General features: G+C 44.5%; 1 protein-coding gene across 1 annotated transcript; it reads right to left on the reverse strand.

Moving 5' to 3' along the window:
- Nucleotides 1–3,367: 3,367 nt before the first annotated feature.
- Nucleotides 3,368–78,983, reverse strand: LOC130367070 (gamma-aminobutyric acid receptor subunit pi-like). The gene is made up of 8 exons (XM_056569450.1): nt 78,872–78,983; nt 68,413–68,630; nt 59,592–59,674; nt 50,916–51,053; nt 40,455–40,607; nt 27,090–27,166; nt 16,450–16,646; nt 3,368–3,489 (listed from the first exon to the last, which is right to left on the reverse strand). Exons 1-7 carry the CDS (start codon nt 78,956–78,958, stop codon nt 16,629–16,631), a joined length of 774 nt encoding a protein of 257 aa, XP_056425425.1. The 5' UTR covers nt 78,959–78,983; the 3' UTR covers nt 3,368–3,489; nt 16,450–16,628.
- Between the last annotated feature and the right edge of the window lie 48,302 nt (nt 78,984–127,285).

Raw genomic sequence — 127,285 nt, forward strand, 5'->3', positions numbered from 1 at the left:
GTGAAAAATAGAGGTTCTTAGCTTACCATTTGGCCAAATAGTGTGTACCATCCCACCACGATAAGGTGACGCAGCAGCGTGCACCTATATACTTCATTGTTATTTCATACAATGGTTGTGTATCAGAATGTGCTGACCAACTTCTACCTTTTTTTGTATTACATGTGGGGAGAAAGGCTGCCTCCATGTTGGTTCGTGCACCCCACCCATTTCATTAGGTGCAGGATGTGCCAGATCTTACCTGCCCAGAAAGTACAGGCTCAGTGCTAGCCTAGGAGTGGCATATTCTTAGTGTAGGGTCCGCCACAATTTAGGTCACCTTAACATGGTTGAATGGTTCACAATATTTGGCCAAATGGTAATCTTAAAACCTCAAATTTTTATCATAGCAGTATTGCTAAGTTAACCACTTAAGGACTCAGGGCTTACCTGTACGCCCTCAGTCCGCTCCCTTTCTATAACGCAGGGCCACGGCCTCTAACACATAGCTGGCTGGGCCCGGCCTCTAACAACGGCCGGGACCCGTGGCTAATAGCGCGCGGCACTGATCGCGATGCCATGCGATATTAACCCTTTAGACGCGGCGTTCAAAGTTGATCGCCGCATCTAAAGTGAAAGTTGAGTTCTGCCGGTTAGCTCAGTGGGCTGTTCGGGACCGCTGCGGCGAAATTGTGGCGTCCCAAACAGCTGGTAGACACAAGGAATCGCCGAATGACTGCTCCGTGCCTAAGATCCAGGCATGAGCAGTCAAGCTGCAGAATCAATGTTATCGTATGAGATAACAAAGATTGATGTAAAAGATCAGTTAGTGCAGTATTATAGCCACTAGTGGGGGGCTATAACACTGTAAAAAAAAAAAATTAATAAAGTTCCCTAATAAAAGTTTTCCCATAAAAAAAAAAACCTGTAAATAAATAAAAATAAACATATGTGGTATCACCGCATGCGGAAATGTCCGAATTCTAAAAATATATAATCCATTAAACCGCACGGTCAATGGCGTACGCGCAAAAAAAAATCCAAAGTCCAAAATAGCGTATATTTGGTCACTTTTTATATTATGAAAAAAGGAATAAAAAGCGATCAAAAAGTCCGACCAATACAAAAATTCTACTGCTAAAAGCTTCAGATCACAGCGCAAAAAGTGAGCCCTCATACTGCCTCCTATGCGGAAAAATAAAAAAAGTTTATAGGGGTTAGAAGATGACAATTTTAAAACGTATACATTTTCGTGCATGCAGTTATGATTTTTTCCAGAAGTGCGACAAAATCAAACCTATCATTTTAATCATATGGACCTACAGAATAAAGAGGTGTAATTTTTTTTTAACCAAAAAATGTACTGCATAGGAACAGAAGCCCCCAAAAGTTAAAATTTTTTTTTTTTCTTCAATGATTTTTTTGTCCGTTTTGCCGAAGATTTTTGGGTAAAATTAATAAATTTAAGCCATCATTTGGAATTATAGGTGAAAAATTTAAAGAATTATGATTTTTAAAAGGTAAGGAGGAAAAAACAAAAGTGCAATAATGAAAAAACCCTTAAGGGGTTAAACATGTCATTTCATATATAGCTTTGTGCTAGCAGTGTGCCGCTTAAGTTTTCTCAGTCACTGAAGTAGAACATATTAAAAATACACTGCTCAAAAAAATAAAGGGAACACTTAAACAACACAACGTAACTCCAAGTCAATCACACTTCTGTGAAATCACACTGTCCACTCAGGAACCAACACTGATTGACAATCAATTTCACATGCTCTTGTGCAAATGGAACAGACAACAGGTGGAAATTATAGGCAATTAGCAAGACACCCCCAATAAAGGACTGGTTCTGCAGGTGGTGACCACAGACCACTTCTCAATTCCTATGATTCCTTGCTGATGTTTTGGTCACTCTTGAATGATGGCGGTGCTTTCACTCTAGTGGTAGCATGAGACGGAGTCTACAACCCACACAAGTGGCTCAGGTTGCGCAGCTCATCCAGGATTGCACATCAATGCGAGCTGTGGCAAGAAGGTTTGCTGCGTCTGTCAGCGTAGTGTCCAGAGCATGGAGGCACTACCAGGAGACAGGCCAGTACATCAGGAGACTTGGAGGAGGCCGTAGGAGGGCAACAACCCAGCAGCAGGACCGCTATCTCCGCCTTTTTGCAGGAAGGAGCACTGCTAGAGCCCTGCAAAATCAAATGGTCAGAAACAGACTCCATGAGGGTGGTATGAGGGCCTGACGTCCACAGGTGGGGGTTGTGCTTACAGCCCAACACTGTGCAGGACGTTTGGCATTTGCCAGAGAACACCAAGATTGGCAAATTCGCCACTTGCATTCTGTGCTCTTCACAGATGAAATCAGGATCACACTGAGCACATGTGACAGACGTGACAGAGTCTGGAGACGCTGTGGAGAATGTTCTGCTGCCTGCAACATCCTCCAGCATGACCAGTTTGGTGGTGGGTCAGTATTGGTGTGGGGTGGCATTTCTTTGGGGGGGGGGGGGGGGGGCCGCACAGCCCTCCATGTGCTTGCCAGAGGTAGCCTGACTGCCATTAGGTACCAAGATGAGATCCTCAGACCCTTGTGAGACCATATGCTAGTGCTGTTGGCCCTGGGTTCCTCCTAATGTAAGACAATGCTAGACGTCATGTGGCTGGAGTGTGTCAGCAGTTCCTGCCAAAGGAAGGCATTGATGCTATGGACTGGCCTGCCTGTTCCCCAGACCTGAATCCGATTGAGCACATCTGGGACATCATGTCTCGCTTCATCCACCAACGCCATGTTGCACCACAGACTGTCCAGGCCACCGCATCAGGAGCATGCCCAGGCATTGTAGGTAGGTCATACGGGCACGTGGAGGCCACACACACTACTGAGCCTCATTTTGACTTGTTTTAAAGACATTACATCAAAAGTTGGATCAGCCTGTAGTGTGGTTTTCCACTTTTGATTTTGAGTGTGACTCCATATGCAGACCTCCATGGATTGATACATTTGATTTCCATTGACAATTTTTATGTGATTTTGTTGTCAGCACATTCAACTATGTAAAGATGAAAGTGTTTCAAACGATTAGTTCATTCATTCAGATATTGGATGTGTTATCATAGTGTTCCCTTTAATTGTTTGAGCAGTGTATATATAGCTAAAGCCATATTATTGTCACACATATGTAATGGCATATTGTTTAAGAATATGGATGCTTCCTTTTATGTATAGAGGTAATATGACCAGTAGAATACATTGACAATTAAAAATACTAGAGGAAAAGCCACTCTGGAGTAATAATCAATATTTTCAGCATTCTTCACAGTGAAGAAACTGATGTCCAACCCTTCCCTTATTTTCAAACAAAAGGCTAAATCCATTCTGAAATGACTTTCATTAGTTTTTGATTTTAATATATTATTTTCATTATTATCTTCATTTGTGCTTATTTCTTTAGAATTATTGTTGACTAGGATGACAGTGTTATCTTCACATTCTTCAGGTGCAACCTAGAACAGAGCAAAATAGCTATTAAAAAAACTGTAGTAGACAGTAAAGACACATACCAAAGTAACATATATAGAAATGCAGTTAGTCTAACTAAAAAAAAAAAATACAGTAATTAATGCACTTAGCCAATCACATGCAATGCCCATGCAGCAGCTCAAGTCCCAGTGGTGTCCTTGTAGTGAATAGAAACAGATTATGAGCATTGCCAGGTCTGTCACTCCTATAAGATTATTACCAATTCATGCCACAATGCAAATTCATTTTTTTCTGGATGACTCTGTTTAACAAACCCTTAGTAGATCAAAAGTACAAGTGAATGTAAGAAATTTACAAAAACATTTTTTTTTTATTCTCCTACCAGGTAACAATACTACATTTTCTTATAATTGTTCCCCTGGTTTTCACCCTTTATCCCCCTCCCCTACTGGCCAGATATAGGGGAGATACCAGGTCACTACCTTAAGAGTGGTCCCGGTTAAGTGGCAGCTGGCCAGGCAGGCCAGAATGCCTTAGTGCCGGAACCAGGGATACTGGCAGGAGGGATGAGCTAATGCTGTAGATGGTAATAACGAAGCAAACAGTCTGAGATGTAGCAGAGCTAAGTTGGTGTTTTAGCAGAGCCGAGTAGGTGGTGTTTGCTAGCTCAAAATACAGAGATGTGGTCGACAGTCCAGATCGTACACATGAGGGCAACAAGGTACAGGAGGATCAGGCAGAGACTGTCAGGAAACAGGCTTAGGTCTGAACACAGGAACAATGTAGACAGGAACGTTCGCTGTATTAAACTACAATGTTGTTTAGGCATCAGGGAATGGGTGGAGCAGTGTTATATAGGCAGTGCCTGACAGGGATTGGAGGAGTACTGAAATTAGGGACATATACAAAACCCTTAAAGGGGTATTCCAGGCAAAACCTTTTTTATATAGTGGCCAGAAATAGTCCATGTGCACACAGGAAAGTTTAGCCCCAAAAATTTACTGGAGGAGACAGGTACACTTTAAAGAGATGTGTAAATTACTTCTATTAAAAAAATCTTAATCCTTCCAGTACTTATCTGCTGTATACTACAGAGAAAGTTCAGCTGTTCTTTTCTGTCTGACCACAGTGCTCTCTGTTGCCACCTCCGTGTCAGGAACTGTCTAAAGTAGGAGCAAATCCCCATAGCAAACTTCTCCTGCGCTGGACAGTTCCCAACATGGACAGAGGTGTCAGCAGAGAGTACTGTGGTCAGAATGAAAAGAAATACTCTACTTCCTCTGGAGCATACAGCAGCTGATAAGTACTGGAATAATTAAGATTTTTCAGTAGAATTTACAAATCTGTTTAACTTTCTGGCACCAGTTGATCTGAAAAAAATAAAAATAAAGAAAGAAATTTCCACTGGAGTACCCCTTTAACCCCTTGCCACAAATGGACGTTCATTAACGTCCATCTGCGGCACCCGAGGTGTGACGTGCGCTCAGCAGGTGAGTGCGCATCATACCCGGTGGGTCCCAATTGCTATAAGCAACCAGGACCCACGGTTAATGCCAGACAGTGATCAATGCCATGCTATGGCATAGCATTGAAAAGTATGAGAGATCAATGTAATGCATGTTATAGTCCCCTATGGGGGCTATGCCATTGCAAAAAAAAAGTAAATAAAGATAATTTAACCCCTCCCCTAATAAAATTTTGAATAACCCCCTTTTCCCATTTAAAAAAAAACTGTGTAAATAAAAATAAACATATGTGGTATTGCTGCGTACGTAAATGTCTGAACCTAAAAATATAAAGTTCAATTGCGTATGCACAAAAAAATTCCAAAGTCCAAAATAGCATATTTTTGGTCGCTTTTTATATAATGAAAAAATGAACAAAAAGCGATCAAAAAGTCCAATCAATACAAAATGGTACCGCTAAAAACTTCAGATCACAGCACAAAAATGAGCCCTCATACCGCCCTGTATGTGGAAAAATGAAAACGTTATAGGGGTCAGAAGATGACAATTTTAAACATATAAATTTTCATACATGTAGTTATGATTTTTTCCAGAAGTAACCACAAATTTATTAAGAGGAGTGCAAAAGATAATGGTCACTACCTCAAGGGATGGAGATATAGATGTTACTGCCCTTGGTGAAACATATTTAGAATCACAATATAGAAGAATTCAACCAATGAGGAAAAGATATATAAAATATAACTTTTACTAGATTCGTATAAAATTACAAAAAAGTAAAACACAATAAATCACAGGATTGACAATGGCTCCTGATAGGGAGGGTGAATACCTGACAATTGCTAACCCCTGCCTAACAATTTGCTAGTCTCAATCTAAGTGTGGATAGGGATAAGGGAAAGGATTGGTGGGTGAGACCATTAGGATATATATATATATATATATATATATATATATATATATATATATATACACATTAATGGTAACTCAATGTGACACATTTCTCATGCTCCATGTTCCAACGCGTTTCTCCCAGGTGTTGTCAGTGGGTTCATCAGGGATGGAGGAGAAGTAGGGACACCAAACAATGTTGACATACAATTGATAAAGTACATAAAAAATACACAAAAGCAAAAAACTAAGTAATAAAAAGATGAAAGATTTTCAGCACGATGAATAGAGAGACAGCAGTCACTGTCATATGTGTAGTCACAGATATTGGCCGTAATTGTCAGTCAATGACAAGGATGTTAGTTAATGACAAAGATGTCACAAAAGAGTATAGATGTTAGTTGAGAGAAGCACCAGTAGATGTTATTATATGGGGTCAGTAGTATAGTGTTAGTTAAACAGCGCTAAATGTACAAAGGTCAATAGTACAAAATGCACTGGCGTTGTATACAATAACACAACAATTATATAGAGATAACACAATAAAGTATAGAACCTAAGAGCATAACTCAGTAGGATATAAAAGACACAGATATTAGATATTATGTGATAATGCACATTTCCAATAAGTGACCTGTAATAAAACAAAGAGGGAGTATAACTAACTCTGATATAGACCACAGCACTTGAGTATGACAGATAGGTATAAATAATATATATATATGTACCTGAGATTAAACTGGGCCATATTAGACCCCTAGTAGATGGTGCTTCTCAAAAATATATGATAAATAAATGTGCTAGAAAATATAAATGTAATTTAACTATTAGTGGTCATCATGTGACAACCATTGAAGATCATAGAATAATGGCAGTATAGAAAATTTAATTGGGCTCAATTAGTGTTAATATTCATGCTGGGCTTACTCGCAATCACAATGTACGAGATATAACCGGAACAAAGCCAGATAATATTTCCTTGTCTCGGACTTCATAGTGTAGGGGTCATGATGCGGCTGATAAAGCAAAAATAGTGCATCATGAATACACACATGAATAACATGCAGTTCAGGAAGACTTGCAAGATAGACAGAGGGTAAAGTCCATAGTCCATAAATACAATAATATTACAATAGATGCTATATATGATAAAAAAAAATGTTGTATAATAATAAATTATAATACAGAAGAAGAAGGGAAATAACTAAATAAAAGGACAAAATGACATTGACTCCACAAGGCCTCATGACCACTACATGAAGTCAGAGACCAGGAAATATTATCTGGCCTTGTTCCAGTTATACCAGTTGTACACAGCAAGTATGGTCCTGTACAAGACCGATTTTATAAATCCTCCTTGAATGAAAACAATATAAATCACCAGCTGACCAACATCAGTGAAAAGAGGTGCTTAAAATATAACTTTTATTTCTATAATTAAAATACTAAAAGCAACAATGGTGTGAGTATTGTGCTTGTATTTTGTTTAAGAGACCAGAAAGAAGAGCTGTTAAGAATTGTATATGGGAGTGCTATAATGTTAACACACATTCATTAGATGCTGTATACAAGTGCTGCTGTTTCTAAGTACATTGGAGAGATATTGCAGGAGATAGTCAGGAGGTTGGTTGGAGGTGGCTACACTCTAAAAAACAAAAAGGTAAGATTTTATTTATTTTAATTTTTTTAATTTTTCTCCTATTTAAAATGGCAGACTTGGTTCTGTGCATGAATTGTGCATTTATTTCAGGTTCCACTCTTAGGAGGTTTGGGTGCTGTCAGATCTGTAGACAGTTCTCCTTACTGCAGCAGGAAATAGCATTTTTGAAATCTGAGAGGTTTAAATTATCTGTTAAATAAACTCAGACTGGGGTTGCTGCAATTAAACTGCCACAGAGGACCCCTAGAAATGGCAGATGGGTTACTGTTGGTTCGGGAAGACTTAGAGTTGTGGAAAGAAGACATATCCCACAGTCTGTGGTTCTCCGTAATTCATTTGCTGCACTTTCAGAATGTAAGGGCAACATGGATATTGGCTCAAGCCCAGAAGGTGTGGAACTATCGACCCCTATGTCTAATCTATACAAGACTGAAGCCAAGGACAAAAAAGATAAAGTAAAATCTAAAAGGAAGCAGCTGTTGCTGGGTGATTCAATCATAAGAAGTGTGGAGCTTAAGGAAAATGGTTTTGTGAGATGTCTCCCGGGAGCTACTGCTAGAAGAGATAGAAGACGTATTCTTAATATTGTTAAGCAAGCAAAGCAGGAAGGGTAAGTTGATGTTCTTGTCCATCTAGGGACAAATGACCTGGCTTGCAATGAAGTTTCAGAGGTGAAGGAATCTTTTATCACGCTTGGTAATGATGTACAGGATTTTGCATCCACTGTTTCATTTTCTGAAGTTCTGCCTGTGCATAACGTTCAGCATGATAGGCAGAGGCACATTAAAGAGTTCAACTTATGGCTTAGTAAATGGTGTCAAGAGCAAGGATTTGGCTTTGAGTCTCATGATAGCTCTACTTGGAATAGAAAGGAACTGTACAAAAAAGATGGTTTGCATCTTTCTCTCAAAGGAACAAATGTACTCAACATTGAGTACTCAACAATTCCAAGAATTTGCAAAGGAGTATTTAAACTAGAAAGGGGGGGGGGGGCAAAAGAGTGAAAATCCATGAGTCCAATTGCCCCCTGAAACAATGCCAGAACATGTCAGTAGCCCAGAAGTTAAGAAAGGACAAGCTCAGAGTCCTGTCTACAAATGCCCGCAGTCTAGGTAATAAAATCAATGAACTTGGGTCAATAATGGCATCTGAGAATGTAGATTTAGTGGCTGTTACTGAGACATGGTTTAATGAAAGGAATGACTGGGACATATCCATACCAGGGTACTCTTTATACAGAAGAGACAGAGAAGGCAAGAAAGGAGGAGGAGTGGCCCTATATGTGAAAGGTAGCATAAAATCTAAACTTATACAAGTTAGTGAGGCAACCACAGAGTCAGTTTGGGTTATGTTGCAATTTGGTAATCATGCAGTAACTCGTGTAGGTGTGATATACAGACCACATGGTCAAGTTAAAGAAGTAGATGATCTACTAGTTGAAGAAATATCTAAAATGACAATGAAAGGAGAAGTTATCATTATGGGAGACTTCAATCTTCCGGATATAAACTGGAAAACCAAAATAGCAAGTTCTGCCAGGAGTACAGATATTCTAAATTCCCTACTGGGGTTATCTCTACAACAAGTGGTTGAGGAGCCAACGCGGAAGGAGGCCATTTTGGATTTGGTATTCACAAATGGGGATTTGGTATATGGTGTTATTGTTGGCGAAAGCTTGGGATCTGGTGATCACCAATCAGTGTGGTTTAATATAAGAACAGTGAAGGAGTCACACCACACAAAAAAAAAAGTTTTAGATTTTAGAAAAACAGATTTTTCAAAAATGAGATTAGTCATAAATGAGTCCCTATCAGACTGGAACAAATTACATGGAGTTCAGGAGAAATGGGACTACTTAAAAGACTCTTTATTGAAGGCAACAGAAAATTGCACTAAACTTGTCAGTAAAAGCAGAAAAAGGAAGAGACCACTATGGTACTCAGCAGAAGTGTCCAAAATCATAAAAAACAAAAATTAGCATTTAGTAATTATAAAACAACACAGAGCAATGAAGATAGGGAAATCTACAAGACTGGGCAGAAAGAGGCCAAGCAAGTTATAAGAACTTCTAAAATACGGGCAGAAGAAAAACTAGCACAGTCTGTTAAAAAAGGGGGTAAGACATTCTTCAGATATATAAATGAAAAAAGGAAATCAAAACAAGGAATAACTAAATTAAAAACAAAGGAAGGAAGGTATGTAGAAGAGAATAAGGGGCTAGCCAACTGCCTTAATGAATACTTCTGTTCAGTTTTTACAGAAGAAAAAGAAGGAAAAGGACCTCCATTAGAGAGGCAGGGGCATTATGGGCTTATCGGCAAGGTAATTGCCGATACCGATAATGCCCAAAATCGTGATTATCGGCCGATAATATCGGCCATACCGATAATCGGCCGATCCCTAGTAAGGAGGAATCAAGCAACTATAGGCCAGTAAGTCTGACATCAATAGTGGGGAAATTAATGGAAACCCTACTAAAGTATAGGATTGTGGAACATTGAAAGATGAAAAACAACATGGGTTTACTTCAGGGAGATCATGTCAAACAAATCTTATTGATTTTTTTGACTGGGTGACTAAAATAAGAGATGGCGGAGGGGCAGTAGACATCGCATATCTAGATTTTAGTAAGGCTTTTGACACTGTCCCACATAGAAGACTTATCAATAAACTACAGTCATTGAGCTTGGACTCCAATATTGTTGAGTCAATTAGGCAGTGTAACAGACAACAGAGGGTTGTGGTCAATGGAGAATATTCAGAGCAAGGTCTTGTCACCAGTGGGATACCTCAGGGATCTGTACTGGGACCAATATTGTTTAATATCTTCATTAGCAGTATTACAGAAGGTCTCGATGGTAAGGTATGTCTTTTTGCTGATGACACAAAGATATGTAACAGGGTTGATGTTCCTGGAGGGATCCGCCAAATGGAAAAGGATTTAGGCAAACTAGAAGAATGGTCAGAACTCTGGCAACTGAAATTTAATGTGGATAAGTGCAAGATAATGCACCTGGGGCGTAAAAACCCTCAGACAGAATATAGATTATTTGACACAGCCCTGACCTCATTATCTGAGTAGAGGGATTTAGGAGTAATTATTTCAGAAGACTTAAAGGTAGGAAGACAATGTAATAGAGCAGCAGGAAATGCTAGCAGAATGCTTGGATGTATAGGGAGAGGTATAAGCAGTAGAAAGAGAGACGTGCTCATGCCGCTGTACAGAACACTGGTGAGACCTCAATTGGAATATTGTGCGCAGTACTGGAGGCCATATCTCCAGAAGGATATAGATACTCTAGAGAGAGTTCAAAGAAGAGCTACTAAACTAGTACATGGATTGCAGGATAAAACGTACCAGGAAAGGTTAAAGGACCTTAACATGTACAGCTTGGAAGAAAGAAGAGACAGAGGGGATATGATAGAGACATTTAAATACATAAAGGGAATCAACATGGTAAAGGAGGAGAGCATATTTAAAAGAAGAAAAACTACCACAAGAGGACATAGTTTTAAATTAGAGGGGCAAAGGTTTAAAAGTAATATGAGGAAGTATTACTTTACTGAGAGAGTAGTGGATGCATGGAATAGCCTTCCTGCAGAAGTGGTCGCTGCAAATACAGTGAAGGAGTTTAAACATGCATGGGATAAGCATAAGGCTATCCTTCATGTAAGATAGGGCCAGGGACTATTCATAGTATTCAGATTATTAAGCAGACTAGATGGGCCAAATGGTTCTTATCTGCTGACACATTCTATGTTTCTATGTTTCTAACACAAGAAGCACCTCCCAATTATATTTGAGTATTATTGATTGCAACTCAAATACACATAATCACTCCCTTAGTCATCCATTACTGGTGACTAGTTCATCCAACGCGTTTCTGTCGCCTATTTAAGTGACTTCATCAGGGGAGTTTCCAGAACGTAAGGGGTTAATAAGATTAACAAAGAGTACAGTGACCCATATCTATATATATAAAACTCAACGTGTGTGTGTGTGTGTGTGTGTATGTATGTTCCACAAAAACTTCCAAACAGCTAAAGATATTAACATGAAACTTGGCACACATGTTACTTATATGTCAACAACAAACATAGGATGAATGAATCAGAGCCACAGCTCACCTCCTCTCTGCACCTGTGCACGGGCCTGATCAGCAGCGCCATGACTAAGGACCGAGTGTAGGTCCGAAATGCGTCGGCTTATTTGTCTTGTCGGAGTTGACCCAATAAAGAAGAAGCTGTTTTTACCTGCAAACCAGTGCTGGACCGTTTTCTTTCTTTAAACAAACATAGAATAGGTGATTTAACCCTTACTCACCCCCATTTGCCAGGGGCGGGGTTTATGTTTAAAGTCCCATACAAGTCAATGGGAAATATATGTTACTGCACAACTTCCAAACGGCTGGAGATATTTCGATAATACTTGGTCACATGTTACGTATATTTCCACTTAAAATAAAGGACAGTTAATTTAACCCTTAACTACCCCCATTTGTGAGGGTCGGGGTTTTTGTTTAATGTCCCATGCAAATCAATGGGAAATGTATGTTCCCACATAACTTCCGTACGGCTGGAGATATTTCAATACCTGGTACACATATTACAGGTCGGGATATGAGGACAGAATGGGAGGTCGAGATAGGAGGTTGAGATAGGAGGTCAAGATAGGAGGACGGGATGGTCGGGATAGGAGGTCGGGATAGGAGAACGGGATAGGAGTGTTACGCCGAGCGCTCCGGGTCTCTGCTCCTCCCCGGAGCGCTCGCGGCGTTCACCTCCGTGCAGCGCCCCAGTCAGATCCACTGACCGGGAGCGCTGCACTACTGTCTCCGGCGGGGATGCAACCCGCGTAGCGGGACGCGCCCACGGCTCGCATCCTAGTCTCCTCACCTGCTCCGTCCGCTACGTCCCTAGTGCACGCGCGCGTCGGCTTTCTGAGATATTTTTTGGCCCAATCAGTACCTGCACCTGTGTCCTCATTATAAAAACCCACTTCCCCTTCCTGGTATGGCCGGATCTTGTTGCCTTGTGCCAGTGAAAGCGTTTTGTGTATGTTCCAAGCCTGTGTTCTAGACCTTCTGCTGTTGCCCCTGACTACGACCCTTGCTGCCTGCCCTGACCTTCTGCTACGTCCGACCTTGCTCTTGCCTTGTCCTTCTGTACCGCGCCAGTCTCAGCAGTCAGTGAGGTTGAGCCGCTACCGGTGGACACGACCTGGTTGCTACCGCCGCAGCAAGACCATCCCGCTTTGCGGCGGGCTCTGGTGAATACCAGTAGCAACTTAAAACCGGTCCACGCCAATCCCTCACTGACACAGAGGATCCACCTCCAGCCTGCCGAATCCTGACAGTAGATCCGGCCATGGATCCCGCTGAAGTGCCGCTGCCAAGTCTCGCTGACCTATCCACGGTGGTCGCTCAGCAATCCCAACAGATCGCCCAACAAGGACAGCAGCTGTCGCAGTTGATCACCATGCTACAGCAGCTTCTGCCTCTACAGCAGAAACCATCTCCTCCGCCAGCTCCTGCTTCTCCTCCTCAGCAAGTTGCCACCTCCAGACTCCACTTGTCCCTACCTGACAAATTCGTTGGGAACTCTAAGTTGTGCTAAATTGGCTTCTTGTCCCAGTGTTCCTTGCACTTGGAGATGATGTCGGACCTATTCCCCACTGAAAGGCCTTGTCATGGGCCACACTGCTCTGGGACCGCAACGATCCCGCCACTGCTACAATCCAGTCCTTCTTCGCTGAAGTTTGTAATGTCTTTGAGGAGCCAGCTCGGGCCTTCTCAGCCAAGACTGCTTTGCTGAACCTCGTCCAAGGGAGTTCTTCCGTAGGCGAATACGCCATCCAGTTTCGTACCCTCGCCTCAGAGCTATCCTGAAACAATGAGGCCCTCTGCGCGACCTTCAAGAAAGGCTTATCCAGCAACATCAAAGATGTACTGGCCGCACGAGAAATTCCTGCTAACCTGTCTGAACTTATCCATTTGGCAACCCGCATCGACATGCGTTTTTCTGAAAGACACCAGGAGCTCCGCCAGGAAAAGGACCTTGATCTCTGGGCACCTCTCTCCCAGAATCCTTTGCAATCTACCCCTGTGCCTCCCGCCGAGGAAGCTATGCAAGTGGATCGGTCTCGCCTGACCCATGAAGAGAGGTCTCGTCGCAGAGATGAAAATTTATGCCTGTACTGCGCAAGTGCCGAACATTTCCTAGTGGACTGCCCTATTCGTCCCCCGCGTCTGGGAAACGCACGTACGCACCCTGTTCACGTGGTAGTGGCGTCTCTTGGTGTGAATTCTGCTTCTCCACGTCTCACTGTGCCTGTGCGGATTTCTCCTTCCGCCAACTCCTCCTTCTCAGCTGTGGCCTTCTTGGACTCTGGTTCTGCAGGAAATTTTATTTTGGCCTCTTTTGTTAATAGGTTCAGCATCCCAGTAACCCGTCTTGTCAAACCGCTCTCTATCTCTTCTGTTAACGGAGAAAAATTGGACTGCACTGTGCGCTACCGCACTGAACCCCTGCCCATGAGCATTGGACTTCACCATGAAAAAATTAAATTTTTCGTTCTGCCTAACTGCACCTCTGAAGTTCTTCTCTGCCTGCCGTGGCTCCAACGTCGTGCTCCCACCCTCGACTGGACCACCGGGGAGATCAAAAATTGGGGTCCTTCTTGTCACAAACGATGCCTCACATCTGCTCCCACTTGTCTAACCCCTGAGGTTCCACCTTTACCGGGCCCTCCCAAGGCTTACCAGGGCTTTTCTGATCTTTTCTGCAAAAAGCAAGCAGAGATCTTACCTCCTCATAGCCTCCTTCCTGGTACCACTCTGCCCCGTGGCAAGTTTCACACTCTGCCCCCCCTCCCCATTCCCACTTCTTCTGGAGTTCCTGCCGCAGATGAAGTAACCCAGGACTTCTACGTTATCTGGAAGGAGACTCAAGAGTCGCTTCCACTGGCCTTGTCTTGTATGAAGGGACAAGCAGATAAAAAGAGGGGGAGACCTAAGGGGGGGGTACTGTTATGCCGAGTGCTCCGGGTCCCTGCTCCTCCCCGGGGCGCTCGCAGCGTTCACCTCCCTGTACAGCGCCCCGATCCGCTGACCGGGAGCGCTGCACTACTGTCTCCGGCGGGGATGCGACCCGCGTAGCGGGACGCGCCCGCGGCTCGCATCCCAGTCTCTTCACCTGCCCTGTCCTCCGTCCGCTCAGTCCCGGCGCACGCGGCCCCGCTCCCTAGGGCGCGCGCGCCGGCTCTCTGAGATTTAAAGGGCCAGTGTGCCATTGATTGGCGCCTGGCCCAATCAGTACCTTCACCTGTGTCCTCATTATAAAAACCCACTTCCCCTTCCTGGTATGGCCGGATCTTGTTGCCTTGTGCCAGTGAAAGCGTTTTGTGTATGTTCCAAGCCTGTGTTCCAGACCTTCTGCTGTTGCCCCTGACTACGACCCTTGCTGCCTGCCCTGACCTTCTGCTACGTCCGACCTTGCTCTTGCCTTGTCCTTCTGTACCGCGCCAGTCTCAGCAGTCAGTGAGGTTGAGCCGCTACCGGTGGACACGACCTGGTTGCTACCGACGCAGCAAGACCATCCCGCTTTGCGGCGGGCTCTGGTGAATACCAGTAGCAACTTAGAGCTGGTCCACCGGTACGGTCCACGCCAATCCCTCACTGACACAGAGGATCCACCTCCAGCCTGCCGAATCCTGACAAGGAGGTCGAGATAGGAGGTCGAGTTAGGAGGTCGAGATAGGAGGTCGAGAAAGGAGGACGGGATAGGAGGATGAGATAGGAGGTCGAGATAGGAGGACGGCATAGGAGGTCGAGATAGGAGGACGGCATAGGAGGTCGGGATATAAGGACGGGATAGGAGGTCGGGATATGAGGACGGGATAGGAGGTCAAGAAAGGAGGTCGAGAAAGGAGGTCGGAATAGGAGAACGGGATAGGAGGACGGGATAGGAGGTCGGGATAGGAGGACGGGATAGGAGGTCGAGATAGCAGGTCGGGATAGGAGGACGAGATAGGAGGACGGGATAGGAGGACGGGATAGGAAGTCGTGATAGGAGGTCGGGATAGGAGGTCGAGATAGGAGGTCGAGATAGGAGGTCGAGATAGAAGGTTGAGATAGAAGGTCGAGATAGGAGGTCGGGATAGGAGGATGGAATAGGATGTCGGGATAGGAGTTCGGGGTATGAGGACGGGATATGGGGTTGGGATATGACAACGATATATGAGGACAGGATATGGAGTCAAAAGCTTCCTCCTTTGTTGATTTGCCTCCCCAACAAGGATGAGGAAGGAAAAACCGGGCAACGCTGGGTATTCAGTTAGTATAATATAAATATCAGACAGTCAAAAACTGCTCATAATTTCACCCAATGCTGTAAGATGCCCTCTCAATCAAAAATGGAATAAACCGTATGGGTATATATCCTTTTTAGCCTGAAGTCCTCAACCAGCGGGGGTTCGCCTTATAACCCTCCAGCTGGTGTCCGGTTCTGAGTCTTCATGTAAAGATACACAGCAGCACGCACTCTTGCAATGGTGATGAGACCGGCTGACTTCCAGCCCAGCGCAAACAAAAATGGTACCGATCAAAACAAAAATGGTACAGATAAAAACTACATACTAAAGCACAAAAAATTAGCCCTCATATGGCCCAGTATATAAAAGTTATAGGGGTCAGAGGAGGACATTTTTAAACAAACTAATTTTCATGCAAGCTGTTATTTTTTTAACAGAAGTAAAACAAAATAAAACTTATATAAGTTGGGTATCATTTTAATCATATGTACCTACACACACTCAACATACAATGGTCATCCCAGAACCAATTACCATTTTACCATAAAGATATGTACTTAACATACAATGGTTTCAACATACAATGGTCCTCCTGGAACCAATTAATATCGTATATTTTGTACATAAACGACAAAGCATACTTCTGTTATCTTACCTTTCTTTCTTTTTCTTTAACAGAACCTTGTTTTTCAGCACAATAATGGGTAATTGCATATTCTAGTAAAGCTCCAAAAACAAAACTGAAGCAAATACCAAGGTACACATCAATTGCTTTTATGAAACAATTGGTAGTAGGAAAACTGGACCGAGACCCCATCAAAATGGTTGTCATAGCTAATACAGTTGTAACTCCTGCAATGAAATAAAGACAAAGAGAGTAATAAAGAGATATTTTTGAAATGACTAATTATGTATCAATAGGTGTTTTTTTTATGTACGTAAAGTTCTGTTCACATTAGCATCATGGTTTCTGCTTATGACAAGTGCAATGACAGCTATGTCAGATCAGTTTAAAAAAAATACTGATGGATCTAATGGACTCATAAGATTTCATTAACAACATAAATAGGACTGCAGACTGCTATTTTTTCTGTTAAAAATACCGAAAAAATACAGAATCCAACAATGAAGAATAGAAGTCCAGCGCGGTATATTCAAAGCAGTTCGTGCGTTTTATTATAACATGGTGATGCGTTTTGGCCGGTGGCACCCAGCCTTACTCATACAGAGGCAAGACTGCCATGCTATCCTTATAAGGGGGAGGATGCTCGTCAAAAAAATGCACACCTGTGAATTGACACCTGCAGTGCAGGATTGACAGATGCCTCCCACTCACAATTTACGATGTGAAATGAACAGTGGAAAAACTTATGATAAAAACAGATACAAAGATATATGAGTATAAATACCTTAGTATAATGCACATTGTGTTGAAATTAAGTAGTTGTCTAAAAGCGTTCACATAATATCAAACTGTGGTAGAGAGATCTTATCAATAAATGGGTTGCAGAAAAAACGCAACCAAACAATCCAGTAATAATCTCTACCAATGTGAAAATTGTTAGTAAAGACAGACCATTGAAAAAGTTACAGAAAAAATACACCAACTGTCCTATATATAAAATAAAAATACATATTCAGGACAGAAAAAAGCCTCAAAAAATGTAGCTGCATGAATTAATGCCTAGATGAAATACGGCATGGATCGTCAAGGTGTAAATTACTGTGGGAAAAGAAACATGGCATCATGGATGAAGAACATTCCTACTTGCTATTTCAAATGTAGATTGGGCTTAAACAAATAGAGTAGATGAAAAATAATATCAATAAAACATACAATATTATTTATTTCTCAGTTTTTTCGATCTTTTAACCTCTTCAGGACATAGGGCATATGGATACGCCCTGCATTTCGAGTCCTTAAGGACCGAGGGCGTATCCATACGCCCGTGGGAATTCCGGTCCCCACAGCTAGCCGGTTGGGGACCGGAGCCGGATGCCTGCTGAAATCGTTCAGCAGGCATCCCGGCATATCGCCCAGGGGGGTCATCATGCCCCCCCATGTCGGCGATCGCCGCAGATCGCTGGACAATTCAGTCCAGCGATCTGCGGCGATTCCTGGTCAATTGGGTCTCCAGTGACCCGGAATTACTGGCTGTTCGGGGCCGTCTCTGACGGCCCCGAACAGCCAGAGCCTGCAGAGGTGAGGTGGCACTGGTGCCACCTCACGATCGCCCTGATTCGTCGGCCGGATTACCGGCCGACGAATCAGGGCACCTGCTGCGGGTGTCACTCCCGCACCCGCTCCGCCCCTCTTCCGGAGGACGTGAGCGGGTGCGGGACGTGCACCCCAGGTGCTGGGGACCCCGATCCCCGGCGTCAATGTTGGGATCGGGGCACCAGGAGCAGCGGCGGCGGCGACGACGAGGGACTGACCTCATGCGACTGGATCATTGGAGGTGAGTGACAGCCTCCTGCTGTTGCTTAGCAACAGCTCCCAGCATGCAAAAAGGGCATGCTGGGATCTGTAGTTATGCAACAGCAGGGGGCAGACCACCACAACTCCCAGCATTCCCTTATGGGCATGCTGGGACTTATGGTTTTGCAACAGCTGGAGGCACATTTTTTCTATGGAAAAGTGTACCTTCAGCTGTTGTATAACTACAACTCCCAGCTTGCAAAAACAGCTAAAGTGCATGCTGGGAGTTGTAGTGGTGCATCTGCTGGTTGCATAACTACAACTCCCAGCATGCCCGTTGGCTGTCTGTGACTGCTGAGTTGTAGTTTTGCAACAGCTGAAGGCACACTGGTTGTGAAACTTAGAGTTTTTTTTTTACCTAACTCAGTGTTTCACGACCGGTGTGCCTCCAGCTTTTGCAAACTCCAACTCTCAGCAGTCAATGTACACCATGCACCGTACATGCTGGGAGTTGTAGTTTTGCAACAGCTGGAGGCACACTGGTTGTGAAACACTGAGTTAGGTCACAAACTCAGTGATACATAACCAGTGTGCCTACAGCTGTTGCAAAACTAAAACTCTCAGCATGTACAGTCTGTCAGCGCATGCTGGGAGTTGTAGTTTTGCAACAGCTGGATGTCCCCCCCCCCCCAATGTGAATGTACAGGGTACACTCACATGGGCGGAGGATTACAGTAAGTATCTGGCTGCAAGTTTGAGCTGCCGCAAATTTTCTGCCGCAGCTCAAACTGCCAGCGAGAAACTACTGTGAACCCCCGCCCATGCGACTGTACCCTAAAAACACTACACTACACTAACAAAAAATAAAAAAGTAAAAAACACTACATATACACATACCCCTACACAGCCCCCCTCCCCTCCACAATAAAAATGAAAGCGTCTGGTACACCACTGTTTCCAAAACGGAGCCTCCAGCTGTTGCAAAACAACAACTCCCAGTATTGTCGGACAGCCGTTGACTGTTCAGGCATGCTGGGAGTTTTGCAACAGCTGGAGGCACCCTGTTTGGGAATCACTGGCATAGAATACCCCTATGTCCACCCCTATGCAATCCCTAATTTAGGCCTCAAATGCGCATGGCGCTCTCACTTTGGAGCCCTGTCGTATTTCAAGGCAACAGTTAAGGGTCACATATGGGGTATCGCCGTACTCGGGAGAAATTGTGTTACAAATTTTGGGGGGTATTTTCTGCTTTTACCCTTTTTAAAAATGTAAAATTTTTGGGAAAACAAGCATTTTAGGTAAAAAAATTATTTTTTTTTTTTTACATATGCAAAAGTCGTGAAACACCTGTGGGGTTCACTTAACCCCTTGTTACGTTCCCCGAGGGGTCTAGTTTCCAAAATGGTATGCCATGTGTTTTTTTTTTTTGTTGTCCTGGCACCATAGGGGCTTCCTAAATGCGGCATGCCCCCAGAGCAAAATTTGCTTTCAAAAAGCCAAATGTGACTCCTTCTCTTCCGAGACCTGTAGTGCGCCAGCAGAGCACTTTTCACCCCCATATGGGGTGTTTTCTGAATCGGGAGAAATTGGGCTTCAAATTTTTAGGGGTATTTTCTGCTATTACCCTTTTTAAAAAATTTTAATTTTTGGGAAAACAAGCATTTTAGGTAAAAATTATTATATTTTTTTTATATTTGCAAAAGTCGTGAAACACCTGTGGGGTATAAAGGCTCACTTTATCCCATGTTACATTCCCCGATGGGTCTAGTTTCCAAAATGGTATGCCATGTGTTTTTTTTTTTGCTGTTCTGGCACCATAAGGGCTTCCTAAATGCAACATGCCCCCCCAAAACCATTTCAGAAAACGTACTCTCCAAAATCCCCTTGTCACTCCTTCCCTTCTGAGCCCTCTACTGCGCCCGCCGAACACTTTACATAGACATATGAGGTATGTGCTTACTCGAGAGAAATTGGGCTACAAATACAAGTAAAAATTTTTGTCCTTTTACCCCTTGTAAAAATTCAAAAATTGGGTCTACAAGAACATGTGAGTGTAAAAAATGAAGATTGTGAATTTTCTCCTTCACTTTGCTGCTATTCGTGTGAAACACCTAAAGGGTTAAAACGCTGACTGAATGTCATTTTGAATACTTGGGGGGGGGGGGTGTAGTTTTTATAATGGGGTCATTTATGGGGTATTTATAATATGAAGACCCTTCAAATCCACTTCAAACCTGAACTGGTCCCTGAAAAATACAGTTTGAAAATTTTGTGAAAAATCGGAAAATTGCTGCTGACCGTTGAAGCCCTCTGGTGTCTTCCAAAAGTAAAAACGCGTAAATTTTATAATGCAAACATAAAGTAGACATATTGTATATGTGAACCAAAAAAAAAATGTATTCGTAATATCCATTTTCCTTACAAGCAGAAAGCTTCAAAGTTAGAAAAATGCTAAATTTTCACATTTTTCATCAAATTTACGGATTTTTCACCAAGAAAGGATGCAAGTATCGATCCCCCACATGCGAGCTAGGGGCACGGTGCATCATGGAAGGGCCGTTAACCCCTCCTTGCCAGCAGTCAGCGCCTGGTGGTGACCTAGGGTCCGGGTCCCCCATTCGCCCCTGTTCGCCATGGCGGCTAAAGTCAGGCGGCACCAGCTGGTCGCAGATGCCTGGCACGGAGGTCGCTCAGGGTGAGTATTGAGGTCTCCTGGGGTAAGTATATTGGGGGTCAATTTTTCATCTCCTCCTGCACTTAGCCCCTCCCACTCTCTCCGGCCCTCCAAGCCCCGCCCCCTTGGCCTCTCTGCTTTTTGCGCGCGCTCCTTCCTCCTATCACCTAGGAGCGTGCGCAGCACGGGGGGCTGTGTTTCTGGAGGCACCCTATGAGGTGGTCTTGCGGCTTGCGCGCGCTGTGGGGGTCATTTTCTCCTCCCCTTCCTCACGGGGGGGGGGGGGGGGGGGGCGATGCTCAGCGTGCTCCAGTGCTTCCCTCTGCCAGCATTCTGCTTCCGTCCCGCTGAGACTCGGGCACCGCTGCAGTTCCTCCAGCTGTTTCCAGGATCCTCCCCGGACACAGGCACCTGGGTGAGATTACTCCTTGTCTCTGGATTGTCTGACCTACTTGTGCTTCCTAATGTCCGACCCCCCCCCCTACCCGGCAGTCTGCTACTGCGCTGGTCACTTACTATGCCTGCTCAGGCTGTAAGACTAAAATGCCAGGTGGTTCCTCCGAACCCACCTGCTCGCTCTGCGCATCCCTGCGCCCCCCAGCTACCGCCCAGGGCGGTCCTTTAGACTGCGGACGGTCTGATTCCGCTCCGGAAGGGGTAGCTTCCCTCTCCCGGTCTATTTCTGACCTGACCAAGACCCTGGGGCAATCCTCTTTGCGCTCTTCCGCCGGGGTGCCGAGGGCGAGTAGCTCCCGCCATCCCCTACGGTCCTCCCGCGACCGCTCGGGGCGACCTCCCTCGGAGTCCTCCCCCGAGTCGGGCCGCCTGGGGCCTTCCCATCGGAGTTCCCGTTCTCATTCCACCTCCTCCAGACATCACCGCTCTAAGTCGCCTGATGTCCGCTCCCGGTCTCCCCGATCCCGATCAGCCTCTGCCCGCTCCAGGACCCCCCCCGGAGCGCTCACAGTCTCCTGGTGAGCTGCGGCACTCTGATTCGGACCCCCCCTCTGACTCGGAAGTGACTCCCCACATGTCAGATATGGTGGAGAGCCTGGTGTCAGCTGTAAGAGACACCTTCCACCTGAAGGACCCAGACACTTCTGGGGCTGCCCCTGAAGTCTCCTTCTGCCGAGCTCCTCGGACCCCCCAAGTTTTCAGCTCCCACTTGGAATTCGAAGAACTGTTGGAAGTGGCCTGGAAACATCTGGAGCGGCGCTTTTCTGGGTCTAAGAAGCTTCGAGCTCTTTTTCCCTTTCCGCAGGAGCTAGTATCTAAGTGGTCCTCTCCTCCTACAGTGGATCCCTCTGTGTCTAGGCTGTGTCTAAATCGACTACCCTGCCGCTGTGTCTAAATCGACTACCTTGCCGCTTGCTGATGCAGCTTCCTTTAAGGACCCTTCGGACAAGCGTATAGAGAACCTGGCGAAATTCACCTTTGAGGCGGCAGGCTCGGTCATGTCCCCGGCTTTTGCCTCCACCTGGGTGTCCCAAGCCCTGGCGATTTGGGCAGGCGAGCTACACCAGGGCATCTTGGATGGGACTTCCTCCAGCAATATGGCGGCTTTGGCACAGCAGGTCGCCCACGCTGGTGAATACCTCTGTTGGGCTTCCATGGAGTCGGCACGCTGCGCGGCCTTGGGCAACTTGGTGGCCCTCAGGCGCTCCATGTGGCTTAAGGCTTGGAATTCTGATGTGGCCTCTAAACGCTCTCTCATTGAACTTCCGTTTCAGGGGTCTCGTTTGTTCGGGAAGCGCCTTGATGAAATCATCTCGGAGGCCACGGGGGGAAAAAGTTCTCTCTTGCCCCAAAATCAGCCGCACGGTTCGGGGACGCAGGGGGAATTCCATCCTTTCACCCTTCCCGCTTCTCAGGCCGCACGGATAGGCCCCAGGCCTCTCAGGACAAGAGGGCTCCGTCCTTCAAGTCTCGGCCCTCTTGGAAGTCGGGACCTCGTTCTCACCGCCCCCTCCCAAGTCGGGGACCAGCAAGCCCTCCTCGGTTTGGCTAGCTCATGTCCAGGATTCCTGGGTTCAGGAGGTAGTTTCCCAGAGTTATCGCATAGAGTTCACTTCTATGCCCCGGGATAGTTTTTTTCTGGTCCCGCCCTCGGTCCCCAGCTCTGGTGGCAGCTTTTCAGGTGGCCCTCTGCAATCTTCTTTCCCAAGGTATGATTGTTCCGGTCCCTCCTCAGGACCACTTCTCGGGGTTCTACTCGAACCTCTTCGTGGTCCCCAAGAAGGACGGCTCGGTTCGTCCGATCCTCAACCTCAAACTCTTGAACCGACTCGTGCGCCTCAGGCATTTTCGGATGGAGTCTCTCAGGTCGGTTGTGGCTTCAATGGATCAAGGGGAGTTCCTCTCCTCTGTGGACATCCGGGATGCTTACTTACACATTCCTATCTTCCCGGCCCACCACCGCTTCCTCAGGTTCGCTGTCCCCGTGGGCATTTCCAATTTGTCGCCCTACCTTTCTGGCTGGCTACTGCGCCCCGCGTCTTTACCAAGAGGTTGGCGGCAGTGGTGGCTCTTCTCCACTCTCGGGGTCATCTCGGTTCCACCGTACCTGGACGACCTGCTCATCAAGGCGCCCTCCTTGGAGCAGAATCGGGCCAGCCTCAGCATCACCGTCCAGACCCTCTGCAGGTTCGGTTGGATTGTCAACCATGAGAATACCCACATGTCCCCATCCCAGTCCCTGTTTTTTCTGGGGATCCACTTCGACACAGCGGCTGCTCGTGTCTCCCTGCCGGAGGACAAACTCCAGGAACTCCTGTCGGGGGTCCACTCCCTTCGGGCGCCGGGCCCATTTCCTATCCGCACCTGCATGTCCGTTTTGGGGAAGATGGTGCCGCTGTGAGGACATAGAGCAGTGCTCCCAATGAGCTCTATGTGTAAAGGGGGACATACTGCATGGGCTAAAGGGGGACACACTGTACAGGCTAAAGGGGGACATACTGCACAGGCTAAAGGGGACATACTGTACAGGCTAAAGGGGGACATACTGCACGGGCTAAAGGGGGACATACTGTACGGGCTAAAGGGGACATACTGTACAGGCTAAAGGGGGACATACTGCACAGGCTAAAGGGGGACATACTGCACGGGCTAAAGGGGGACATACTGTACGGGCTAAAGGGGACATACTGCACGGGCTAAAGGAGGACATACTGCACGGGCTAAAGGGGACATACTGTACAGGCTAAAGGGGGACATACTGTACAGGCTAAAGGGGGACATACTGCACGGGCTAAAGGGGGACATACTGTACAGGCTAAAGGGGGACATACTGTACAGGCTAAAGGGGGACATACTGCACGGGCTAAAGGGGGACATACTGTACAGGCTAAAGGGGGACATACTGCACGGGCTAAAGGGGGACATACTGTACGGGCTAAAGGGGGACATACTGTACAGGCTAAAGGGGGACATACTGCACAGGCTAAAGGGGGACATACTGTACAGGCTAAAGGGGGACATCCTGTACGGGCTAAAGGGGGACATACTGCACGGGCTAAAGGGGGACATACTGTACGGGCTAAAGGGGGACATACTGTACGGGCTAAAGGGGGACATACTGTACGGGCTAAAGGAGGACATACTGCACGGGCTAAAGGAGGACATACCGTACGGGCTAAAGGGGGACATACTGTACGGGCTAAAGGGGGACATACTGTACGGGCTAAAGGGGGACATACTGCACGGGCTAAAGGGGGACATACTGTACGGGCTAAAGGGGGACATACTGCACAGGCTAAAGGGGACATACTGTACGGGCTAAAGGGGGACATACTGTATGGGCTAAATGTCCCCCTTTACACATAGAGCTCAGTATGTCCCCCTTTAGCTTGTGCAGTCTTTAGCCCGTACAGTATGTCCTCCTTTGTCCCCCTTTAGCCTGTAGCCCGTGCAGTATGTCCCCATTTGAGGGGGACCTGTCGTGGAGATCTATGTCCTCAGGGAGGGGGCGTGCCGTAGAGATCTGCGTCCAGCCGAGGTCAGGGAGGGGGCATGAACTATCTCCTTCCCCTTGCTCTGCCCTCCCCCAGTTCTAGCTTCGGAAATGTTCGGAGAGCTGGGGGAGGAGTGGACGCATGGATCTACGGGGGCGCAAAAAACCACCTCACACCGCCATGGAGGCAGTGCCCTTTGCGCAATTCCGCTGCCGTCGTCTCCAATGGGCCATCCTGTCTCAGTAGGACAAGTCCCCCTTGTCTCTCCACTGCAAGATCCGGCTTTCTCCGGCTTTGGTGGCTCCGGTCCCCTCTTCCACGAGGGGGTCGTTCCTTTCTGCCCCTCAACTGGCATGTCCTGACCATGGACGCCAGCCTCCTCGGCTGGGGAGGGGTCTTCCGGGATCACACTGTCCAGGGTCGCTGGACGGCTTCAGAGGCCAAGCTTTCCATCAATGTTCTGGAGCTTCAGGCGATCCTCCTGTGCCTTCGGCACTGGACCCACCTTCTCCGGGGCCTCCTAGTCCGGGTGCAAACTGACAACGCCACGGCTGTGGCATACATTAATCGCCAGGGGGGCACCCCCAGCTCGGCGGCCATGAGGGAAGTCACAAAGATCCTCAGGTGGGCGGAACTTCTGGTTCCGGCCCTCCCGGCCTTACACATTCCTGGAATCAAAAACTGGGAGGCCGACTTCTTAAGTCGCGCCACCACGGATCCGGGCGAATGGTCTCTCCACCCAAAGGTCTTCGATCAGATTTGCCATCGTGAGGAACGCCGGACGTGGACCTGTTCGCGTCCCGTCAGAACGGAAAAGTCCCTGTCTTCGTGTCCAGGTCTCGGGATCCACTGGCGCTCGCAGCAGACGCCCTGGTGGTCCCCTGGACCTCCTTCGCCCTCCCCTATCTTTTCCCTCCTCTTCTGCTCCTTCCCCGGGTCGTCCGGAAGCTCAAGGCGGAGGGGGTTTCGGCCATTCTGGTGGCTCCAGACTGGCACCATCGCGTGTGGTACGCAGAGACGTGGTCAGCCTCGTGGCAGACGTTCCCTTCCGTCTTCCGGACCGTCCCGACCTTCTCTCCCAGGGACCCCTCTGCCACCCCAATTCTCTTCCACTGCGTTTGACGGCGTGGCGGTTGAGACAGCGGTTTTGAGGGCTCGGGGGTTTTCCTCCCGCGTTATCCGGACTATGATCCGTGCCCGTAAGCCCTCGTCCTCCAGGATTTACCACCGCACCTGACGGGCGTATTCCCGTTGTGTGAGGCCCGTTCACTTTCTCCCACTTCCTTTTCTTTGCCTAATCTCCTGTCCTTCCTACAGTCTGGACTGGAGCCACGCCTTGCCCTAAGTTCCCTTAAGGGGCAGGTTTCGGCCCTATCGGTCCTCTTTCAATGCCCTCTGGCGTTTGACCTTCATATTGGCACCTTTTTGCCAGGTGTGGCCCACGAGGTCCCTCCTCTTCGGTCCCCCACTGCACCTTGGGACCTTAACCTTGTTTTGGATTCTCTTCAGGGCACTCCGTTTGAGCCTCTGGCTCAGGTTTCTCACCGTTTTCTCTCCTGGAAGGTGGCCTTTCTGGTCGCAGTCACTTCTCTGTGCCGTGTTTCGGAACTAGCCGCCCTCTCCTGCCGTTCCCCCTTTCTGGTTCTTCACCAGGACAAGGTGGTTCTTCGGCCAGTACCCTCTTTCCAGCCTAAGGTAGTGTCTGCCTTCCACCTGAATGAGGACATCGTGTTGCCCTCCTTCTGTCCGTCTCCCTCCCATCCGAGAGAGCGCCGCCTTTACAAGCTGGACTTGGTCCGGGCTGTGCGGACCTATTTGGCGGTCACCTCTTCCTTTCGGCGTAGTGACTCCCTGTTTGTGCTCCCGATGGGAGGTGCAAGGGGCTCCCGGCCTCGAAGTCCACGATCTCCCGGTGGATCCGTTCCGCCATTTCAGAGGCGTACCGATGCAAGGGTCAGGTGCCTCCTTTCCGCGTGAGCGGTGGGGGCCTCATGGACGGTCTGTAGGGTTGCCACCTTTCCTTTTTCCTTCAGAAAAATACCGGTCATGGGTGTGGCTATGTGGGGGTGGAGCTACAAAAGGGGAGGGGCCCGATTGCACAGGGGCAGAGGGATCAGGGGTTTAAGAAATGGCACATGGGGATGGAAGGGGGGTTTAAGAAATGGCATAGGGGATTTGAGGGATACAATATATATGCGGGGGGAATTTTCCAATATCGCACAAAAAATTTACATTTAGAGAATACCTACCAAAACCCTATTTATGCCAGCGGCGGCGGTAGTGGTGGTGCGCGACAGCAACGCTGGCTCTCTCTGATGACGTCCCCCTGCGCAACGTCAGATAAACAGGCTAATCAGACAGTATCACACATGACAGATTTAGATGCACAGGCTCAGCAGATAGTATCCCACATGACAGATTTGGATATACAGGCTCAGCAGACAGTATCACACATGACAGGATTAGATACACAGGCTCAGCTCACAGTATCACACATGACAGGATTAGAGACACAGGCTCAGCAGACAGTATCGCACATGATAGGATTAGATACACAGGCTCATATCCCACATGACAGATTTGGATATACAGGCTCAGCAGACAGTATCACACATGACAGGATTAGATACAGAGCGCAGCAGATAGTTTCACACATTAAAACATTAAATCAGTGTTTCCCAACCAGGGTGCCTCCAGCTATTGCAAAACTACAACTCCCAGCATGCCCGGACAGCCAAAGGCTGTCTGCGCATGCTGGGAGTAATAGTTTTGCAACAGCTGGAGGCACCCTGGTTGGGAAACACTGCATTAAATACACAATTTTGCAGAGAGGTCTCACCAGTCTCTTGTCTTCACTTTCTCCTTTCCCCGGGCGGCTCCAGGTTAAGGAATGTCCGGGGTGGAGGAGGAATGGGGTGGGCAATTATTTATCCCATGGGGCCACATGAGAAACTAAAAATATTGTGGAGGGCCGGGTAGTTTTTCCCCAGATTAGGCAGCATAGTTGTCCCCCAGATTAGGCAGCATAGTTTCCCCCAGATTAGCATAGTTGTCCCCCAGATTCGGCAGCATAGTTGTCCCCCAGATTAGGCAGCATAGTTGTCCCCCAGATTAGGCAGCATAGTTGTCCCCCAGATTAGGCAGCATAGTTGTCCCCCAGATTAGGCAGCATAGTTGTCCCCCAGATTAGGCAGCATAGTTGTCCCCCAGATTAGGCAGCATAGTTGTCCCCCAAATTAGGCAGCATAGTTGTCCCCCAGATCAGGCAGCATAGATGTCCCCCAGATCAGGCAGCATAGATGTCCCCCAGATCAGGCAGCATAGTTGTCCCCCAGATTAGGCAGCATAGTTGTACCCCAGATTAGTTGTCCCCCACATTAGGCAGCTCCCCCCCCCCACGCACACACACACACACTGACACAGACACATATAATCACACACAGACTCATATATACACAGACACACATATATACACAGACACATATATACACAGACACATATATACACAGGCACATATATACACAGACACATATATACACACAGGCACATATAATCACATACAGACACATATATACACAGACACACAGAGACACATACACAGACACATGTATACACAGACACATATATACACACACACACATATATACACACACATATATACACACACACACATATATACACACACACACATATATACACAGACACACATATGCACACACACACACACACACACACAGAGACACATGCACAGACACATATATACACAGACACACATATACACAGACACTCACCCGCCCTGCGCAGCAGAGGAGACAGGATACACGGCCTCTCCTCCTCTCCCCTCCCTGCTCTGCCTATGGAGGGTTGTAAGACTGCACGGCAGAGAGAAGGTGGGGGAGGGGGAGAGAGGAGACAGGAGGTGCATGCCCCCTCCCCAGCACTGTACAATCTCTTCCTGTCATCGCACGGAGCTCTCCCTGTCAGAGGCTGGTGTCAGACCTGGGCATTGTACGGCCGACAGTCAGTGGGCTTTGTGTCGGGGGCTGAAACTGTAGTGCGGCAGCCTGCAGGTCACAGGCAAAACTTAGTTGCCGGTGGGAGGTGTTTTTTTGCGCCCCCGTAGATCCATGCGTCCGCTCCTCCCCCAGCTCTCCGGACATTTCCGAAGCTAGAACTGGGGCAAGGGGAGCGAGGAGGTACACGCCCCCTCCCTGAGCTCGGCTGGACGCAGATCTCCACGGCACGCCCCCTCCCTGAGGACATAGAGCAGTGCTCCCAATGAGCTCTATGTGTAAAGGGGGACATACTGCATGGGCTCTTTAGCCCATGCAGTATGTCCCCCTTTAGCCTGTACAGTTTGTCCCCCTTTAGCCCGTGCAGTATGTCCCCCTTTAGCCTGTACAGTATGTCCCCTTTAGCCCGTACAGTATGTCCCCCTTTACACATATAGCTCATTGGGAGCACTGCTCTATGTCCTCAGGGAGGGGAGATGAGGGAGGGACCTGCCGTGGAGATTTACGTCCTCAGGGAGGGGAGATGAGGGAGGGACCTGCCGTGGCGATCTATGTCCTCAGGGAGGGGAGATGAGGGAGGGACCTGCCGTGGAGATTTACGTCCTCAGGGAGGGGAGATGAGGGAGGGACCTGCCGTGGAGATTTACGTCCTCAGGGAGGGGAGATGAGGGAGGGACCTGCCGTGGAGATCTATGTCCTCAGGGAGGGGGCGTGTCGTGGAGATCTGCGTCCAGCCGAGCTCAGGTAGGGGAGATGAGGGAGGGGGCGTGAACCTTTTCTCTCCCCTTGCTCTGCCCTCCCCCAGTTCTAGCTTCGGAAATGTTCGGAGAGCTGGGGGAGGAGCGGACGCATAGATCTACGGGGGCGCAAAAAAACACCTCACATCGGTCATGAAAGAAGTGCTCTTCTGTGGATGCTGCTTAGTCCGCCCCTGTCAGTGAAGGAAAAATACCGGCCATTGCATGGCCGGTATTTTTCATCCAAACTTACCGGCACAGCCCGGAATGTAGATGAAAATACCGGCTGTGCCGGTAAAATACCGGCAGGGTGGCAACCCTAACGGTCTGTCATGGGGCCTCCGCCCTGCAGGTATGCAAGGCTGCGACTTGGTCATCGCTGCATACCTTTACCAAGTTTTAAAACCCAATAATATACAGCACAATCAGGTATTGTTCCAAATGCAAGGAAAATAAATACATCCAAATCAAGCTGTATAAACAGTGTTTTCCAGCAGAAGCACATTTTTCTGTTCAGAAGCCACACATTCCACAGAGTAGTGAAAACGGGGTGCAGGCAGGTTTTTCTATTGCACCCTTAAAAACTGTGCAAAAGCTGCATACATAGCCGCATCCCAGAACAGCTGTATAAACAAAGCATTTCCAACAGCCAATCCCCCCTATTTCTCACATTAGACACCCCTAAAAGTAACATAGCTGTGTATGTAGGGGCTATATCAATGAATAGAAATGCCTAAATGTAAGGGATCTTGAATTATTTTAGTGTGGGATCTAAAACAGATCATTTATACTGTAGTATTGTACATTGCATAACTTAATACCACACCTAATAGTGTTTAATCCATGACCCATAACATTAATACCACCCTCTAATATTGTGTCCCATGAGCTATAATATTAATACCAAGGCATGATATTATGTCCCATCAACCATAATATTAATACCACTGCTTAATATTGTGTCTCTAGTTTGAAGTCTTTTTGCAACAATACAAACTGTTACAATGTTTCCCTTTGAAGCATTCCAGGTTTTTGTTTTCTTTCTTTGAAAACAATGATATTCTCAAAGTTCCCAATTTACAGTTAGTTATTTTACACCGCTCTATAAGTGCTTTAGGTACTGTATACATGACAAAGATTAAGGAAAATATTATTGCCAATAATATACATTTCAACCAGTTATTGTTCCAAATGTTAGGGAAAAATATACACCCAATCATACAAATATTACTAACATATAAACTAAAAGAAAATACTTTATTGATGATGTTCTATACTTTTAATACATAAATAATTCCATTTATTATCAGTGACTGTAATAATAATAACAGGACATGGATGAATACATAGTAAATACTAGAGTAGGTGTATTTTAGGCTTCTGAGTCAAAGTATTTACATGAACAGGTACAATTAATTTAATGTAAAGCTTAATTTTATACAATAAAAGGGTTGCTAGAGTAACAGACAAAGTAAATCTGAGACAAGGATCTCATCTCTAAGTATTGTACAAGCTCACATTCTATAATGAAGTCACTACCAATGTAACTGCCTGGCAGTGCGGAAAAGCATGGTATATTCTTAGGCTCCCGTTAAAATGTAATATTCTGCTGAACTGTAAAGTTACACATCTTTAATGTAGCTATATATGTCAGGAGTGTGATAGCGTGCGCTCCGGTCCCCGTCCCCGGACCGGAGCGTCCGCCCCCTCGACCCTTTGCCCCGGGATCCCGGCGTCTCCCGGTCAGTCACTCTGGTGAAAACCAGTAACCACTTAGAACCGGTCCTCTGGTACAACCCGCGTCATCGCCTCTCAGGTCCAGAGGATCCACTACCAGTCCAGCCGGTACGTGACAAGGAGGGGTCAATTCAAACATACAAAGCCTGAGAGCATATGTTTTAGTGGTAGACCAAGTGAGCTACATTGCTAGTGTTTGTCATTTTACAGCTGTAGTTTTAACACATTAACGACCTCGGACGTAAATGTACGTCCTGGTTTGGTGGTACTTCACGCACCAAGACGTACATTTATGTCCTGTGTATGACCACGAGCATCGGAGTGGTGCTCGCGTCATACATGGCAGGTTCCGGCTGCTATCAGCATCCGGGGACCCGCCGGTAATCGCCGACATCCGCGATTGCGTGGATGTCCGCCATTAACCCCCCAGATGCCGTGATCTGTACAGATCACGGCATCTGCGGCAATACGCATAATAAAATAGATGATCAGATCGCCCACAGCGCTGCCGCGTTGATCCGATCATCTGTAATGGCGGACGGAGGTTTTCTCACCTGCCTCCATCCGTCTCCCGGCATCTCCTGCTCTGGTCTGAGATTGAGCAGACCAGAGCAGAAGATAGCCGATAATACTGATCAGTGCTATGTCCTATGCATAGCACTGAAAAGTATTAGCAATCAAATGATTGCTATAGATAGTCCCCAATGGGGACATAAAAAGTGTAAAAAAAAAAAAAAGTTTAAAAATAAAAAAAAAAGGGAAAAAAAGGGAAAAATACCTTCCCCCAATAAAAATGAAAATTGTCAGTTTTTCCCATTTTACGTTCAAAAAGCGTAATTTTTTTGTATAAACATATTTGGTATCGCCGCATGCATAAATGTCTGAACTATCCAAATATAATGTTAATGATCCCGTACGGCGAACGGCGTAAACGTAAACATTTTTAAAGAGTCCAAAAATGCAGCTTTTTTGTCACATTTTATTAAAAAAAGTTTTATATATGCAAATGTGGTATCGATAAAAAGTACAGATGACGGAGCAAAAAATTAGCCCTCATACCACCCTATATAAGGAAAAATGAAAAAGTTATAGGTGATCAAAATAGGGCAATTTTAGATTACTGATTTTGTACAAAAAGTTTTAGATTTTTTTTAAGCGGTACAAAAATATAAAATTATCTAGCCATGGGTATCATTTTAATCGTATTGACCCACAGAATAAAGAACACATGTCATTTTTACCGTAAATTGTACAGTGTGAAAAGGAAACCCTGCAAAATGTGCAAAATTGGGGTTTTCATTTTTATTTCCTTCCTAAAAAAATATTTTTTATGGTAAAATGAGAGGTTTAATTATAAAGTGCAATTGTTCACACAAAAATCAAGCCCTTATATGGGTGTGTAGATTGAAAAATAAAAGAGTTATGGATTTTAGAAGGCGAGGAGGAAAAAACGAAAATGCAAAAATACAATTGGCCTGGTCCTTAATGTGAAAATGGGCTTGCTCCTTAAGGGGTTAAACTTCAATAGTACAGTTTAATTTTTAAAATAAACATCACACAAATTTGCGGTGGATTTACAAATGAATCTATTATTTTGAGCATTTTTCTGTGTGCTTTATTTGTAAATTACAGTCAGGCTAATCCCTCTCCTAATTTTGGCTAAAAATTACCAAAATTCCAAGAATATTCATAGGTGCCATTTGAAGTTTGTCCCTAACTAGCTGATACGAGACAATACGAGAACAAAAAGGAATAAATTAATTGAAAAATGCACACAACATTCCATGAGATCTTTGAGGCCTTATGGTATATGGTGTATATATACAGCTGAATAGTTTGTCTCTGTGATGGTTAAACCCATGCACATATTGTATAAACAAAGTCCTGCAACACATTTCAAATTTGCGCTGTTTGGACATACCAAAAGGTAAATACTTTCAAAGTGCACAATTTATAGTTATATTTATTATGCACCCTCTCCATAAGGGTTTCAGGTACTATATACATAACAAAGATTCATGAAAATATTGTGCTATCCATGTAATATCCAGGGCAAATGGGCACTGTACCTATTGTAAGTAAAAGAAAAGTGGCCAATCGTAGAAGATTTAGTAACATATACACTTAAAGAAAATACTATAATAAAAATAATAATAGATGTTATATACTTATAGCCCATGATAAATAATGGCATTAAGCATGTCAGTGTGACAGTAATGTTAATAGGACATGTAAGAACACATAGTAAATACTAAAAGTATTTCAGGTTTTGCCAATCATTCTCACATGAACGAACATCACAGGACCCGGCATGAATTTACTCTAAACATGGCACAATTCTTTGGTATTCTCACAAGGCCGGCCTTATACTTATGTTCATGGTCATGGTGAACTCTGTAAAAGAGTTCAAAAGGGGTCTGGATTCATTTTTGGAGAATAATAACACAGCTGGCTACGTATACTAGATTTATAGGGACAGAACGTTGATCCAGGGATTTATTCTGATGCCATATTTGGAGTCTGGAATTCATTTTTACCTTGAGTATGAGGGTTTTTTGCCTTCCTCTGGTTCAACTCAGTAGGGACTCATTAGGGTTATAGGTTGAACTTGGTCTTTTTTCAACCTTATGAACTATGTTACTATGTTGTGGATGTGCGACCATGTCTGGACCTCCGTTATTTTACGCTGCACTTTTGCATTTGTTTACTGCTGTTAGAGAAGTGTGCTTATATGCGGTCTTAGTATTTGTTTTGTGTTGCTGGATAGGTATTTTGTGCATTGTGGGATTTGTTTTGTGTGGCTGAGTGTTATTTTGTGCTGCACTGTAATATTTGGTGCTGCTGGGGTTGTACTTTGTGTTGTACAGGGTGGGCCATTTATATGGATACACCTTAATAAAATTGGAATGGTTGGTGATATTAACTTCCTGTTTGTGGCACATTAGTATATGTGAGGGGAGAAACCTTTCAAGATGGGTGGTGACCATGGTGGCCATTTTGAAGTTGCCCATTTTGAATCCAACTTTTGTTTTTTCAATAGGAAGAGGGTCATGTGACACATCAAACTTATTGGGAATTTCACAAGTAAAACAATGATGTGCTTGGTTTTAACATAACTTTATTATTTTATGAGTTAGTTACAAGTTTCTGACCACTTATAAAATGTGTTCAATGTGCGGCCCATTGTGTTGGATTGTCAATGCAACCCTCTTCTCCCACTCTTCACACACTGATAGCAACACCGCAGGAGAAATTCTAGCACAGGCTTCCAGTATCCGTAGTTTCAGGTGCTGCACATCTCGTATCTTCACAGCCTAGACAATTGCCTTCAGATGATCCCAAAGATAAAAGTCTAAGGGGGTCAGATCGGGAGGCCTTTGGGGCCATTCAACTGGCCCACGATGACCAATCCACTTTCCAGGGAACTGTTCATCTCGGAATGCTCGGACCCGACACCCATAATGTGATGGTGCATCATCTTGCTGGAAAAACTCAGGGAACGTGCCAGCTTCAGTGCATAAAGAGGGTAACACATCATTGTGTAGCAATTTTGAATATCCAGTGGCCTTGAGGTTTCCATTGATGAAGAATGGCCAAACTATCTCTGTACCCCATATACTACACCATACCATAAATTTTTGTGTTCCAACAGTCTTGGAGGGATCTATCCAATGTGGGTTAGTGTCAGACCAATAACGGGGGTTTTGTTTGTTAACTTCACCATTCACATAAAAGTTTGCCTCATCACTGAACAAAATTTTCTGCGTAAACTGAGGGTCCTGTTACAATTTTTGTTTTGCCCATTCTTCAGCACCTGAAACTACGGATACTGGAAGCCTGTGCTAGCATTTCTCCTGCGGTGTTGCTATCAGTGTGTGAAGAGTGGGAGAAGAGGGTTGCATTGACAATCCAACACAATGGGCAGCACATTGAACACATTTTATAAGTGCTCAGAAACTTGTAAATAACTCATGAAAGAATAAAGTTACGTTAAAACCAAGCACATCATTGTTTTTCTTGAGAAATTCCCAATACGTTTGATGTGTCACATGACCCTCTTCCTATTGAAAAAACAAAAGTTGGATTCAAAATGGCCGACTTAAAAATGGCCGCAATGGTCACCACCCATCTTGAAAAGTTTCCCCCCTCATATATACTAATGTGCCACAAACAGGAAGTTAATATCACCAACCATTCCCATTTTATTAAGGTGTATCCATATAAATGGCCCACCCTGTATATTATTGGGGATAATATTTTCCTGAATCTTTGTCATGTATACAGTACCTAAAGCACTTCTAGAGCGGTGTAAAATAACTAACTGTAAATTGTGATCTATGAGAATATCATTGTTTACAAAGAAAGAAAACAAAACCCGGGATGCCCCAAAGGGAAACAGTTTGTAATGTTGCAAAAAGACTTCAACCTAGAGACACAATATTAAGCAGTGGTATTAATATTATGGTTGATGGGACATAATATCATGGATTGGTATTAATATTATAGCTCATGGGACACAATATTAGAGGGTGGTATTAATGTTATGGGTCATGGATCTCTATATTAGAAGGCTGTATTACTGTTATGTCTGATGAAACCCTATTAGGTGTGGTGTTAAAGTTATGCAATGTACGATACTATAAATGATCTGTTTTAGATCCCACACTAAAATAATTCAAGATCCCTTACATATAGGCGTCTCTATTCATTGATATAGCCCCTACATACACAGCTATGTTACTTTTAGGGGTGTCTAATGTGAGAAATAGGGGGGATTGGCTGTTGGAAATGCTTTGTTTATACAGCTGTTCTGGAATGCAGCTATGTAAGCAGCTTTTGCACAGTTTTTAAGGGTATAATAGGAAAACCTGCCTGTACCCCGTTTTCACTACTGTGTGGAATGTGTGGCTTCTGTACAGAAAAATGTGCTTCTGCTGGAAAACACTGTTTATACAGCTTGATTTGGATGTATTTATTTTCCTTACATTTGGAACAATACCTGATTGCGCTGTATATTATTGGGTGTAATATTTTCCTAAATTTTTGTCATGTACACAGTACCTAAAGTGCTTATAGTGCGGTGTAAAATAATTGTAACTCTAAGTTGTGAACTTTGAGACTATCATGGATTACAAAGAAAGAAAATAAAACCTAGAATTCTCTAAAGGGAAACAATGTAACAGTTTGTAATGCTGAAAAAAGACTTCAACCTAAAGACACAATATTAGGCAGTGGTATTAATATTATGGTTGATGGGAGATAATATCAGGGCGTAGTATTAACATTATAGCTGCTGGGAAACAATATTAGGTAGCGCTATTCATTTTATGGGTCATGGAATGCTATATTAGAAGGCGGTATTAATATTATGGCTGCTGAAATATATTAGACGGGGGTATTCCTGTTATAACTGTTGGGGCGCAATATTAGGTGTGGTAGTCATGTTATGACTTATTGGGGCACAATATTAGGTGTGGTATTAATGTTATGACTGATTGGGGCATAATATTAGGTGTGTTATTCATGTTATGGGTGATGGGGCAAAATTTTAAGAGTTAGTATTACTTTATTTCTGTAAATGTTATTTAACTTTACTAGTGTACAAAAGAAAACAGCTTATCTATGAAATATGTTTGATACATTTATCAAAAACTATATAAAAGACACATAGCGACAGTTTGTAAGGTTGAAAATGTAGTATTTTGGTTGATGGGACATCATATCAGGGCGTGGTATTAATATTATAGCTGCTGGGACACAATATTAGACATTTATTAATTTTATGGGTCTTGGAACACTATATTAGAAGTCTGTATTATTATTATGCAATGTGCGATACTATAAACAATCCATTTTAGATCCAACACTAAAATATTTTGAGATCCCTTACATACTCTATTCATTGATATAGACTCATAATATATAAACAAACTATTCAGCTGTAATATCAGGCTTCTCTGTCTGGTATAACACAAGGATGCAGGCTTCCTATAAAAAGAATTGTGCCTTTACTACATGCGGCTTTGTTATCCCTGTAAATAAATATATGATATCAATGTATGTGAGAGACCCAGTCGCAACATGTTTACATAGTACTATAAGCAGTCACAGACATTTAGGAGATTACGGCAGTGGGAGAATGAGGGGTAAAGCAGTGCATGCAGACATGTTTACATGTCGGCACATGTTTACATAGTACTATAAACAGTCACATACATTTAGGAGATTACGACATGACTGTGGGGGAAAGGGGGGGTGGCAGTGACTGTGGGGGAAAGGGGGGTGGTAAAGATATGCAGTGAAAAGGGGGCGAAAGAAATGCTGCTACGCAGACATGTAGGGACATGTTTACATAGTACTATAAGCAGTCACAGACATTTAGGAGATTATGGCATTAGGAGAAAGGGGGGTAAAGCTGTGCTGGGAGGGGGGCATAATCAGCAGTGGGAGAAAGGGTGGTAAAGCTGAGCAGGGAGGAGGGGCGTAAGATATCCTGCTACGCAGACATGTCGGCACATGTTTACATAGTACAATAAACAGTCACAGACATTTAGGAGATTACGACAATGACTGTGGGGTAAGTGGGGGCGCTGCTGTGCAGGGAGGGGGAGTGGAATGATGTCACAAAGGGGCATGACCTAGTGAGGCTCTGTTAGAAAAGGGGGCGTGGCAACTGTCACTTTACTTCTGGTGGGCGGTTTGACGAGAAGTATTGGGGGCAGGGAACCTGTCACTTTACTTCCGGTGGGCATTTGACGAGAAGTATCCCTTCTTCACTACTTATGAGGTATTTCCTTACTTGAGAGAAATTGTGTTAAACATTTTGGGGGTCTTTTTCTCCTTTTACCCCTTGTTAAAATTAAAAAAATGGGTCTATAAGAACATGTTAGTGTAAAAATATTTTGAATGTTCTCCTTCACTTTGCTGCTATTCCTGTGAAACACCTAAAGGGTTAACAAACTTTCTGAATGTCATTTTGAATACTTTGAGTTTATATAATTGGGTCATTTATAGGGTATTTCTCACAGAAAGGTCTTACAAATTTTTTTTTAAGACCCCACAGGGGGCTATAACATGCAATCTGTAGATTGCATACTGTTCAATAGCATTGATCAGTGTTATCGGTGCACTGCTACTCTATCCTGCCATTACTGGCCAGAGCCTCAGAGCACCGATCAAATGGCAAGGCGGCAGGTATGGGCCCTCCCACCGTCCACTCAGCTGATCGGGACCTGTGATTTCACCGTGGATGTCCCAATCAGCTGCCCTCAGCTAACCCACACCGTTAACCCTGCACTTCAATTTTGATTGTGGCATCATAAGGGTTAATGCCGGGCATCAGCTCGAACAACGATGCCCGACATTAACCAGGAGTCCTGTCTGCTCATAGCAACTGGGACCCACCGTGTTTGAAGCGTGCTTTAAACACTTAAAACCCTGCTAATGGGACCAGGGGAACAGGTACGCCCTCAGTCCTTAAGTTCCAGGACGCAACAGCGTACCTGTTTGCCCTTTGTCCTGGAGGGGTTAAGTAAAATTACCTCTATCCCTGTATTGTTCTTCTCCCCTATGGATCTGATCATTTCCTGGTTTCCTCTCTCGACTGGTAACAGAGCGCACTTTTCCATTATCACTTTTCCTTACATGCACAATGGAGACCAACTGCCATTACTTTCAGAAGACACCAGTTAAACTGTGCATGTGTGACCACATTAGTGGGTCGTAACTAGGGGCAAAAGTTATTAATACAATGCAGTCCCATGGGAGATTAGTACAGTAGAATCTCCCAATAGTGGAAACTCACGGGGAATTTAAAAAAAAGTGTTCACCATTGGGAGATGTCCCCTATTGGGAAAAAGGCCTAAAAATCTTTTTAAATGACGGAATAATGTACTGTACTCACTGCAGAGTGTAATTACCTACAAAACACGATAAAAAGCTAAATATAAATAAATAATTTTGCACTGTAATAAGGCTTTAAAAAAATCTCAAAAATATAATTAATTAGGAAAAGTAATGCCAAATCATTCATGCCAAATCATTCCCCCACCCGCAATGGCAAATCATTCCTCCATTCCCTCATCCCCCTGTTCTTCTTACTCCCATACTGCCGCTGCCCTGAGTGAGGCGCAGAGGAGCATCATCCGTCACTGTCCTCACTGAGTGAAGCGCCGAGGAGCATCACTCATCACTTCTTGCTTGCCAGGTAAGAAGAATGATTTGGCATGGGGGGAATGATTTGGCCAGGGGATGAGGGAATGATTTGGCATGGGGAGGATGATTTGGCACAGGGGGGGGGGGGGGGTGATTTTGCACATGGGGTGTGCTGGGACTGCTACAGGGGGGTCCAGCAGGGACCAGTGCCCCCTGGGAACCCGAGCGACTTACTGGAGTATTGGTTGTACCCCCCTGACAGCAGCCCTGTGTACAAAGCAGGGCGTCACATAAGTCTGGTTGTCCCCTATTGTGGGTGTTTTGTCCCTTATTGGGATTGTTTTGTCCCCTATTGTCCGCTTTTAGGTGTGTCCGCGACCGCTATTGGGAATGTCCCCTATTCGGAGGGTGCAAATACATTAAGTCCTATGGGACTCTGCCGGGGAATTAAAAACTGTCTGCTATTGGGAGGTGTCACCTAATGGGAGGTGACCACTAAGAGATTTCACTGTAACCTGATGTCAAACAGGACATTTTAAGAAATGCTTGTACATTTAAAACATGTTTAAAGGAAAATGGTCGCCCATTCACCCACACTAAACCCAATACACTGGGTTATAGTGTGGGTGAAGAGGAGACCAATGCGGGCTCTCTGTCTAATATATGTACCTGCAGTCTGGCACCCGGTTCCTCTAAAAATTGGCTTCTTTCTGCACCAAATTGCACACCTGAGGCAGGCCTGCCGGCTGGATTTGAATGTTCATGGTCGCTGGTCACGTGAGCGCTTGTGCCTACTGAGTACTCACGTGACCAGCGACCATGAGTATTCAAATCCAGCTGGTGGGCCCGGTGTATTGGGTTTAGTATGGGTGAACGGGTGACGGTTTGCATAAGTTTAGCCCTATGTCCCATTTAACAAACTGCTATATGATATGGTCAAATATCTATGTTTCATTAAGCTGTGGGGTCTTACCAAAGCATGTTCTTGCAGGAACAGAAGTTTGAGAAATCCAAAAAGAAATCCATGATAAGACCACAAGCAAAGAAGATGGAATATATGTTTCCAAAATGAAGTAGAGAATGTTTCTTTTGAGTACAAAGCATAGGGTAAGTCTAGGGTAAGTGCCTGTGGGGACAAAAATAGTATTGGTAAGGTTATGCAGTATTGTTTCAACCAACTTCCCTCCATCTGATAGCCTATGTGATTTACACATATTTATAAATCACTTAATGCATTTTTTCTCCCCCAAAAATGCCACAGTCTTGTCTGCTTTGTGTCTCATTTTCATGAAAACTGCTGCCCACTGCCTGGCAATTCTGTCTTTGGCAACAAATAAGGTTTACATAGTGCTATGCAGGGAGAAATCCTAGACTGTGTGCATCAATTTTCAGCCTATCTTCCTCATCCAGAGAGCCTCTGCTGAGCCTAAAGGTAAATTAAAAGGGTTAATTTACTATCTTCCTCAGCCAGCCTTCAAAAATAATAAATACTTATCTTCCACCACTCTGGGGTAGCTCCATATCAGGGCACCCCATCCACAGCTGGTGACACAGCTTTTGCATGGGCTGCAGAGCATACAGTAGCATGTACAGCAGGGGGACTGACGGTGCCACCTGCCATTCACTGGCTGAAGTGTGACACTGCTGCAGTGAGTGATTGATCGAACTGCACTGTGATGTCACGTATGTAGCTCCGCCCACATCCACATAAGCATACTGTCAGCAGAGACCGGCCGTAACTGGAGCACCCTGATCCTTGAGCTACGAGGGGGCGGAAGGTAAGTTAAAGTGTTTATTATGTTTTAGGAAAGCTAAGGACAATAGTAAATTAACTTATCTCACTAGATAACCCCTCTAAGGTCTCCCTCTTACACAGTGCTGCTTCATTAATGTAATCCCATCTTCATTTAGTCATCATCATTATCAGCAGTTCACTGCTTAGACCAGAGCTGCATTTGTAATGTAACCCCTTCCTTGCTGTAATCCTGCTGCTGTTTGTTTCAGCAATTGTTTGTTCTTTCTGCAAACATAGCACCTTGCAAACACAGTACATTAACGACCCCTTTCTCCCTCTTATGTGCAATCTATAGTACTGCACTGTGATCCACCAGCAAAGTGATGAACCAGCACTGTTAATTCCAGTGCACTTTAGAATTAACTATGTCATGGCATGAAAGAGAGAAAAGAGAGGAGGAAGGCTTGTGATTGTTTTAACAGATAATGGAACGGAAGCCTATGTATCAGCATTCCTGGCAAATAGCTGAGCTCTGGTCCTATCTCTTGAAACAGAGAGAGTGAGAAATTGCTGTGTACCATGGAGAGGACTCTCAGGGGCGGGGTCAATAACAGTAAGAGAAAATCACCTTGTCCTCTGCACTAGAAAATAGAGAAGCTCCAAGGAATGTATCTAAAGGTCATTGAAATACACAGTAGTGTATGCTTTGACAGTTTATTTTTCATCAAGCCATCAATAGTTACAGTGGGGCAAAAGGTATTTAGTCAACCACCAATTGTGCAAGTTCTCTCACTTAAAAAGATGAGAGAGGCCTGTAATTTTCATCATAGGTATATCTCAACTATGAGAGACATACGGTAATGAGAAAAAAAATCCATAAAATCACATTGATTTTTAAATAATTTATTTGCAAATTATGGTGGAAAATAAGAATTTGGTCACCTACAAACAAGCAAGATTTCTGGCTCTCACAGACATGTAATTTTTTTCTTTAAGAGTCTCCTATGTTCTCCACTTGTTACCTGTATTAATGGCACCTGTTTGAACTTATCACTATAAAAGACACCTGTCCACAACCTCAAACAGTCACACTCCAAACTCCACTATGGCCAAGACCAAAGAGCTGTTAAAGGACACCAGAAACAAAATTGTAGACCGGCTCCAGGCTGGGAAGACTGAATCTCCAATAGACAAGCAGCTTGGTGTGAAGAAATCAACTGTGGGAGCAATTATTAGAAAATGGAAGACATACGAGACCACTGATGATCTCCCTTGATCTGGGGCTCCACACAAGGTCTCAACCCGTGGTGTCAAAATGATCACAAGAACATTGAGCACAAATCCCAGAACCACATGAAGGGACCTAGTAAATGACCTGCAGAGAGCTGGGACCAAAGAAAGAAAGGCTACCTTCAGTAACACACTAGACAGCCTGGGACTCAAATCATGCAGTGCCAGACATGTCCCCCTGCTTAAGCCAGTACATGTCCGCGCCCGTCTGAAGTTTACTAGAGAGCATTTGAACAATCCAGAAGAGGACTTGGAGAATGTCATATGGTCAGGTGAAACCAAAGTAGCACTTTTTTGGTAAATACTCAACTCGTTGTGTTTGGAGGAGAAAAAATGCTGAGTTGCATCCAAAGAACACCATACCTACTGTGAAGAATGAGGGTGAAAACATCATGCTTTGGGGCTGTTTTTCTGCAAATGGACCAGAACATGATCCGTGTAAAGGAAACAATGAATGGGGCCATGCATTGAAAGATTTTGAATGAAAACCTCCTTCCATCAGCAAGAGCATTGAAGATGAAACGTGGCTGGGTCTTTCAGCATGACAATGGTCCCAAACACACCACCTGGGAAATGAAGGAGTGGCTTCGAGGTCCAGGAGTGGCCTAGTCAGTCTCCAGATCTCAACCCCATAGAAAACCTTTGGAGGGAGTTGAAAGTCTGTGTTGCCCAGCGACAGCCCCAAAATATCACTGCTCTAGAGGAGATCTGCATGGAGGAATGGGCCAAAATACCAACAGTGTGTGAAAACCTTGTGAAGACTTACAGAAAACATTTGACCTCTGTCATTGCCAACAATGGGTATATAACAAAGTATTGAGATGAACCTTTGTTATTCACCAAATACTTATTTTCCACCATAATTTGCAAATTTAAAAATCAGACAATGCGATTTTATGGATTTTTTTTTTCACATTATGTCACTCATAGTTGAGGTATACCTATGATGAAAATTACAGGCCTCTCATCTTTTTAAGTGGGAGAACTTACACAATTGGTGGCTGACTAAATACTCCCCCCCCCCCCCACTGTATCTGGCAAAAGTCTCCTGCTTCTTCAGATCCCTCTGTCAGGGCCGGATCATCATTGGCGCTCCTGGAGCACCTGCTCCGGGCCCCGTGCCCACAGGAGGCCCCGTCACCTTCGGGACATCCCTGCGGGCTGCTCAGTAACGGATCGGGGGACGGGACTGTTTTAAAGTGGCCGAAGCACCGGCTGCTTGTTAAAGATCAGTAGCCCGGCTGCGTCCCCTTTAAAACAGTGACCATCAGCGGCTCCTGTGGGCCCAGACTGCTTTTTCTGTTTTTCATATTTCCTTACCTGGCCGCGCTCAGCAGGCTCTGGTAATGCGTCGGGTCTTATGGGCTGTGACGAGTGACGTCTTCTGCGGCTCCTCTGCACGGCGTCAGGGACGTCACTCCTAATTTCCTGCAGCCGTGGCCGCTACAGGGCACAGTTTTCTTCATTACACCCCAGCACTGCAGGAAATGATGAGTGACGTCCCTGACGCCGTGCAGAGGAGCCGCAGGAGACGTCACTCGTCACAGCCCACAAGCGCATTACCTGAGCCTGCCGAGCGCGCCCAGGTAAGGAAATATGAAAAATTGAAAAAGCAGGAGGAGGGGGGAGCAATGAGCAGAGGAGGATTATGAGTGTCCTGTGTCCTGAAAGATCTTTTCGGGATACAAGGATGTCCCAGTTAGCTTTCTGCGGCCCCGCGTTAACTTTAAAACGTAGGGGCCGCCGGGAGGTAGCGCACGCAGGGACATCACTGACGTCAAGTGCGTGCGCCCATAGGAGCGGAGCAGCGAGGATGCTTGCAGGGTAAGATACCTACACATCATCTTCAGTGCTCCGACCAGGAGCTGTGGTCGGAGCACTGAAGTGGAGCAGTACACAGACATATAGTCTCCAGCCATACACTGTATATGGCTGGAGGCTGGATGTCTGTGGGGGAACTATACTGCCAACGTAATGTGGGGGGACTACAACCTAATACAGGGGAACTGCAACCTACTGTGGGGGAACTACAACCTAATGTGGGGGAACTGTACTGCCAACCGAATGTGGGGGGGAACTGTACTGCACCTAATGCGGGGGAATTGTACTGCACCTAATGCTGGGAAACTGTACTGCACCTAATGCGGGGGAACTGTACTGCACCTAATGCGGGGGAACTGTGCTGCACCTAATGTGGGGGAACTGTACTGCACCTAATGTGGGGGAACTATACCGCACCTAATGTCAGGGAACTGCACTGCACCTAATGTGGGGGGACTATACTGCACCTAATATGGGGGGACTATACTGCACCTAATGTGGGTGAACTATACTGCACCTAATGTGGGGGAACTATACTGCACCTAATGTGGGGGAACTGTACTGCACCTAATGTGGGGGAACTGTACTGCCAACCTAATGTGGGGGAACTGGAGGTGGGGTTGGTGAAGAAAAGTTGGGTTGGTCACGCCCCCTCCCATAGACTTGCATTGAGGGGGCGGGGCGTGACATCACGATCTTCCGTTTCCGTGGTCGGGAGCCAGAACCTCCAGTGCTGCCGGAAGCAGACACAGGTGGGTGCTGCATGCTATATTGCGGGGTCCCCAGCGGTAGGACTCCCGCAATCAGAAATCTCATCCCCTATCCTTTGGATAGGAGATGACTAGGGGTGGAGTACCCCTTTAAGGACCAGGGGAGGACTAAGGCTAAGTTTCCAGAGAAGGCAAAAGCACAAGAAAAATATGCCAAAAATTACTATAACACAGGAAAAAGCAGCAGCAGTTTTTCTGTGTTTTTGCAGGTAAAAAAAGGGGGAAACCTAGCCTTAGGGGTCTCTGGGAGCAGGAGTCAGGAGGATGACTTAGGGGTCTGGGGGGGGGGGGGGGCAGAGGGGTCTAGGGGAATTAGGGCTTGTCCACACTACAAACTTCCACCAGCAGAATTTCGCTTGTTTTCAATGGGATGCTGCTGCTCTGTGCACATTACGGAAGACACAGTGTGTGGTAGTATCATTTTTAGAGGGCATGATGTTTGGCTGTATAATATGCAGGGTGCACAGGGTTTGGCAGTATTATATTTAGGAAGCACAATCTCTTGAAGGGTTATAATGATTGTTGTCTTTATACAGAGGATGAGGATCGGCTGGCTAAGTGAGGAGCCAATGATGTCCAGGCATCGAACTTTACAGAGGAAGATGGAGCTGGAAGAAGACATGGTGTCTGGACCAGATGAAGAAAAAAAGGAAAGACAACAGAGAAGACATCTCCTGTGAGTCATTTTATGTTTGTGTATTCTCCTGACTGTCCCATTAGATCTCTCGTCACTTCTAAGTTTTGCAGTAATAATGAATGAAACTGTACCCCAATATGAGGCTCTATCTGTTACAAAGCTACAACTCCTATAATGCCTGAAGCTCTCCAGACATAATCGGGGTTGTAGCTTTGCAACAGCTGGCAAGAGTGACTTAAACTGAAGTGATTTTAGACCATTTTATTTTAACGGGGGCCTGACTCCAGTGACACCCAAAAAAAAAAAAAAAAAAAAGGGCGACATAGTCTAATATGCCCAGGCCTATTTTTGGTCTCAGTCTGCTCCTTACTTGACAGGCCCGCAACAAGTCTCGGTGGAAGGGAAGGGGGCCTGTCAGGGGAGGGCAATCATAATCAAGTACTCCTTCTTCCAGGCAGCCTTAATCTGGCCCTGCCCTCTGCAATATTATAGTATCCTCTCTGTGGTGATCACCATACCCAGTTTATTGTCATTTATAAATTCTACTCCATAATCCCTCCACAAGGCCATTAATAAAAATATGGGAGATTTATCAAAGCCTGTGTAGAGGAAGTGGTGCAGCTGTGCAACCAATCAAATTGTTTCTTTCATTATTCAGAGGCATTTAAAAAAAATTAAAGCAGAAACCTGCAGAAGTTTGTTATGGGCAACTGCACCACTTCTCCTATACACAGGTTTTGATAAATCACCACCAATGAAAGAAGAAGACCCAGTACTGAACTATGAGGACTGTGGACTGTGGTACTGAACTATGACCCATTAATAACCACTCTTTGTTCCCTATCTGTGAGCCAGTTGGTAAGCCATTAAATACATCCTCCCCTAGTCCCAGCATCCTCATTTTATGTACTAACTTTTTGTTTTGCAACATCTACAACATCTACATCTTTACCCCGATCCAATCTATAACTGACCTCCTCATAGAAGCTGATCAGATTAGTCTGACAGGACACATCCTGCATAAACCCATGTTGGTGCTTTGTTAGAAGATTATTGTCATGAAGATACTGTAGAACAGCTTCTCTCAGAAAACCCTTAAATGGTTCCCCAAAATAGATGTTAAACTCACAGGCCTATAGTTTCCAGAATCACTTTTTAACCTTTTTGAATATTAGCACCACATTTGCTACACGCCGGTGAAGTGAAAAAAACTGTGACCATAGCCGAATGTGACCTGAGCTCCTGAGCTTAGCGCTCTCAGCCTTGCTCAGTGCTGATCACTGTTAGGGGTTAGGATTATGGGTTAGGATTAGGGGTTAGGTTTAGGGGTTAGGGTTAAGATAAGAGGTTAGACCGGTCCTTTAAAAACAAACCCTGCCATTAAAGTATCTTTAAAAAATCTGGATTAAGGTTTTAGCTATCACATTAAATAATTCTTGCAGATTTCATTGGTGGATGCCATTGGGATCCCGTGATTTGTGTATTTTAATGTTTTTAAGGTGACTTTGTACATCTTGTTGGGTGAAGTAAGTTTTTTTGTAATTGACACGTATACTTTAAAATATACTCTTTTATTTTCCCCCATAAGATCAAAGGAAACATATACTAACAGGGACTAACTGTGACTGACAGGAAATCCCAGAATAGCTGTATGTACCCTAAGACTCAGTAGCTACTGCCGCTATGCAGCACCCGACAATCATATCATCACTGGGGGCAGCATAAGTTTTGTGCTGGACAGTATTCCAGAGTTAAATGCAGACAAGGCTTTGAACATAAAAAGACATTTCCCAACAATCCTTAAAGGGGTAGTCCAGTGGTGAAAAACGTATCCCCTATCCTAAGAATAGGGGATAAGTTTGAGATCACGGGGGGTCCGATCGCTGGGGCCCCCTGCGATCTCTCTGTAAGGGGGCCAGGCTCTCCGGCCAGATAGCGAGTGTCGACCACCGCACGAAGCGGCGGTCGACACGCCCCATCAATACATCTCTATAGCAGAGCCGGAGATTGCCGAAGGCAGCGCTTCGGCTCTGCCATAGAGTTGTATTGAGGGGGCGTGTCGGCCGCCACTTCGTGCGGAGGTCGACACGCCTCCTTCCCGCGGGCTGTCGGGGCTCCGTACAGGAGATCGCAGGGGGCCCCAGTGGTCGGACCCCCCGCAATCTCAAACTTATCCCCTATCCTTAGGATAGGGGATAAGTTGTTCACCACTGGGTCACCACTGGACTACTCCTTTAACCCCTTAAGGACCAAGGGCGTACAGGTACGCCCTTGGTCCTGCTCTCCTGATATAACGCGGGGTTACACAATAACCCCGTGTCATATCACGGCGGGCCCGGCGTCATAGTGAAGCCGGGACCCGCCTCTAATAGCGCGCAGCGCCAATCGCGGCGCCGCGCGCTATTAACCCTTTAGCCTCGCACTCAGAGCTGAGCCGCGTGGCTAAAAGTGAAACCGAAAGTGGCCGGCTAGCTCAGTCGGGCTGTTCGGAATAGCCGCGGCTAATCGCGGCATCCCGAACAGCTGGCAGGACAGCGGGAGGGCCCCTACCTGCCTCCTCGCTGTCCGATCGCCGAATGACTGCTCAGTGCCTGAGATCCGTTGAGAAACCAGTGATCAGCATAGAAGAAAAAAGTGAATAAAGATCATTTAACTCCTCCCCTATTAAAAGTTTGAATCATCCCCCTTTTCCAATAAAAAAAAAAACACAGTGTAAATAAAAATAAAAATAAACATATATGGTATCACCGCGTGCGGAAATGTCCGAATTATAAAAATATATCATTAATTAAACCGCTCGGTCAATGGCGTGCGCGCAAAAAAATTCCAAAGTCCAAAATAGTGCATTTTTGGTCACTTTTTATATCATTTAAAAATGAATAAAAAGCGATCAATAAGTCCTATCAATGCAAAAATGGTACCGTTAAAAACTTCAGATCACGGTGCAAAAAATGAGCCCTCATACCGCCACATACACGGAAAAATAAAAAAGTTATAGGGGTCAGAAGATGACAATTTTAAACATATTAATTTTCCTGCATGTAGTTATGATTATTTCCAGAAGTCCGACAAAATCAAACCTATATAAGTAGGGTATCATTTTAACCGTATGGACCTACAGAATAAAGATAAGGTGTCATTTTTACCGAAAAATGCACTACGTAGAAACGGAAGCCCCCAAAATTTACAAAACGGCGTTTTTTTTCCAATTTTGTCGCACAATGATTTTTTTTCTGTTTCACCGTAGATTTTTGGGCAAAATTACTGACGTCATTACAAAGTAGAATTGGTGGCGCAAAAAATAAGCCATCATATGGATTTTTAGGTGCAAAATTGAAAAGTTATGATTTTTTAAAGGCAAGGAGCAAAAAAACGAAAATGCAAAAACGGAAAACCCCCCGGTCCTTAAGGGGTTAACATCTCATGGGCAAATAGTACAGTTGGTTTTCAGAATAACCACTGGCAGACCTCTCAATGTCTTAAAATGTGCAGCTGGTCTGCACTTGACTGCAAGGGTCTTTCTAAATGTCCTTGCAATGTTTGCAGCTGAATGGAAATGAGAGACAACCAGGCTTTTTGGATAGAAGGTCTTCCTGCATAGTGCCAAGAAGTAGTGATTTATGATTTGACAGAGGTGGGTATTCAGTGATTGGGGAACCTATATTTTTTCAATGTAAGCACTGATGGTCAAGTTTCCATAGATTTTAATAGAACACATTATTAGATTAAAAAAACTGCCCCTTTTTATACTTATTTTACTGCCACTTTATTTTACACAATGTAAACCCAGCCTTACTGTAGCGGTACAAGAGAGGGAGCATGACTAGAAGGAATTGAGATTGTGAATAGTACTGTATGGTAATAAATCTAACTTGCCTGAGAAGGTTTTTTTTTTTTTATATTGCGTGATTTGTGACTTTATATATCATTTTGCTGAACTCTAAGGGGGAGATTTACCAAAATCTGTCCAGAGGAAGAGTGGTGATGTTGCCCATGGGCAACCAATCAGATCGCTTCTTTCATTTTTAAAGAGACCTGTGAAAAATGAAGGAAGCAATCCGATTGGTTGCCATGGTTAACTGCACCACTCTTCCTTTGGACAGGTTTTGATAAATCTCCCCCTAAGAGTTTATTCCCCACTTTTTTTCCCTTTTTGTTATGTTGTGCCCTTGTTCTAAAATAAGAAAAATCTATTCTCCCCATCATTCTGCACTCAATACCCCTTTTCTACGACACTTGATATTTAGCAGTGAGGGCCTCCTATTTCTCATAATCAATTAAGAGTATGTTCACACGTACAGGATCTGCTGCATATTTTGTGCAGCTGTTTTTGCTACCCATTAACTTCAATGAGTAGCAAAATCAGCTGCAGGAAATATGCAGCAAAAATATACAGATGACCTGCAGAGAAGAATGTCAGAAAATCCCTAAACCCAGGTGTGCAAAACTTGTCATCACCTTCCCAAGAAGACTGGAGGTTGTAATTGCTGCTGATGGGGCTTTAACTACAGTTAGTACTAAATAAAGGGTCTGAATACATCAATGCATATGTCAATGCAATATTTTTGGATAGTTTTTCCTTTCTCTCCTAACATTCTGTTTTTACTTTGTTGTTATGGGGTATTGAGTGCAGAAAGAATGGGGAAAACTATTTTTTATTTTATTTTAGCACAATTTGGCAACAAAACAGAATGTGAAAAAATTGAAAGTGTCTGAAAACCTTAAGAATGCTCTGTATCTGGGTTGTGTTAGACTGCAGAAAATATACTTTATTTCGGAAACCAGACATTTAACTAAATATTTATAAATTAAAATAATTGCCCAGATTTATCAATCAGCCTGAAACCCTAACTGTCTGTTTTTGTCCCACAGCAACCAATCACAGCTCAACTTTCAAACCTTAACGAGCTCTTGTAAAGTGAAAGTTGAGCTATGATTGGTTGCTGTGGGAAAAACCATACAATTAGGGTTTCAGGCTGATTGATAAATGGGCTAATATAGGTTAAAAAAAATGTGTTCTATTGTTTCATTTATTTTTAAAATGTAGGGATTCAGTCACTAATATTGGTTAACACAATAGTATAATTTCTGACTATCATAAACCTGATCTAACCTGATCTAAAACATACACCTAATACAAATATGCAACTTTTTTCCATTTACAAGTCAAAATGTATTTACCAGTTTCATCCTTTCCAGTGGTGACTTCAGTATAATATTTTTCAACAGTATATTGTGCAAGTTGTAAAGTATCCATGCCGTGAATTGAGTCATTTCCTCTCATCCATTTATATGCAAGGTCTTGACGAGTATATCCCCCTAGGAAAAAAATATAATTAGAAGGTAATAGAATTAGACTTGTGACTGATATTTTCCTTTTCTTTTCTTTAGCACTATTTTATTTGCCAAGTGTACATGGAAGAAAAATCACAAAAAAGCACAAAGTAAAATCCGGCACTGAAATCAAGATTCACAGTATGCTGGGTAATACCAATGGGGGAAATTTATCAAAACCTGTGTAGAGGAAGAGTGGTGCAGTTGTCCATAGCAACCAATCAGATTTCTTCTTTCATATTTCAGAGGCCTTTTAAAAAATAAAATGAGCGATCTGATTGGTTGCTGTGACTCTGCACACACTTTCCCACATTCCCCTTCCTTACATACAGTGGAGACTATCTGCCAACACTTTTGGAGAATGCAGTTGAATTGTGCTTTTTTTGACCGTCTTAGTGGGTCGTAACAAAAGGAACAGGCTATCAAAACACTGCTAAAGCTAGGCAATCAATTTCTGATTGGTGGCATGCCAACACCTGGCCAGGGCCGGACTGGGGATTAAAACCAGCCCAGGAAATAATTGCAGACGAGCCCCACAGCATCGTGTCAGCCATCGGTAGCCACGCCTAGATTTATCCCTTTACAGTACACTACTATATATGTATTTTTTTTTTTATTTCCTCAATATATATTTCGAGGTAATAAATTGCTACTGTATTTCACTATGCTGGAGCAATTTATATATGTGTCAATTTTCCATGCATTATAATACTGCATATCGTGTATAAAAAGAAGAAGAAATAGGAGCACACACCTGTTTATCTTGCTTGAAGTGGTTTTATTCCAGAAGGTAAAAATCCAACATCCCGACACCCCTACACCAGACAGAGCCGGAGCGGCAGGAGCTGTTCACCTGGACAACCGCACAGTTTCATGCTGACGGGCGTTTCTTCAGGTCCGTGGTGATCATCACCACGGACCTGAAGAAACGCCCGTCAGCGTGAAACTGTGCGGTCGTCCAGGTGAATAGTTCCTGCCGCTCCGGCTCTGTCCGGAATAAAACCACTTCAAGCAAGATACACAGGTGTGTGCTCCTATTTCTTCATCTTTTTATACACGTTTTACCACGCTATCCAGGCTTTATGTGAGCACCACTCCATACCTTGCAACCTGTTCATCCCACCCCCCACCGCCATCCACACACCATTGCTGCCGAGATCCTCCTACTCTCCTTGCCTGCGGTGCTCAGTCGCCCTCTTCAGTCTACGATAATACTGTGTATGTCTATATAAATCATACATTTACCAAGTAACAATAGTATGGGAGGAAAGGAAATATTACCATCACACTGTAACTGACCAAGTCCTCTATACTTTGACTGATATTAACAATAATGGCACTATAAAAGGAGGATTATCATCACTATACATATTACCATCATACGGTTACTGGCCAAATCCTGTATACTGACCAATATTACCAATAATACCAGTATACAAGGAGGAATATTATCACCATACGTATTACCATCATACTGTTACTGACTAAATCCTGTATGCCAGTGTTTCCCAACCTTTTTTGGCTCGGGGCACCCCTCCAAAAAAACATTTTTCACGGGGCACCCTGACCGAAGTTGACGAGCAAAAAAAATAAATAAAATAATGTTTAAAAAGAAAAAGCCGCAATGCACACAAATTCCAATATCTATTTATCAGTGGTATGTAGTTTAAAGTTCTGCTTTATACAGCAACTCACATGTGATGTCTTCTCTGATCAGCGTAGTTTATCTGGTCCGGACCGTCCTTACCATTTCTTCCAGCCACAACTCTTCACCGTTAAACCTGCAAAACAAATCTATTAGACTCTGCACTTTACCAGCATCAGCTTCCACATTCCCCTTTTACAAGTGAAGAGGAATACAGGGGCATATAGGTGTAAAGGGGTAACAAAGCGGGTGTACATGGGTGACAGGTGTGTAGAGGAATATACGGGGGAGACAGAGGGCTTTACATGGGTGACAAAGGGGTGTACATGGGAGACAGGTGGGTAGGAGTATATGGGGGTGACAGAGGGGTGTAGGGGGTTTACAGTGGTGGCAGAGGGGTGTAGGAGTGTACATGGGTGACAGAGGGGTGTATATGGGTGACAGGGGGGTGTAGAGCAGTGTACAGTGGTGACAGAGGGGTGTAGAGGAGTGTACAGTGGTGGCAGAGGGGTGTAGAGGAGTGTACAAGGGTGGCAGAGGGGTTTAGAGGAGTGTACATGGGTGACAGAGGGGTGTAGAGGAGTGTCCATGGGTGACAGAGGGGTGTAGAGGGGTGTACATGGGTGACAGAGGGGTGTACATGGGTGACAGAGGGGTGTTGAGGTGTGTACATGGGTGACAGAGGGGTGTACATGGGTGACAGGGGTGTAGAGGTGTGTAGAGGAGTGTACATGGGTGGCAGAGGGGTGTACATGGGTGACAGAGGGGTGTAGAGGAGTGTACATGGGTGTCAGGGGGGCGTCAGGGGTGACGGGTGGACAGGAGTGACAAGGTGGTAACAGGGGGGGACAGAGGGGTGTAAAGGGGTGTACATGGGTGATAGAGGAGTGTACATGGTGACAGAGGGGTGTAGAGGAGTGTACATGGGTGATCGAGGAGTGTACATGGGTGATAGAGGAGTGTACATGGGTGACGGGGGGTGTACATGGGTGACAGAGGGGTGTAGGGGAGTGTACATGGGTGATTGAGGAGTGTACATGGGTGGCAGAGGAGTGTAGAGGAGTGCACATGGGTGACAGGGGGGTGTACATGGGTGACAGAGGGGTGTAGAGGAGTGTACATGGGTGACAGAGGGGTGTAGAAGACTGTACATGGGTTACAGGGGGGCGTCAGGGGTGACAAGGGTGGACAGGAGTGACAAGGTGGTAACAGGGATGACAAAGGGACAGAGGGGTGTACATAGGTGACAAGTATGTGGTCAGAGGGGTAGACAATGGGTGGTGAACATGGGTGACACGAGGATGGACAGGGATGACAGAGGGGTGGACAAGGGTGACAAGCACTGAAAAGAGGGGTGGACAGGAGTGACAAAGAAGGGTGGACTGTGGTGACAGAGGGGTGAATGGGGGGGGTGGACATAGGGGACAGGTGTAGACTGGGGGGTGGTCAGAGGGGTGGAGAGGGGGGGGGGGTGAACATGAGTGACAGGGGGATGGACAGAGATGACAGAGGGGTGGCCAAGGTGTACATGGATGACAGGAGGGTGGACAAGGATGACAAGGGGGATAAAAGAGGGGGGACAGAGGGGTGAATAGGGGGTGGACATGGGTGACAGGGGGTAGACTGGGGGTGAACATGGGTGATAGGGGGTGGACAAAGTGGACATGAATGACAGGAGGATGGACATGGGTGAGGGGGGATGGAAATGGGTGAGGGGGGATGAACATGGGTGAGGGGGGGATGGACATGGGTGAGGGGGGATAGACATGGGTGAGGGAGGGGGGGATGGACATGGGTGAGGGAGGGGGGATGGACATGGGTGGGGGGGTGGACATGGGTGAGGGGGATGGACATGGGTGAGGGGGGGGATGGACATGGCTGAGGGGGGATGGACATGGGTGAGGGAGGGATGGCTGGACATGGGTGAGGGAGGGATGGATGGACATGGGTGAGGGAGGGATGGATGGACATGGGTGAGGGAGGGATGGATGGACATGGGTGAGGGAGGGATGGATGGACATGGGTGAGGGAGGGGGAATGGACATGGGTGAGGGGGGGGATGGACATGGGTGAGGGAGGGGGGATGGACATGGGTGAGGGAGGGGGGATGGACATGGGTGAGGGAGGGGGGGATGGACATGGGTGGGGGAGGGGAGGATGGATATGGTACAGTACCTTAAGAAAGCCATTTTTCTTCTCCGTTCTTCCCCTCTCCGGCAGGGCACCGACTCAGGGCTCTGGCAGGGCAATCATTCACAGCGCCGCAGGGGGAGGGGAACGCTGGGGCACGGGTCCCTACACCGACCCCGCGCAGCTTCCGCATACTTCCCCTCTCTGGGCCGCAGGAGGAGGGGGAAGCTAAGGGACGCTGGGGGGGGGGGGGCATAGGGGTACGCTGAGGCCTAGAACAGCAGCCCCTGATCATGTGACTCTGACTCCTCCATGTGACTGATCACATGACAGTGACATCATCGCAGGTCTTGTTAGCCTCACAGCACACACAAACTTCCCTCCCCACTGCGGCGCCGGGGAGGGAAATTTAAAAAAAATAAATAAATCAAGGTTGGGAATCACTGCGCTCCGTCTCTCATAGCTCCGCCTCTCTGTGGCCACTTCACACAAGGTCCTGACTTAATGTCAGCACCTTGTGTGAGTGAGCAGCCACTGTTTGGCCGTACACGGGCCGGCCGGTGTAGTGCAGAAAACCGGCCCCTGCCGGCCCACTGTGAGGTCAGCCCACCGGGAATTTTCCCGGTATCCCACTAGGCCAGTCCGGCCCTGCACCTGGCACCCCATCAATCTACTAGTTGCCAGAACCGCGGAATCTGCAATTCATAGAGAAAACAGCTGGAAGCAGACAGCTGTGTACATGGCATAGTGGTTGTGCTGGGTTAATGCAGCTCAGTTCCAGTTCACTCTAGTTATGGCTTACATGGTATGGAGAAATACATTTATTATGCATTTTTCCCATCTCTTTAATGAGGAAGTAAAATGTGCAATAAATCTACAGGTGTGGTAGATTTTTCTGCCAAAATGCTGTGAATCTGCAGCAAAATCTAAAACTTCAGGTTTATAATACATTAATTTAAAAAAAAAAAACTACATAATGGCTCAGATTTACTAAGAGTAGAGTAGTTTTCTTTGTGTTTTTTTCTCACAGGTATTTTTATTTATTTTTTTGGTCACAAATTCTGGCACACAAAGCGTGCTACACAAATTGGGAGCAAAATCTGAGAAAAAACTGTCAGGATCGCATTAGTAATAGACCCCCAATATATTCAACAATAAAGGGGTACTCCGGTGGAAAACTTTTTTTTTTTTTTTTTTTTTTATCAATTGGTGCCAGAAAGTTAAACAGATTTGTAAATTACTTCTATTAAAAAAATCTTAATCCTTCCAGTACTTATTAGCTGCTGAATACTACAGAGGAAAATCTCTTCTTTTTGGAACACAGTGCTCTCTGCTGACATCATGAGCACAGTGTTCTCTGCTGACATCTCTGTCCATTTTAAGAACTGTCCAGAGTAGGAGAAAATCCCCATTGCATACATATGCTGCTCTGAACAGTTCCTAAAATGGACAGAGATGTCAGCACTGTGCTCGTGATGTCAGCAGAGAGCACTGTGTTCCAAAAAATTGAGAATTTTCTCTTATAGTATTATACAGTAGCTAGTAAGTACTGGAAGGACTAAGATGTATTAATAGAAATAATTTACAAATCTGTTTAACTTTCATGCACCAGTTGACCAGTTGATTTAAAAAAAAAAAGTTTTCCACCAGAGTACCACTTTAATTCTGTAGCAGTAGTTTAGTGTAGATTTGTAATACATTTCCACAGCGAAATTACTACAGCTGTCTACCTCTGCTTTCTTCCTCCTTAAGCCCTTTAAAGGGGTACTCTGCTCCTAGACATCTTATGGCCTATCCAGAGGATAAGGGATAAGATTTCTGATCACGGGGGTCTACCCGGTGGTAAGCTAAAAGTGCAATAAAATGTATCTACATATAACGCGCATTAGCCTTCTAAAGTTCTTTACGCACACATTCTTGGTTTAATCAAACACGCTTTTTTTTTTACCTGGTTTTAAGGTGACAGCACAATTAAAAAGCATCTACATGTAATACGCATTAGTCCCTATGGTTTAAATAGAGAGATGATTGTACATGTATGCTGCTTCTGGGTAAGGGTCCCAGCAGTGCATTCCCACTGATCAGGCACTTGTCACCTAACTTGCAGCAAGATGATGAATGCCATTCCTGGCAAAAACTCCTGTATATGCCTATAGCATATAAAGTCCACTTTATGTTTCTCTATTTTTTTTAAATTAATTAATATTTCTACATTACAACTACACTACATTTTAAAATATGTGCAGATCATGGCTTTGTGATGTTACATTGCTTCTTTGAACAAATGCTGGCAAATAATATTGTCCTTTTTAACTGCAGCAGATCCCCGACGTGGTCTGGTCTAAGTCACCTTAATATACAGGGTGGGACATTTATATGGATACACCTTAATAAAATGGGAATAGTAGGTGATATTAACTTCCCGCAATAAAGCAACACTCTGCTATCGGAGTATAGTAAGGCAAATCAATAACCTGGAATGGTGATCAACCTGTAATAAAGCAATGTTATTTTTTATTCAGATGGTGCAACATATCCAAATCTGTAACTAACACTGGTACTCACTTTCCACAGAGTTGGTGACACCCGACATTACACCTGCGATCAGAGCAGCTGGGAAACTATGTCTATCTCTGGGAAACTATGTCTCCCATCTCAGCTCTAGCCTGAGATCCATCTGCTTAGCGATCACAGCTGGAGCGGCTGCTGAGTCAGGACATGTACTTCTCCATCTCCTCGGAACGGAGCTTCCGCTCCAGGCCCCCGGCAAATGCTGATATTATTGCACAAGTTACCATCAGTATTTTTCCTCCTAAGAATTCAATGTGTATAGAATAATAATTCCGTTGTAGTTCTATATGTTTATATGCATCTAAGTGTCTAGTTTAATTATATTTGAGATCGGAATATCTCTACAGAATATATGTTGTTTTATGTTGTATGGAATGCCCACATGTACCCTTTTCCCGGGCTTTTTTTTGTATAAAACACACTGTTTGTTCATTCCCCATTGGACCTGAGGAAGGGAGGGAGCAAGCCCCCTGAAACGCGTAGTCTGTAGCGCTGCCAAGAATAAAGTCCTTTATTTTTTTTACTTTAACCCTTGTCCGCATCGGTTTATGACCACTTACAACAAAGGAGCGCCATAAAGGATCATTTTCTTACAAGCATCCAGCAACTCTTATACGAAGACCGTCCACGGGATCCCTGAGACGGGCTGATCCAGGCTGCACCTTTACTCCAAACTCCACACTGTTGGGTCCTAAGGCGATCATAGGTGTTGTGCTCTTAGCATAACACCGGAAGGTGAGCGTACCATTTCTTCTGACTTTCTATGCTAAAGTAAAGGAATAACGGCACATAGGTTTGCGCTCTCTGTCTCTTTCCTTTTTTACATATCTGAATTAACTTCCTGTTTGTGGCACATTAGTATAAGTGAGGGGAGAAACTTTTCAAGATGGGTGGTGACCATGGCAGCCATTTTGAAGTTGGCCATTTTGAATCCAACTTTTGTTTTTTCAATAGGAATAGGGTCATGTGACACATCAAACTTATTGGGAATTTCACAAGAAAAACAATGATGTGCTTGGTTTTAACACAACTTTATTCGTTCATGAGTTATTTACAAATTTCTGACCATGTGCTGCCCATTGTGTTGGATGGTCAATGCAACCCTCTTCTACCACTCTTCACACACTGATAGCAACACCGCAGGAGAAATGCTAGCACAGGCTTCCAGTATCTGTAGTTTCAGGTGCTGCAGAATGGGCAAAACAAAAATTGGAACAGGACCCTCAGTTTACGCAGAAGATTTTGTTCAGTGATGAGGCAAACTTTTATGTGAAGCGTGAAGTTAACAAACAAAACCACCGCTATTGGTCTGACACTAAACCACATTGGATAGACCCCTCCAAGACTGTTGGGACACAAAAATTGATGGTATGGTGTGGTATATGGGGTACAAAGATAGTGGAGCCATTCTTCATAAATGGAAACCTCAAGGCCACTGGATATGCAAAATTGCTACATGATGATGTGTTTCCCTCTTTATGCACTGAAGCTGGCACTTTCCCTGAGTTTTTCCAGCAAGATGGTGCACCACATTATGAGTGTCAGGTCCGAGCATTCCTAGATGAACAGTTTCCTGGAAAGTGGATTGGTCGTCGTGGGCCAGTTGAATAGCCCCCAAGGTCTCCCGATCTGACCCCCTTAGACTTTTATCTTTGGGGTCATCTGAAGGCAATTGTCTATGCTGTGAAGATACGAGATGTGCAGCACCTGAAACTACGGATACTGGAAGCCTGTGCTAGCATTTCTCCTGCAGTGCTGCTATCAGTGTGTGAAGAGTGGTAGAAGAGGGTTGCATTGACAATCCAACACAATGGGCAGCACATTGAACACATTTTATAAGTGGTCAGAAACTTGTAAATAACTCATGAAAGAACAAAGTTACATTAAAACCATGCACATCATTGTTTTTCTTGTGAAATTCCCAATAAGTTTGATGTGTCACATGACCCTCTTCCTATTGAAAAAACCAAAGTTGGATTCAAAATGGCCGACTTCAAAATGACCACCATGGTCACCACCCATCTTGAAAAGTTTCCCCCCTCATATATACTAATGTGCCACAAACAGGAAGTTAATATTACCAACCATTCCCATTTTATTAAGGTGTGTCCATATAAATGGCCCACCCTGTACAAGTACAACAGTTCATATACTCTTTAAACTAATGTTATACTTACAGCTCTCTAGCTGCAATTTGCATGTTTGCCTATCCATGGGATATTTGGTGAGGTCCATATTGCAAGCCACGGTTGTTGTAATTCTACATAAAAAAACAAAGTAGAAATACTAGTAATAAGGTTATCAGTAACAAGCAGGATACAGGACAGATTTACCAAGATACATAATAACATATAAAAACATACCAATCAAATAGTGAAATATTTTTGCTTACGAGAACTGTAAAGCTTAAAGGGATGTTCCAGGAATAGAAAACCAGAGCACAATGTTTCCTGAAACAGCACAACATCTGTCCTCAGGTTGTGTGTGTGTGGTTTAACCACTTCGCTCCATTCACTTCAACAGGGCTGAGCTGCAATACGACACACAACCTGAGGACAAGTATGATGCAGTTTTGGGAGAAATCAGCTGTGTTTTTCAAATCCTAATGATAATCCTTTAGGGTCCATTCAAAATGAGGAATTTCAGCAAAGAATTTTCTCGCTGAATATCAATGAGACAGATCTTCTCAGCCCACAATCTGTTCCAATGATAATGGGATTCTCTGAGCAGATTCTACCAAAAGAATAAAAAATTCCCTGTCGGAAGTTCTGTTACAGAACTTTTGCTGTCTGAACTAAGCAGCAGAATCCATTAAAATCAATTGGAGGCTGCTGCAAGTGAATGAGCTCAGAATCTCTGGGAAAAATTCAGAGTTTTAGGCACTTTTTACTTTAAAAAAACGGACCTATGGGTGGAGGGTTATTCTCTTCAATTTATTTACAATTGATCACTAAGTGATCACTAAGACCCTAAATTTACCTCCTCCTAAATTTACCTCCAGTGTTGCTGGGACAACCACTTAATATTAAAAACTGTCACACACTACCCCACACTAGTGTGTGACAGTTTTTAATATTAAGTGGTTGTCCCAGCAACATTGTATGTGGACTGCAGCCACAGCAATGCATATGTATAATAGCATGTAGTATCATGCATTGATCCTAATTCCTAACTGGAGACGAATCCACCTTAAATTTTAACGTTCATGGCGAGAAATAAAAGTTATATTTTAGATATTATTTAGTGGGTGGTAAATTTAGGGTCTTAGTGATCACTTAGTGAGCAATTGTAAATAAATTTAGACACTTTTTAGACACTTTTCTGGTGCACCAAAAAGAGGGCTGGACTCTGTAAAAGGGTTGGGGATCCAGAAAAAGAGGGGTGGCTTAAGATACAGCACTATAAAAGTGGCAAAATCCTGGTGCAGTTTAAGCAGCCTAATAGTTGGTATGAACTTAGACACTGGACAGTATAAAAATGGGAGAGATTTATCAAACATTTTGTGCTTGTGAACAAAATATGAGCATAATTATAGTTACTAGCATGCAAAAACATTAAAGTGTACCTGTTGCTTAAAAAAAAAAACCTGTCCTAGAAACATGTCAAAGGTTTTGATCCGACAAGGTCTAGGTGTTCAGACCCCAACCGATCACTAGAATGGGCAGGTAGAGAAGCGTGTGCTGACCCAAGACAATCCCATAGATTTACATTGGAAGTATATCTCCTTAGTGCACTCTTCTCCCAGCCCATTCTGGTGATCTTTCGGGGTCTGAAACCCTGACCGATAAAACTTATGATAGGTCTACAACATTGTCAGGCCCAAGGTCTGATTATTAAAATCCTACATGTGTATTATAAATTATATCTGTGTATAAACTAAGACATGGGTGAGGGGTCATTCAGACTGTGTTTTGTGTATTGCATTTTATTGGGGGTATGGCTGTGTGTTTACATCTCCTTTGAAGTCAAAGGCTTTTCTGAAGTCATGCACTCTGGTCCCATCCTATAATCAAACAGATAAGGGTCCAGGAAGAGAGAAGACCCCCTGGTGGGGTCAGAGGGGAGGGGGGGGGGAATGGAGTCTCCCTCCCAAGAAAGCAGATATGCTTTTTAAAACAATGCTAGACTCAAAGTTGGGTGTTCAATGCTGGACAACAAGCTGACAAGACCATCCTAAGAACAGCTGGAACTCACTCATGGACTGATATCATCATGCTGTAAGAACTTCATCTTTTGTTTTCTGAACTTGCCTTGCTAAACTCTTTTATATATTTTTGTAACTGTATGTCATTTGTTTCTATATTTTTATATAGTCAGCACTGTGATACCTTTTATCAGATTAAATGTTTCATTAATCAGCTCTGGTCTTTGATCTCTAAATATATGAGCTCACCTTTCTGAAGGCAGCTCTTAAACCCAGAGGCTTTAACCCTTGCACCATCACACTCTCTCTAATGTCCTGGCTGGACCAATAGGGTGTGATCGTGACAACTGGTGGCAACGTCGGGATATATTTAGAGATTTTTAGTGCTTGTTGGATTTTACCTTCACACTAAAAAGAAATTGCATACATATTCTTGTGTGTAAATTCCAAAGACAGAGCTCAGTGCTGGTTTAAAAGACATACAAAAAGAGTGCAAGACAGTTCTGTCCTCCACATCTCCTGTTTTACTTCCTCTGTCTCATCTCGGAAGTATGGAGGCATATCGCAAGCAGTCCAAGCCTGCACTGGAGCTAATGTGCCAAGAAAAGGACATCCCTACTGCAGGAAACAACAAGGAACAACTTATTGCTCATCTTGTGGAGTATGATGCCCGTGCAGAAGAGCTGAGTGACATGAGACAAAGTCCTACAGCTGGAACTGCCATCCAAGGACTGATATCTCTTGGGGAATACAACATTACTCCCCATCAGGACAGTACTCCACATGAGGCCTTGGACTCTTATATGCGGACTGCCTTACAACACCTTGGGAATGTGGATGCCAATATGAAACTCCAACTGCTTCTCCAGTACCAAACTGCAGAGAGAGAGGCTCAGGCACGAGAGGCAGAGAGAGAGGCTCAGGCACGAGAGGCAGAGAGAGAGGCACAAGCCGCAGAAAGAGTGGCCCAGGCACTGGCGGCAGAGAGAGGGGCACAAGCCGCAGAAAGAGAGGCCCAGCGAAGGCATGAACTGGAGGTTCTGAGGCTGAGAGGGGATGCTTCATCCGCATGGAGTGATGTGCAGGATCAAGGAGACCGCAAACCCCGCTTGGAACATTTCCCCATGTTGGAGAAAGATGGTGATCTGGATGTGTTCCTGAGGGGATTTGAAAAGGTTTGCCGGCAGTTCCATCTACCTAAGGAACAGTGGGGACGATATCTAACCCCACGGTTGCAGTGGGGACGATATCTAACCCCACGGTTGCGAGGAAAAGCTCTGGATGTGTTTGCTTCTCTTTCCTCTGAGAGTGACCAGGACTATGAGGCAATAAAATCTGCCCTGCTCAAAAGTTTTAATCTGACTCCAGAGACTTATCGGGAAAAAGTTTCGGACTTTGCAACAAAGTACCACAGAAAGCTGCACTCAACATGCAGGTCAGCTAAGGACTGCATTCAGGCTATGGACTGGGGGCCTACAAGTCACTACCTATGAGGCCCTGGAGGACTTGATGGTCCTGAATCAGTTTCTCCAAACACGGAGCTTTGAAGCCAGAGAGCGGATTTTGGACCGCAAGCCCAAGACAGCCATGGAAGCAGCAGAACTAGGAGATGACTTTGCCAACAACCGGGCACCAACAGCAAAGCGTGGATCCGCACAAGCTGGAGCAAGTACCTGGAGGGGAGCCACACAACCACAAAGCACCACCAGGTCAGCCGGGAAATTCTTGCCATCCTTACCAAAAGCAACAGGAGCCACATTGGGTCAGGGGGACACCTGCCGATGTTACAGATGCCACAATATTGGGCACCTGAGTGCCACTTGCCCCAACAAAAAGAATTCTCCACCAGTAGCTGGAGGACACACATCCGTCCTTCTGGTGTCCGGAGCGGTGGAGAAAAGAGCGGATAACCTGCAGAGTGTAACTGTGGGTGACCGGGTGACAGTGGGTTTGGGGGATTCTGGAGCCTCCTTTACCTTGGTGCAGCCTGAAGTGGTGGATACAGAGGACATCATCCCTGGAAGAACCATGGCTTTAAAAGGAATTGGAGGTGAGCGGCCTGCTGTGCCCATGGCCCGTGTGTACCTGGATTGGGGTACAGGCAAAGGTTTACGGGAGGTGGGGGTCTCTGAGGACATCCCTGTTAATGTTCTGCTGGGGAATGATTTGGGTTGGATGCTCTGTCATTATGCTCCAGAGGACACTACATGCACACCGGAAGGGCTAGGAGAGAGCCCTGTTCATTCTGAGGTACTGTGCGAGACTTTGGGAGACATTGTGAAACGTGGTGCAGGGGATTGATAATTGTTTACCTGTGACTGAACCAGTAATGTTTTCCAAAAGTGGAATGAGGTGTATTGGAAAATGTGGTGACAATGCATTGCCAATGCCAAAACCTAGTGGAGATGTGCTAGGGGGAGGGGTTGGTGTGCCCCTGGTGACATGTAAGGAAGAGGGACCAGCAGTGAGGGATATATCCCAATCCTGTGAGCCTAAGGAGGAGGAGGGAAGGAGTGATAGCCCTGTGTACAATGCCTGTATTGTTATGTCTGGAACTGAGGGGGGGGGGGGGGGGGGGGAGGTAAACCCCAGGGAGGCATACCAATGGTGGCAGTGGTAACGCGTCAGCAGCATGCCAGGGCTGCAGCTTTAAAAGGAAGGGAGGATGGTGATGCACGGGGCAAGCTGTGTGACTTGCAAGCCCCAGCAGAGGAAGGTGGAGATGCTAGTTCACCTGGGGGAAATGTGCTCCCTGATACCACAAGATGGGGGAGGGAAATGAGCATTTCCGGGAAGCTCTGCGCAGTGACCCTTCCCTTGAAGAGCTGAGACAACGTGCTGAACATACAGGTGTTGACACAGATGGGCATCGGGTATATTGGGAAAATGATATCTTGTACTGGGAGTCCCTTTCCAAAGGCATGCTAAGGGCCCAGGAGAGAGAAAGGCAGTTAGTGGTTTCTAGGCAATACAGGAAAGAGCTGCTGAGGTTGGCCCATGAGACCCCCCTGGCAGGACATTTGGGAGTGGCCAAGACAAAGTCCAGGTTGGCACAAAATTTCTACTGGCCGGGGATGGGTACTGCTGTTGCAAATTACTGTAGATCCTGTCATGTCTGCCAAAGGGTGGGTAAGTCTGGGGATGTAACTCGTGTTCCCCTAGTGCCCCTACCAGTCATATCTGTACCCTTTGAACGAGTGGCAGTGGATGTTGTGGGGCCTCTGGCTATTCCCAGCAGCACAGGGAAACAATTTATTCTTACTGTTGTAGATTATGCAACCAGGTACCCTGAGGCTGTTGCCTTATCCTCCGTCCGAGCAGATAAGGTGGCAGATGCTCTGATCAGTGTTTTCTGCAGGGTAGGGTTCCACAGAGAAATGTTCACTGATCAGGGCACACAGTTCATGTCCAATCTCATGCAAAGTCTCTGTAAGAAGGTGAATGTACAGCACTTGGTAGCAAGCCCATACCACCCCTAAACAAATGGTCTTTGTGAGAGGTTCAATGGGACCTTGAAACAAATGCTGAAAACCTTTGTAGAATCAGAGGGCAGGGACTGGGAAAAATATTTACCCCATCTGTTATTTGCTTACAGGGAGGTACCCCAAGAGTCTACAGGTTTCTCGCCCTTTGAATTATTGTATGGTCCCAAGGTGCGGGGACCCCTAGATTTAGTAAGAGGGGAATGGGAAGGGGGGCTACATGCCCCTGAGACTTCTGTGGTGGAGTATGTTCTGAGATTCAGGGACAGGATGCAGGCATTGACTGGGCTGGTACATGACAACCTCACAGCAGCACAGTCCAGGCAGAAGTACTGGTACGATCACAATGCAAGGGACCGGGTTTATGAAGTGGGACAGAAGGTAATGGTTCTGAACCCCATCAGGCAGAATAAGTTGCAGGCTGCCTGGGAGGGTCCCTTCCCCATTCTGCAGCACCTAGAACCCACCACATATGTAGTTGCCCTTGATGAGAAAGGTCAGAGGCAGAGACAGTACCACATTAATATGGCATACTATGACCCTGAGAAGGTGGTACTCAGTGTATGCAGTGCACCAGAGGAAGGGCTGGGTAGTGATCCCTTACTTGATCTAGTGGAGGAAGTTAAGAGCCAGGGATCCCTTCAGGATGTGGAGATCAATCCACAGCTCTCAGATGAAAGGAGGAGGCAGCTTAATCAGGTACTAGGCCCCTTCAGTGCTATCTTTGCCTGGGAATGCAGGGCCTTTGGTGTCAAAAAAAGAAATAGACGGTTAATGGAGACAGATTTATCAGCCTGGAGAGGCAAGATCTCTCTGTCCCCATCTTAACCCCTTAAGGACTCAGCCCATTTTGTCCTTAAAGGGGTACTCCGCCCCTAGACATCTTATCCCCTATCCAAAGGATAGGGGATAATATGTGAGATCGCCGGGGTCCCGCTGCTGGGGACCCCGGTATCATTACTGCGCAGAGCGAGATCGCTCTGCACGTAATGACGGGCAATACATCGTTCTGTCACGGCTCCGCCCCTTGTGACGTCAAGGCCTGCCCCCGTCAATACAAGTCTATGGGAGGGAGTGTGGCGGTCGTCGCGCCCCCTGCCATAGACTTGCATTAAGGGGATGGGCCGTGATGTCATGAGGGGCTGAGCCATGACGTCACGCTGCTCCAGCCCCTGTATCGCCTGTCATTGCGCACTGAGCGAACCCGGGGTCCCCAGCAGCGGGACCGCGGCGATCTAACATCTTATCCCCTATCCTTTGGATAGGGGATAAGATGCCAGGGGTGGCATACCCCTTTTAAGGACTCAGACAATTTAATTTTTACGTTTTCGTTTTTTCCTCCTCGCCTTCTAAAAATCATAACTCTTTTATATTTTCATTGCCAGACTAGTATGAAGGCTTGTTTTTTGCATGACCAGTTGTCCTTTGTAATGACATCACTCATTATATCAAAACACTATTTTTCTGGGGAAATTAAAAAGAAAAAAGCAATTTTGCTAATTTTGGAAGGTTTCGTTTTCACGCCGTACAATTTACGGTAAAAATGATGTGTTTTCTTTATTCTGAGGGTCAATACGATTAAAATGATATCCATTATTACATACTTTTATATTATTGTTGTGCTTAAAAAAAATCACAAACTTTTTAACCAAATTTGTACGTTTATAATCCCTTTATTTTGATGACCTATAACTTTTTCATTTTTCCGTATAAGCGGCGGTATGAGGGCTGATTTTTTGCGACATGATCTGCACTTTTTTTTGATACCACATTTGCATATAAAAAACTTTTAATACATTTATTATAATTTTTTTTAAATAAAATGTATTAAAAAAGTAGCAATTTTGGACATTTTTTTTTTACGTTCACGCCGTTCACCGTATGGGATCATTAACATTTTATTTTAATAGTTCGGACATTTACGCACGCGGCGATACCAAATATGTCTATTAAATTTATTTTTTACGCTTTTTGGGGGTAAAATAGGAAAAAATGACATTTTACTTTTTTATCGGGGAGGGGATTTTTCACTTTTTTTTTGCTTTTAATCTTACATTTAAAAAAAAATTTTTTTAAACACTTGAATAGTCCCCATAGGGGACTATTCATAGCAATACCATGATTACTAATACTGATCTGGTCTATGTAGAGGACATAGAACAGATCAGTGTTATCGGTTATCTTCTGTTCTGGTCTGCTCGATCTCAGACCAGAGCAGAAGACGCCGGGAGCCAGACAGAGGCAGGTGAGGGGACCTCCGTGCGGCGTTCTGAATGATCGGATCCCTGCAGCAGCACTGCGGGCGATCAGATCATTCATTGAAATCGCGTACTGCCGCAGATGCCGGGATCTGTATTGATCCCGGCATCTGAGGGGTTAATGGCGGACGCCCGCTAGATCGCGGGCGTTGGCCATTGCTGGCGGGTCCCTGGCTGCGATTAGCAGCCAGGATCAAACGCGCTTGACACGGGCATCGCTCCGATGCCCGCGGTTTTGTACAGGACGTAAATGTACGTCCTGGTGCGTTAAGTACCACCGCACCAGGACGTACATTTACGTCCTGCGTCCTTAAGGGGTTAAGGGGAAGGTGTCAGGCCCAAGGCCTGATTATTAAAATCCTATATGTGTATTATAAATTATATCTGTGTATAAACTAAGACATGGGTGAGGGGTCATTCAGACTGTGTTTTGTGTATTGCATTTTATTGGGGGTCTGGCTGTGTGTTTTCATCTCCTTTGAAGTCAAAGGCATGTTTGAAGTCATGCACTCTGGTCCCATCCTATAATCAAACAGATAAGGGGCTAGGAAGAGAGAAGACCACCTGGTGGGATCAGAGGGGAGGGGGGAATCGAGTCTCCCTCCCAAGAAAGCAGATATGCTTTTTAAAAAAATGCTACACTCAAAGTCGGGTGTTCAATGCTGGGCAACAAGCTGACAAGACCATCCTAAGAACAGCTGGAACTCGCTCATGGACTGATATCATCATGCTCTAAGAACTTCATCTTTTGTTTTCTGAACTTGCCTTACTAAACTCTTTTATATATTTTTGTAACTGTATGTCATTTTTTTCTATATTTTGATATAGTCAGCACTGTGATACCTTTTATCAGATTAAATGTTTCATTAATCAGCTCTAGTCTTTGATCTCTAAATATATGAGATCATCTTTCTGAAGGCAGCTCTGGTAAAACACGTTTATCTAAGGGTTAATTTGGTGACTTGCTGGGACTTGTAGTGGCTACCCAGAGGTCTGGCGGCTTTAACCCTTGCACCATCACACTCTCTCTAATGTCTTGGCTGGACCGATAGGGTGTGATCGTGACAAACATATTAAAAGTTTTTGCGCAGTGCCTATTTAATGTGTAAACTACCTGATTGCATAGAGCACAGTCCCATTGGCAAAGAGACGAACAAGACGATTATCCACAGTAATATCATGCAGGAAGGATTTCTTGGAATCTACAATGTACGTATCTGGAACCCAAAGCAATTGCACAAGCCTGGGATCCAAAGTAATGCTTCCACTGCCTTCAAATATTAAGCGTTTATCTGTCCATCTCTGCCGCAGAAATATTGTGGCTGTATAATCCTGTAAAATGAATAGAGAAATAATATGGAAAACTGATTACATATACAGTATCTTACATAAGTGAGTACTTCTCTCACATATTTGTAAATATACAAACCTTAGCAGCAATATATATATATATATATATATATATATATATATATATATATATATATAATATAAACAATAGCAACAAAAAGTGTGTACACCCTTAAGTGTCGAAATTGCGCCTAAATAGCCATTTTCCCTCCCGAGGTCATGTGACCCTTTAGTGTTGCAAGGTCTCAGTTGTGAATGGGGAGCAGGTGTCTTAAATTCCATGTTATGCCTCACACATGCTCTAATACTGATCACTGGAACATCACCTTGGCACCTCGTGGCAAAGCACTCTCTAAGGCTCTTAAAAAAGAATTGTTGCACTACAAAAAGATGGCCTCGGCTTTAAGATTGCCGAGACCCTGAAACTATGAGCAAAACCGTACAATGGTTTCATAAGACAGATTCTACTCCGAACAGGCCTCACCATGGTGGACCACAGAAGTTTAATGCGTTGTTCAGTGTCATATCCACATCCATGGTTTGTCTATGGGAAAATTTTTTAAATACATATAAAATTCACAAAAGTATGATTACATGTTAATGGGGTACTCCGGCCCTAATACATCTTATCCCCTTTCCAAAGGGATAATATGTCTGATCGCTGGGGTCCCGCTGCTGAGGCCACTCCCACCTTGGGGCCTGATGCCTCCAGTGCTGCAGAGAGTTCACAAAAGGTGGGTGCGGAATGACAGATTGTGGGGGTCCCCAGTTGCGGGACACTCATGAACAGACATCTTATCCCCTATCCTTTAGATAGGGGATAAGATGTATTAGGGCCGGAATACCCCTTTAACCGGTCACTACCACCTCAGCGGATCACGGACAATATAGAAGGAAATAAGGTGCTGTAAAGCTTAACTTTTACTAAATATCAGGATAAAATACACCTATAAAAAAAAGTGTCAAATTCACAATCCCCAAAATTATATCATAATTGGAAATGCATCCTGTTATTTATATGTACTCCTGTACTCAATTATCTCTTTTTACAAAATGCTCAACATGGGTCTAGATAAAAAAGAACCATAATATGAAATATGTTAGATTAACCCATATGCACATCATCCAACGTGTTTCTGTTACGGCCAGGTTAACAGAGAAGGCCGAACGTCTTCAGGGGTATAGATAGTGTCAGGGTATCACATTATATAGAAAGCATGATCAAAGAGCACATGTAAACAATTAGCAGAGAGCAGCCAAGGGCCATATAAGAGAATAAATAATATTATGCACTAAGGTAATGATAACCCATGCCGAGATTAATGCAAATCAATATATCAAGCTTATCCTCCATTCCAAATGGCAGGATCCCCCCACAGAACCAATCTGCAGCGATGCCTAAAATACAAACACAGACATAGCATGTATTTAATAGAAAGAAAGCGCTTACCCCTTCCTGTAGTAATAAATGAGGGCTGGTATACTCACTAGGGGGTGCCACTGACCCAACTCTGGCTGCTCAGTTGTCAATTGAAAGGTAGCATACAATAATCCTGCAGTGGCAGGAGACCTGTCCGATTTCGGGAGACGTGCTGCAGAGGTTAAAGGAATTGGGGGTCAGCCTGTCAGTTTTCAGACCACACGCCACACACTGCATCAAATTGGTCTGCATGGCTGTCGTCCTAGAAGAAAGGCTCTTCTAAAGCTGAAGTACAGGAAAGCCAACAGTTTGCTGAGGACAAGCAAACTAAGGACCTTACTGGAACCCACATGGCATTTTTCTGCTTTCATAGACTTCTATGGGACAGAAACGTGAAGATTTTGTCCAAAAAATCTCAACATGCTGTGGTTTTGGAAAACTGTCATTGAGCCCAAAACTACAGAAAAATTAGTGAATAAATGCCAAAAGGAAAAATGGCAAGTGGATTATTCTCTTTTGAGCTAACATCTGGCTGCAGCATTGTTTCACCCAAAAAAGTGGTAACCTAGCCTGTACACACTACGGATTTGTAGAAGAATCTCCGCTGGTGGAAGACAGCGAGCGGAGATTCAGCCTGGCAGCGGCGGTAGGACCGCGCGGCACTGCGCCGTCACCATTGGCAGCTATGCAGTGCTCGCGGACTTCCGCACAAAGAATGAACATGTTTTTTCTTTGCGCAAAACAATTTCAGCGGTGGAATTGTCCGCCGCTGAAATTTCGCAGTGTGAATGGGTCTCGCGGAAGACCAATTCACACAGATGCTAACGTTCACTGTGGGGAATTTCCCTCGCAGAATTCCGCTCACGGAATTCCACGGGAATTCCGCATTGTTAACATACCCTAAGGCAGACAAAGTGCCCAGTTAAACCCTTAAGGACCAAGCCCATTTTGGCCTTAGGGACCAGGCCAATTTTATTTTTGCATTTTCATTGTTTCCGCCTCGCCTTCTTCTATATTTTCATCCATAGACCCATACGAGGGCTTGTTTTTTGCCTCACCAATTTTACTTTGTAATGACATCACTCATTTTACCAAAAAATGTACAGCGCAACAAAAAAAATATTATTTATGTGGGGAAATTGAAAAGAAAACCGCAATCTGGTAAATTTTGGAAGGTTTTGTTTTCATGCTGTACACTTTACAGTAAAAATTACATGTTTTATTTATTCTGTGGGTCAAAACGATTAAAATGATACCCATTTTATATGCTTTTTAATAATTGTACCACTTTAAAAATCTCAAACTATTTTTACAATATAAGTATGTTTGAAATTGCCCTATTTTGACCACCTATAAATTTCTAATTTTTCTGTATACGGGGTGGTATGAAGGCTCATTTTTGTGCCGTGATCTGTAGTTTTTATTGGTACTTTATATAAATGTTTTATATTTTGTTTTGGGAATAAAATTACAAATTGACAAAAATGCTGCAATTTTAGAATTTTTTTTTTTTACATTTACGCCGTTCACCATACAGAATCATTTACATTACATTTTGATAGTTTGGACATTTACGCACGCGGCAATACCAAATATGTTTATAAATTTTTTTTGTTTACGTTTTTTGGGGGTAAAATCGGAAAAAAGGGACAATTTACATTTTATTGGGGGAGGGGATTTTTCTAATTTAGTACTTTTTTTTTTTTTACATTTTTTATTTCCCCATAGGGGGCTATTTATAGCAATCATTTTATTGCTAATACAGTTCAGTGCTATGCATAGGGCATAGCACTGATCAGTAGGGGTGTGAATCGCCAAGAATTTGGCGATTCGATTCGAATCGCGATACCAGTGTGGCGATTCGATATATCCCGATATATCGCGATACTGTCTAGGTGATGATACATCGCGATATATCCCGATACATCGCCCACCTGGGAGCATTCATAGATCCCAATAGACGCCGCTGTCAGCTTTGACAGCGGCGATCTAGTAGTCCGGTGCTCACTTTTCTCATGTTATCCCGTCCGGGCTGCAAAATAAAAGAAAACGCACTTTATCTTACCCCGGAGCTCCGGTACACTCCGGTACAGGTGTTGGGTCCCCGGGCTGTATTCTTCTTACTTCCTGTTAGCCCGGCACGTCACATGGAGCTTAAGCCTATCACCAGCGGAGGCGGGACATCGCTGCGGCCAGTGATAGGCTGAAGCTTCGTGTGACGTGCCTGGCTAACAGGAAGTAAGAAGAATACAGCCCAGGGACCGAACACCTGTACCGGAGCTCCGGGGGCTCGTTGGCAGGTAAGATAAAGTGCGTTTTCTTTTATTTTGCAGCCCGGACGGGATAACATGAGAAAAGTGTGCCCCAGAGTACTCCTTTAATAGCCAGCCGCGGCGATCGCCGCATGCTGGCTATTAGCAGCAGCCCCCGGCTACTGAAATCAGCCGGGGGTCGCATAGTATGGAGCGGGCACGAGTCGGAGCCCGCTCCATACACCCAGAGCGCCACCGTGTCAGATCCGGCCTGCCCGGGCTCCACAAATGTGGAACTTTTATCTCCTGATGCCCAGGACAGGACATGCTGTTCCGGGCGTCAGGAGATAAAAATTCCACATCCCTAAAAGAATCGATTCAAAAATATTTTGAATCGATTCAGTATCGGCAAATGAAAAAATCGCGATTTTCGCGAGAATCGATTTTTTCTTACATCCCTACTGATCAGTATTATCTGCGATCTTTTGCTCTGGTCTGCTCGATCTCAGATCAGAGGAGAAGACCCATAGAGACGGCCGGAGGCAGGTGAGGGGACCTCTGGCCACCAGGCTGGATGATCGGATCTTGGCAGCAGTGCTGCGGGCGAACTGATCATCCATTTTAAGTGCCGCAATGCCACAGATGCTGTGAATCGTATTGATCACAGCATCTGAAGGGTTAATGGCGGACATCAGTGCTATCACTGATGTCCACCATTACCGGCAGGTCCCTGGCTATTGACAACAGCTGGGACCTACCGCGCATGACTAGTGCTAAGTACCACCACACCATGACGTAGATTTACATCCAATGTCGTTAAGGGATTAAAGGGGTTTCCAGGAATAGAAAACCAGAGCTAATTTTTTCCAAAAACAGCACCATACCTGTCCTCAGGTTGTGAGTGGTATTTCAACTTGTCTCCATTCACTTTAATGGAACTGAGCTGCAATACCTTACCCAACCTGAGGACAGGGGTGGCACTGTTTTTGGAAGAAATTAGCTTTGGTTTTCTATTCCCGGACAACCCCTTTAACAAGAATATGTCAACTGCATTTTGTTTTTCAAACTGCTGATGCTGTTAGATAGCTGTTTGGGTAAAATGTAAAGTCACACAATATTTTTCATATATCTGTCTGTGCATCCATAACATAGACAAATGCTTTCATTTTCTGGTGCAAAGACTCAAAAAAGGTGTTCCCATACCCTTGAAGTGCTGAGGGCTGGAACTCCTCTTCGCTTTTCCTCCCATCCCTCTGCCTTCTTGATTGACAGTCAGCTGGAAGCTGAGCCCTGTTTTCAAATCTCACACCTGCACATAATTTTTATGCACAGCGCAGGTATAAGATTTAATTAGGCTATGTTCACATCTGAGAGAGAGTTATGGGTATCTTTAACCCCTTAAGGATGCAGGACGTAAATGTACGTCCTGGTGAGGTGGTACTTAACGCAACCAGGACGTACATTTACGTCCTGTGCATAACAGCGGGCATCGGAGCGATGCCCGTGTCATGCGCATCTGATCCCGGCTGCTGATGGCAGCCAGGGACCCGCCGGCAATGGCCAACGCCCGCGATCTCGCGGGCGTTCGCCATTAACCCCTCAGGTGCCGGGATCAATACAGATCCCGGCATCTGCGGCAGTGCGCGATTTGAATGAATGATCGGATCGCCCGCAGCGCTGCTGCGGGGATCCGATCATTCATAACGCCGCACGGAGGTCCCCTCTCCTTCCTCCGTCCGGCTCCCGTCGTCTCCTGCTCTGGTCTGTGATCGAGCAGACCAGAGCAGAAGATCACCGAAAACACTGATCTGTTCTATGTCCTCTACATAGAACAGATCAGTATTAGCAATCATGGTATTGCTATGAATAGTCCCCTATGGGGACTATTCAAGTGTAAAAAAAAATGTGAAAAAATGTAAAAGTTAAAGTAAAAAAAAAGTGAAAAATCCCCTCCCCAATAAAAAAGTAAAACGTCCGTTTTTTCCTATTTTACCCCCAAAAAGCGTAATTTTTTTTATAGACATATTTGGTATCGCCGCGTGCGTAAATGTCCGAACTATTAAAATAAAATGTTAATGATCCCGTACGGTGAACGGCGTGAACGAAAAAAAAAAAAGTCCAAAATTCCTACTTTTTTAATACATTTTATTAAAGAAAAAATTATAAAAAATGTATTAAAAGTTTTTTATATGCAAATGTGGTATCAAAAAAAAGTACAGATCATGGCGCAAAAAATGAGCCCCCATACCGCCGCTTATACGGAAAAATAAAAAAGTTAGAGGTCATCAAAATAAAGGGATTATAAACGTACTAATTTGGTTAAAAAGTTTGTGATTTTTTTTAAGCGCAACAATAATATAAAAGTATGTAATAATGGGTATCATTTTAATCGTATTGACCCTCAGAATAAAGAACACACGTAATTTTTACCATAAATTGTACGGCGTGAAAACGAAACCTTCCAAAATTAGCAAAATTGCGTTTTTCGTTTTAATTTCCCCAACAAAATAGTGTTTTTTGGTCGCGCCATACATTTTATGATATAATAGTGATGTCATTACAAAGGACAACTGGTCGCGCAAAAAACAAGCCCTCATACTAGTCTGTGGATGAAAATATAAAAGAGTTATGATTTTTAGAAGGCGAGGAGGAAAAAATGAAAACGTAAAAATTAAATTGTCTGAGTCCTTAAGGCCAAAATGGGCTGAGTCCTTAAGGGGTTAAAGATTAGTTTATCAATATGAAAGACAGACAAGAGTAACGTAAGAAAAGTGTAAAGAATAAACTTATATGCCATAAATTTTAATAGGACTGTATCTACATGTTATACATTTACATAAGTGCTAAACATCTAATCCTTTTTCTTGGAGTGCCCCTTTGACTTTTTAGAAGATGTAACTTGAAACAGCTTTTAAATCATATTTTTCTATGAACTATTTTTAAATGTTTACATTTAAATGTGTCCCATCTTAAAGGTCTCTTCTCAAAACGACATTTGAGGGTATTTCCAATGGCACAGGGTATAAGCTGCTTTTTGTTATCTCTGTTATGCCCTCCCTGCAGGAAATGCCATTTAGTCCATCTCTGGTTAATGGAGTACTCCGGGGAACTAAACCCATAGCCCATCCTATCCCTCTCACCAACCTAGGTATTTGAATAAATATCATTCATTAGATATATATAGAGCAGTTTCCCCTCTTTCACATGATTTCACCATGTGATTTCTGTCTTGTCTAGGGGTCTGGCTTCACAACCATACCTCCCTTTTAGATTAGATCTAATCACTTACTGCTGCCATTCAGAGCATTGCATGATTTATTGCTGGGGGAAGGATAGTTTGAAAGAAAATACTTGTACAGTGTGTGCTGTTGACTGTGTTTACAACAACACAGAATGCACACAGATAGTAAAAGCAATTGGCTGGCAGCCATTACACAGAGCTGCACTGACTGCTGGGAGTTGTAGTCTGGGCTGCAAGCAAGGAAAAAGAATATTCAGGAGACAACAAGGGCCACAGGAGCAGGCAAAATCACAAGGATGACTACAAGGGACACAGAACAGGTATTGTGGTGGCTTCGGGGCATTTTTATTTTTCTTAACTTCCCCGTAGCACCCTTTTAAGGTGGATCATCGCTCTGAACATTGATAGGCTGAGCATTTTCTGCATTCAACATAATTGAAGATGCACAACATCAAGATGAGACAGCTAGTATACATTGCTGCTCACTCACTACATTGGCCTGCAGTGCAAATTTTAAATTCCCTTTATGTTACAAATGTATTGCAGATTTTTCTACTGACTTAAATTGAGAATTAAAGGAGTTATCCAGTCTGTGGGTGTTTCAAAGCTATGGCCATTGTGTGGAACATAACAAAATAAACCTATAATTACCTCCAGCACTCCCATGGTGCCTCCGATGATTGTCTTCCTCAGCTGCAGTGGGATGTGTTGGGCTCGGGAAGCACCTCGGTCCATTGTGTCATACTTCAGCTCGGTTGGCCGCAGTAGTGTCCCTCCTTGGCCAGCGACCCGATGAGCAGCAGTATAACAGTATAACAGCAGTATAACACACTGCTGAGAAAGATGATTGCTGCGAGCAGTGAAAGGTTTATTTTGTTATATTCCACACAATGGACATGGAAGAAACCTTCATGCGCTGGATAACCCCTTTAAAATAATTACAGTGTTGCAGATTATGCCATGGAAAGGCTTTCAATCTACAGCAAAATTAACTAGTGCAGGTTTCAGAAATATTTTTTTTCTAGCAATCAACTTTTGTGTGCTTAATCCACAGTGGCTATTCTGAAACAAATCCACACAATTTGGTGCAGATTTGCCACTGGAGATTTACATATTAGAATACAGAAATTGGGGCTCAGAGTCGTGAATATTAGGATAACGTATGTTTATTTCAGTATATAATGTATAAAGTTAGTATACTTGTGAACTGTGAATTACAGGGCCCTTGTGAATCAACAGAAACACAAAATGGTTGTTCAATGGTTAATACAATAAAATTTAAATCATGGCAAATAAAAAGGGTTACTACAATAAAATATGGCTTTTAAAACACAAAATAATCCTTTAAATAAGTGTCCACACATCTATAGGAATGAAAGCAATGGTTTAGCGATTTGTAAAAATGCAGTGATTTCTCTGACAGTCTTGATTCGCTATTTCCACAATTATTTTGTATCCGGTTAGAATAAATAGTAAATGTCTTGAATAAAGAATGCAGTGATTTGTGCAAAGTTAGTTAGTGGCAATTGTATCAATTGACTTTAGAATGTAACAAATCTGGATCCTCTATGCAGAGGGCTCGCTGTTGGAGATACAGCCGTCTCCCAATTGTGCAGCGGCAGTGTTAAGTTCAATAAGAACAGCGTTTTAAAAGTGTAGTCAGAATGGGTTCCTTCTGTAGATTGCGCTGATCGCTGGACGAGTCCCAGTCCCTGGGCAGAGGGTGCGCTGCTAGAGACTCGGCTGTCTCAGATGTGCAGCGGCAGCAGTGGGCTCAGTCCGTGGATACTGCAGCGGTTTTCCATTGTATTCTTGTGGAAAAGGTTGATGTGGCACTTGGATTGTTTGTGGTTGAAGCTGGATGCATTTCAGGTCCTCCTTAGGACCTTTCTTCAGCAGCTAAACATATGTACATGTAACACTCACGTTTCTGAAGACAGGAACTCCGGTGTATGTGGATCCAATGGACCTGTGTGGCAGATGACTCGGACTGTGCCAGGGAGCGGAGTCTAAGGTGCCGCTGGTCTTCACCAGAGCCCGCCGCAAAGCAGGATGGGCTTGCAGCTGCAGGCGACACCCAGATCTCTACCCCCGACCACACAGGCGGTTGAGGAGATGCGAAGCACAGAAGGGATGAGACAACTCATAGTCAGGTTAGCTGTAGGTCAGGGCAGGCGGCACAGTAGCATAGTAAGGACGTAGCAGAAGTTCAGTAGGCAGGCGGCAGAAAAGCAAGGTCAAGGTCACAAGAGCAGGAGATCTGGTACACGGCAAGGCAATATTATGGAACGCTTACACTAGGCACAAGGCAACAAAGATCCGGCAGAGAACTGAGGAGGGTGGAGGAATTTATCAACAAGACACATGTGGTTACACTAATGAGTGTACTGGCCCTTTAAATTTTAAAGCTCCGGCGCGTGCACGCGCTAAGGGACGGGGACGCGCTCGCCGGAGCAGAGAGGCTGAAGCAGAGGCAGGGGAAACATGCGAAGAGTGACGGACTAGGGCTCGCATGCGGGTGCGTCCTGCAGTGCGGGTCCCAGCCCCGTCGGCAGCAGAAGGTAAGGGGACCATGCACTGACAGCCAGCGTGTGAGGCCGGAGCGCATAGCATAACAGTACATATGTTTACATATGTTAGCTGCTGAAGAAAGGTCCTAAGAAGGACCTGAAACGCGTCCAGCTTCAACCACTTAGAATCCAAGTGCCACATCAACCTTTTCAACAAGAATACAACGGAGAACCGCTGCAGTATGTGGTACTAGGTCCAAAGCATATCACTGCCTGTTCACACTTGGGTACTGTGAAAACCATATCAGTGCAACTCTATGCTGTCTGCCATATATGAAAGTGGCACACTACCAATAAAAGTGTGATGACCATTGTACTAAATTGTGCTGCCCATGGTTGATATTGTTGACAGATTATCTTTGGTAACAGTTGGAGCACTCAAGCAATAAAAACCTTCAATATCAGTAAAAGGCACCAAATTCCATCAAAGTCTAATAAGAAGGTATGGACCCCTGAAAACCCACCTGAAATTTTTTCATCTTGAATAAAAAAATAAAAATACGTTATTTAGCCCACCATATTGCTGGATCTTTCATGTGAATCTCACCCCACGATTGCTACAATAGATCCAAACACATGTGAGCATCTGCTTAAAACACTGAATTAACATAAATTATTATTTAATAGTAACTTCTATTAAAGTATTTACAAGATGCACAGACAAATATTTTTTATGGGAACTTGGCAAAGAAAAATTCTTTGTTTCTACATAATTAATTCTCACTAAGACTTTTGCTTACCATGTTGTCTTCGGATATAGAGGCAATGCTTGCAATTTCCAGAGTCACTGCGATTTCAACAGGCTTTTCTAAATAGAACAAAACCATTGATAATTGTTACTAATTCACCCATAATAAAAATAAAAAATGTATCAATTCCAATGTATTTATGTCACGTATGGGCAGGGAAGGAGTGCACACTATTCTTGCCCACTCCCCTGTCCCTGCCTACTTACGTACCTGCCCTAGACGACAGGTGATGATCCCTTCCTAAATAAGTGACTGGAAAAAGGTCAAAACAATATACTACAAAACTGACAAAAGGTTATGAAAGGCTGGAGGCACACAACTAACAGAAAACAAACCTAAACACGCACTCACAAAAATACATAGTCAGAGAGCCGAGTCTAAACCAGGAGAGCACGAAGTACAAAAACGCTAATACCAGAGAGAAGAGAAACAGAACTCTTTAGCAGGCTCAGATTGGGAGTAGACTGTCAGCTTATATGGAGCCAGAACAGGCGCTCCAATCAAGGTCAGCTGACCAGTCCAGACAGCCGGGCGCAACCCAGCAACAAAAAACAACAAAGAACCTGTCAGAACCTTTTAACCCTATAGGTTCTGACAATTTATTCGGTTGAAGGAACGTTACAGCCAATCCATTAGGTGAGTATTTTGCTCTATGTAATATATACAATATACTGTGTTACAGCTATATGTCTGCAATAAACATATATCTAATGATAATGCCATATCAAGCAATACAACTTGAACAGTCACTCATGGTCTGCCGGTCTGGCCAGTGTGGATAGCAGAGTCTAATAAAATTAGAATTTGAATAATCCCTTAACCCCCTACTATACAGGGGTTTACAGTTCAGTGGGTTTGCCAAGATGCACACTACGTCTCACTTGCAGTAACTTGTGTCTTATCAATCAAAACAGATCCAGATGAGAAAATGACGGTAGCAAATCTTTCTAGCAGGGAGGCACAATACTTGAACAAACACACCTCTTCTGCTGTTGTTCTCTTATCTCAAGTCACTTAGCTTTAGACCACTCTCTAACTCTTAAAGGAGTACTCTGGGGGAAAACTATTTTGTTTTAGATCAAGAGATGCTAGAAAGTTAGATTTGTAAATGACTTACTATTTAAAAATCCTTCCAGTACTTATTAGCTGCTGGATGCTCCAGATGAAATTCTTTCCGTTTTGAATTTCTTTTCTCTCTGACCACAGTGCACTCTGTTGACACCTCTGTCCATGTTAGGAACTGTCCAGAGCAGGAGAGGTTTGCTATGGGGATATGCTCCTACTCTGGACAGTTCCTGACATGGGCAGAGGTGTCAGCAGAGAGCACTGTGGTCAGACATAAAAGAACTATACGACTTTCTCTGGAGCATAGAAAAGAACTTCCTCCGGAGCATACAGCAGCTGATAAGTACTGCAAAGATTAATATCTTTAAATAGAAATGTACCATTCTGTTTAACTTTCTGGCACCAGTGGACTTAAAAAATTTATTTTTCAGTAGAGTACCCCTTTAAGCCAACCCTTAGTGACTCATAGGAAGGAATTTATCATTTTTTTTTGGTAGTTTGTGTAACCAATTATATGGACTCTGGACTTGTGCAAACAATTGCACAATTTTGCTACTTCGTGCTGGTGCAGGGAATGACAGGTTTCCTCCATAGTCTCTGGTAGTGTTGAGCGGCATAGGCCATATTCGAATTCGCGAATATTCGCGAATATATGAACGAATATTCATCATATATTCGCGAATATTCGCATATTCGTTATATCCTCGTTTTATTTTCGCACATGCGAAAATTCGCGTATGCGAAAATTAACATATGTGAAAATTAACATACACAAAATTAACATACACGAACATTCGCATATGCGAAAATTAGCATATGCTAATCTTCGCATATGCGAATTTTCGCGCGCCAGTCTCGCACAGTAGTATTACAGCCTTCTTTACACCACACAAGCTGGAAGCAGAGAGGGGTGATCACTGTGATGTGTACTGTGAAAAAAAACAAAAAAAAAAAAAAACGAATATTCGTAATTACGAATATATAGTGCTATATTCGCGAAATTCGCGAATTCGCGAATATGCGATATTCGCGAATAATATTCGAATTGCGAATATTCGTGAGCAACACTAGTCTCTGGGAGTAGGCTGCTGTCTCTGAGCAGGACAGTCCAGAATAAACAGTGTTAACCCACAAGCTAGAAAATAAACTTTCTTTTGTTCTTGCTCCAAACATACCAGCATCAGGTCTTATGACCAAACACAGTCAGGGCACAATCTTTTTTATAGATTCCGGCATCAGAATGATACTTGGCACAAATCAGTCAGCCAGGGACGTGCACACATAGGCGTGAAAGGGGGCTGGAGCCCCTGCCCTTTTCCTCACCTGCCCCTCTAGTGCCCTCACAAAAGGAGCTGCAGACTTAGGGTGACAGGTGAAGTAAAAAGGATCCATTGCTGGGGAGTTGCATGTGGTTTAATGGAGGGTGCTGTGCCCTCCCTGCAGCAAGGGGGCGCCACTCACCCTGTCATTATCTGCTATTTCTAAGCTTCTCTCCACACGGAGGAGACAGGAGCAGCGGAGGCAGAGAGAAGCCCCGCCCACAGCATGTCCGCCCACAGACTCCAGTCTATGCAGCCCTTACTGTAAGTAACTGTAAATATATGTGAGTGACTGTATCTCAGTGTGTGTGTGTATGTATATATGTGTGTGTGCTATGTATATATATATGTGTGTGTGTGTGTGTGTGTGTCTATCTCTATGTATGTGCAGAGAGGGATGGCTGGGGCCTTACTGTAAGTAACTGTAAATATATGTATATATTGTATATATATTGTATGTCAGTGTGTGTGTATGTATATATATATGTGTGTGTGTGTGTGTCTATCTCTATGTATATGCCTATATATGTGTGCAAGTGAATGTATGTATGTATGTGTGTATGTATGTGTATGTATGTATGTATATGTGTGTATGTATGTGTATGTATGTGTGTATGCATGTGTATGTGTGTATGTATATATGTATGTATGTATGTATGTATGTGTATATGCATGTATGTATGTGTGTATGTATGTGTGTGTATGTATATATGTATGTATATATGTGTGTATGTATATATGTATGTATGTGTATGCATGTATATATGTATGTGTGTATGTATGTGTATGTATGTATATGTGTGTATGTATGTCTGTGTGTATGCATATGTGTATGTGTGTATGTATATATGTATGTATGTATGTGTGTATGCATGTATGTATGTATGTATGTATGTATATGTATGTGTGTGTGTATGTATGGATGTATGCGTGTATGTATGTATGTATGTGTGTATGTATGTATGTATGTGTGTATATATATATATATATATATATATATATGAGCAAGTGAATCTATGTATGTGTGTATATATCTGTGAGTGATTGAATGTGTGTACCTGTATGTATGATGTGCTTATTGGCTATATCTTTTAGTATATATTCCATGTTATATGTGTGTCTGTGTATTTATGTTTCTTAATGTATATTTGTACCTGTATGTATGTGTCAAAGTGTCTTTTTGTATGTGTGTATATTACCTATGTACTGTATGTGCCTTTATGTTATGTGCTTGTATTTATTGTATGAAGCACATTATTAGGGAATTATTGGAGGAATGTAAGCACAGTATATAGAGAATTTATGGAAGCACAGTATATATTTCATTATGTTGGAACATTATATTTTTTATGTATGCTGGCACTGTGTATAGATCCTTAGGGTGCGTTCACATGTGCAGATTTTGCTTCCTTTTTAACCTTGGACGTCTGTTCTCTTTATTCTAATATTGATACAGAATTGGGTTTGAATGCCATTCGGGATACATTTGGGAATGACTCTTCCCTATCCATAAACCAATCTTTATTTTTATTAAAATCTATTAGATTTATTTTAGAACATAACATCTTTTGTTTTGATAACAATTTGTACAGACAGACCCGGGGCTGTGCCATGGGGACTCGATTCGCCCCAAGTTATGCAAATCTTTTCATGGGGCGTTTCGAGTCCCTTGTCATGGCACAGTCCCGGGATTTTACTAATTTAGTTTACTTTTTTCGTAGGTATATTGATGACCTTTTCTTTATTTGGGGAGGCACTTTCTCTGAGGCTGAAAATTTCGTCTATGAGTTGAATCAGAATTCTTGGGGTTTACAATTTACAATGGACTATTCTACTAACACCATCCAATTTCTAGATTTAGAACTTACGAGGTTAGAAACAGGTCAAATTTCCACTAAAACATTTTTTTAAAAAGTGGATATTAATAGTTTTCTTAATTTTGACAGTGCACATTATCCGGTATGGCTGAGGAGTGTCCCCTATGGGCAGTACCTGCGCATTCGGAAAAATTATACCTCTGATGAGGATTTCGATGCACAGGCTGCTGTCCTTAGGGGACGTTTCGCAGAAAAGGGGTACCCAAAAAAACTCCTTATTAATTCCTACAATAAAGTGAAAAATAAAAAACAATCAGATTTAGTTATTCCGAAAATAAATAATCCAAATAGCTCTACCAATAATAGAAATAACCATTCTTATGTACAAACCTCTGAATTTAAAATAAATTTTGTGACTAATTATAATAAGGAAGCCTCACAAATAAAACAAATATTACACAAACATTGGCCAATCATACTTCAAGATCCAGTTCTCAAGGAGCTGATTCCTCCTACTCCCAGAGTTACCTTTAGACGGGCGAACACCCTGCAAAATATAGTAGCTCCAGGTAAATATAAGACCAAATCACATCCCACAACATCTAGAGACAGTTTTTGTACCCCTTGTGGGATTTCACGCTGTCTTTGTTGCAGTTTAATTAAAGAACGAACCATATCATTTTTTTCCTCCCAAACCGGGTTATCATATAATATTAAGGATAAGGTTACATGCAATACTTCCTTTGCCATATACTTACTAACATGCAGTTGTAATCTTCAATACGTAGGCCGCACTGTACAAACAGTGCGGGCACGTATGAATAAACATCGTTGGAACATCAAACATAAATACCTGCTACATAGCGTGTCAAAACATTTTACCCTTAAACATGATAATAATTTGGAGTCCCTAAAACTAACAATTCTTGAAACAATTCCATCTGACCATCTAAATAGGTACCAACGTCTTATTAATCGCGAATCCTACTGGATTCACAAGCTCTTAACATTGACCCCTAATGGGCTTAATGAGACCATAGAGAATGTTAAATAATACCCATCCTTTGGTAAAGATGGCTTCTCTGTGGTCACTTATTCCCATGTGGTCACCTCTACAACTGTATACCAACGATCCTTTGAATGAATGAATGAATGGTGGCACAGTATATAGGGTATTAATAGATGAATGGTGGCACAGTATATAGGGAATTAATAGATGAATGGTGGCACAGTATATAGGGAATTAATAGATGAATGGTGGCACAGTATATAGGGAATTAATAGATGAATGGTGGCACAGTATATAGGGAATTAATAGATGAATGGTGGCACAGTATATAGGGAATTAATAGATGAATGGTGGCACAGTATATAGGGAATTAATAGTGGCACAGTATATAGTTAATTAATAGTGGCACAGTATATAGGGAATTAATAGATGAATGGTGGCACAGTATATAGTTCATTAATAGTGGCACAGTATATAGTTAATTAATAGTGGCACAATATATAGGGAATTAATAGATGAATGGTGGCACAGTATATAGGGAATTAATAGATGAATGGTGGCACAGTATATCGGGAATTAATAGATGAATGGTGGCACAGTATATAGGGAATTAATAGATGAATGGTGGCACAGTATATATGGAATTAATAGATGAATGGTGGCACAGTATATAGGGAATTAATAGATGAATGGTGGCACAGTATATAGGGAATTAAGGGGGGTATGGTATATAATTAAAGGGAAACTGACAGGCTGTTTACTCGCACTAAACCCAATACACTAGGTTACAGGGCATGTATACAAAAATTGGTCTTTCCATTTTCTAGGTATTGCCCCACATTGCTAGTATGCGAAGTCAGTCTTGTGCGCAATGGAGATGGAGCTTCCCTGCCTCCACCCTGTATGCTGTGCTATGCCTGGCTGTCTTTGTATATTTATAATTCTTTTTTTTGCCAACTCTAGTATATTGTAGACTGTAAGCATATATTTGTGTGGTGTCCATCTCTTCAGTGTAAGAACCAGAGCTGTGTGGAGATTCCTGCATAAGGTGGGTGCTGGGTTATTGGGGATGGGTGCTGGGTGATGGGTGCTGGGTGATGGTTGATGGGTGCTGGGTGATGGGTGCTGGGTGATGGGTGCTGGGTGATGGGTGCTGGGTGATTGGTGCTGGGTGATTGGGGATGGGTGATTGGGGATGGGTGATGGGTGATTGGTGCTAGGTGATTGGTGCTGGGTGATTGGGGATGGGTGATGGGTGATTGGTGCTGGGTGATGGGTGCTGGGTGATTGGTGCTGGGGGATGGGTGATTGGGGATGGGTGATTGGTGCTGGGTGATGGGGATTGGTGATTGGTGCTGGGTGATTGGTGCTGGGTGATTGGGGATGGGTGATGGGTGCTGGGTGATTGGGGATGTGTGAATGGGGATGGGTGCTGGGTGATTGGTGCTAGGTGATTGGTGCTGGGTGATTGGGAATGGGTGATGGGTGCTGGGTGATTGGTGCTAGGTGATTGGGGATGGGTGCTGGGTGATTGGTGCTGGGGGATGGGTGATTGGGGATGGGTGCTGGGTGATTGGTGATGGGTGATTGGGGATGGGTGGTGGGTGATTGGTGATGGGTGATTGGGGATGGGTTCTGTCATATAGAGATCAGGTGGGGCATATAGGGGGAGATTTATTAAAACCTTTGCAGAGGAAAATCCTTCTGCAAAACGATTTGATTGGTTGCTATGGGCGACTGCACCACTCTTTCTCTGCACAGGTTTTGATGAATCTCCTCTATAATACAGTATATTATAGGGCAGCTATGTTTTCTGTAAATAAGACTGGTAGCACAGCCAAAGTGTATATACACATGGCAGACCTTCATAGAAACTGTTCTTGACTCGATTTTACAAAAACACCGACCTTTATGGGGGCTAGGAATGTCGAGGAGGCCCAGCGGGAGTCCACTGTGTCCCTGGGCCGCAGCACATCTGCCCATTAAGTCTGGCAGACGTTTTTTAAATTATGAAAAGTGCCCTCTTTTTTTACTTGAGCCCCTGCCCTTCAAAATGTCTGTGCACGTCCCTGAAGTCAGCTTGACAGGTCAAGAATTGGAATCACAACACTAGTGTTGCATATCTTTAGCATGGAGTATGACTCCTACAGCAGCAGTAGCCTGTCTTGTAGTAACAAAATCAGGCAAAAAGCACAAAACAAACATCAGGTCTGCAACTCCTGGGCATAAAAACCAGCACCATCTCCTGGGCAAACCATCAAAAAGGGATGCTGACGTATAGCCTAAGATGATGTCAACGGGCCCATTGACTTAAATAAGTCCCACCCATATAGCTTATGCATTTGTGAAATGGACAGAACATAGTAGCTATTAGGCAGTGTGCTGGTCATTCGAGTCTATGGGCCTGTTGACAACATGTCTGGCTATAAGTGGGCATCCCATTTATGAGGTGGCCAATGTATAGGATGATGCATAGTACAGATGTAAGTCCCAGTCTGACTGTGGGTCCATGTGTACATTATCCTGGAGTGCAGATTTTAAATTCACAGCATAATCAGTTTATGTAGCAGATATGCTCCAGATTTTCATTTTTAAATGTCCCCTATTCACTTCAATGGAGAAGAAAAAAATCTGCAAATAAAAGGTATTACAGACCTTTTTATGCATTATACCTTTTGTGTATTACTTTTTTATTATAATCTTTATTCAGTTTGTGCTTTAAAATCTGTAGCTGAAAGTATGCAACAAATCTGTATAGAAGATCCAGAGCGTTTGAACATGCCCTTAGGCCTGAAGTGGCATACATGTGATGCAATATGTTCAGTGACGCTCTTCAAACAAACATGTGAACTTTTGATATTGACTAAAAGGGTGTCATTAAATTTAGTAGTCACAAGATTCACACACACCCTTTCATTGTTCTAAATGTATAAACTAACATTATAGTATATTATTCAGTATGGAATTTGGCATCATTTATTCTGAAACAGATGAATAATGGTTTCAATAATATTTAATGCTAATAAACAATTAGGTCAAATTTACATGTTCCCGGTCAATGTCAGCTGCCGCACAATGATGTACATTTTTGTCATGGTCCTGCAGGTACTGCAAATGCACATGCAAGATCAGCGTTGAGGGTGCAGCTATTATATACAGCTCTGCTCTTTTGACACAAATACTGGTATGTGAGAAACTGTACCTGTCACTTAAAAAAACATTTGTGTTAAGAACCTTACTGACCGCTAGAATGGGCAAGGAGAGAAGTGCACTGTTGAGCGCTTCTCTCCCTTCTTTCAGTGCACAGGTCAGTACCAAAGACTTACTTTGAGAATCATGGGGCATAGAGGTTGTAGAGAACATTCAAGCAACCGGTTGCCGTCTGGGTGTCTCTAGGTGATGCCAAAAGTTTTTTTTTTTAAAGCGACAGCACTCATTTAACCTTTTCACTACTAAGATCAAACAAAATTACATCTGCATAAAAGGGAGGGTAGCTGCATATTGCAGTCCTTTTTGGTACCTATGCGTTAATAGGTCTGCAAAAATGAAACATTCTCAGGTCTATGAAGTGGTTGTATATAACCCTGTTAGATGACATACAGTGGGGATCAAAAGTTTGGGCACCCCAGGTAAAAATTTGTATTAATGTGCATAAAGAAACCAAGGAAAGATGGAAAATTCTCCAAAAGGCATCAAGTTACAGATTAGACATATTTATAATATGTCAACAAAAGTTAGATTTTATTTCCATCATTTACACTTTCAAAATAACAGAAAACAAAAAAATGGCATCTGCAAAAGTTTGGGCACCCTGCAGAATTTATAGCATGCACTGTCCCCTTTGCAAAGCTGAGACCTGCCAGTGTCATGGATAGTTCTCAATCATCATCTGGGAAGACAAGGTGATGTCAATCTCAAAGGTTTTAAATGCCCAGACTCATCTGACCTTGCCCCAACAATCAGCACCATGGGTTCTTCTAAGCAGTTGTCTAGAAATCTGAAACCGAAAATAGTTGATGCTCACAAAGCTGGAGAAAGCTATAAGAAGATAGCAAAACATTTTCAGATGTCAATATCCTCTGTTCGGAATGTAATTAAGAAGTGGCAGTCATCAGGAACAGTGGAAGTTAAAGCAAGATCTGGAAGACCAAAAAAAATATCAGACAGAACAGCTCGCAGGATTATGAGAAAAACAATTTAAACCCCACATTTGACTGCACAATCCCTCCAGAAAGATCTGGCAGACACCAGAGTTGTGGTACACTATTCCACTATAAAGAGATACTTGTACAAATATGGTCTTCATGGAAGAGTCATCAGAAGAAAACCTCTTCTACATCCTCACCACAAAAATCTGCGTTTGAACTTTGCAAATGAACATATAGACAAGCCTGATGCATTTTGGAAACAAGTTCTGTGGACCGATGAGGTTAAAATTTAACTTTTTGCACAGATTGAGCAAAGGTACGTTTGGAGAAGAAGGGGAACAGAATTTAATGAAAAGAACCTCTGTCCAACTGTTAAGCATGGGGGTGGATCAATCATGCTTTGGGGTTGTATTGCAGCCAGTGGCACAGGGAACATCTCACGAGAAGAAGTAAAAATGGATTCAATAAAATTTCAGAAAATTTTGGATGCTATCTTGATGCCATCTGTGAAAAAGCGGAAGTTAAAGAGAGTATGGCTTCTACAAATGGATAATTATCCTAAACACACCTCGAAATCCACCAGGGATTACAATTAGAGGCGTAAACTGAAGGTTTTGCCATGGCCTTCACAATCTCTTGACCTCAACATAATTGAAAATCTATGGATAAACCTTAAAAGAGCAGTGCGTGATAGACAGCCCAGAAATCTCAAATAACTGGAAGACTTTTGTAAGGAAGAATGGGCAAAGATACCTCAAACAAAAATTGAAAGACTCTTGGCTGGCTACAAAAAGCATTTACAAGCTGTGATACTTGCCAAAGGGGGCAGTACAAGATGTTAACTCTGCAGGATGCCCAAACTTTTGCAGACGCCATTTTTTTGTTTTCTGTTATTTTGAAAGTGTAAATGATGGAAATAAAATCTAACTTTTGTTGACATATTATAAGAATGTCTAATCAGTAATTTGATGCCTTTTGGAGAATTTTCCATCTTTCCTTGGCTTCCTTATGCACATTAATACAAATTTTTACCTGGGGTGCCCAAACTTTTGATCCCCACTGTATGCCTAGTATAAAATAATAAAATATCTGTCACGATTCGGCTGGCAGGAGGTGGATCCTCTGTGCCAGAGAGGGATTGGCGTGGACCGTGCTAGTGGACCGGTTCTAAGTTACTACTGGTATTCACCAGAGCCCGCCGCAAAGCGGGATGGTCTTGCAGCGGCGGTAGTAACCAGGTCGTATCCACTAGCAACGGCTCAACCTCTCTGACTGCTGAAGATAGGCGCGGTACAAGGGAGTAGACAAGAGCAAGGTCGGACGTAGCAGAAGGTCGGGGCAGGCAGCAAGGATCGTAGTCAGGGGCAACGACAGGAGGTCTGGAACGCAGGCTAGGAACACACAAGGAAACGCTTTCACTGGCACAATGGCAACAAGATCCGGCGAGGGAGTGCAGGGGAAGTGAGGTATACATAGGGAGTGCACAGGTGAACACACTAATTAGACCAACTGCGCCAATCAGTGGCGCAGTGGCCCTTTAAATCGCAGAGACCCGGCGCGCGCCGGGACAGGACCGACGGAGAGCGAGTCAGGTACGGGAGCCGGGGTGTGCATCGCGAGCGGGCGCCACCCGCATCGCGAATCGCATCCCGGCTGGGGGCGGTATCGCAGCGCACCCGGTCAGTAGATCTGACCGGGGCGCTGCAGTAGCGAGGATGTTGCGAGCGCTCCGGGGAGGAGTGGGGACCCGGAGCGCTCGGCGTAACAGTACCCCCCCCTTGGGTCTCCCCCTCTTCTTGGAGCCTGAGAACCTGAGGACCAGACTTTTGTCTAGGATGTTGTCCTCAGGTTCCCAGGATCTCTCTTCAGGACCACAGCCCTCCCAATCAACCCAAAAATTTTTTTTCCCTCTGACCGTCTTGGAGGCCAGTATCTCCTTCACGGAGAAGATGTCAGAAGAACCGGAAACAGGAGTGGGAGAAACAAGTTTGGGAGAGAAACGGTTGATGATGAGTGGTTTAAGGAAAGAGACATGAAAGGCATTGGGAATACGAAGAGAAGGAGGAAGAAGAAGTTTGTAAGAGACAGGATTAATTTGGCACAAGATTTTGAAAGGACCAAGATAGCGTGGTCCCAGTTTGTAACTGGGGACACGGAAGCGGACATATTTAGCGGAGAGCCATACCTTGTCTCCGGGAGCAAAAATGGGGGGAGCTCTTCTTTTCTTATCGGCAAACTTTTTCATGCGAGATGAAGCCTGTAAAAGAGAATTTTGGGTCTCTTTCCATATGGTGGAAAGATCACGAGTCACTTCATCCACAGCGGGCAAACCAGAGGGCAAGGGAGTAGGGAGGGGGGGAAGAGGGTGACGGCCGTACACCACGAAAAATGGGGATTTAGCAGAAGATTCAGAGACTCTGAAGTTGTACGAGAATTCGGCCCATGGTAGAAGATCTGCCCAGTCATCCTGGCGGGAGGAAACAAAATGCCGTAAATAGTCACCCAGGACCTGGTTAATTCTTTCTACTTGCCCATTGGATTGAGGATGATAAGCAGAAGAGAAGTTTAATTTAATCTTGAGTTGTTTACAGAGAGCCCTCCAGAATTTTGACACGAATTGGACGCCTCTATCCGAGACGATCTGCGTGGGCAAACCGTGAAGACGAAAAATGTGTACAAAAAATTGTTTTGCCAACTGAGGCGCTGAAGGAAGACCAGGAAGAGGAATAAAATGTGCCATCTTGGAAAATCGATCAACGACCACCCAAACAACAGTGTTGCCACGGGATGGGGGTAAGTCTGTAATAAAGTCCATACCAATCAGAGACCAAGGCTGTTCGGGGACAGGCAGAGGATGAAGGAGACCAGCAGGCTTCTGGCGAGGAGTCTTATCCCGGGCACAGACAGTACAGGCCCGCACAAAATCAACAACATCCGTCTCCAGAGTCGGCCACCAATAGAAACGAGAGATGAGTTGCAAGGACTTTTTGATGCCCGCATGGCCTGCGAGGTGGGAGGAGTGACCCCATTTGAGAATCCCGAGACGTTGGCGTGGAGAAACGAAGGTCTTCCCTGGAGGAGTTTGCCTGATGGAGGCTGGAGAAGTGGAGATCAGACAGTCAGGAGGAATGATGTGTTGCGGAGAGACCTCTACTTCCGAGGCATCCGAGGAACGAGAGAGAGCATCGGCCCTAATGTTCTTGTCGGCAGGGCGAAAATGAATTTCAAAGTTAAAACGGGCAAAGAACAACGACCACCTGGCCTGGCGAGGATTCAGCCGTTGGGCAGACTGAAGATAGGAGAGATTCTTGTGATCGGTGTAAATGATAACTGGAAATTTTGATCCCTCCAGCAGATGCCTCCATTCCTCAAGTGCCAATTTAATGGCCAGTAGTTCTCGATCCCCGATGGAGTAGTTCCTCTCCGCCGGAGAGAAGGTCCTAGAAAAAAAACCACAAGTAACAGCATGCCGGAAGAATTTTTTTGTAGAAGGACCGCTCCAGCTCCCACTGAGGAGGCATCAACCTCCAATAGGAAGGGTTTAGATGGGTCAGGTCTGGAGAGCACGGGAGCAGAAGAAAAGGCAGACTTGAGCCGTTTAAATGCGTCTTCCGCTTGGGGAGACCAGGACTTAGGATTGGCATTCTTCTTGGTTAAAGCCACGATAGGAGCCACAATAGTGGAAAAATGTGGAATAAATTGTCTGTAATAATTGGCGAACCCCAAAAAACGTTGGATAGCACGGAGTCCGGAGGGGCGTGGCCAATCTAAGACGGCAGAGAGTTTATCTGGGTCCATTTGTAGTCCCTGGCCAGAGACCAAGTATCCTAGGAAAGGAAGAGATTGACATTCAAACAGACATTTCTCCATTTTGGCATAAAGTTGATTGTCTCGAAGTCTCTGAAGAACCATGCGGACATGCTGGCGATGTTCTTCTAAGTTGGCAGAAAAAATCAGAATATCGTCCAGATACACAACAACACAGGAATATAAGAGATCACGAAAAATTTCATTAACAAAGTCTTGGAAGACGGCAGGGGCGTTGCACAGGCCAAAGGGCATGACCAGATACTCAAAGTGTCCATCTCTGGTGTTAAATGCAGTTTTCCATTCGTCCCCCTCCCTGATGCGGATGAGATTATAAGCACCTCTTAAGTCCAGTTTGGTAAAGATGTGGGCACCTTGAAGGCGATCAAAGAGTTCTGAGATAAGAGGTAGGGGGTAGCGGTTCTTTACCGTGATTTTATTAAGTCCGCGGTAATCAATGCAAGGACGTAGGGAGCCATCTTTTTTGGACACAAAGAAAAATCCAGCTCCGGCAGGAGAGGAGGATTTGCGGATAAACCCCTTTTTTAAATTTTCCTGGATGTATTCAGACATAGCAAGAGTCTCTGGGGCGGACAGAGGATAAATTCTGCCCCGGGGTGGAGTAGTGCCCGGGAGGAGGTCAATAGGACAGTCATAAGGCCTGTGAGGAGGTAAAGTCTCAGCTTGTTTTTTGCAAAATACGTCAGCATAGTCCATATAAGCCTTAGGGAGACCGGTTATAGGGGGACCCACAGGGTCACGGCAGGGAGTACTGGGAACCGGTTTAAGACAGTCCTTGACACAAGAAGTACCCCAGCTCTTGATCTCTCCTGTGGACCAATCAAGGGTTGGGGAATGGCGTTGAAGCCACGGTAGTCCAAGGAGAATTTCGGAAGTGCAATTGGAGAGGACCAAAAACTAAATTTTTTCGTGATGAGGTCCGATGCACATTAGGAGGGGCTCCGTGCGGTAACGCACGGTACAGTCCAATCTTTCATTGTTAACACAATTGATGTAGAGGGGTCTGGCGAGACTGGTCACCGGAATGTTGAACCTGTTGATGAGGGAGGCCAAAATAAAATTTCCTGCAGATCCGGAATCAAAGAAGGCCATAGTAGAGAAGGAGAAGGTAGAGGCAGATATCCGCACAGGCACAGTAAGGCGTGGAGAAGCAGAGTTGACATCAAGAACTGTCTCACCTTTGTGCGGAGTCAGCGTACGTCTTTCCAGGCGGGGAGGACGGATAGGACAATCCTTCAGGAAGTGTTCGGTACCGGCACAGTACAGGCAAAGATTCTCCATGCGGCGTCGTGTCCTCTCTTGAGGTGTCAAGCGAGACCGGTCAACTTGCATAGCCTCCACGGCGGGAGGCACAGGAACGGATTGCAGAGGACCAGAGGAGAGAGGAGCCGGGGAGAAAAAACGCCTCGTGCGAACAAAGTCCATATCCTGGCGGAGCTCCTGACGCCTTTCGGAAAAACGCATGTCAATGCGAGTGGCTAGATGAATGAGTTCATGCAGGTTAGCAGGAATTTCTCGTGCGGCCAGAACATCTTTAATGTTGCTGGATAGGCCTTTTTTAAAGGTCGCGCAGAGGGCCTCATTATTCCAGGATAATTCGGAAGCAAGAGTACGGAATTGGATGGCGTACTCGCCAACGGAAGAATTACCCTGGACCAGGTTCAGCAGGGCAGTCTCAGCAGAAGAGGCTCGGGCAGGTTCCTCAAAGACACTTCGAATTTCCGAGAAGGAGTGTACAGAGGCAGTGACGGGGTCATTGCGGTCCCAGAGCGGTGTGGCCCATGACAGAGCTTTCCCAGACAGAAGGCTGACTACGAAAGCCACCTTAGACCTTTCAGTAGGAAACTGGTCCGACATCATCTCCAAGTGCAGGGAACATTGTGAAAGAAAGCCACGGCAAAACTTAGAGTCCCCATCAAATTTATCCGGCAAGGATAGTCGTAGGCCGGAAGCGGCCACTCGCTGCGGAGGAGGTGCAGGAGCTGGCGGAGGAGATGATTGCTGAAGCTGTGGTAGTAGCTGCTGTAGCATCACGGTCAGTTGAGACAGCTGGTGGCCTTGTTGCGCTATCTGTTGCGACTGCTGGGCCACCACCGTGGTGAGGTCGGCGACAACTGGCAGTGGAACTTCAGCGGGATCCATGGCCGGATCTACTGTCACGATTCGGCTGGCAGGAGGTGAATCCTCTGTGCCAGAGAGGGATTGGCGTGGACCTTGCTAGTGGACCGGTTCTAAGTTACTACTGGTATTCACCAGAGCCCGCCGCAAAGCAGGATGGTCTTGCAGCGGCGGTAGTAACCAGGTCGTATCCACTAGCAACGGCTCAACCTCTCTGACTGCTGAAGATAGGCGCGGTACAAGGGAGTAGACAAGAGCAAGGTCGGACGTAGCAGAAGGTCGGGGCAGGCAGCAAGGATCGTAGTCAGGGGCAACGGCAGGAGGTCAGGAACGCAGGCTAGGAACACACAAGGAAACGCTTTCACTGGCACAATGGCAACAAGATCCGGTGAGGGAGTGCAGGGGAAGTGAGGTATACATAGGGAGTGCACAGGTGAACACACTAATTAGACCAACTGCGCCAATCAGTGGCGCAGTGGCCCTTTAAATCGCAGAGACCCGGCGCGCGCGCGCCCTAGGGAGCGGGGCCGCGTGCGCCGGGACAGGACCGACGGAGAGCGAGTCAAGTACGGGAGCCGGGGTGCGCATCGCGAGCGGGCGCCACCCGCATCGCGAATCGCATCCCGGCTGGGGGCGGTATCGCAGCGCACCCGGTCAGTAGATCTGACCGGGGCGCTGCAGTAGCGAGGATGTTGCGAGCGCTCCGGGGAGGAGCGGGGACCCGGAGCGCTCGGCGTAACAATATCCTGTATCCTGAAGCCTCTTATCAATACCTCTTTGAAGTTTAGAAATTTTAGCTATACCTTAAAGTCCATTGATACTCCTGCCATATGTTCCATGACCGCATTTTATCATATTAGATGGAATCCTGCTTTTCGGGTTTACACACACAAGTCACATACTGTATAGAAAACTCCCTGAACTTTTTTTTTTTTATGTAACTGCTCTTGTAGTTCATAAACAGTGGGGAAAAAATGTATTTAGTCAGCCACCAATTGTGCAAGTTCTCCCACTTAAAAATATGAGAGAAGCCTGTAATTTTCATCATAGGTATACCTCAACTATGAGAGACATAATGAGAAAAAAAATCCATAAAATCACATTGTCTGATTTTTTAAGAATTTATTTGCAAATTATGGTGGAAAATAAGTGTCACGATTCGGCTTACGGGTTGTGGATCCGCTGTGTCAGCGAGGGATTGGCGTGGACCGTGCTAGTGGACCGGTTCTAAGAGGCTACTGGTTTTCACCAGAGCCCGCCGCAAAGCGGGATGGTCTTGCTGTGGCAGTAGCAACCAGGTCGTATCCACTAGCAACGGCTCAACCTCGCTGACTGCTGAGAAGGCGTGGGACAGAAGGACTAGGCAGAGGCAAGGTCAGACGTAGCAGAAGGTCGGGGGCAGGCGGCAAGGTTCGTAGTCAGGATGGATAGCAGAAGTTCAGGTAACACAGGCTTTGGACACACTAAACGCTTTCACTGGCACAAGGCAACAAGATCCGGCCGGGGAGTGCAGGGGCAGTGATCAGAAATAGTCTGGGAGCAGGTGGGAGCCAATTAAGCTAATTGGGCCAGGCACCAATCATTGGTGCACTGGCCCTTTAAGTCTCAGAGAGCTGGCGCGCGCGCGCGCCCTAGAGAGCGGAGCCGCGCGCGCCAGCACATGACAGCAGGGGACCGGGACGGGTAAGTGACCTGGGATGCGATTCGCGAGCGGGCGCGTCCCGCTGTGCGAATCGCATCCCCGACGGCCATGACAGTGCAGCGCTCCCGGTCAGCGGGACCGACCGGGGCGCTGCGGGGAGAGAGACGCCGTGAGCGCTCCGGGGAGGAGCGGGGACCCGGAGCGCTAGGCGTAACAGTACCCCCCCCTTAGGTCTCCCCTTTTCTTTGTCCGGTAACTGCCTCCCCTGGGATGAGGGCACCGGGAAAGAATGGAGGGTTTCCTCAACGGCAGGCAGCACAGCAGGAGTGGGAATGGGGAGGGAGGGCAGAGGGCGAAGCCTGGCACGGGGCAGTGTGACACCAGGACGGGGGCCATGAGGAGGCACTGAGGCTTGCCTGACGGGACTGGGAGGGGGGGAGAGGCACTTCCTATGGCAGGCAGAGTCCCAGTTCTTGATCTCCCCGGTGGTCCAATCAAGGGTGGGAGAATGAAGCCGGAGCCATGGCAGACCGAGGAGGACCTCAGAGGTACAGTTGGGAAGGACGAATAACTCAATCCTTTCGTGGTGGGGTCCAATAGACATCAGGAGGGGTTCTGTGCGGTAACGCACGGTGCAATCCAATCTGACTCCGTTGACCGCGGAAATGTAGAGCGGCTTGACGAGACGGGTCACCCTGGATGCGGAATTTATTCACAAACGACTCCAAAATAAAATTCCCAGAGGCACCAGAGTCCAAGCAGGCCACGGCTGAGAGGGAGGAGTTGGCTGAAGGAGAAATCCGCACGGGCACCGTGAGACGTGGAGAAGCAGACTTAGAACCAAGAGACGCCACACCCACGTGAGCTGGGTGCGTGCGTGCGTTTCCCAGACGTGGAGGACGGATAGGGCAATCCACCAAGAAATGCTCGGTACTGGCACAGTACAGACAGAGATTTTCTTCCCTACGGCGATTCCTCTCTTCCTGGGTCAGGCGAGACCGATCCACTTGCATGGCCTCCTCGGCGGGAGGCCCAGGCGTAGACTGCAAAGGATGCTGTGGGAGAGGTGCCCAGAGATCTAAGTCTTTTTCCTGGCGGAGCTCTTGGTGTCGCTCAGAAAAACGCATGTCAATGCGGGTAGCCAAATGGATGAGTTCTTGCAGGTTGGCAGGAATCTCTCGTGCGGCCAGCACATCCTTGATGCGACTGGATAGGCCTTTTTTAAAGGTCACGCAGAGAGCCTCGTTATTCCATGATAACTCGGAAGCAAGAGTACGAAATTGGATGGCGTACTCGCCCACTGAAGAATTACCCTGGACCAGGTTCAACAGGGCAGTCTCGGCAGAAGAAGCTCGGGCTGGCTCCTCGAAGACACTCCGGACTTCAGCGAAGAAGGACTGGACTGTGGCTGTGGCAGGATCATTGCGGTCCCAGAGCGGTGTGGCCCAAGACAAGGCCTTTCCTGAAAGAAGGCTTACTACGAACGCCACCTTAGACCGTTCTGTAGGAATCAAGTCCGACAACATCTCCATATGCAGGGAACACTGAGACAAAAATCCACGGCAGAGTTTAGAGTCCCCATCAAATTTGTCCGGCAGGGACAGGCGGAGGCTAGGAGCGGCCACTCGCTGCGGAGGAGGTGCAGGAGCTGGCGGAGGAGATGGTTGCTGCTGTAGCAGAGGCAGAAGTTGCTGTAACATGGCGGTCAACTGCGACAGCTGCTGTCCTTGTTGGGCAATCTGCTGCGATTGCTGAGCGACCACCGTGGGAAGGTCAGCGAGACTTGGCAGCGGCACCTCAGCGGGATCCATGGCCGGATCTACTGTCACGATTCGGCTTACGGGTTGTGGATCCGCTGTGTCAGCGAGGGATTGGCGTGGACCGTGCTAGTGGACCGGTTCTAAGAGGCTACTGGTTTTCACCAGAGCCCGCCGCAAAGCGGGATGGTCTTGCTGCGGCAGTAGCAACCAGGTCGTATCCACTAGCAACGGCTCAACCTCGCTGACTGCTGAGAAGGCGTGGGACAGAAGGACTAGGCAGAGGCAAGGTCAGACGTAGCAGAAGGTCGGGGGCAGGCGGCAAGGTTCGTAGTCAGGATGGATAGCAGAAGTTCAGGTAACACAGGCTTTGGACACACTAAACGCTTTCACTGGCACAAGGCAACAAGATCCGGCCGGGGAGTGCAGGGGCAGTGATCAGAAATAGTCTGGGAGCAGGTGGGAGCCAATTAAGCTAATTGGGCCAGGCACCAATCATTGGTGCACTGGCCCTTTAAGTCTCAGAGAGCTGGCGCGCGCGCGCCCTAGAGAGCGGAGCCGCGCGCGCCAGCACATGACAGCAGGGGACCGGGACGGGTAAGTGACCTGGGATGCGATTCGCGAGCGGGCGCGTCCCGCTGTGCGAATCGCATCCCCGACGGCGATGACAGTGCAGCGCTCCCGGTCAGCGGGACCGGGGCGCTGCGGGGAGAGAGACGCCGTGAGCGCTCCGGGGAGGAGCGGGGACCCGGAGCGCTAGGCGTAACAATAAGTAGTTCTTCAATAACAAAAGTGAATCTCAATACTTTGTTATATAGTCATTGTTGGCAATGACAGAAGTCAAACGTTTTCTGTAAGTCTTCACAAGGTTTTCACACACTGTTACTGGTATTTTGGCCCATTCCTCCATGCAGATCTCCTCTACAGCAGTGATGTTTTGGGGCTGTGACTGGGCAACACAGACTTTCAACTCCCTCCAAAGGTTTTCTATGGGGTTGAGATCTGGAGACTGGCTAGGCCACTCCAGGACCTTGAAATGCTTCTTACGAAGCCACTCCTTCATTGCCCGGGCGGTGTGTTTGGGATCATTGTTATGCTGAAAGACCCAGCCACGTTTCATCTTCAGTGCCCCTGCTGATGAAAGGAGATTGTCATTCAAAATCTCACAATGCATTGCTCCATTCATTCATCCTGGTCCCTTTGCTGACAAATAGCATCAAATAGAAATGAGCGAATCGAAGCTGAAAAACCCGAATCTCTTACGAATTTAAGGAAATATTCATTTTGCAACTAATGCGAATATCTCCATGATTCTATCGCGCAAATGGCTTAATTAAACTCCATTTACTGCGGTGCAGGCTCCCGGGCATCCAAATGGCAGATCCACATGTCAGTACATGGAGCAAGGAACTCTGGGAAGGTGGGAAGGCAAGGCAGGAAGGGAAGTAGGCGGGATGACCCTCAATCACATGCAGGATGCCACCTATCAGCAGCCAGTCACCCCTGTGATGTCACAGCCCTATATAATCGGCAGCCATCTTGCGGTCAGCCACTTAATTACAATACACTGCAGAAGGATCATAGGACGCAGAGCCTGTGTGTTTTACAGCAGAGAAAAGCACAGTCCAGCAGCGTTTAACATCCTCCTAGTCACATCAGTCTTCTGGTGGATGGAGAGCATTGTTTTTTTTCACTAAAAAGGATTTTTACTGCAGCTGCAGGCATTAACCTCCCAGTCACTTTCTTTGGCATAGTATTACAGAGAGGGGCAGATAGCTGTGTGTTGCCTCATACATTTCAACAAGCTGCTTCAACTTCATAAACCTTAGCAGAGGAGGCAGGAATAATTGTTCAGCGCAATTCAGTATCTTTGTTCCACCAAAAATCATCTGCTGGTTATACTAGTCTGTAGACGGTATAATACACAGCAGTCCATTCCTAATAGTCTTTGACAGAGTGCAATTTTGTGTTTTAGTACACAGCTTTTTTTGGCTGTAGCCCGGTTGTGTACTGCTGGTGTGTTTTTTAAGGGTATTGTAGAGCATTTTTCTGCCCTCGTCAGTGCATACCACATACCTACATCTAAGTAGTATACTATTTTGTACCATCTGTCAAGGGCCTACATACTGTGAAAGGACAGACAAAAGTAATCTCCTGCTGGTGTTTTTAACAAAAATACAGAGTTTTTAGGCACACTGTAGCGCATTTTTCTGCCCTCATCAGTGCATACCACATACCTACATCTAAGTAGTGTACTATTTTGTACCTGTTAATCTGTCAAGGGCCAAGATACTGTGAAAGGCCAGCCAAAAGTGCACACTTGCTGCTGTTCTAGACAAATCTTGTTTTTAGCATAGTGAAGTGTATTGTATTCCCCTCATATACGCACTAAGTAGGTCAGGCAGAGTAGTGCCAGGACGTGCACAGAGGTGTGGCAGAGGCCTAAATCCTTTAGGCAGAGGTCGCAGCAGACTAGGGGCGAGTGGATGCAGGAGTCGCAGCAAGAGGCCTGAGCTCCCGTTATCAGCTACCGGTCGTGTCTCGACCAGCAACCCATCTGCCGTCGTGGATTGGTTAACACGGTCATCCACTTCATCACAAGTGACATCTGACACCCTTAGTCAACAGTTGGTGGGTTCCTCAGACACAGTCCTCAGTTGTCATGGCCCGGGAGCAGTTCCTGCCCTCACATAGCCTCTGTCCTATGCTGTTCCCTCCCCTACAGAAGTATCTTATGCTGTGGGTTTAGCTCCACTATTCACCGAGGACGATCTAATGGAGGACAGTCAGCAGCTACTGCCCAGCCAAAAAGTGAGGAGACATCTGCCGCTTCCTCCGCTAGGTGGGCAAGTAGTGATGAGGAGAGTGACGTGGGAGGCGGTGTTGCCAGGGTTCAGGGTCCTGAAGCAGACACTGTTGAGGAACTTGAGGAGGACATCAGTGCAGACACTTGTTGATGATGATGAAGCCAATTGCAATTGGGAGCCGGGTGCAGAAGGGGCTTCATCATCATCAGGAGAAGAGAGTTGAAGGTTGCCGTAAGGCAGCAGCTAAACCAGCAAGGCGGTGGCATGGTTGGCAGTCAGCGTGAAGCCCTAGGGATTGTGAAGCCCTAAGGTCTACTCATTCTGCTGCCAACTCCTGGCTGTGCCATTCAGACACTATATGGTCTCCTCATTCCTCAACCAACTACAGGCTGTGTCACTCAGGCGATATATGGTTTACTGATGCTGCTGGGCCTGGGTCTGGGAATAAAAATTTTGTTATGGTAGCACTAGCTACCCCAAATCTTCGGTTAAAATTTCAGAATTCATCTTTTAATCTTAGGAATTGTGAAGTCCTAGTGTCTACTCATTCTGCTGCCAACTCCTGGCTGTGCCATTCAGACACTATATGGTCTCTTCATGCTTCAGCCAACTACAGGCTGTGTCATTTAGGCAATATATAGTGTATATAGGTGTATATATTTATAGTCTATTCAGGAAGGATCGGACAAAATGGAAAGGGGGAGGAGTTTGTCTGTATGTGAAATCAAGTCTGAATGCCGCACTGCTGGAGGATATATGGGAGGGAGACGATAATGTGGAGGCATTATGGGTAGAAGTATATGGAGATAAAAAAAAATTCTGAGAGGGGTTTTCTATAAGCCACCAAACATAATGGAAGAGCAAGATCAATTACTGAGGCAAATAAACAAAGCAGCAAATCAAAATGATGTGATAATAATGGGGGACTTTAGCTATCCTGATATAAACTGGGAGACTGAGACCTGTGAATCTCATAAAGGAAACAGGTTTCTGACTATAACTAAAGACAATTATCTGTCCCAAATGGTGCAGAGCCTGACCAGAGGGGGCGCCCTACTAGACTTATTAACCAACAGACCTGACAGAGTAACTAATGTGCAGGTAAAAGGACACCTGGGAAATATTGATCATAATATAATACATTATAACTTATTCTTCAATAAGGGAATCTCTCGAGGGGCCACAAAAACAATGAACTTTTGGAAGGCAAAGTTTGATCAGCTCAGAGAAGCCCTTAACAATATAAAATGGGATAATGTCCTCAAAAACAAGAATACTGACACTAAATGGGAGACTTTTAAAGATATCTTAAATTATCACTGTAATAAATATATACCTTATGGGAATAAAAGGGTCAGAAATAAAAGAAAGCCAATATGGATGAAGAAAAACATTAAAGGGGCAATAAAGGACAAAAAATAAAGCATTTAAAATACTAATACAGGACAGCAGTGAAGAAGCATTAAAAAGCTATAGAGAAAAATGTAAAATATGTTAAAAACAGATAAAAGCCGCAAAAATAGAGACAGAAAGACTCATTGCCAAAGAGAGTATAACTAACTCCAAAATGTTCTTTAACTATATAAATAGCAAAAGGGTCAAAAATGAAAGTGTGGGCCCCTTAAAAAATGAGGAGGAAGAAATTATAAACGGGGATCAGGAAAAAGCAAATATATTAAACAAATTCTTCTCCACTGTGTTCACCAAGGAAAATTAAATGCCAGGTGAAATACAGTGTGATAAGGTAAACTCCCCAGTACAGGTCACCTCTCTAACCCAGGAAGAAGTACAGTGCCGCCTACAAAAAATCAAAACAGACAAATCACCAGGTCCAGATGGCATTCACCCCCATGTTCTAAAGGAATTAAGTAATGTTATAGACAGACCCCTATTTTAATATTCCTAAGACTTAGGAGTCTTAGTTAACAGTAAATTTAGCTGTAGTGACCAGTGTTGGGCAGCTGCTGCCAAGGCAAATAAAATTATGGGGTGCATCAATAGGGGCATAGATGCCCACGACAAGGAAATAATTCTACCGATGTACAAATCACTAGTCAGACCACACATAGAATACTGTGTACAGTACTGGGCACCAGTGTACAAGAAAGATATAGTGGAGCTGGAGAGGGTTCAAAGACGGGCAACCAGAGTAATACGGGGAATGGGAGGACAACAGTACCCAGAAAGATTATTAGAATTAGGGTTATTTAGTTTAGAAAAAAGAAGGCTTAGGGGAGACCTAATAACTATGTATAAATATATCAGGGGACAGTACAGAGATCTCTCCCATGATCTATTTATACCCAGGACTGTATCTATAACAAGGGAGCATCCTCTACGTTTAGAGGAAAGAAGGTTTCTACACCAGCACAGATGGGGGGTTCTTTACTGTAAGAGCAGTGAGACTGTGGAATTCTCTCCCGGAGGAGGTGGTCATTGTGAACTCTGTAAAAGAGTTCAAAATGGGTCTGGATGCATTCTTGCAGAGTAATAACATTGCTGGTTATGTATACTAGATTTATAGGGACAGAACGTTGATCCAGGGATTTATTCTGACTGCCATATTTGGAGTCGGGAAGGAATATTTACCTCTAGTATGAGGGTTTTTGCCTTCCTCTGGATCAACTCAGTAGGGACTCATTAGGGATATAGGTTGAACTTGATGGACTCTGGTCTTTTTTCAACCTCATGAACTATGTTAATATGTTACTATGGTTTACTGAGGCTGCTGGGCCTGGGTCTGGGAACAAAAATGTTGTTATGGTAGCACTAGCTACCCAAAATCTTCTGTTTAAATTTCAGGATTCATCTTTTAATCTTAGGGATTGTGAAATCCTAGTGTCTACTCATGCTGCTGCCAACTCCTGGCTGTGCCATTCAGACACTATATGGTCTCCACATGCTTCAGCCAACTACAGGCTGTGTCATTCAGCCAATATATGGTTTACTGATGCTGCTGGGCCTTGGTCTGGGCCTAAACATTTTTTATGGTATCACTAGCTACCATAAATCTTCAATTTAAATTTACAAATTCATCTTTTAATCTTAGGGATTTTGAAACCCTAGTGTCTACTCATGCTGCTGCCAGCTCCAGGATGTGTCATTCTGCCACTATATGGTCTCCTCATGCTTCCAACACCTCCACCCTTTGTCATTCAGCCAGTACATGGTCTCTTCATGCTGCCAACACCTCCATGCTGTGTCATTCAGCCACTATATGGTCTCCTCATACTGATGCCACCTCCAGGCTCTGTCATTGTGTCGCTCTGCGGCAGTGATTCTAAAAGTGATGCCGGTAATCTGCATGTCCTACTGAATAACAGTATTATTTCACTACCCCAGAACACTCCATATGCGCGTTAGAACACAGCATAGTGTTCTTCACCCCTTTTGAAGCTCTCTGTAGGCCACAAATAGCCGTTTTTAATATAGATTTGCCTCTAATAAATTTGGATCAAACCAAATTTTTCCAAAAAATTCTGCAAATCGTCCACATCGAATCATTCAAAAGTTCGCTCATCTCTAGCCCCAAAGCATGATGTTTCAACCCCCATGCTTCACAGTAGGAACGGTGTTCTTTGGATGCAACTCAGCATTCTTTCTCCTCCAAACACGACGAGTTTTTACCAAAAAGTTCTACTTTGGTTTAATCTGACTATATGACCTTCTCCCATTCCTTTTCTGGATCATCCAAATGCTCTCTAGCAAACTTCATGATTTGAGTCCCTGGCTGCGCAGTGTGTTACTGATAGTATGTCTTGGCTGTAGTGGAGTTTGGAGTGTGACTGTTTGAGGTTGTGGACAGGTGTCTTTTATACTGATAAGTTCAAACAGGTGCCAATAATACAGGTAACGAGTGGAGGACAGAGGAGACTCTTAAAGAAGAAGTTACAGGTCTGTGAGAGCCAGAAATCTTGCTTGTTTGTAGGTGACCAAATACTTATTTTACCAAGGAATTTACCAATTAATTCATTAGAAATCTTTCAATTTGATTTTCTGCATTCTTTCCCCCTATTCTGTCTCTCTTAGTTGAAGTATACCTATGATGAAAATTTACATTTGTAAGGCTTTTAAAAAAAAAAATTACATTGTATATAAGCAGTTTTACTGGTTTAAAGGGTACTCCGGTGGAAAACAAATGGTTTCAAATCAACTGGGCCAGAAAAGTTATACAGATTTGTAAATTTACTTCTGTTTAAAAATATTTACCCTTCAAGTGTTCTCTGCTGACACCTCTGTCCATGTCAGGAACTGTCCAAAGTAGAAGCAATTACCCATAGTAAACCTCTCCTGCTCTGGACAATTCCTTACACGGAGAGAGGTGTCAGCAGAGAGCCCTGTGGTCAGACAGAAAACAACTATACAACTTCCTCTGAAGCATACAGCAGCTGAAAAGTACTGGAAGGAAAATAGTAACTATTAGGCTGTGTTTTGGTCATTTAAGTCTATGGGCCTGTCGACAACATGTTGGCCTATATGCAGACATCCCAATTGAAAGGTTGCGGTGTGGTGAGGTGTGAACTAGCTGTCCAGATGGAAGTCCTGGCCTGAGTGTGGATCCATGTGTATTATAAATCCACAGCAGATCACTTTATGTATCAGATATGCTACGATTTTTTTCCCCTATTCACTTCAATGGAGAAAGAAAAATCTGCAAAAAAATGGTATTGTTGCAGATTTTGTTGTGTATGGTATTACAGCTGCTGTATTACTTTTTAAATTGTAATCTTTATTCAGTTTATGCTATAAAATCGGTAGCTGCAAATATGCAACAAATCTATATAGAAGATCCAGAGCGTTTGAAGATGCCATTAGGCATAAAGCTGCATACATGTGATGCAATGTGTTCAATGGTGCTCTTCAAGCAAACATGTGAACTTGTGGTATTGACTACAAGGGTGTGATAAAATCCTGACATGATTTAAAGCTGAACGTGTGCTCTTAGTCATAGCAACTCACACAAACATCTGAGTAGCACAGAGTGTCTTTAGTACAGTCACACCCCTTTCATAGTGTCACAGTTACCATAACTATAAATGTATAAACTAACATTATAGTAGATTATTCATCATTGAATTCAGCACAATTTATTCTGAAACAGATAAAAAAAATGGTTTCAATAAAATTTCCCGCTAACAACAATTAGGTAAAATTATCATGTTCCCGATCCATGTCGGCTGCCGCACCATGATGTACATTTTTGTCATGGTCCTGCAGGTACTGCAAATGCACATGCGAGATCAGCGGTGAGGGTGCAGCTATTATAAACAGCTCTGCTCTTTTGACACAAATACTGGTATACCAGAAACTGTACCTGTCACATAAAAAACATTTGTGTTTAGACTCCGACTGACCCCTAGAATGAGCAGGCACAGCTGGGCGCTTCTCTCCCTGCACAAGACCGTACCAAAGACTTATCCTGAGAGTCATGTGGCATAGAGGTTGTAGAGAACATGTTTAACCCCTTAAGGACCCAGCCATTTTACACCTTAGGACCCGGCCATTTTACACCTTAGGACCCGGCCATTTTTTGCACATCTGACCACTGTCACTTTAAACATTAATAACTCTGGAATGCTTTTAGTTGTCATTCTGATTCCGAGATAGTTTTTTCGTGACATATTCTACTTTAACTTAGTGGTAAAATTTTTTGGTAACTTGCATCCTTTCTTGGTGAAAAATCCCAAAATTTGATGAAAAATTTGAAAATTTAGCATTTTTCTAACTTTGAAGCTCTCTGCTTCTAAGGAAAATGGATATTCCAATTAAATTTTTTTTTATTCACATATACAATATGTCTACTTTATGTTTGCATCATAAAATTGACGAGTTTTTACTTTTGGAAGACACCAGAGGGCTTCAAAGTTCAGCAGCAATTTTCCACAAAATTTCCAAACTCACTATTTTTCAGGGACCAGTTCAGGTTTGAAGTGGATTTGAAGGGTCTTCATCTTAGAAATACCCCACAAATGACCCCATTATAAAAACTGCACCCCCAAAGTATTCAAAATAACTCTTTAGGTGTTTCACAGAAATAGCAGCAAAGTGAAGGAGAAAATTCACAATCTTCATTTTTTACACTCGCATGTTCTTGAAGACCAATTTTTTTAATTTTTACAAGGGGTAAAAGGAGAAAATTTATACTTGTATTTGTAGCCCAATTTCTCTTGAGTAAGCACATACCTCATATGTCTATGTAAAGTGTTCGGTGGGCGCAGTAGAGGGCTCAGAAGCGAAGGAGCGACAAGGGGATTTTGGAGAGTATGTTTTTCTGAAATGGTTTTTGGGGGGCATATTGCATTTAGGAAGCCCCTATGGTGCCAGAACAGCAAAAAAAAAAAAAAAAAAAAACACATGGCATACCATTTTGGAAACTAGACCCCTTGAGGAACGTAACAAGGAATTAAGTGAGCCTTAATACCCCACAGGGGTTTCACGACTTTTCCATATGTAAACATTCATTTTTTCACAAAAATGTGTGTTTCCCCCCCAAATTTCACATTTTTGCAAGGGTTAATAGCAGAAAATACCCCCCCAAATTTGTAACCCCATCTCTTCTGAGTATGGAGGTACCCCATAAGTTCACCTGAAGTGCACTACGGGCGAACTACAATGCTCAGAAGAGGAGTAATATTTGGCTTTTTGAGAGCAAATTTTGCTAGGGGGGCATGTCGCATTTAGGAAGCCCCTATGGTACCAGAACAGCAAAATAACCCCACATGGCATACCATTTTGGAAACTAAACCCCTTGAGGAACGTAACAAGGAATTAAGTGAGCCTTAATACCCCACAGGGGTTTCACGACTTTTCCATATGTAAACATTTTTTATTTTTCACTAAAATATGTTTCCCCCCAAATTTCACATTTTTGCAAGGGTTAATAGCAGCAAATACCCCCCAAAATTTGTAACCCCATCTCTTCTGAGTATGGAGGTACCCCATAAGTTCCCCTGAAGTGCACTACGGGCGAACTACAATGCTCAGAAGAGAAGGAGTAATATTTGTCTTTTTGAGAGCAAATTTTGCTAGGGGGGCATGTCACATTTAGGAAGCCCCTATGGTGCCAGAACAGCAAAATAACCCCACATGGCATACCATTTTGGAAACTAGACCCCTTGAGGAACGTAACAAGGAATTAAGTGAGCCTTAATACCCCACAGGGGTTTCACGACTTTTCCATATGTAACATTTTTTTACTTTTTTTTTCACTAAAATGTGTGTTTCCCCCCAAATTTCTCATTTTTGCAAGGGTTAATAGCAGAAAATAACTCCCCAAAATTTGTAACCCCATCTCTTCTGTGTATGGAGGTACCACATAAGTGGACATCAAGCGCACTGCAGGAGCGCCACAATGCTCAGAAGAAAAGGAGTCACATTTGCAAACTTTCCTGAAATGGGGGGGATATGTCTCATTTGGGAAGCCCCTATGGTGCCAGTACAGCAAAAAAAAAAACACATGGCATCACATTTTGGAAACTAGACCCCTTGAGGAACGTAACAAGGGGTAAAGTAAGCCTTAATACCCCACAGGGATTTCACGACTTTTGCATATGTAAAATAAAAAAATAAAAATTTCACTAAAATGTGGGTTTTCCCCAACATTTTACATTTTTACAAGGGTTAATAGCAGAAAAGACACCCCAAAATTTGTAAATACATTTCTTTGGAATAAGGACATACCTTATTATTTTAGGATTTTCACTCCGCGGGTGCACACCAGGTCTTGGAGTGGGAAGTCAGTCAGGGGCCTTGAGCTTATTATAGCTGCCAGGATGTGGGATCCCCCCTCAAGGAGCATTAATGGGGGAGCACTGAGCCCTAAAATAGGGGAGCACTATGGGGGACAACGGGCCGTAACTGGGGTAGACAGGTGGGGTACAGAGGCCCGTAATATGGGGTACAGTGGGTCAGAAAACTATAAATCATAAAATAATAAAACAGGATATGTTCCCAGAATGATGACCCAGAGTATAGCCAAAACTAAAAAAAATATGACCGCCCCAAACCCTATGCCCTGAGTCATCATTCTGGGAATGTGATGTGTGTGGCCGTCCCTAACCTGTTGCCTCAAATGCGCACCCGCTCAGGTGGCGAGAGAGCGCTGCGCATTTGAGGCAACATAAAAAGTCCCCGATGATAGTGACTCAGTGACTTATGACCCATTTTTGAAAAAACACCCCCAGAGGTCTTATCAGGGTTTTTTTTTTTTAAGTTTTTTTGGGGCAATTTAGTGATTTATGGGGGTTATAGTTTGGAATGTACTCTGGACTTGGTACATTGGTCAAATTATGGAAAATTCTAATGAAAAGGGAAAATTTAGGGCTCCATGGAAGTATGATACTCCCTGAAGCAGCCTATGCAGAGGCCCGGATTATCTGGGCAAGTGTCACATTGGTACCTGGTATCCCTCCGAATCCCCCTCCTGTAACACACTCTGCATTTTTTCTGGGATCGCCCCTTCTTTCCACTGTGGGGGATCTCACCTGGAAAGTGTTGGCCTGGGACGATCCTGGCGCCTATAACTCCAGACCCTTGGGAAGTCCGGCCTGCTCTTTCCCGGTCAGCAAAGATCAGGAACCTTAGGACTTCTTCTTGGTACTGGAGGAATGTCCCTGTGTTGCCAGCATACTGGGATAGTACAAAAGCGTTGTACATGGCAACCTGTACCAAGTAGACGGCAACTTTTTTGTACCATGCCCGTGTTTTCCGCATGGCGTTATATGGCTTGAGGACTTGATCAGAGAGATCAACTCCCCCCATATACCGATTGTAGTCCAGAATACAATCGGGCTTGAGGACCGGTCCCACAGTACCTCACACAGGGACAGGGGTGCTGCCATTCCCATGAATAGTGGTGAGTATAAGGACATCCCTCTTATCCTTATACCTGACCAACAACAGGTTATCATGGGTCAGGGCTTGGGGATAGGCGTCTTAACAAAATTTAGAGGGAGGCCTCTCTGATTCTTCCGCACGGTCCCACAAGCGGATCTGGCGGAAAGGGATTTGAACAGAGGGATGCTGGTATAAAAGTCATCCACGTATACGCGGAAACCCTTATCCAGCAATGGGTACATAAGGTCCCAAACGATTTTCCCGCTAACACCCAGAGTGGGGGAACAATCTGGGGGTTCAATACGGGAATCTCGTCCCTCATATACTCTAAAGCTGCAAGTGTACCCGGAGGTACTCTCGCAGAGTTTATAGAGCTTCACGCCATACCGCGCCCGCTTTGAGGGAATATACTGGCGGAAGATGAGTCTCCCCTTAAATCTGATGAGAGACTCATCTACCGAGAGGTCCCTGAGCGGTACGTAGGCCTCCAAAAATTTGGCCCCAAAGTGATCGATGACCGGCCTCACTTTGTAAAGTCGGTCAAGGGCGGGATCACCTCGGGGCAGACATGCCGCATTATTTGCACAATGCAGGCATCTCCGAATCGCCTCGTACCGCTTCAGTGTCATCGCCATACTGTAAAGCGGGGTCTGATAGAGGACGTCCCCGCTCCAGTAATGACGGACACTTGTTTTTTTGTCCAGGCCCAAAAGCAGCGTGAGGCCCCAAAATGTCCTCATTTCCGCTGCATCAATGGAGCGCCATTCATTGGACCTGGCCAAAAAGGAAACGGGGTGGTGGGCAATGAACTGCTGGGCGTACAAGTTCGTTTGCTCCACGATTCCTTGATTCCACGATTGACCAGGCTGTCACTGAAAAAAAACTTTAAAAAGTCCAGATCAGTGAACCCAGCCTAGTCAATCCGGATTCCTGAGTTGCCAACATACTCAGGAATCCGTGGCTGATAACCCTCTGGGGGGCTCCAGACAGGATCAGCAGAAGGGGGCTCCGATGCACTTGTCTGGGGGGCCGGACTCCTATTACGAGCGGCATTGCCACTCGTACTAGTGTCAGCCACTGGGTCACTCTCATGGGGGGTGCGTGGCCTCGCCTGGCGGCGTCTCCGCCGCCGTACAGGGGACTCATCATCAGTACTAGATGATGAAGAACACAAAAAAGTTGGATCTTCATCGTCCTCACTGGCAGATTCGGAGTCGGAGGCTAAAAAAGCGTAAGCCTCCGCTACCGAAAATGCCCGGCGGGCCATCGCCTTTTTTCTACGTTGGCGGGAGGGGGGGGGGGTCAGTGGCGGGGGGAGGGCGTGTGTGCGGGGGGGGGGGGTGGCGGGGAAGTATGTACTGTGTGGTGCTTGGTGTAAAAAGTGTAATAACAGTAATATAAAAAAAAAAAAAGCTGTGGCCCCAAAAAAAAAAAAATGGGGTGGCGCACGCAGCTCCCTGAACCCCTAATAGGACCCAGGGTAAGGGATCAGACCCTAATAGGACCCTGGGGGACCTATTAGGGGGTCAAGGGGGGGGATTTTTTTAAATAAAATAAAAATTAAAAATTAAAGTTGCGCCAAAAAAAAAGGGGGTGGCGCACGCAGCTCCCTGAACCCCTAATAGGACCCGGGGTCAGGGATCAGACCCTAATAGGACCCTTGGGGACCTATTAGGGGGTTAGGGGAGGGGGGGTACTTTTTTTTAACTTTTTTTTTAACTTTTATTTCACTCTGTTACTTATTTGCTCCTACCTGTCCCTGCAATCAGCTCTCCCTATTCTACAGCTCCTGAGGGGCTCCGGAGCTCTGAGGGGGGATCAACGGTCCTCTTTCTGCTGCTGCACCCGCTGACTGAACGAAAACAGCGGGTCCAGCAGCGGGAAGGGACCGTTAACCCCTCCTCTGCCGCTCTGCTATTGGCTGGACGATCGCCAGCCAATAGCAGCGTTGCTGGGACGGTGACAGTATTGTCACCGCTCCCCAGCAACTGCAGGTGATTGGCGGTGTAATTGTACACCGCCGATCACCATAACTGACCCGAATGACCCGAATCGCCGAAGATCGCTTGCGTGATTTCGCAAGCGATCTCCGGCGATCGCCGACATGCGGGGGTCCCGGGACCCCCCTTGGCATTTGCACGGCATGCCTGCTGAAGGATATCAGCAGACATGCCGTTCCGATCTCTGCCCGGCGCACGGCAGTCATTTTTTGGTTCCTATGCCTTAATAGGTCTGCAAAAAATGGAATATTCCCAGGTCTATCAAGAGGTTTAATGTAACCGTGTTAGGCTATGTTCTCATAGCAGAATTTCCACATATGGCGCGGAAATCCTGATTCCAGCATCCACAAAAACATTGCACATGTTCAATGCTTATACGGATTCTGTAAGGAAATGCATTGCCATCTATGAGATGACGCATTTCCGAGCAGTCCTAGTGGCTGACAGTTAGTCAAATGTGCGGAATGTCCGCACCTGTTTTTGTCTGCACTTTTTTCGCCCATGTCAACACGGCCTTAGAGTACATGTGCCTAGTAAACAAATACAAAACACCTCTTCCTGTAATAAGAGCCTCCTATCAAAAGCTATTTTAGCTATACCCTAAAGGCTATTGATACTACCGCCATGTGTTCCATGACAGTGTTTTATCACATTACATGGAATCCTGCTTTTCTGGTTTCCCCATCAACCAGATATTCCAGGATTAGGCAAGTCACATACTGTATAGAACATTCTTTTTTTATGTCATTATTGCTATAATTCATATATTGCTTAATCCTGTATTCTATAGATAGTACAAAGTGATGTTAAAGTCATTTATCAAATGAACAGTATTTGCACCTATTTCCTCTAGTGTTGAGCGATAATATTCGCAATTTGAATAACTATCGTGAATTTTGCATATTTGCATATTAGCGAATATGGCGATTATAGCGCTATATATTCACAATAACGAATATTCGTAAGCAGTCAGCGCTGCCGGATAGCTGTTAATGCGATGGCCCCGACATACAAAAGCATCGTATGTTGATGCTGCCTTCAACATGCGATGGCCTCTGAGATACCATCGCATGTTTAAATTCTCGTATGTCGGGGCCATCGTAGGTCGGGGAGTCGCTGTATACTAAATGCAGCAGACGTGCGAGGCCTTATCCCCTTTTGCTCCAAGTTCCACCCACTATAGAATTTTCACCCCCGGGAGCATAAAAACCTTTTAGAAAAGTTGAAAATGTAAGTGAAAACCAGGGATTGCTAAATTTGAATGCAGAAAAAAAAAGATTAATAAATTGCCCCCTGATGTCTCTGAGGCTAGGATTCCACTGAGGTTTTTTCCCACCAACAAAAATGCCAGGAAAAACTGCCACAGCTTTTTCCTGCATTTTGGCAGTTTTTCTGGCGTTTTTACTGGTGTGTGGAAACTGACTGACAGGACTCCCTGCTCCTGTAGCCCCTTTGGGTGGTATACAGTAAATACAGCTATAGATAGCTGTATATAGTGTATACAGAAGACGAGGTCCGCTTACCTCCCTCGCTCCCTGTCCCCACCGGGTCTGTGTAGCTCCGCCCCCTAGTGATGACATCATTAAGGGGGAGCTACATATGGGAGCTAGGCTGGGTGTGAGACTCTGGGTGTGAGACTCTGTTCACGCTTTGTATAATGTGAACAGACCCTTCGGCCAGTGTCTTCCCAGACAGGAAGACTCTAGCTGTTGCTAAACTATAACTCCCAGCATGCACAGACAGCCAAAGGCTGTCTGTGCATGCTGGGAGTTGTAGTTTTGCAACAATTGTAGGCTCTCTGTTTGGGAAGACATTGCATTATGGGCGCTCTCCCCAGCGGAGAGCGGCAAAACTATCCTAACCAAATTTTTGTGTTTTTTTTTTCTTCTCGTTTCAGATCCGTTTATGCAGAGGATTAAAGCGGATTCGGAGGACTACTGTGGATGAACTGGGTTTTTTTCAGTTAAAATGGCTAATGGGTAGCTGTTGGGGAATGTTTTTTAAAATAAAATAATTTGTCATGTATTTTTTTAAATAGAATTTTCAGGCTTAGTAGTGGAAGCCGTCTTATTGATGGAATCCATTACAAAGCCGGGGCTTAGCGTGAGCCCCAAAACAGCTATTGCTAACCCCAGTACCCCCCACCACAGGGGTGTCGGGAAGAGCCGGTACCAACAGGCCCGGTGCGTCAAAAATGGTGCTCCTGGGCCTAGGCAGTAACAGGCTGATGTTATTTAGGTGGGGGAGGGCCAGTAACAATGGTCCTAGCCCACCCTGGTACAGGCTGTTGCTGCTTGGTTGGTATATGGCTGAGAATAAAAATACGGGGAGCCCTATGAGTTTTTTTTATGTATTCATTTATTTATGAATAAAAAAAAATGGATAGGGTTCCCCCTATTTTTATTCTCAGCCAGATACCAAGCAAACAGCAACAGCCTGATGTTACCAGGGTGGGCTAGGACCATTGTTACTGGCCCTCCCCAGCCTAAATAACATCAGCCTGTTACTGCCTAGTCCCAGGAGCACCATTTTTGACTCTCCGAGCCTGTAGGTAACAATTGGGGGCTAGCACTAGCTGTTTTTGGGGCTAACGCTAAGCCCTGGCTTAGTAATGGATTCTTTCAATAAGACGGCTTCCACTACTAAGCCTGAAAATTCAATTAACAAAAAAAAAACACGCAACATTGGAAAATTATTTTATTTTAACCCCTTAGGGACTTACCTTAAGGACTCTTACCCTTTTTTGCAATTCTGACCACAGTCACTTTATGCATTAATAACTCTGAGATGCTTTTACCTTTTTATTCTGATTCTGAGATAATTTTTTTCGTGACATATTCTACTTTAACATAGTGGTAAATTTTTGTTGTTACTTCCTTTTTTGGTGAAAAAGGCAAAAATTTCATGAAACTTAACAATTTAGCATTTTTCTAAATTTGAAACTTTCTGCTTGTAAGGAAAATGGATATTACAAATAAATGATATATTGATTCACAAATACAATATGTCCACTTTATGTTGGCATCATAAAGTTGACATGTTTTTAATTTTTGAAGACATTAGAGGGCTTCAAAGTATAGCAGCAATTTAAAAAATTTTCACAAACAATTCAAAATCTGAACCAGTTAAGTTTGAAGTGGATTTGAGGGGCCTTTCTGTGAGAAATAAGCTATAGAAACTGCACCCCTTAAAGTATTCAAAATAACATTCAGAAAGTTTGTTAACCCTTTAGGTGTTTCACAGGAATAGCAGCAAGGTGAAGGAGAAAATTCAAAATCTTCATTTTTTTACATTCGCATGTTCTTGTAAAGCCATTTTTAGAATTTTTACAAAGGGTAAAAGGAGAGAAATCCCCCCAAAATTTGTAACCCATCCTCTCGAGTAAGGAAATACCTCATATGTGGATGTAAGTGTTCTGAAGGCGCAGTAGAGGGCTCAGAAGGGAAGGAGCAACAATGCGATTTTTTTTTTTAAATAACTGTTTATTTATGTAGAAATATTTTCCAAGACATTTTATACACATCAAATAACATGTAAAAGGTAAAGCAAAAAAGTATAAAATCATCTCCAGTGTAGAAGTAAGCAAAGTAACCAAAGTATTACATGTATCATCATTACAATGTATAGAACATGAATTGTCATGTGTAAAGACATAACAGCATAGAATATAACAATCCAAGTCTGTGAGAAGAACCAATGGTCAATTGGGTCCGATGTAATATCACATTGTATAACAAGTAGAATTCCCACTAGAAACGTAAAAATAAACTACAGTAATATAAAAAAAAATAGATAATAGAAGTGAATTTTGCTGAAATGGTTTTTGTGGGGCATGCCACATTTAGGAAGCCTCATGGAGCAAAAAAAAAAAAAAAAGAAAACCCACATGGCATACTATTTTGGAAACTACACCCCTCAAGGAATGTAACAGTGAGCCTTAACACCCCACAGGTGTTTGACAACTTTTCGTTAAATTAGCATATGTAGTGTAGTGTTTTTAGGGTACATTCACATAGGCAGGGGTTTACAGCGAGTTTCCTGCTAGGAGTTTGAGCTGCAGCGGAAAATTTGCTGCATCTCAAACTTGCAGCGAGAAACTCACTGTAAACCCCCACCTGTGTGAATGATTTCAGCAGGCATCCTGGTTCAGTTCCCGCTCGGCAAGTGGCGGGGACCGGAAATGCTCAGGTGCGCCCTGGGTCCTTAAGGATCGGGGACGTAGGGCGTATGCATACGCCCTAAGTCCCCAAGAGGTTAAAAAACACTCCCCCACAGCCCTCGTTAGCCATTTTATTAAAAGGAAAAGTTATCATTAGGGTCGGAGCTACACAGACCCAGCTGGGACTGTAGGGAGGTAAGGGGACTTCTTCATCTTCTGTATACAGGGCCGGTTTTAGACTTAGTGTGGCACTGGGCAAAGTTCAAAGTGGGGCCCCAAATGCTGAAATATTTCACTAACAAGTCAGTGACATTTAGTTAAAGGGGTTATTTGGCAGGGTTTTTTTTTTTTCTTTTACTATGCCCATTCTGCCTAGTATGAAAAAAAAAACTGTACTCACTTCCATTGCTCCTGCTCTGGGCCCAATACATAATGCTGCAGCTCAGCAAAGCAGCAATATGGCATATTGGGCCCAGGCACCAGAAGAAAGATCAGGGGCACAAGTCGCAAGACATATTTTCCCCTACACACAATATATATAACTTGAGATTTCTCAAAACTGTGCAGAGGAAAACTTGACCTCTGAAATACAAAAGAAGTGATCTGAGTGGTTGCTATGGGCAACTGTTCAACTTTTTCTCTGCACAGGATATAAGAAATCTCCCCCAAAAGTTATCAAACCATACCACTGCCTACACAAAGTGTTTCAATATTACCTCCATACCTCCCATTCACATGGCAGAATTTCCAAGTGGAATCCAGCACTAAAATCCCATTTGGAAAATCTGAAACAAAGTTAACATTGTGCTGAGTTGGATTTTCACTGATATATGAATAGGGCAGATTTTCTGTGGCAGAAAAGTATGAAATCTTGATTAACCCCTTAAGGACCAAGGACTTACTGGTACGTCTTTGGTCCTGCTCCCGTGATATAATGCGGGGTTACACGGTAACCCCGCATCATATCACGGCGGGCCCGGCGTCATAGTGAAGCCGGGACCCGCCGCTAATAGCGCGCAGTGCCGATCGCAGCGCCGCGCGCTCAGAGCTGAGCCACTCGTGGCAGAATCATCGATCATCGATCACTGGTTTCTTATGAGAAACCAGTGATCAATGATAAAGATCAGTGTGTGCAGTGTTATAGGTCCCTATGGGAGGGACATAGGGACACTGCAAAAAAAAGTGAATAAAGATCATTTAACCCCTCCCCTATTAAAAGTTTGAATCCCCCCCCATTTCCCATAAAAAAAAAAAAAACACAGTATAAATAAAAATAAACATATGGTATTACCGCGTGCGGAAATGTCCGAATTATAAAAATATATTGTTAATTAAACCGCTCTGTCAATGGCGTACGCGCAAAAAAATTCCAAAGTCCAAAATAGTGCATTTTTGGTCACTTTTTATATCATTTAAAAAGGAATAAAAAGCGATCAATAAGTCCTATCAATGCAAAAATGGTACCGTTAAAAACTTTAGATCACGGCGCAAAAAATGAGCCCTAATACTGCCCCATACACGGTAAAATAAAAAAGTTATAGGGGTCAGAAGATGACAATTTTAATCATAGGAAGAAAATAACAATGCAGGAGAGTGTAGAGACTACGCTATACCAGGCCAAGAGAGTACGCGGACTACACTATACCAGGCCAGGAGAGTACAGGGACTACACTATACCAGGACAGGAGAGTATGCGGTCTACACTATACCAGTAGAGTACGCGGACTACACTATACCAGGCCAGGAGAGTACGCGGACTACACTATACCAGGCCAGGAGAGTACAGGGACTAAACTATACCAGGACAGGAGAGTATGCGGTCTACACTATACCAGTAGAGTACGCGGACTACACTATACCAGGCCAGGAGAGTACACGGACTACACTATACCAGGCCAGGAGAGTACAGGGACTACACTATACCAGGACAGGAGAGTATGCGGACTACACTATAACAGTAGAGTACGCGGACTACACTATACCAGGCCAGGCACATGAAATGCGGAGGAGGAATTAAGCTTATTTCTCCCCATTTCATATCCAATCCCTCTATTTTATGTTCAGTCAATGAACATTAAATTGGGCGAGTGGGCTTTATGAAACAGAGGGATTGGACATTAAATAGGGGGGATTTCACCATTTGTTTATTATATCGCAATATTTACCTCCATAATCGCAATCATACATTTTTCCTATATCGTGCAGTCCTAGTGTGTAGTAAGGTTTGGAGGCAGGCCCGTGTGTCAGTCTTGTCAGTGCGCTTTCCCCGCCTCCAAACCTTACTGCACGCATAGAACTGCGGTGGGGAAGTGCTGTGTGTCTGCTCATAGCGTATTTCCCACTGCCAGGTGGATTTCTCCAGTGTGAGACATGCTGCATATGCGTTGTGGGGGACCCCTACCCTTAACGTGATTGTGCAGCGCCTCTCTCTTCTGTCTAATCTGACATTGGACATGAAAAAATGTTTATGCACATTGCCTACAGCCACCACAGCACCTGGCTGGCACTGTACACATCCTAATTATTATGTGCATAATACCTGTGTCAGGGCCAGGTTACTTAAATAAATAAAGGAACAGGAGCACTTCTATGGGTAGGACCACCAAAGTAGGAGGAAATAGTAAAACTGGAGAGTATTACGCTCACCTTCTCTGGTTGTGCAACAACCGAAGCACAACGCTCACCAGGCTTTGAAAGGGATCACACTGATTCCAATGCTGGATGGCTGCTGCAGGTTTCCCATCCCGGACTAGCGTGTAGTAGATACTGGATCGGGCACACTTCGGTACTTTGGGAAATCGTCCTGCGCTGCCAGTATTCCTAAGGTAGGATCTGAGCCAAAGATATAGTTTAAAGGTATCCAAACTTTATTGAAACATGCAACATGTTTCAGGGCCGGGATGGCCCTTTCATCAGGCATGCAAACAAAATAAAACTGCCGGCATATATACACATGACAAGGCCAGAAAACGACGACAAATTAAATTAACATACCAATTAAAATTCCAAACTGAGTGGAGGGGCGGGATAATAACAGCAAATCTGTCCATAAAATTATAAAATATAAATCATAAGATTATAAATATATATACATAAAAATCCATATCGGAAAAAAGTACCGTATTTATCGGCGTATAACACGTACCCCCTTTTTAATAGGGAAATGTAAGTTACAAAAATAAAATGTAAAATAAATGACTTGGACTAAATGCAACATCATCCCCCCAACTTCGATTTCTTCTGCAACAAGGTTGGTCCCGTCCCCTCCAGTGCCACATCATTCCTTCCCTTTCATCAGTCCCTGTGCCGCATTTACCCCTCTCATTGCCACCCCCCACGTCTCATCATCCCCCCATGTCTCATCATTTCCCCCTGTCATAGATCACCATTAGCCACACAGACATAAAACATTTAGTGCCTCCCCCCACCATCATTTCCCCCTGCCTCATCATCCCCCACCCTGTCTCATCATGTCCCCCCATCATTCCCCCCTCCCTCTCTCATCATGTCCCCCATCATTCCCCCCCTCATCATCCCCCCACCCTGTCTCATCATCCCCTCCAACCTGTCTCATCATCCCCCCATCATTCCCCCCCTCATCATTTCCCCCTGTCTCATCATCCCCCCATCATTCCTCCTCCCCCTCATCATTTCCCCCTGTCTCATCATCCCCCCATCATGTTCCTCCTATCAACCTGCGGACCTCCAGGTGTTGCAAAACTACAACTCCCAGCATGCCCGGACAGTCAACTGCTGTCCGGGCATGCTGGGAGTTGTAGTTTTGCAACATCTGGAGGTCCGCAGGTTGAAGACCACTCTTCCCCTTTCCTTACCTGTCTGCTCTTCGGCTGTCTTGAGGGCTGCGGTCAGTGAAGCAGATGAGTGACGTCCTCTCCCGGCTTCTCTGTGCGGCATCAGGGATGTCACTTTTCGGCGGCGACTACAGGAAATGAAAAGGGACGTCACTGATGCCGCGCAGAGAAGCCGGGAAAGGAAGTCACTCATCTGCTTCACTGACCGCAGCCCGCAAGACCCGCCGCCTGACCTGACCTGCCGAAGCACAGCCAGGTAAGGAAAATAAACAAAACTATGAAAAGCAGGAAAAGGGGGAATGATGAAAGAGGGGGAGGTAAGAAAAATGAAAAGTAAAACGGTCACTTGTTTTCTCCCGCACTATCCACAGGTACTGGTGGATAGTGCGGGAGACGCTGATTAAAAGGTAGGGCAGATCCAGACAAGGGCTCATTTTAATCAGCGTCTCCCGCACTATCCACCAGTACCTGTGGATAGTGCGGGAGAAAACAAGTGACAGTTTTCCAGAGCGGGGAGGAGACGCCGCTGGTCACTGATTTAAAGTGACTGCGGCCGTGTTGCTAATACTTAACAAGCAGCCGCTGCTGTGGCCGCTTTAAATCAGTGACCAGAAGATTTATCGGCGTATAACACGCAGGCAGACTTTTTGCCTTAAATTTAAGTTTTAGAAATGCGTGTTATACGCCGATAAATACGGTATATAAAATGTATAAAAAGTTGTTATCTTACAGTTCTCTCAATTGTCTCATTAAGTCCTTCTGGGAACTAAAGTGTTAATTTTAAAAATCCAATAGGATTCCCGATTTATCAGTTGTTGTAGACGATTAGGGTTATCTTCAGGGATCAAATCTATAGCACATAGGGATAAACCTCGTCTATCACGCCATGTAACTAATGTACATGGCGGTGATACACGAGGTTTATCCCTATGTGCAATAGATTTGATCCCTGAATATAGCCCTAATCGTCTACAACAACTGATAAATCGGGAATCCATACTGGATTTTTAAAATTAACACTTTAGTTCCCAGAAGGGCTTAATGAGACAATTGAGAGATCTGTGAGTTAACAACTTTTTATACATTTTATACATCTTTTTTCCAATATGGATTTTTATCTATATATATAAAACTCAACGTGTGTATGTATGTATATATGTATGTATGTATGTGTGTATGTTCCACAAAAACTTTCAAACGGCTAAAGATATTAACATGAAACTTGGCACACATGTTACTTATATGTCAACAACAAACATAGGCTAGGTGATTTAACCCTTACTCATCCCCATTTGCCAGGGACGGGGCTTATGGTTAAAGTCCCATGCAAGTCAATGGGAAATATATGTTACTGCATAACTTCCAAACGGCTGGAGATATTTCGATAATACTTAGTCACATGTTACTTATTTGTCCACTTAAAATAAAGGATAGTTAATTTAACCCTTAACTACCCCCATTTGTGAGGGTCTGGGTTTTTGTTTAAAGTCCCATGCAAATCAATGGGAAATGTATGTTCCCATATAATTTCCGTACGGCTGGAGATATTTCAATACCTGGTACACATATTACAGGTCTGGATACGAGGACGGGATGGGAGGTTGGGATAGGAGGTCAGGAAGGAGGTCGGGATAGGAGGACGGGATATGAGGACGGGATAGGAGGTCTGGATAGGAGGTCGAGATATGAGGACGGGAAAGGAGGATGGGAAAGGAGGACGGGATAGGAGGGCAGGATATGAGGTCGGGATAGGAGGTCGGGATAGGTGGTTGAGATAGGAGGTCGAGAAAGGAGCTCGAGATTGGAGGACAGGATAGGAGGTGGGGATAGGAGGATGGGATAGGAGGACGGATAGGAGGACGGGATAGGAGGACAGGATAGGAGGTTGAGATAAGAGGATGGGATAGGAGGACAGGATAGGAGGTCGGGATAGGAGGTCGGGATAGGAGGACGGTATAGGAGGTCGGGACAGGAGGTCGAGATAGGAGGACGGGATAGGAGGTACGGGTCGGGATATGAGGACGGGACGGGAGGTCGGGATGGGAGGTTGGGATAGGAGGTCAGGTAGGAGGTCGGGATAGGAGTACAGGATAGGAGGACGGGATAGGAGGACGGGATAGGAGGTCTGGATAGGAGGTCGAGATAGGAGGTCGAGATATGAGGATGGGAAAGGAGGTCAGGATAGGAGGACGGGATAGGAGGATGGGATAGGAGGACGGGATAGGAGATCGGGATAGGAGGTCGGGATAGGAGGACGGGATAGGACGGTATAGGAGGTCGGGACAGGAGGTCGAGATAGGAGGACGGGATAGGAGGTTGGGATAGGAGGTCGTGATGTGGGGTTGGGATATGACAAAAATATATGAGGACAGGATATGAAGTCAAAAGCTTCCTCCTTTGTTTATTTTCCTCCCCAACAAAGATTAGGAAGGAAAACCGGGCAATGCCGGGTACTCAGCTAGTGTATATATATTTATAATTTTATGGTTTATATTTTATGGACAGATTTGCTGTTATTATCCCTGCCCCTCCACTCCGTTTGGAATTTTAATTGGTATGTTAATTTAATTTGTCATCATTTCCTGGTCTTGTCATGTGTATACATAGCGGCAGTTTTATTTTGTTTGAATGCCTGATGAAAGGGCCATCCCGGCCTTGAAACGCGTTGCATGTTTCAATAAAGTTTGGATACTTTAAACTATATCTTTGGCTCTGATCCTACCTTGGGAATACTGGCAGCGCAGGATGATTTCCCGAAGTACCGAAGTGTGCCCGATCCAGGGCCAGGTTACTTGGCACTGTGCCACATTGTGTAAAATCAGGCAGAAGAAAGAGGCGCTGCACAGCCCCTTAAACAAGAACCGTGGCATAATTTTTTATGTCCCCCTGTGCCCGGGCTGCAAAAACATAAAAAACAAAGTTTAACTCGCCTTCCTACGTTCCCCATTGCGGAAATATCAGCATACCGTTCCTCCAGTGCTGCTGGCTTCTTAGCCTCGAAACGTCACACTGCAGCCAGCGTATTGCCTGCCACGGCGATGTCCCACCTCAGCCATTGATAGGCTGAGCGCACTGTCATGTAAGGAGCTCAGGCCCCGCCTTCTCCCTGCTGCCCCGGCTCTTTACATGACAGTGCGCTCAGCCTGTCACCGGCCGAGGCGGGAGGAAGGGGACGCCGAAATCTCCACGACGGGGGAACGTAGGAAGGGGAGTTAAACTTTGTTCTTTTCGTACAAGCATCTAGCCGGAGGCGGTACCGGTCGGCCCGTGGCACAGGTGGAGAGGTAAGCATGCTAACGGTGAGCGGCTCACAGTTCAAGCCTTGATATATTATATCTATATATATATATATATATAATGGGAAAAAAAATTGCGGAAGAGCAGCACACAAAAAAAATTACTATAGGTTGGTACAGGCAGTCTCTTTGCCCTGGTCAGGTGCCCAAAAATAAAGGCAAGGCAAAAGAGTAACTGCAGCACTCAAAATTAGTAAAGAAAAATGCGAGTAGCTTTATTCCATACCAAAGTTACAGATGCACTGTTTCTGCTGCCTGTGCAGCCTTTCTCAAGCATGATGCTTGGGCAACTGATTTTCATAAATCTTCCCCTATGTACTGTAAGCGAGTGGCGATCTTGTAGAGCTGTTCTTGTTTACAGAGCTTATTCCAAGGCTTGACTGTTGCGCTGGGAAGGCCTCATGAACAAGTGCTGAATCATTTGTGCAGCCATTTTTTTTTTAACCCTAAGGACACAGCCCGTTTTTGGCCTTGGGGACAAAGCCAATTTTCATTTTTGCGTTTTTGTTTTTCCTCCTCTCCTTTTCAGAGTCATAACTAACTAATAACTAATACCTCATTTCCATCCACATACCCATCTGAGGGCTTGTTTTTTGCATGACCAATTGTACTTTGTAATGACACCTTTCATTTTAGCATAAAATGTACTGCAAAACAAAAATTAGGGAAGTTGATAAGAAAATACAAATTTTGCAACTTTTGGAGGGCTTAGTTTTTCTATGGTGCACTTGGTAGTACAAATAGTAACATAGTTCATAAGGTTGAAAAAAGACCCGAGTCCATCAAGTTCAACCTATATCCCTAATAAGTCCCTATTGAGTTGAAATAACATGTTTAATTTATTATGTAGGTCATTGTGATTGAAATGATACCCAATTCATATAGTTTTTCTATTATTGTACTACTTTAAAAAAGGCAAACTTTTGTTCAAACAAAATTAGTATGCCGAAAAATTGTCTATAACTTTTTAATTTTTTCGTGGGAATGTATTACGGCTCATTTTTTTTGTGCTGTGATCTGTAGTTTTTTATCAGTACCATTCTTGTATTGATGGGACTTTTTGATCGCTTTTTATTTTTGTCTGATATATGATGTGATTAAAAATCTGTATTTTTTTATGTTGATGCCATTTGCTGTGCGAGTTTACAAACATTGTATTTTAATTGTTCGGACAATTACACATAAAATGGGAAAATAAGGGGGATTACATTTTTTATTAGGGAAGGTTTTTGTTATATAATTTTCGATTTTTTATTTTATTTTTTATTTTATTTTATTTTTTATTTTACACTTTTCAAGGCCTAATAGGCGACATTTATATTGAACCATTAGATTGCCTTCATTGTATAATGCCATGCCTATTGCATAGCATTACACAGTGAGATCAGTGAACTACTGATACAGCCTAGCTAATAGTGTTGAACGGCATAGGCCATATTAGAATTTGCGATATTTCGCGAATATATGGACGAATATTCGTCATATATTCGCTAAATTCGCATATTCGTGTTTTATTATCATATGCAAATTTTCGCATATGCAAACATTTGCACGCCAGTCTCACAAAGTAGTATTAGAGCCTTCTTTACATCACACAAGCTGGAAGCAGAGAGGGACGATCACTGTGATGTGTACTGTGAAAAAAAAGAATATTCGTCACTACGAATATATAGCGCTATATTCGCAAATATTCGTGAATTCGCGAAATTTGCGAATAAAATTTGCATTGCGAATATTCGCGAGCAACACTACTAGCTAAGCCAGACTGCATCAGTGACTTGACAATTGGGGGCACGAGGCTGGTGAAGGGACCCTCCTCCGTGATTTTAGCTCATCGGACCCCCACAACCACGTCACGGGGGTCCATTGAGCCCCCTGAGCTAGCTGGGATGTAGGATATAATTCTTTAAGTGTTAAAGTGTTAATGACGGGCAGAGGTGGGATCGCCACTGCCCATCATTAGCGGTGTTTGTCCAGCTACTGATAGTAGCTGACACTCACCGCTATGAAGCTTCAAAGTTACTTAATGCTCTAAGGTGTAAATAATTGTTGGCCATATTAGGGAACTTTTACATGTACATAATTCCCTGAGGGTATTTAACAATTTTTAAGCAGAGAAAACCAAAATGATCAGTTAAAAGATAAGCATTTGCTTGTTCATCAGTTGATCACTAGGACTATCGCACAGTGTGATATCAGCCTATTGAGCAGGTAGTCGCTCCATGTACTGACATTTTTTCTATTACACCTGTCAGGAGTTTCCATGCTGCCCGAACCACAGGTTGCCTAGGTACAATGAACTGTAAACTCAAAATGTTATTGTATCAACAAAAGCTTGCGGGCAACATGGCATCTTTGCTAAAGACCTCTTTCTTCTGCTTGCATAGCAACTAATGGAAGTCAACATGATCACTTTTATCAACCTACAAGTTGCAGCGAATAAAAATACAAGTGCAACAACAAGCCAACAATCCTTTTATTAGGTTAAGGGGGTTATCCAGGAAAAAACTTTTTTTTATATATCAACTGGCTCCAGAAAGTTAAACAGATTTGTAAATTACTTCTATTAAAAAATCTTAATCCTTTCAGTACTTATAAGCTTCTGAAGTTAGGGTTGTTCTTTTCTGTCTAAGTGCTCTCTGATGACACATGTCTCGTGAATCGCTTAGTTTAGAAGAGGTTTGCTATGGGGATTTTCTTCTAAACTGGGCAGTTCCCGAGACACGTGTCGTCAGAGAGCACTTAGACAGAAAAGAACAACCTTAACTTCAGAAGCTCATAAGTACTGAAAGGATTAAGATTTTTTAATAGAAGTAATTTACAAATCTGTTTAACTTTCTGGAGCCAGTTGATATATATAAAAAAAGTTTTTTCCTGGATAACCCCTTTAATGCAGGCAGCACAACACTGCAATCTTTGTCCATGTGAATCCTTAATAGTAATATGCATAAGCTAAATACTGGTTATTGCCTTACCAGTGACTTTAGTTTTAAAATAAAATACGTTCCCTGATGGTCCAACTATCATACCATGTGACTGATTGTGCGAAGTCTGGTCAAGCAGTTTAAGGGTATGTTCACACTTCGGAATTCCCGCAGAATTCCATGAGCTGAATTCCATGAGTAGAATTCCACGCAGTGAACATTACCATCAGTGTGAATGGGTCTTCCGCAAGACTCATTCACACTGAGGAATTTCAGCGGCAGACAATTCTGCCGCCGAAATTGTTCCGAACAGAGAATGACCATGTTCATTCTTTGTGCGGAATTCCATCAGCACTGCATAGCCATCAATGGTGACGATGCAGTGCCGCACCGCTCTACCGAAGTATTTTTGGCTGCGGCCACCTGACGGAATGTCCACTCAAGGAATTCTGCAAGCAGAGATTCCGCAGTGTCAACGTTCCATAATATTCAAAGTGCATTTTTAGCAAATGGTACACATGTAACATATGGTGGTGCAACCTTATTAGTTGTCACTTTTGAATTCAATTCTCATAAATGAATGATAAAACTTTTACTTTTGTTCTAAAAATGGCCCTTTAACAGAATGCAACTTTATTGGTAAGTAAAAGAAAAATAATTGTCAAATCCTAGTTATCCCAAACTATTTTTTGATGCTATTTTTTATGCTAATATATAGTGTGTTGCTGGATAAAATAGTGAGGTCCTCTGTACTATCCCATAGAGAAGTATACCTGATGTATAGCCCCCGCACCATATACCATAATGTGAAACAAGCCTAAATCTGCATTATGTTTTTTTGTTGACACTGCATAAGGCTAGGTTTCCACACAGGTTTTTATCTGACATTTTGGAGCCAAAGTCAGAAGTGGATCCAGTAGGACGGAGAAATATAAGCCCTTTAATTATCCTATCAAAAACTGCAAAAGAAAATAAAACCTGTGTAAAAACCTAGCCTAACAAATCTTTATTTAGCCAAAAAATACTATGAACAGGGTGTGTTAGGGTCCGTTTACACATGCATATTTTTGCAGCAGATTTTTCTGCCCATTGACTTCAATGGAAAGAAAAATCTGCTGAAGCAAATCTGCAGCAGATCTGCAGCAAAAATATGCATGTGTGAATGTACCCTTAAAATGGGTTTCCCCTTGGAAAACCAGCCTGAGGGTGCGTTCACATGCTAGTAACTAGCAGCAGGTTTCTCACTGCAGGAAATCTGCTGCGAAAAACGCAACCATTCATTTGAATGGGTCCATGAACAGTCCACAATAGTGTTACATTTGTAGTTTGCCAGCGGACCCATTCAAATAAATGGTAGTGTGTGAACGCACCCTTAGGCTAGGTTTCCACAAAGGTTTTTCTCTGCAGTTTTTCAGCCAAAGCTAGAAGTGGATTCAATAGTAAGGAGAGGTATAAGTCCTTTCTTTATATTTCCCATTCCTTTTGCATACACTTCTGGCTTTGGCTCAAAAACTGCAATGACAGATATCCAAAACATGCCAGAGAAAAACCTGTGTGGAAACCTAGCCTTAAAGAGGTACTCTGGTAGAATTTTTTTTTTTTTTAAATCAACTGGTGCCAGAAAGTTAAACAGATTTGTAAATTACTTCAATTAAAAAATATTTGTACTTCCAGTACTTATTAGCAGCTGTATGCTACAGAGGAAATTCTTTTTTTTTTATTTCTTTTTTGTCTTGCTCACAGTGCTCTCTGCTAACACCTGATGCCCGTATCAGGAACTTTCCAGAGCAGGAGAAAATCCCCATAGCAAACCTATGTTGCTCTGGACAGTTCCTGACACGGTAAGAGGTGTCAGCAGAGAGCACTGTG

The sequence above is a fragment of the Hyla sarda genome, chromosome 4, assembly GCF_029499605.1.
Source record: "Hyla sarda isolate aHylSar1 chromosome 4, aHylSar1.hap1, whole genome shotgun sequence".
Taxonomy (NCBI): domain Eukaryota; kingdom Metazoa; phylum Chordata; class Amphibia; order Anura; family Hylidae; genus Hyla; species Hyla sarda.

Coding starts and splice junctions, on each gene's coding strand:
- LOC130367070 (XM_056569450.1), bottom strand. CDS start 78,958: ATGGTTTTGTTCTATTTAGAAAAGCCTGTTGAAATCGCAGTGACTCTG. Junction 68,631..78,871: donor CTATATCCGAAGACAACATG/GTAAGCAAAAGT, acceptor TTCATTTTACAG/GATTATACAGCCACAATATT. Junction 51,054..59,591: donor CAAATTGCAGCTAGAGAGCT/GTAAGTATAACA, acceptor TTTTTTTCCTAG/GGGGATATACTCGTCAAGAC.